This window comes from Miscanthus floridulus, chromosome 9 (genome assembly GCF_019320115.1).
Source record: "Miscanthus floridulus cultivar M001 chromosome 9, ASM1932011v1, whole genome shotgun sequence".
NCBI classification, from domain to species: Eukaryota; Viridiplantae; Streptophyta; class Magnoliopsida; order Poales; family Poaceae; genus Miscanthus; species Miscanthus floridulus.
Window position 1 is genome coordinate 141,078,409 of NC_089588.1, and position 124,330 is coordinate 141,202,738.

Genomic DNA, 124,330 nt, shown 5'->3' on the forward strand with positions numbered 1-124,330 from the left:
ATGACTCTGTTACCTGTATTCCTGCAATGTCATGAATCATGATCCTAATGTCAGTAGAGTTTCCAAAGTAGACCATTTCAGATGACTTGGCTTTCTTTATTTATGAGCAGATTGTGCTTGATGCAGGTGGTCACTTTCTGAGGAAACTTTTGCTAGATGGCAGGAGATTCCCAAAAAATGCATTTCGATCTACAGCAGTTTCTTTAGGTATGAGTTCTCTCTCAAGTTGTGTTGCTTATAATTTGGCTTTCAAGTTCTCAAAAAGTGTGGTTTCTTGATTTCAGTTAATCTATGGAACAGAAGTCATAGGCTCGCAATTTTTGTCTGTGTAGGTTGTTTCTCACGGTGAACAAGTATTGCCCCGTGTGATGGAAAAAAAGTGCGAGCAAGAGTTGGTTCACGACTGGAGATATAGCTGCCTTTGGGAGTGGGTGTGTGCACTACCACATCGAGCTTGTGCTGATGATGGCGATTTGAGTGTAGTACTGATAGAGTACTGATAGATATAAGCTTGTACTGGAGATATAAGCTTGTCGTTCTTAATTCAACTTAATTATATTTTCACTAATCTGTAGTACTGACTGAGTATATAGCCATTGCAGGTCCAAAAGGTCAGTAAAATGTTTGTGATGTTTGGACATCACCTGAAACAAGAAGACAACATTGGCAGATCGGTAGCGGTAGCTAGAATTGAGAATTTATGTTGTATAGATGGCGTATTGGCGTATGTACCGAACAAATTTTTATAATATACTAAAATGATGCAATGAATTGGAACCTCTCTTAATTGTCTTGTACTCTTTTTGTGATGAAATATCTCCATAGTTTGGTTGTTTTCATGTACATCCCTAAAATAAAGCCGTGGTATTAGTACGGGCACTGTACTAGTATTAGTCAAGTTGGATCAAACAGCCTTACATCCGGTACCCCACGCTGGATCCAGTACCTCTTTTTTTTTGAAGATCCTAATGCTGCTTTCATTGAATACAGGCGCCGCCCAAGTGATCGAGGTCGAGTATACGCCCTATTCGCTTGGGCTTGTTTGGCTTATAAGCCGTATTTTTTCAGTCAACGAACAGTATTTTTCTCTCACCCTAAATCAGCCAACAGTATTTTCAGCAATGACTTATGAGTCAAACAAGCACAAACGAACAGAGCTATATTCCATGCAAGTCTTGATGATTATTATGCTCCACAAGACTACAGACCCGTAATGAACACTATCGTAGTACACTATCCCGTGCTCCTCTACGTGTTAAAAATCTGATGAGGTATACTCCCTCTGATCCCTAAAGAACTGTCATTTTTTTAGTTCCGTAAGTTTAACTATATTTGTCGAAAATGCATGCAACATTTGTATCTACAAATAAATTTATTATAAAAATAGATTCAAAGGTCTATCTAATGATATTAATTATATACCATAAATATTAATATTTTTTATATAAAATTAGTCAAAGTTATTTCTCAGGAAGTGAGAACGATAGTTATTTAGGGACAGAGGAAGTGTTTCTTTTTTTGAAAGAACGATTTTATTTCATTCCAAGATAAGTACATCGAGTTGATATATGGCCTTTGAACAACCTCCAGGCCTCTCTGCCAAAGTGATAGGCACGCAGCTTAAGATTAAAAATATTCTAAATACTCCGGTGACATTCAATCCTCAATATTTATGTTTAGTACCTACTATGAGTAAACTTTCTTATCTTTGTATTGTCGAGCTCCTGGCTAATTTTATAATATAATACACATATAAATACTCTAAAACCTAGGTGGGGATAAACATTCCAATATCCATAGTCACTACTACAAGAATTTGTAGCAATGTCTCACTTTTTTTAAGGGCCGCCCCTACAAATGGTTCCCAAAACGAGACATCTCTACAAATCCATTTGTCAGGGCTGCTGGTATTTTTAGCCACCACTACAGATTTGTAGGGGCTGCTGGTATTTTTATCCGCCCCTACAAATAGCCTTATTTGTAGGGGTGGCTCTAGATTGTAGGGGCCGTTGGATCTAGAGCCGCCCTGACAAATGGATGCTGAATAGTAAAACTTGCGTATTGAAATTCGAATTTTTTAAATGATCATGCATGGAAAAATGATCAAAACAAAAGTTGTGAATCTCGAAAAGTTATGCAACTTTGTAGTTGACAATGTTTTTATTCGAAATCATCTATGCATGAAAAATTACGTTTGAATTTGTGACATTTGAAATTTAAAATTTTCAAATGGCCTTGGATGGACAAACGAGGAAAACAAAAGTTATAGATCTCGAAAAGTTATACAACTTTGTAGTTGACAAAATTTTCATTTGAAATCACCTAGCTAAGGAAAACCACTTTTGAACTTTTTTAATTTAAAATTTGAATATTTCAAATATTCTCGGATGGAGAATGACCAAAACAAAAGTTGTAGATCTCGAAAAGTTATAAAACCTTGTAGTTGACAACTTTTTCATATGAAATCATCTTGTCAAGAAAAATTAGGTTTGAATTTCTCACATTTGAAATTTGCATTTTTCAAACGACCCCGGCAGCCACGAAGCGCGTGTTTTCGCACAAAAATTGTGTGACTTGTGGCTTGGGACGACGCGGGCGTGTGGCTTCTTGTGTGGATATGGTTTCTTATCTAAGAAACTATTTCCTCATCTCTCTTCCTTAATTGCAGTGCCACAACATGTTTTTGCTTAGTTGTCAGCTTAATTAATGAACATAGAAACCATGTAGTACGTTTCTTTTGTACCCTTATACATAGTAACATACTCCCTCCGTACTCATAAAGAAAATCGTTTTGGACAGCGACACGGTCTCCAAAACACAACTTTAACTTCTTGTTTCTATAAAAATATTTATCAAAAAGTGATATATGTACTCTTTTATGAAAGTATTTTTCAAGACAAATCTATTCATATAATTTTCACATTTTCAAACTCAACAACTTGAGAGTTATTCATGATTTATATTTCCAAGGTTTGACTCAAACCTGGTCCTAAACGACTTCCTTTATGAGTACAGAGGGAGTACATAAATAATTATTCTCCTGGCCGTTTTGTTGTAGGCGAGGACCTGTCCATTGCCTATCTTGTAGTAGTAATAACCAAAGGAAAAATTTGCAGCGTCATGGCGGCGTAGGGTCCTAACTTTCTAGATCAGTGTTGGGAATTTAGTATCTGTCGTTATCGTAATTCGTAACATAATGGTCATACGGACGTACTGTTTCTCATAACCTGGACTGAACCATATATTGGCTCAATCAATAGTTGGCTTAAGGGCAGTCCCAACGGTGCATTGATGATGGTTTCTATCCTCATTAAATGACTTGCCACGTAGGCAAAATGCTGACATGGCAACGTAATTAATGAAGAAAGAGAGCAAAAATCATAGAAATGGTTTCTTCATGAAGAAACCAGGTCTACTCTTGACCCAATGCACCAAGAAACCATGAAATCGCCATTGGGGAGAAACCACCAGTTTCTAGGGAGCTCGTGTCGCACTCCCATTGGAGGAAAAGATAGAGTTGGGAGAGAGAAAGAGAAAATAGTTATTACTCATAGAAACCATGGGTTGGAAAACAGTACTTTTTTGGTGCGATATCCTATGTTATAGAAACTACTAGTTTCTTTCATTGGGACTGCCCTAATAGATTTTTTGTCGATGCCAATCACTAATGTGTCTTGTTCTATACACTATCCCAGATCACGATAATACTGTCGGTTCAAAACACCCCGTCACTGTCGGATTTTGAACCAGCACAACCATATCGGCAGTGATGAGGGTTAGCTATCACTGTCGCTTCCTACAAACTGGCAGTGTTCTTCAACTTCACTGCCAATTCTTTACTAAAACCGACAGAATTCAGATCCACCAACACTGCCGGTTCATGAGACCACCCGACAGTGTAACCGCGAATATCATTGTCGGTTTATGATTCAACCGGTAGTGTTATCGTACGAACCACTGCTAGTTGTGATAAGAACCGACAGTGATAGCTAATGTAACGCTACCGGTTTGGTGCTCAAGCCGGCAGTGCCATCATGACCATCCCTGGCAGTTTGTTGCTAACCGACAGTGATAGTTATAACAATACTGCCGGTTTGTTGCTAACCGGCAGTGATGGTTACGACAACACTGACGGTTTGCTGCTAACCGGCAGTGATGTCCCGTTCGCATTTAATTGTTTTATAATTTATTTTAATTTATATTTTTCGTGAAATCGGGTTTCGCTTTATATACGCTACGTAGACGACAGGTCCATCAATATTAAACATTATAAATATTACGGTTATATATTCTTATCAAGATCCCAATCCCTCAAAATAAAAAAAGAAATGTTCCCTGACTACACGGATTGTGCAATGCTTCTCGGACTTCTTACAATAATCTAGCGAGCCGCTTTGTGCCATACTGGTCCATGAACTTCACAGATTATGCGATGGAAAATACTCCATCTTTTTCCAATACCTCGACTAACATGAATTTTGCCAGCTCCGATGACAGTGCGACGATCTCCATGTCTAACAGCCTTTCGTGATTATATTTCTTGCGCTGTCGTTCAAAAAAGATGATATCCAAAGAGGAATCAGTAAATCATTTTGTTGAATTATTAATAGACAAATAAACTGGGGATTATACACACCAACTTATCTGTTTCTTCCGATTTTCCGCCGATGTAGCGAAGCATTGCCCACATTATATAAAACACGCATTCATTGTTTTTCGTCGGCTGTTTTAGGTACGTCCCCTCCATTTCGACAACCTTGAATGGGACATGCGTCCCACCGATATGTCTGCTTTGGACACTGTGCAACATTAAAAGGAGAAACATTAGAAAGGGGTATGTGTGATTATAAAATAATATGTTATTAGGATCGCTTACTAATTCAGCACTGCCACCGGTGCATCCAAATGATGAAATGGTTTTTTCTTCGAGTCCCACACCTCGATCAGATTTTTAGCAAGATTGACACAAATGAAGATGAAATGGTTGCTGCAATCACAGAATCCTAATTATCGAATAATCTTAACAAAAAAAGAAGCATAAAATTAAAAACCGAGAACACATACTCGCAGTTGTAGGCTAGAAGTATGTGGGTTTTGTTCTTCATCTTGAATTCATCAAAAACAACAATCAATCTCACTTTTAGGTCTTCCACGTCACATCCATGGAGGCCTAAACATGTCTTCTCATTGACTTCCAAGGGGTCCAAGAAGCCTATGTTATCCCATTTACTTTTTAGGATGCAAAATTTTTCTATACACCTACATAAAATCATGGGAAGTGCTCAAAAGTTAACAATTTGTGTCTCGAGATCGGGAACCATGTAATATTCATGCAACTGGCACATATATGTTGTCAAATTTTTATACTCATGATTGGGAACCAAAAGATTGCCCCTTTCATGCTTCATTGCCGGTGTTCCCGTCCCTTGTACATCATAATAGATGTTCATGGCATCTTCCATCGTTAATTCGGGGTTGTCTTCGACGTACTTCTGTATCTTCGTTAAATCTTCATTGTGTACTTCTTCGGCTCTTGTTGTAGCGTACTGATTCTGTGTTTGCCTTTCGAATTCGGACTACAACAAAAATAGAGACAGTGAGGCATAGAGATTGAAGAAACTAACACAATCTTCCTTCGAGATGTGTGTTGTAAATTTTTCTTTCATTAAGTTTGTAACGCTGCCACTGAACGGCCTTTTTCCTTTTTGTAGGTCCACTTTGGGAGCATTAGCGACCGAATCCAAGGACCTTTTCTACGACTGTGAGGATGCCTTTGATCTTGTTTTGGGCTGAGGTGGAGGAGGAGGAGGATGACGATGAGAATTCTGTTTTCCCAGGGCTGATGAAGATGGAGGAGGAGGAGGAGTCTTCTCTTTTTTAAGGGCTGATGAAGATGGAGTCAAATGAGGAGGAATAGAAGGAGACCTCTGTCTTCTCGGGGGTGATGGCAAGGGATGAGGAGGGGAGTGATCTCTGTTGGGAGATGGTGAGTGATCATCGTGGGTGGGCGAACACTCGCAGTCATCCTCATCATCAGAGGACAATTGGTGGTCAAGCTTAATGAAGCGCTTGCGCCAGGCCACTTGAGAGCCCTTGTTATGACCAAGTTTTGGCCTATTTTCCGCTACGGGATACTCAATGTGTATCTTGTTATACTTTTTATCAAGTATTCTATCAATGGTGATGTGAGCGTACCCCTATGGAATTGGGCGGCCAATAATGGTCCCGTCTCCCGTAGGCCAGGCCTGGCCAAGTGGCACCTTGTACTTTGTCCATTCCTGACAGATGTACAACTTGACATTGACGGGTTCGGTGATGCCGTCCACCGGATGAGGCACATTCGCATCTTCTTCGTCGAGCAGGGTCGATCCGCAGCTGCTGTGACCCCTAAACTATGGGCTAAAGGCAATAGGAGTAGGGTTTTGTGGTACTCCTGACCCCTTGGACAGCAAAATTTGCTGGACTCGTGCTTCAACAGTCACCTCAATCCGTGCATCCATTCTTTCTTCCATCTCTTTTAGTCGCCTCAAATACTCTATCTCCTGATCCGCTCTACCCCTTGAGCGGCTCCAGTAAGTGTTAGATTCTTGGGGGAATACTAGTTTCCAAGGAACAACACCGGTTCCTCTAGTGCGACCAGTGTGCTCCTTGGTTCCAAGTGCTTGGGTTAGCATGTCTTTCTCCCTATTAGAAGTGCGAGTTCCTTGCCTCACCTCCTCAGTTACCTAGGAGATCCTCTAGATGAGTTCGCCCATGGGTTGATATGTGGAGCTAAAGCTCCCATCCTCTGCATGGCGTGCATTCCTCCCCAATCGATGGTCTCAACCTCTACGCCTTTCTCAGCAAGGCGATCCATCTTTTCAAGTTCTGCTTCAAATTCTAGCATCTTTTTGGCATAGCCATGAGAGCTGAGATGATGAGGATTCATCACTTTCTGCGAGTTCTCCTTATTCCTCCTGCTCAGTTCTAAGTACTCATTGGATAACCTGTATTCCTTAAAATCCTACCAGAAGTCCTTCTGTTTGCTAAACTGTCCACTATCAAAATCTGGCTCTTTATTTTGGAGGACAAAATTCTTGTACAATGTCCCCTTGAAATTCTTGAAGCATGTCCCCATGATTTCTTTTGCTTTTTTCTTGACTAACTCCTTGTCATACTCCATTGGGAAAGTGAAATACTCTGGGATCTTGATATCCCATATGTAGTCCTTCTCACTTTTGGAAACCCTCCACGGGTCATCATCTTTCCCAATCCACTTCCTGTACCTAATCGGGATGAAGTCCCTTACAAGTAACCTGAGGATAGTCTTGTATTCGATCAAAGCTATAGGCAGTGAGAGTGGATCCCCAAATTCATTGAACTCAGTGATGTGCCACTGTGCATTCCTACCAACAGGAATCTTTGACACGCCTCGCTTGGATCTGGCCTTCCTACTACCTGAACCCTCTGCCTCCTTGGCCGGTGGAGGCTCCTGCTGGAGACACCAAGTAAGCTATGACCCTCTCAATTGATTAGCGTGTGTGGCTACATAGTCACATGATACCAAAGTTATCTGGCCATCTTGGTCATTTTGACCCAGATCAAGCAGGCTAAATGGGGTCCATGGCTTCTCGTTCTCACCGTACTGATTGACACCATCATCATTTGTCGGATCATGCAGCTCTCATATCCCAGCGATGTCAACTACTTCTTGTTGCTGATCTGTTCTTCGGCAATGGGGTAACAGGCGACGACAAGTCCTAGCTATGACACGATCGTGGTTAGTTTTGGCTGTGGACAACTATTATTAGCATATGTTCATATTATATATATATAATATGTTTAAAGCAAAGTCTAATAATAAGTCCACATACAACAAAGTCAAATAATAACATATGTTCACCTAGAACAAATTCATTGTTTGATTGACCATATACAACAAAGTCCACCTACTGTTCTATGAATCTAAGCCTACATCAACTTCCAAATAAGAAAAGCAATGATCATAGCCATAAATAAAAGCATGACATCTTTTCAAGACCAAGGAGCAATTCTCCTAATCTTCATATCTCCGGCGAGTGGCTTCTCTTCAATCTCTAGTGCCAGCGGATGGCCATGGTTTGCATTCATTGGACCATAGTAGGTCGGTTGCCCATGGTTTGCAAGGTAGGCCGGATGACTATAGTAGGCCCTCAAAGCTTCAGCTTCTGTGTTGTATTTTTTGTGCAAATTACCAGGGTAGCGATTAACTTGAGCATAACAATCTTCCCAGGTTTGATAAATCCCAAGCATGTGACCAACATGCACTACATACCATGCCATGGTTGCCCATACATTTAAGTAAATTAGGTTGTCATTCAAACATGATGTATTTTTATAAAATTTAAAATATTTATGAATAACACACAACCATTGCATAGATAGGAGTGTTTGGAAAACAGCTATTTCTTACAACCTGTTCCGAAAGAGGGACCAAAAGTTTTTATAGTGGTTCAAGCCTAAGACATGAACTTGAGCACCTTTCAGGCTTGGGAAGCACTATCTAGTTATAGGCATCCTTTTAGATATGAACTGGATAGACTTGTTGAGGCTAGGCTAGTGAGCTCCAATTTATAGTCTTTCGGCATGTGGTAAGTGGTAATGGTAACTCACTGAACAAGAGTTATTATTCAAGTTATATGGCCAAACTAAATCTATTTAATGTTCTTTATCCTTGCAATGATAAAAAATTACCTCAATAATGGTACCTCGAGAGCGAGACTCAGTCCACCTTTGCTGCTGCTGCCGAGCTAATTTTAAAAGTTGTTTTTAACTTTTTTTTTCTAGAACAAACATCTATATATGCCTTTTTTAAGCATGCTATACATTCCATCAAAATCAATTGACACTCTACCTATAGCACACATGACTGTAGCCTTAGGAATAGTTACTACAACTTATGATTATATCATCATTGCACATGACCATAGCCTCAGTCCAATTAATATATTAAGTCATCATAACCTTAGTCTAAGCGCCATCATAGACGAGAGAAAACACTCAGATTAAATATAGTTATCATCAGCGCTGATATCATAGGAAATGGATAGTGCTAAGAAGTAAGAAGACTCCATTAGCAATGGATCAATGCTCAGATTAAAAACAACCATCATAAGCATAGACATGTGCTTGGTACAGAGAAATCCTCAGAATATAATCAATCATCATTAGCATGGACATGTGCTCAGATTTATATAACAAACATATTTCAACAATGGACATGTGCTCAGTATAACCATTTTCATTAACAAATTCAACTCGAGCTTGAGCAATCACTGAGAGGCCTCACAAAGAAGGTGGGGCATTTCATCAAACACAAAGATGTCAGTGAGCCACGCACTCACTATGGAGGGTGGGAAAGCAGCTGTTCGCGCGCTCCTGAAGGCCTTGGCGATGGGAGTGCAGGCTTGGAGGAGGAGGGGCAAGGTCGGCGTCGTGGATGAGGAACGAGGGCACAGACGGCACGGTGCTCCAGCATGGAGTGGTGCTTCGGCGTGGGGCGGTGCTCTGGCATGGGGCAGTGCATGGACATCAGCGTCGAAGAAGAGGAGCGTGGGGCTAGGAACGGTGGCGCGAGGCATGGTGGATGGGTACGCGGGGAACGGTGGTGCCCGTCGGCCCGGGGTGGTGCTCCGGTGTCGCGGGGGGAGGGGTTGACATGGGGTTGAAATGAGTTTGGAAGATTTCAACTCGTGCCTTGTTATATACCTATGAGGTTCATCACTGCTGGTTCTAATAATAAACCGATAGTGATGAGGAACCATCACTGCCGGGCCATTCCTCAAACCGGTAGTGATGGGGGTGTACTAGTTAGAGGTTAAGTAGTATAACTTTTTCCTTCCTTTCAAAATCCTTCGACTACCTCAACGGTTAAGACTCCGCAACTTAGCCCTCGAGACCCGTGTTCAAGTCCCAGGCGGCCCAAATTTTTTGTTTGAATTTTATAAATTATTAATTGACTTTGGGAAATTGTTCATCACTATCGATTGTAAGTCTAAACCGACAGTGATGAGGAAATATCACTGTCGGGTCAATCCTCAAACCGACACTGATGTGGGTGTGGCAGTTAGGGGTTAAGTAGGATTACTTTTCCATTTCTTTCGAATACCTCCAACTAGCTCAATGGTTAAGACCCTATAGCTTAGCCCCGAGACCCGTGGTCGAATCCTGGGCGGCTCAATTTTTTTGGTTTAATACTATAATTTATTAAGCGGTCTAAAGGTCAAAAAGAAAAAATAAATTAGCCTTAGCACACTTCCTATACTAGCGCAACGGTTAAGTCTTAGAACTCTGCAGCCCGAGACTCAAGCTCGAACCCGTGGGCTGGCATAATTTTTTTAATTTTTTATATATCACTGCCGGTTTTCAAAATAAACCGACAGACATTACCAGCATCACTGTCAGTTTCGTCTCATCACTACTGGTTTTTTCAAACCGACAGTGATGTTTATATATATTAATTTTTTTATATACTGAATAAACAGAAGCATGTGTATTCCTATGTCAAAATGGCTTGAAATTTGTTTGGCAAGCATGTATACCCAAATTAAGACCCCACATAGGACCTTAGGTTTTCTTGATTAGTTTTTTTATTTATTATATTTTTCTATAAGTTGAATGAGACAAAAGAGCATGAATTTCATCTTGGACCCAATAGATTTTTTCATCGACCTCCACAAAATTCTTATCCCTAGGGCATATTATAGCATGTGTAAAAGTTTGGCACCATTCTAGATCTTTTCGTGGGTAGACTCAGTTCAACCTATAACAAATCGGTGTCGTCGCGCGGAAATTCAATTAAACCTCAGAAAGTAGCAAACCATCTTCGGAAAATCCCAAACTAGTTGTCTCCTTCACTCGTGGCACGTGTAAGCCTAAGAAAAAGTTTGAGACCAATACGACATCGAAATACGTATGAACCATAGAAACCTTGATAACCTATGTATATAGTCATGGTTTGATGAAAGAGCTCATGTACCTCTATGACAAATGTATACTCCGCCTATATCGAAATGGCTTGAAATTTTTTTGGCAAGGATGTATACCCAAATTAAGGCCCCAAACAAGATCTGAGGTTTTTCTGATCATTTTTTTAGTAATATATTTTTCTCTGTGCTGAATGAGACAAAAGAGGGTGAATTACATCTTGGACCCAATAGATTTTTTCATCGACCTCCACAAAATTCTTATCCCTAGGGCACATTAGAGCCTGTGTAAAAGTTTGGCACCATTCCAGATCTTTTCGTGGGTAGACTCAGTTCAACCTATAACAAATCGGTGTCGTCCTGCGGAAATTCAATTAAACCTTAGAAAGTAGAAAACCATCTTCGGAAAATCCCAAACTAGGTGTTTCCTTCACACATGGCACGTGCAAGCCTAAGAAAAGGCTTGAGACCAATACGACACCGGAATGCGTATAAACCATAGAAACCTTGATAACCTATGTGTATAGTCATGGTTCGATGAAAGAGCTCATGTACCTCTCCGATGAATGTATACTCCGCCTATATCGAAATGGCATGAAATTTTTTTGGCAAGGATGTATACCCAAATTAAGGCCCCAAACAAGATCTGAGGTTTTTATCATCATTTTTTTAGTAATATATTTTTCACTGTGCTGAATGAGACAAAAGAGGGTGAATTACATCTTGGACCCAACAGATTTTTTCATCGACCTCCACAAAATTCTTATCCCTAGGGCACATTAGAGCCTGTGTAAAAGTTTGGCACCATTCCTGATCTTTTCATGGTTAGACTCAGTTCAACCTATAATAAATCAGTGTCATCGCGCGGAAATTCAATTAAACCTCAGAAAGTAGCAAACCATCTCTGGAAAATCCCAAACTAGGTGTTTCCTTCACACATGGCACGTGCAAGCCTAAGAAAAGGTTTGAGACCAATACGACACCGGAATGCGTATAAACCATAGAAACCTTGATAACCTATGTGTATAGTCATGGTTCAATGAAATGGCTCATATACCTCTGTGAAGAATGTATACTTCGTCTATGTCAAAATGGCTTGAAATTTTTTTGGTAAGCATGGATACCCAAATTAAGGCCCCAAACAAGATCTGAGGTTTTTCTGATCATTTTTTAGTAATATATTTTTCTCTGTGCTGAATGAGACAAAAGAGGATGAATTACATCTTAGACCCAATAGATTTTTTCATCGACCTCAACAAAATTCTTATCCCTAGGGAACATTAGAGCCTTTGTAAAAGTTTGGCACCATTCCGGATTTTTTTGTGGGTAGACTCAGTTCAACCTATAATAAATCGGTGTCGTCACGCAGAAATTTAATTAAAGCTCATAAAGTAGCAAACCATCTCCGGAAAATCCCAAACTAGGTGTTTCGTTCACACATGGCACATGCAAGCCTAAGAAAAAGTTTGAGACCAATACGACACCGGAATGCGTATGAACCATAGAAACCTTGGCAACCTATGTGTATAGTCATGGTTCGATGAAAGAGCTCATGTACTTCTATGACGAATGTATACTCTGCCTATATTGAAATGGCTTGAAAAAATTTTGGTAAGCATGGATACACAAATTAAGGCCCCAAACAAGATCTGAGGTTTTTCTGATCATTTTTTTAGTAATATATTTTTCTCTCTGCCGAATGAGACAAAAAAGGGTGAATTACATCTTGGACCCAATAGATTTTTTCATCAACCTCCACAAAATTCTTATCCCTATGGCACATTAGAGCCTGTGTAAAAGTTAGGCACCATTTCATATCTTTTCGTGGGTAGACTCAGTTCAACCTATAATAAATCGATGTCGTCGCTAGGAAATTCAATTAAACCTCAGAAAGTAGCAAACCATCTCCAGAAAATCCCAAACTAGGTGTTTCCTTCACACGTGGCACGTGCAAGCATAAGAAAAAGTTTGAGACCAATATGACATCGGAATGCGTATGAACCATAGAAACCTTGATAACCTATGTGTATAGTCATGATTCGATGAAAGGGCTCATGTACCTCTGTGAAGGATGTATACTCCGCCTTTGTCGAAATGGCTTGAAATTTTTTGGCAAGCATGTATACCCAAATTAAGGCCCCAAACAAGATCTGAGGTTTTTTTGATCATTTTTTTAGTAATATATTTTTCTCTGTGCTGAATGAGACAAAAGAGGGTGAATTACATCTTTGACCCAATAGATTTTTCATCGACCTCCACAAAATTCTTATCCCTAGGGCACATTAGAGCCTATGTAAAAGTTTGGCACCATTCCAGAACTTTTCATAGGTAGACTTAGTTCAACCTATAATTAAATGGTGTCGTCGCGCGAAAATTTAATTAAACCTCAGATAGTAGCAAACCATCTTCAGAAAATCCCAAACTAGGTGTTTCCTTCACACGTGGCACGTGCAAGCCTAAGAAAAAGTTTGAGACAAATACGACACTGGAATGCATATGAACCACAAAAACCTTGATAACCTATGTGTATAGTCAAGCTTCGATGAAAGGGCTCATGTACCTCTGTAAAGAATATATACTCCGTCTATGTCGAAATGGCTTGAAATTTTTTTGGTAAGCATGTATACCCAAATGAAGGCCCCAAACAAGATCTGAGGTTTTTCTGATCATTTTTTTATTAATATTTTTTTCTCTGTGAGGAATGAGTCAAAAGAGGGTGAATTACATCTTGGACCCAAAAGATTTTTTTCATCGACCTCCACAAAATTCTTATCCCTAGGGCCCATTAGAGGCTGTGTAAAAGTTTGGCACCATTTCATATCTTTTTGTGGGTAGACTCAGTTGAACCTATAATAAATCGGTGTCGTCGCGCGGAAATTCAATTAAACCTAAGAAAGTAGCAAACCATCTCTAGAAAATCCCAAACTAGGTGTTTCCTCCACACGTGACACGTGCAAGCCTAAGAAAAAGTTTGAAACCAATAAGACACCGGAATGCATATGTACCATAGAAACCTTGATAACCTATGTGTATAGTCATGGTTCGATGAAAGGGCTCATGTACCTCTGTGAGGAATGTATACTCCGTCTATGTCGAAATGGTTTGAATTTTTTATGGCAAGCATGTATACCCAAATTAAGGCCCCAAACAAGATCTGAGGTTTTTCTGATCATTTTTTAGTAATATATTTTTATCTGTGCTGAATGAGACAAAAGAGGGGGAATTACATCTTTGACCCAACAGATTTTTTCATCGACCTCCACAAAATTCTTATCCCAAGGGCATATTAGAGCCTGTGTAAAAGTTTGGCACCATTCTAGATCTTTTCGTGGGTAGACTCAGTTCAACCTATAACAAATCGGTGTCGTCGCGCGAAAATTCAATTAAACCTCAGAAAGTAGCAAACCATTTTCGGAAAATACCAAACTAGTTGTTTCCTTCACTCGTGGCACGTGTAAGCCTAAGAAAAAGTTTGAGACCAATACGACCTCGAAATACGTATGAACCATAGAAACCTTGATAACCTATGTGTATAGTCATGGTTCGAAGAAAGAGCTCATGTACCTCTATGACAAATGTATACTCCGCCTATATCGAAATGGCTTGAAATTTTTTTGGCAAGGATGTATACCCAAATTAAGGCCCCAAACAAGACCTAAGGTTTTTCTGATTATTTTTTTAGTAATATATTTTTCTCTGTGCCGAATGAGACAAAAGAGGGTGAATTACATCTTGGACCCAATAGATTTTTTCATCGACCTCCACAAAATTCTTATCCCTACGGCACATTAGAGCCCGTGTAAAAGTTTGGCACCATTCTAGATCTTTTCGTGGGTAGACTCAGTTCAACCTATAACAAATCGGTGTCGTCGCGCGGAAATTCAATTAAACCTCAGAAAGTAGAAAACCATCTTCGGAAAATCCCAAACTAGGTGTTTCCTTCACTCGTGGCACGTGTAAGCCTAATAAAAAGTTTGAGACCAATACAATACCGAAATACGTTTGAACCATAGAAACCTTGATAACCTATGTGTATAGTCATGGTTCGATGAAAGAGCTCATGTACCTCTATGACGAATGTATACTCCGCCTATATCGAAATGGCTTGAAATTTTTTCGGCAAGGATGTATACCCAAATTAAGGCCCCAAACAAGATCTGAGGTTTTTTTGATCATTTTTTTAGTAATATATTTTTCACTATGCTGAATGAGACAAAAGAGGGTGAATTACATCTTGGACCCAATAGATTTTTTCATCGACCTCCACAAAATTCTTATCCCTAGGGCACATTAGAGCCTGTGTAAAAGTTTGGCACCATTCCAGATCTTTTCATGGTTAGACTCAGTTCAACCTAAAATAAATTAGTGTCGTTGCGCGGAAATACAATTAAACCTCAGAAAGTAGCAAACTATCTTTGGAAAATCCCAAACTAGGTGTTTCCTTCACACATGGCACGTGCAAGCCTAAGAAAAGGTTTGAGACCAATACGACACCAGAATGCGTATAAACCATAGAAACCTTGATAACCTATGTGTATAGTCATGGTTCAATGAAATGGCTCATATACCTCTGTGAAGAATGTATACTCCGTCTATGTCGAAATGGCTTGAATTTTTTTTGGCAAGCATGTATACCCAAATTAAGGCCCCAAACAAGATCTGAGGTTTTTCTGATCATTTTTAGTAATATATTTTTCTCTGTGCTGAATGAGACAAAAGAGGGTGAATTACATCTTGGACGCAATAGATTTTTTTCAACGGCCACCACAAAATTCTTATCCCTAGGGCACATTAGAGCCTTTGTAAAAGTTTGGCACCATTTCGGATCTTTTCGTGGGTAGACTCAGTTCAACCTATAATAAATCGGTGTCGTCACGCAGAAATTCAATTAAAGCTCATAAAGTAGCAAACCATCTCCGGAAAATCCCAAACCAGGTGTTTCCTTCACACATGGCACATGCAAGCCTAAGAAAAAGTTTGAGACCAATACGACATCGGAATGCGTATGAACCATAGAAACCTTGATAACATATGTGTGTCGTCATGGTTTCGATGAAAGGGCTCATGTACCTCTGTGAAGAATGTATACTCCGCCAATGTCGAAATGGCTTGAAATTTTTTTGGCAAGCATGTATACCGAAATTAAGGCCCCAAACAAGATTTGAGGTTTTTCTGATCATTTTTTTAGTAATATTTTTTTTCTCTGTGCTGAATGAGACAAAAGAGGGTGAATTACATCTTGGACCCAATAGATTTTTTCATCGACCTCCACAAAATTCTTATCCCTAGGGCACATTAGAGCCTGTGTAAAAGTTTGGCACCATTTCATATCTTTTCGTGGGTAGACTCAGTTCAACCTATAATAAATCGGTGTCGTCGCGCGGAAATTCAATTAAACCTCAGAAAGTAGCAAACAATCTCCGAAAAATCCCAAACTAGGTGTTTCCTTCACACGTGGCACGTGCAAGCATAAGAAAAAGTTTGAGACCAATAAGACACCGGAATGCGTATGAACCACAGAAATCTTGATAACCTATGTGTATAGTCAAGGTTCGATGAAAGGGCTCATGTACCTCTATAAAGAATGTATACTCCGTCTATGTCGAAATGGCTTGAAATTTTTTTGGCAAGCATGTATACCCAAATGAAGGCCCCAAACAAGATCTGAGGTTTTTCTGATCATTTTTTGGTAATATATTTTTCTCTGTGCAGAATGAGACAAAAGAGGGTGAATTACATCTTTGACCCAATAGATTTTTCATCGACCTCCACAAAATTCTTATCCCTAGGGCACATTAGAGCATGTGTAAAAGTTTGGCACCATTCTAGATCTTTTTATGGGTAGACTCAGTTCAACCTATAATAAATTGGTGTCGTCGCGTGAAAATTCAATTAAACCTCAGAAAGTAGCAAACCATCTCTAGAAAATCCCAAACTAGGTGTTTCCTTCACACATGGCACGTGCAAGCCTAAGAAAAGATTTGAGACCAATACGACACCGGAATGCATATAAACCATAAAAACCTTGATAACCTATGTGTATAGTCATGGTTCGATGAAATGGCTCATATACCTCTGTGAAGAATGTATACTCCGTCTATGTCGAAATGGCTTGAAATTTTTTTGGTAAGCATGTATACCCAAATTAAGGCCCCAAACAAGATCTGAGGTTTTTCTGATCATTTTTTAGTAATATATTGTTCTGTGTGGTGAATGAGACAAAAGAGGGTGAATTACATCTTAGACCCAATAGATTTTTTCATCGACCTCCACAAAATTCTTATCCCTAGGGCACATTAGAGCATTTGTAAAAGTTTGGCACCATTCCGGATCTTTTCGTGGGTAGACTCAGTTCAACCAATAATAAATCGGTGTCGTCATGCAAAAATTCAATTAAAGATCATAAAGTAGCAAACCATCTTTGGAAAATCCCAAACTAGGTGTTTCCTTCACACATGGCACATGCAAGCCTAAGAAAAAGTTTGAGACCACTACGACACCGGAATGCGTATGAACCATAGAAACCTTGATAACATATGTGTGTAGTCATGGTTTCGATGAAAGGGCTCATGTACCTCTGTGAAGAATGTATACTCCGCCAATGTCGAAATGGCTTGAAATTTTTTTGGCAAGCATGTATACCGAAATTAAGGCCCCAAACAAGATTTGAGGTTTTTCTGATCATTTTTTTAGTAATATTTTTTTCTCTGTGCTGAATGAGACAAAAGAGGGTGAATTACATCTTGGACCCAATAGATTTTTTCATCGACCTCCATAAAATTCTTATCCCTAGGGCACATTAGAGCTTGTGTAAAAGTTGGCACCATTTCATATCTTTTCGTGGGTAGACTCAGTTCAACCTATAATAAATCGGTGTCGTCGCGCGGAAATTCAATTAAACCTCAGAAAGTAGCAAACAATCTCCGAAAAATCCCAAACTAGGTGTTTCCTTCACACATGGCACGTGCAAGCATAAGAAAAAGTTTGAGACCAATAAGACACCGGAATGCGTATGAACCACATAAATCTTGATAACCTATGTGTATAGTCAAGGTTCGATGAAAGGGCTCATGTACCTCTGTAAAGAATGTATACTCCGTCTATGTCGAAATGGCTTGAAATTTTTTTGGCAAGCATGTATACCCAAATGAAGGCCCCAAACAAGATCTGAGGTTTTTCTGATCATTTTTTGGTAATATATTTTTCTCTGTGCAGAATGAGACAAAAGAGGGTGAATTACATCTTGGACCCAATAGATTTTTCATCGACCTCCACAAAATTCTTATCCCTAGGGCACATTAGAGCATGTGTAAAAGTTTGGCACCATTCTAGATCTTTTTATGGGTAGACTCAGTTCAACCTATAATAAATCGGTGTCGTCGCGTGAAAATTCAATTAAACCTCAGAAAGTAGCAAACCATCTCTAGAAAATCCCAAACTAGGTGTTTCCTTCACACATGGCACGTGCAAGCCTAAGAAAAGATTTGAGACCAATACGACACCGGAATGCATATAAACCATAGAAACCTTGATAACCTATGTGTATAGTCATGGTTCGATGAAATGGCTCATATACCTCTGTGAAGAATGTATACTCTGTCTATGTCGAAATGGCTTGAAATTTTTTTGGTAAGCATGTATACCCAAATTAAGGCCCCAAACAAGATCTGAGGTTTTTCTGATCATTTTTTAGTAATATATTGTTCTGTGTGGTGAATGAGACAAAAGAGGGTGAATTACATCTTAGACCCAATAGATTTTTTCATCGACCTCCACAAAATTCTTATCCCCAGGGCACATTAGAGCATTTGTAAAAGTTTGGCACCATTCCGGATCTTTTCGTGGGTAGACTCAGTTCAACCTATAATAAATCGGTGTCATCATGCAAAAATTCAATTAAAGATCATAAAGTAGCAAACCATCTTTGGAAAATCCCAAACTAGGTGTTTCCTTCACACATGGCACATGCAAGCCTAAGAAAAAGTTTGAGACCACTACGACACCGGAATGCGTATGAACCATAGAAACCTTTATAACATATGTGTATAGTCATGGTTCGATGAAAGGGCTCATGTACCTCTGTGAAGAATGTATACTCCGCCTATGTCGAAATGACTTGAAATTTTTTTGGCAAGCATGTATACCCAAATTAAGGCCCCAAACAAGATCTGAGGTTTTTCTGATCATTTTTTAGTAATATTTTTTTCTCTGTGCTGAATGAGACAAAAGAGGGTGCATTACATCTTGGACCCAATAGATTTTTTCATCAACCTCCATAAAATTCTTATCCTTAGGGCACATTAGAGCCTGTGTAAAAGTTTGGCACCATTTCATATCTTTTCGTGGGTAGACTCAGTTCAACCTATAATAAATCGGTGTCGTCGCGCGAGAATTCAATTAAACCTCAGAAAGTAGCAAACCATCTTCGAAAAATCCCAAACTAGGTGTTTCCTTCACACGTGACACGTGCAAGCATAAGAAAAAGTTTGAGACCAATACGACACTGGAATGCGTACGAACCATAGAAACCTTGATAACCTATGTGTATAGTCATGGTTCGATGAAAGGGCTCATGTACCTCTACGATGAATGTATACTCCGCCTTTGTCGAAATGGCTTGAAATTTTTTGGCAAGCATGTATACCCAAATTAAGGCCCCAAACAAGATCTGTGGTTTTTTTATCATTTTTTAGTAATATATTTTTCTCTGTGCTGAATGAGACAAAAGAGGGTGAACTACATCTTTGACCCAATAGATTTTTCATCGACCTCCACAAATTCTTATCCCTAGGGCACATTAGAGCCTGTGTAAAAGTTTGGCACCATTCTGAATCTTTTCGTGGGTAGACTCAGTTCAACCTATTACAAATCGGTGTCATCGCGCGGAAATTTAATTAAACCTTAGAAAGTAGCAAACCTCTCCGGAAAATCCCAAACTAGGAGTTTCCTTCACACATGGCACATGCAAGCCTAAGAAAAAGTTTGAGACCAATATGACACCGGAATACGTATGAATAATAGAAACCTTGATAACATATGTGTATAGTCATGGTTCGATGAAAGGGCTCATGTACCTCTGTGAAGAATGTATACTCCGCCTATGTCGAAATGGCTTGAAATTTTTTTGGCAAGCATGTTTACCCAAATTAAGGCCCCAAACAAGATCTGAGGTCTTTCTGATCATTTTTTTAGTAATATTTTTTTCTCTGTGCTGCATGAGACAAAAGAGGGTGGATTACATCTTGGACCCAATAGATTTTTTCATCGACCTCCACAAAATTCTTATCCCTAGAGCACATTAGAGCCTGTGTAAAAGTTTGGCACCATTTCATATCTTTTCATGGGTAGACTCGGTTCAACCTATAATAAATTGGTGTCGTCGCGCAGAAATTCAATTAAACCTTAGAAAGTAGCAAACAATCTTTGGAAAATCCCAAACTATGTGTTTCCTTCACACGTGACACGTGCAAGCATAAGAAAAAGTTTGAGACCAATACGACACCGGAATGCGTACGAACCATAGAAACCTTGATAACCTATGTGTATAGTCATGGTTCGATGAAAGGGCTCATGTACCTCTGCGAAGAATGTATACTCCGCCTTTGTTGAAATGGCTTGAAATTTTTTGGCAAGCATGTATACCCAAATTAAGGCCCCAAACAAGATCTGAGGTTTTTTTGATCATTTTTTTAGTAATATATTTTTCTCTGTGCTTAATGAGACAAAAGAGGGTGAATTACATCTTTGACCCAATAGATTTTTCATCGACCTCCACAAAATTCTTATCCCTAGGGCACATTAGAGCCTATGTAAAAGTTTGGCACCATTCTGGATCTTTTCGTGGGTAGACTCAGTTCAACCTATAATAAATCGTTGTCGTCGCGCGGAAATTCAATTAAACCTCAAAAAGTAGCAAACCATCTCCGGAAAATCCCAAACTAGGTGTTTCCTTCACACTTGGCACGTGCAAGCCTAAGAAAAAGTTTGAGACCAATACGACACCGGAATGTATATTTCTAGTTGCCCAAGAAATGTTACACGAATTACATGCATGACAATAATTAAACACACAAAGCTGTACAAATTAAACTTAGAACCCAATTAAACTACGACCTTGAAAATCTAGCTAAAGAAAAATTAATTACTATCAGAAGCACTACCGAGTTCGATCAGACCACGCACACTAACTTGCCTCTGTAGCCACATATGATAATTGATGTCACGGATTATATATCTGCTTGTATCGATGAAGTCCTATGCCCGAATGAGTGCACTCTCTCGTGCCTCACAATATCGAAAGAATGGTCGGCCATAGATGTAACCTACTGAACGACCACTGCCCCAGTTAGTAATCCTTATACAGTACTGGCGTCCTTCTATAGTGAGCTGGCCGAGGTTTTCATTGCAGAAGTCCCAATCGTACCCGAGTTGCTCCGTAGCTTGGTCTAGAACGGCCCACAAGCCACATGTAGCATAGGTAAGGTCCTGGAGCGCAATCTACATGCGGAGAAAAAGAAAAAAAATTAGAGAATGTTATTACAATAATAAACAACAAATAACCACGACTCAGGTATAAGTGGCCATTTTACCACATCCACACGGTTGTAGCTCACAAACTATTCGCTTGCTTGCGGGATGGGGATATCACCAGCATTCAAAGCAAGTGCCTTGAAGTGCGAGAAATCAGGCACATCATAGCAAACACGTCGAAGTGCCTCTAAACATATGCGCATGGCACTCAATTGGGCGCTTATCACATCCGGGCTCTGTCTACCCATCTCGTGGATATGGTTTCGATGATTTGCACCCCTCAAAGGGATGGAAAAACTGAGTTCACACATCCATAGCCGACCACTTGCATTAGATGCTATGTTCTCGACAATGTCCGAGATAAAGAACCAGCTAAGTGCTGTTCGCAGCCAATCTATCGGGAATATAGTCTGCGACATATATGAATGCAACAATGATATTAAACTAATTACACTTATTTGGTAGCATCAAAAAATAAAAGATGTTGGAAAATATTTCGTACAATAGCTGGAATAGGGAACCGTGGAATGGCCACATTAGGAGCAAATGGCTCATTGCCAGGGTGAAAACCTGGTTCTTGTGGTTGGGGTGGTCCGTTGTTCATACCACCTGATCGATAAAATGCCAAAAAAAATATGAACATAAAATATATGCACAAAAAAATCTTCCAAGTAAAATGTGGCAACATAATTAAATATAGATCGAATGCAAGGAATAAAAATATATATAGATATAGAATGCAAAGAAACATGAATATAAATATAGATCAAATGAATATAGTAGAATATTGGAGAAGACAACATATCAATACCATTGAAAAATGTAGGAGCCATGATCAAATCACGTAGAGAGAGTGGATTTCTTGAGAAGTGAGAGTGAAACATGAGAAATAAGACTGTGAGAGTTTGTGGATGGGTGGGATCATTGTATGTGGCCAGCGGTTTGTTTTATATAAGGGGGCATGGACATCACTGCCGGTTTTTAAGTAGAACCGACAGTGAAAGCTAATATCACTGCCGATTTTTAAATAGAACCGATAGTGAAAGTCAATATCACTGCCGGTTTGTAAGTAGAACCGACAGTGAAGGTGCATATATGTAAATGATATATTTATTTAGATAGTACAGTGGGAAAGTTTTAACAACAACAATATATTTATTTAGATAGTAATGAAATACATCAAAAAATAACAAAAATATTAGAAATAAATCACATATACGATAACAAAGACCTTACACTAAAGTTCCATATACGATAACAAAGACCAATTTGCATATAGGTCAATGTTACAATCAATGTATATCAACACATTATAATGTAACCACCTCAGTAACATTCTTCTAGCACCAACTAGGGTCAAACACCAGCACCGAGGTGGTCTACGAGCTATACCAGTTGGAGATGACAAGATGGCATCGATGAATCCACCTTGTCTGTATATGGCCTTTTCCCAGATGCGCACCGCAGCGGATGGCTCTATGAACCTCGTGGAATCTCCAATCTTCGACATTGCTCTATCTACAATAGCATTCTTCTAGTACCTCTTGTGTGCACCATTTTAGTGGACTACGACACATAACGATATCTGTGGTTTGTTGTGAGAGGAAAACATTATATCATGGTTGATAAGGCCTGGCTGAAACCAACATGTATAGAGAGGCTAGCTCCTGGTTGAGGGCCATTTTATAGGGGCTAGCAGTCGTGGTATATTTTTATTTCTAAACTAAAGTTGTCGGGGTAGGTGGGAGCAGTGTTACAACTGTTGTGGTCGGTGGGAGCAGTGATGTTGGCATGTGAGGAGCATCTACACATCACTATCGGTTTTAGTTTAAAAACCAACGGTGAATGGGGCCTTCTGTGTCGGTTCGAGCAACCGACTGTGATAGAAGCTATCACTACCGGTTTTAAAACAAAAACCAGCAGTGAAGGGCCCTGCCGCCATTGTAGCCTTTTAGTAAAAAAATATAAAAAAATCACCGTCGGTTTGGAGCCTGCCATCGCGGCGCTATCACTGTCGGTTTTAAAACCAAAACCAGCAGTGAAGGGCCCTACCGTCATCGCAGCCTTTTAGAAAAAAATATTAAAAAAAATCACTGTCAGTTTGGAGCCTACCATCGCAGCCTTTTTATGAAAAATATAAAAAAATTCCCGAGCCTAGGATTCAAACCCAGGTCGCGGGGTTCTTAGTTTGGAGCCTTAATCACTATGCTAGAATAGGGATTACATTAGAATTAGTTGTTCTTTTTCTTTTATCCTGTCGTAACGCACTACTACTACATAATAAATAAATGAAAAATCAAAAAAATTTGGCACGCCTGAGATTCGAGCATGGGTCACCAGGGGCGCCGTTGCACCTTCTTTCTCCGTGGCCTTCTTAGCGTTGCTCTTCATCTCGGCCTGATCTGGATACTGGAACAGCACACGCATCAAGTAAATGGATCACTCAACAGTCAACACACTAGCCACATGCATTCCCATTCACATATCTAGGAGCACATACATCAATGATCAATGAAGGTTGGAGGAGGAATGGAGCTACTACACCTTTGCTCAATGCCGACTGTGGGCTGGGCTCCTTCAAGTATTGCGAGCAGGGACTACAAACTGGCTGGGGACCAGTGGCGCCGAGGAGCTGTGGATCCCTCACTACTAGTAGTAGCTCAAAAGAGAATGGCCACCCTAATGTCCTTCTATCGGAAGTCTAGACATATTTATTTATATTTATATTTAGCTAGTGTTTAAATGCAAAGAGTAAAGTTTAGAAATGTTACGTCGGGTGTCTAATCGAGTGTTTGGATAGTAATAAGGTCAGTCTCAATGGTAGTTTCAAATAACTTTCATTCTCATTAATTGCTATGATACGTTGGCATATTTGCTGAGTTGGCAGAGTATTAACGAGGAGGAGAGAGGAGATGAGAGTTTCATCAGGATCAAATATCCTTCATGGTTATGTGCATAATGATTACATAGTTAACAATAATCTAACTATCTTTAGGTGCATTAACAATGAGGGCCTCATTGTGATCAAGCCAAACGTAAGCAGGTTCATCACCCTCTTGAAGTTTAGGTAGGGGTATGTTCGCCCTGAATGGAGGCATTTCCTAATAGCCCGTATAGTCTTCTTCGTCCGTCACTCCATCGACACCGACAATCTTCCTTTTTCCTTCTAGGACTACTTTTAGCCTTCCTTTTGTCTTGTTGTCCTTTGCATAGAAGACTTGCATAACATCTTTTGCAAGGATAAAGGGGTCGTCTCTGTATGCGGTGTTAGTGAGATCAACGGGTAGTGAACCCTTCGCTGTTAGTGTTGATTTCCTCGAGCTAGACCCACTGGTAGTGAAAAAGAGCTGCCTTCAACGGACCGTAGGATAGCTCCCATATCTCCTCTATGAAACCATAGTATATCGCCTGCACGTTGCCATTTTCATCGTGAGCATCAAAACAAACACCACAATTTTGGTATGTACCCTTTCCATCTTGCTTTTTTGTGTAAATTGTGAATCCGTTGATCTCATACCCTTGGTACTTAAGATATGTACTCGAAGGTCCCTTGGCTAAGGCATCCAGTTGATTACCCAACTTTATTCCAAGCAAGCGATGTCGCAACCAGTTGACAAATTCCTCCTTATGTTTTTTGTCCAGCCAAGCCTGTGACCTTCACGGATACAGAGTTTGCAGCGATTGCCTATGCTCGTCAATGTTGCCACATAGTCTTTCCTCGTGACGAGATTCTAGAACTCTGACCCTTTTGATGTCCAGATAATATGTGCAGAACTCAATGGCCTCCTCTGTTGACCATCCTTCAACCATGCCCCCTTCTGGCCTAAATCTGTTCCTAATATACCTCCTAAAAACTTTCATCAATCTTTCAAAAGGGAACATCTGATGCAAGTACATTGGGCCAATGGCTCTAATTTGGTCAACAAGATGAATGAGCAGATGCAATGAGATATCAAAGTAAGTCGGCGGGAATTGCATCTCAAGCCTAACGAGAGTTTCGGCTATGTCCCACTGCAGCTGATCTGGCGTGGACACATCAATAACCTTTTTTGAGATCGCATTGAAGAACAAGCAAAGTTTTATGATTGAGGCACGGACCTTTGGGGGGAGGATACCACGTAGGGCAACAGGGAGCAGCTGAGTCATAATGACATGACAGTCATGGGCTTTCATAGGGCCATAGTTGAACTTGAGTTCTCTCATGTTCACTAGCCTCTTCGGGTTCGCACAGTAGCCTGTCGGGACTTTGAGTTCATTGAAGAAAGAAATAAGCGCACGCTTTTCTTCCTTTTTCAATGTCCATGACACAACTGGAAGTTCGAGCTGGCCATTCTCTAGCTCCATGGGATGCAGCTCCTTCCTAATTTCCAAGTGTTGTATGTCTAGGCATATGGCTAGTGAATCCTTTGATGTCCCGTCGGTGTCCATCAAGGTGTTAAGAGTGTTAGCGCACATGTTTTTAGTGATGTGCATGGGATCAAGATTGTGGCGTACACTCAGAGATGGCCAGCAAGGTAGTTTCCAGAAAACCGATTTTTTCTTCCAAACGCTCCGATCAGGCGCGGCTACTGCATTGTCCCCCTTCCCAAGGACAACCTCCAGCTTGTTGAGTTCTCAAAGTATTACTGGCCTATCTCGATATTTTGGAGCTAAGCGTTTCTCAATAGTACCATTGAAATCTTTTCTGTTCCAACGATAAGGGTGATCCTTAGGTAGGAACCTATGGTGTCCCATATAAACTATCTATGAGTTATTTGGCAGATTTACCGCATCGATGTCGTCCAAGCACTCGACACATCTAGTATAGCCTTTTGTGTTCTCTTCGGACAACGAACCTCGACCTGGCAGGTCGGTGATTGTAGCGATAAGTACCCACTTGATCATGACATGTTCCTTTTTGTACTCGTCCAAAACATCCGGCACACCCTTTTCAAACATCTCCACTAGTTCATCGATCACTGGTTCTAGAAACACATCGATGTCATTCCCAGGTTGTCATGGCCCTTGGATCAGTAGTGGCATTTGGATGTACGACCGCTTCATACAGACCCAAGGTGGAAGGTTGTATATACAGAGCGTCACTGGCTAGGTGCTATAAATGCTTCTAACCTGGTCGAAAGGATTCATCCCATCTGTGCTCAAAGCAAACCAAAGGTGCCTTACCTCTCCATCGATGTCCTTATAGAACATAGTATTGACAGTCCTCCAGTCATGCCCATTGGTGGGGTGCCTCATCATTGTATCTTTCTTATGCTCTTCACCATGCCAGCGCAACAGCTTGGCTGACTTTGCACTAGCAAACAGCCTATGCACCCGGGGAGCTATAGGGAAATACCAAACGACCTTTACGGGACCTCCTTTAGTATTGGTACCCTCATCTGATGGCCCTTCCTTGTACCGTGGAGCTTCACACTTGGGGCACTTGTCTAAGTCTTTGTATTTTTCTCCACGGTACAATATGCAATCATTGGAACACGCGTGGATTTTTTCAACCTTAATGCCGATGGGGCAGATCATTTGATTGGCCAAGTATGACTTTTCTGGCAACTCTTTTTTTTCTAGGAGCATTTTTCTTATTATACCTAACAACTGATCGAAGCCTTTATCGCTCAATCCGTTTGTCGATTTGAACTCTAACAGCATGATGTCGGCTTCCAGTTTGCTCATTGGACAATCCCTATACAATGGTGTTTTGCCATCTTGTCTCAATTTCTCTAGCTTTCTCAGCTGTCTTTAACTAAGACATCTAGTCTCTATATTACGTAGCAGCTGAAAAATGCCATCGTTATCCTCGGTGTCATCAGCTAGCGTGTTCGTAAACACATTATTAACTATGGCCATAGGTTCCGTGTTGACATCGGGTTCCTCATCAGCATCGTGGATGGCTACGTCAGGCATGTCCACATCATCATTGTTTTCCTGTAGAACAATCACACCAACCTCGCCATGCATAGTCCATATCATATAGTTTGGCATGAACCCCCTGGTAATCAAGTGCGATCGTATAGACTCAATTTGACAAAAGTTCCTTTGATTCTTGCAATCTTTGCATGGGCAGAAGATAGGGTTCCCATTCCCAGCATGGGCTTTGGCATCGGTGATAAACTGGCTAACACCATGCATGTACCGCTTGTCCGTTCGGGACAGATGCATCCACTCTCAATCCATCTCTACACAAAAAATATTGAGACAGTAATTACAAAGAATTAATAAGAAATTGAGCTTCATGAACAACAATTGTAGCTCGAAAGTACCATTTTTGGAAAACATTATTGTACACTAATTATTGGAAAATTGAAATTGGTTGCCCTGGCCCTGTAAATTGAAAATCATAGTAAAAAACAATTATTGCATAATAATGAAGAACAACTATGCTACACTACTTCTAAGAACTAATTATAGCATCACATACTAACAATGATGATCTTGACCATCATGGAATAATTAGCTAGGAATTTAAATGTGTTTATAGACACCAACCTTTTGGATGATGGATTCACCACAATTTGAGCCTTGCACAAATGTTCAATTGGAAAAGTGCTTTCTAGAATGGAGAAAGAACTAGAATGAGAATCAAGCAATGTAGCCATCAAAATGAAGCTAATTAAGCAACAAAATCAAAGTAGTGGATGTTTGTTACTAATCTTAAAGCAAAAAGATCAAGCCATTCTTCAAAATCCAAGCGCTAGCTTCATGGTGAAGAACAGCCGCAACAATGGAGGGAAGGGCCCAAACGTGCGCCTCTATTCTCGGGATGGAAGAGAGGAGGAAGAAGAGGACGGCTGTAGCCTTTTTGTGTTGTAGGCTTATCACCGTCGGTTCTTGACTAGAACCGACAGTAACCGGTAGTGATAAGTGCCCGCCAAAACACTGTCGGCTCAAGCCACAAACCGACAGTGATGTGATCCTTCACTGCCGGTTCTAGCCCAAACCCAATCATTTTTTTATTTTCAAGCTCATAACCGGCAGTGAAGGTGCATCATTGCCGGTTGTCACAAATCCGACAGTGATGAGGTCGGCAGTGATGTGCAAATCTAGGGTAGTGATAATAGTATTTGAAATGGTGATGTAAGGAACTAGTGGCAGGATTATATATATACACTACCGGAGACCGGCTCTTTGCTGAGTGCCAAGTGGTTTGCCGAGTGTTGTTTTTTGGGCACTCGGCAAAGACGTCTTTGCCGAGCGTTTTTTTGACACTCGTCAAAGAAGCTCTTTGACGAGTGTTTTTTTTTGACACTCGGCAAAGAAGCTTCTTTGCCGAGTGTTTTTTTACACTCGGCAAAGAAGCTTCTTTGCCGAGTGTTTTTTTTGACACTCGGCAAAGAAAATTTCAAAGCCCATTTTGAAGCAGTAAATTAATTAAAATGAAAAAGTTTTCAACTACAAAGTTGTATAACTCATCAAGATGTATAATGTTTGTTTTGGTCTTTTCTTCAAATGACAAAGTAAAAATAAATTTGTTCACAAATCTAACATATCTCTCTCGTAGTTTATGAAACTACAAGAGAGATATATAAGATTTGTGAATAATTTTAGAACGACCATGTCGGATGAATAGATGAGCAAACAACCAATATAAACTTTGTAGATCTCGAAAAGTTATGAAACTTTGTAATTGACAACTTTTTGATTTGAAATCATCTTGTCATGCAAAACTGTGTTTGAATTTCAAAATTTTAAAATTCGAATTTTTTAAATGACCTCGGATGGAAAAACAACCAAAATAAACATTGTAGATCTCGAAAAGTTATGAAACATTGTAGTTGGCAACTTTTTGATTTGAAATCATCTTGTCATGCAAAACTATGTTTGAATTTTAAAATTTTAAAATTTGAACTTTTCAAACGACCTCGGATGAAAAAACAACCAAAATAAACTTTGTAGATCTCGAAAAGTTATGAAACATTGTAGTTGGCAACTTTTTGATTTGAAATCATCTTGTCATGCAAAACTGCATTTGAATTTCAAAATTTTGAAATTCAAATTTTGTAAACGACCTTGGATGGAAAAACTTCCTAAACTAAAAGTGTAGATCTCGAAAAGTTATGAAACTTTATAGTTTACAACTTTTTTATTTGAATTCGTTTAAGGCCTCAAACAAGCCATTTACCCTCGGTTTAGTATAATATATTGGGAATTAAAACGAAATCTAGACACAAATGAAAGTGTGGTGTAGTGGCAGAGGAGGTTCGCGCGCAGGGGGAGATCGCGGGTTCGAATCCCACTGGCCGTGTATATGCGAATTTTACGCGAAAAATGCCGAAGATGGGTGGGCGCTGGCCGGTGGAGACTCCACCGATTAAAAAAATTCCATTTTTTGGTAAAAATTCCCATTTTTTCCGGTTTTTTTTCGGTTCCAACTTTGCCGAGTGTCGGGCACTCAACAAAGGCTTTGCCGAGTGCCCGACAAAAGACACTCGGCAAAGACACTTTGCCGACGCATTTTTGCTGAGTGGTTTTTGCCGAGTGCAAATTGGGCTTTGCCGAGTGCCCCTGGCACTCGGCAAAGCCACTGAGTCCGGTAGTGATATATATATATACTAATTTACGATAATTATTCGTTAGCCAGCTATAAAATAAGTTATTTCGTAGCCACCTTCATTTACGATAGTTTTATATACTAATCTACAATAATGTCAATACATATTTATGATAGTTGGGTTACTATAACACATGGAGATATTTACCATAACGTTATAGTAAACTATTTAGTATGAAGTTACTATAATCTCGTAAATTAACATAGTAATTATCATAACTCAAAGTGGCTACAGAATAAGTTATTTTATAGCCAGCTACATAGTAGTAGTTGTATATATATATATATATATAATATTCAGTAGCTGGCTATAAAATAAGTTATTCTGTAACCACCTCTATTTGAGATAATTTTATATACTAATTTATGATAATGTCAATACGTATTTACGATAGTTGGTTTCCTCTAACACAGGGGGATATTTACTATAACGTTATAGTAAACTACTTAGTAAGAAGTTACTATAATCTCGTAAATTAACATAGTAATTATCGTAACTCAAGGTGGCTACAGAATAAGTTATTTTGTAGCCAGCTACATAGTACTAGTTATATATATATATATATATATATATATATATATATATATATATATATATATATATATATATATATATATAATCTGCTCTTTTTAATTTAATTTAACTTAGATGTAACAATATATTCATGACTGCAGGTGCCAATCCTAGGAACGAACAAAGCAGGAACAACCCCACCTTCTTGCGTAAGCTTCTACGCCAGTCTCCCTTTCTTCGCGTGATCGAGCTGGAAGCACTAGTAGAGAACAGACCTTTGATCCTCGGCCAAAATAGGCTCTAGTCCCGGAATTTTTTGCCCCCGGGACTAGAAATACCTTTAGTCCCGGTTGGTGGCTCCAACCGGGACTAAAGGTCCCTGCCCAACGGCTACTGCGCCAGACAGAGGTGGCAGGGACCTTTAGTCCCGGTTGGAGCCACCAACCGGGACTAAAGGTATACTTTTACTCCCGGTTGGTGGCTCCAACCGGGAGTAAAGGTCTACTCCCGGGCCGTGGCTGCGCCCGGGGTTGGAAAGTTACCTTTAGTCCCGGTTGGATCTATCAACCGGGACTAAATGTTCTCCCTTTATAAATCGGCCGTCTCCTCCTTCCTCCCCGAACCCGAGCTCAGCACATTTTGAAGCTCACTGCAGTAGTGTTCTTGCTTCCTCCCTCCCTCCATTGTTCCTCCATCCATTTTTCGATTCCTCCGTCGATTCTTCAGTTGTAAAGGTTACCAATCTCATACTCTCATTTTTTACCATTTTCTTATGCCATTTTATTCACTATATATATTTATGGTTCTTTATTGTGGTTTTTTTTCATTTGTAAGCAATTTGAGCTCAAAATCACTTTAAGCTTGCATATTTACATGAAAGAAGGTTAAAGTATATATAAATATAAAGTTAGAAAATAGTTAGAAAATTATAGCAAATCCTTACTAGTTGAACTTGCGGACCGTGTTCAGGTCGGCGAGGATGTTCTCTGCCGAGCGGTAACGGACGTCAAGGAGGAGCTTTGATTCTACGAGGGAGAGCGATAACGGTCGTGGAAGACCGTGTTCCCTTCCTCGTAGAATCGGAGCTCTTCCTTGACCAAGTACGGTGCCGTCCGGTGGAGAAATCCTCGCCGAGCTGATCACGTAAGCAAGGTCAACTAGTACGGATGGTTATTTATTCACATGTCCCGATATCGTCGTAGTAGTCTGTCAATCACCGTACCTAAACGTAGTATATATAAATAAAAACTTAGAAAATAGTTAGAAAATTATAGAAAATCCGTACTAGTTGAACTTGCGGACCGTGTTCAGCTCGGCAAGCATGTTCTCTGTCGAGCGGTAACGGACATCAAGGAGGAGCTTTGATTCTACGAGGGAGAGCGACAACGGTCGTGGGAGACCGTGTTCCCTTCCTCATAGAATCGGAGCTCTTCCTTGACCAAGTACGGTGCTGTCCGGTGGAGAAATGCTCGCCGAGATGATCACATAAGCAAGGTCAACTAGTACGGATGGTTATTTATTCACACGTCCCGATATCGTCGTAGTAGTCTGTTATGTGTGTACATTCCCATTCTTCTGTTAATTTGCGGAAATATCATATGAATTACTTACCTGCCGCAGTAAAAGACGAGAACACAATGACCATTAAAAATATCATTGTTTAGAGATCTAGATAATTTTATAGTTTGTTAATTTTATTTGTTTATAAAAGAAGAAATTTATAGTGTATTAAAAAATGAGTATAGAGAGTAGATGGCAACTGCTTCCGGGTCCTCGGCCTCTCATGGGTTTCCAAAGCGACTTAGGCCGGGCCTTCCTCTCATTCCATGCGGCAAGTGTCGTGATGAGACGAAGATTGTGATGGAGTACCGAGTGAAGAAGGAGGGTCCCAACAAGGATCGTATCTTCTACAAGTGTCCGGATCGCAATGTGAGTTATTTTATCGTATTTAATGATTATGGTTAGTTTATACCTATTTTCATGATGGTTGTGATTAAAGTTCTAATTTTTTGTTTTAATTTCAGTGGGATGGCAGTGGACGATGTTCAGGCTTCTACTGGGAGGAAGAGTATGTTGAACTCGTGCAAAAATATCTTGCACAACAGGCAGATACGGCGGCTAATGAGGCAGTGATCCAGCCGAAGAAGCCCAAATATGTTGCACAATCGGGGGATCTGTCTGTTTTAGTTGAGATTGGTCGCGAAATCCTTGTGCTCCTGAAATGTATTTTAGCTTTAGTTCTTTTAGTGGTAGTTGGGATTATCTACATTGTAGCGATGCTTTCATAAATTTGTATCTTTTGTGGTGGCACGCATGTTGTATAAATAATTAATTATGATCTAGGTTTTAATATGATATTTATGTCATGTAATGCAGATGAGCCGTCATTGGATGTATAATGCTGATCGCCGCTCACAAGAGTTCATTGACGGCGTGCATTCTTTATTACGTGCGGCCGAGACAAACAAACGCGACGGTTTCATGTGCTGCCCATGTGCCATATGTAAGAATACGGTGGAATATCCTTGCTCAAGGACTCTTCATTCACACTTGTTCAAGTCGGGTTTCATGCCAAACTATATTTGTTGGACAAAGCACGGAGAAACCGGTGTTGTAATGGAAGAAGATGAAGAAGAACAATGGGACGACAATGATATTATTCCTGATGGTGCGTGCTTCAATGATACTGCAATGGGAGAAGCTGAAGAAGAGGTAGCCGCAGAAGATGAGCCGGCTGATGATCTTTGTCAGGTCATTCGTGATGCACAAAGAGAATGTGAAAGTGAAAAGGAGAAGATCAAGTTCGAGCGGATGCTAGAAGATCACAAGAAATTGTTGTACCCAACTTGTGATGCAGGGCAGAAAAAGTTGGGAACCACACTAGAATTGCTGCAATGGAAGGCAAAGAATGGTGTATCTGACAAGGGATTTGGAGAGTTACTAAAAATCCAAAAGAAGATGCTTCCGAAGTACAATGAATTGCCCACCACTACCTACGAAGCAAAACAAGTTGTCTGTCCTATGGGGCTAGAAATAGAGAAGATACATGCATGTCCTAATGACTGCATCCTATACCGTGGCAAAGAGTACGAGAAATTGGATGCATGCCCGGTATGCCATGCGTCGCGGTATAAGATCAGGCGAGATGACCCTGGTGATGTTGAGGGCGAACGTCCGCGTAAGAAAATCCCTGCCAAGGTTATGTGGTATGCTCCTATAATACCACGCTTGAAACGTCTGTTCAGAAACAAAGAACATGCAAAATTGTTACGAAGGCACAAAGAAGACCGTAAGGTAGACAATATGTTGAGACACCCTGCTGATGGGTCCCAGTGGAGAGCAATCGACAGAGAATTCCCGGAGTTTGCAAATGACGCAAGAAACTTAAGGTTTGCTTTAAGTACAGATGGTATCAATCCTTTTGGAGAGCAGAACAGTAGTCATAGCACTTGGCCTGTTACTCTAAGTATCTACAACATTCCTCCTTGGTTATGCATGAAGCGGAAGTTCATTATGATGCCTGTGCTCATCCAAGGCCCGAAGCAACCTGGCAATGACATCGATGTGTACCTGAGACCACTTATTGATGAACTTCTCATTTTGTGGAATAAAGAAGGTATACGTGTGTGGGATGAGTACAAACAGGAACACTTTGATCTGCGAGCATTGTTGTTCGTAACAATCAATGATTGGCCTGCTCTAAGTAATCTTTCAGGACAGTCAAACAAGGGATATAATGCATGCACACACTGCTTCGGTGATATTAGAGGTGTATTCTTGAAAAAATGTCGAAAGGTCGTGTACCTTGGCCATCGTCGATTTCTTCCTGCAAATCACCCCGTAAGAAAGAAAGGTAAGCATTTTAAAGGGAAAGCAGACCACCTGACCAAGCCTCGCAACCGAACCGGTGAGGATGTACTCGATATGGTCAATGATGTGAAAGTCGTCTTTGGAAAAGGACATGGAAGCCAACCTATTCCGAAAGACGCTAACGGTCACGCACCCATGTGGAAGAAAAAGTCCATATTTTGGGACCTACCCTATTGGCAAGTCCTGGAGGTCCATAGCTCGATCGACGTGATGCACCTGACGAAGAATCTTTGTGTGAACCTGCTAGGCTTTATGGGTGTGTATGGAAAGCCTAAGGACACATTTGAAGCACGACAGGACCTGCGTTGTTTGAGAGAAAGAGACAACCTGCATCCAGAGAAGACAGATGATGGACGCCATTACTTACGTCCTGCTAGCTACACTCTAAGCAAAGAGGAGAAGGAAATCATGTTTGAATGCTTAAACAACATCAAGGTACCATCTGGATTCTCCTCGAATATAAAGGGTATTATAAATGTGCCAGAGAAGAAATTATGTAACTTAAAGTCCCATGACTGTCACGTTCTCATGACGCAATTACTTCCAGTTGCATTAAGAGGAATTCTACCTCCAAATGTACGTCTAGCCACCGTAAAGCTATGTGCATTCCTCAATGCAATTTCTCAGAAGGCAATTGATCCAACTGATCTAGCTAAACTACAGAATGATGTGGTTCAATGTCTCGTCAGCTTTGAGTTAGTGTTCCCTCCTTCCTTCTTTGATATTATGACACACCTCCTAGTTCACCTAGTCAAGGAGATTTTCACTCTCGGTCCTGTGTTCCTACACAACATGTTCCCCTTAGAGAGATTCATGGGAGTCCTGAAGAAATATGTTCACAACCGTGCTCGCCCAGAAGGAAGCATCGCCAAGGGCTATGGAACAGAAGAGGTCATTGAGTTCTGTGTTGACTTTATTCCCGACCTTGACTCGATTGGTGTTCCTGAATCGAGACATGAGGGGAGACTAAGCGGAAAGGGGACACTAGGGAGGAAAACATATATTGGTACGGATGATGATTATTTCAATAAAGCGCACTACACAGTTCTACAGAACTCCTCTTTGGTAGATCCGTATATTGAGACACACAAGGATCTCTTACGATCCGAGTTTCCAGGGAAGACTGAAGCTTGGATTACGCATAAGCACATGGAAACTTTCGGCGGTTGGTTGCGAAAAAAATGTCAAGGTGATGAGAGCATCCATGAGCAACTGTATTTATTGGCTATGCAACCATCATGGCATATCGTCACATACAAAGGGTACGAGATAAATGGGAACATATTCTACACAGTAGCCCAAGATAAAAGGAGTACCAACCAAAACAGTGGTGTCCGCATAGATGCCACAGACCCGAATGGGAATAAGCAGACATATTATGGACGCATAGATGAAATATGGGAACTAGAATATGCACCTACTTTGAAGATCCCATTGTTCAAGTGCCAATGGGTCAAGGTGACCGGAGGCGGGGTAACAGTAGACAACGAGTATGGAATGACAACAGTAGACCTTAGTAATATTGGGTACAAAGACGAACCATTCGTCCTTGCCAAGGATGTGAATCAGGTGTTCTATGTCAATGATATGTCTACCAAACCAAAAAGAGGGAAAAACGATAATGACTCAACCAAAGAGCCAAAGCGCCACATAGTTCTTTCAGGGAAAAGAGTCATCGTGGGAATTGAGGACAAGTCGGACATGTCAGAAGAATATGAAAAGGATGACCGAATTTCGCCCTTCAAAGTGAACAAAGACCCTAGCATCTTGGTAAATGATGAGGACACTCCATGGTTACGAAGCGATCATAACCAAGGGACATACGTAAAGAAGAAGTTCACTGCTGTGCCCACTTGATGATATAGTGATTTAATATAGTGTGTGTTTGAGATATTATGTAATAATTGTGAATTCAGATGTTTATTATGTCATGTTTCAAATTAAATCAATGTTTGATTTGGTGGGATTTCTCTCTCAAAAAGGTAAATTAGGATACTGAGTGATGAAATATTAAAATATTAACGTTAAAATGATGTGAAAACAAATTTCCTGTCCAAAACCAATAATTTTAATAATTTTAATTAAACACTACATTTTTGCATTAACGAAATAATAAATATTAGTTACATTATGTTTTATAATTCTAACAAAAAATAAAAAAAGTTAGGTTATCGATTTTTCCTATGTGCAATAAACAAAAATAAAATTCATATTTTTAACAAAATAATTTTATGCCTTTTATTTAATTTACTATGTATTTAATAAAAACTATTGCATTTCTATTGTATTTAACAAGACTATTGCTTAAAACGGGCGGGAAACGAAACTGCAGGCCACCTTTACTCCCGGGTGGGAAGCCCACCCGGGAGTAAAGGTGGGCTGCAGTTTCGTGGCCCGCCAAAAAAAAGCCTTTACTCCCGGTGCGTGTTACCAACCGGGAGTAAAGGTATACCTTTACTCCCGGTTGGTAACACGCACCGGGAGTAAAGGTACCTTTACTCCCGGTTGGTAATACGCACCGGGAGTAAAGGGTTTTTACTCCCGATTGGTGGCTGGCACCGGGAGTAATTCTCCTCTGCTATATAACCTCCAGCGCCTGGCAGATCGATCCGCTCGTCTTCTTCCTCGTCGAACACCGCCGCCCTCTTCTTCCTCGCGCAGCGTCCGTTCGTCTTCCGTGACACCGGCGCCGCCGTCTTCTTCCTCGTGCGGCCTCCACCGCGCGCGCCCGTGCCCCTCCTCTGCGCTTGCCCGTGGCTCTCCACCGCGCCCTCCTCCGCGCCCGAGGCCCTCCACCGCGCGTTGCCCCACCGCGCCGACCCGAGGCCCTCCAGTACGTACACTGCCGAGCTTCGAGGTGATATATTCGTCGATCTCTTTGTACATTCGTCCGAGCCCTCCACTGCCGAGTTATAGATCACGTCGAAAACTACAACTTTGGTGTAAGCCATGTCAACGGTCGAGGTCGATTGAAAATTCCAAATTTTGAATCACAAAATCTAGAAACTAAAAATGAATATTTGGAACTCTAAATGATTTTAAATAAAAACATATCTTAAGGCAAGTTTTGAATATTTGGAACTCTAAATGACAAGTATAATTTAGGATCACCAATGAAATTACTTTAGAAATTAATTAGATCGATGTAAATCCATGGCTTGTATAATAAACACGCTATATATTATTTGGAAACAACGCTACGAACCATCCGCTAATGATCCAGCCCATCAACCGCCATATATTCATCACTATATGATATGCCATTATTTCAAGATGCAGTTTCAATAGAAGAATTTTTTCTATCTTCATAGATCAATGTTTGTTAACGAAATTTTATCCAAATATATTCATGTAGGGTCTTTTTTTTTGAAGGATTTGTTGTAGGATATATAATGGTTAAATAGGAACTCAATTTTGATACCCAGTTTGTAAACTAAGCGTTTTTTAGTTTATCAAAAATATCACATGTTTCTTCATTTGTGAACTTTGAATATACAGATATAATATATTAATGTTGCTAAAGTAATATGAGCATTACATATTTTTTTCCGGGAAGACTATCTTCAAACTTTATATCATAGCATCAGAGATCGCCTGTAGAAGAAGAAAATAAATTCTTATCATTTCGGAAATAGTAATGGTTATATGAGCAATAAGACACATATACTTACATTTCATAATGACTTATACTTATATTATTAACATAGAATTTTCTCATATGATGAATGACTACATGGTTGATCACATGGTACATAGGATCACAACATCACGCACCGACACCGCCCCGGCCCGCCTCACGTCGTCGTCGTCGTCAGCACGGCGGCCCGCCTCACGTCGTCGTCGTCAGCACATCGGCCACCGCGTCGACACGTATATATACGTCATTTGTATTCATATGCATTTCGTCCATGCGTTTCTATGTATACGGCGGAGCACCGCCGCCCTCGTTCACCCATGTGTACAGACATATATACGGCGGAGTGGAGCACCGCCACTCTTGTCACACCGCCCTTTCTCGTGCCCTAATTCGCCCTAGTACCGACGTAGTTCGTCCTAGTGTGGCGAATTGCGTCCGTGATCGAGGGGCAAGATTTAATAATGCATATTGTTTGTAGATTTTACGCATGTAATAAGCAAAGATTTGACGTACTATATATTGGTTTTGTTTTTTGAAGCTAGATGGCCGACCCGAGAAATATGGATGAGGAGGAGTTGATGATGAATTTGATCAACACTGGCACTCAAGTTGCCAGCGATGATGGTGCTAAAAATAACGTGCAAGAGGATGTAGATGACGGGAGTCAGTACTTAGCTCTTGAACAAAATGAGCAACAACATATTGGCCAAGTATATATTTTTTATTATTAGCTATATATATATATATATTATCATATGTCTTATGTGTGCTCATGACATTAAAAATAATGTTTATGTTTTGTAGCCCTCTGGATCGACATCAACAACTACAATGAAGAGTAAAAATGTTCGAGGTCCCAAAAAGCCATTGGAGGGTCGCTTCATCATCTCAGAGTTCAATGTGGATACAGGAGAACCGGGGGGGCCGAATAAAATGAAATTTGTGCACCACTGTGGTTACCTTGTACGGGACCGGCTCCCGATTAGTACCCGTGAATGGAAGAAGAAGACCAATGCTCCTCATATCAGTTTTGTCTCCGATCGTGACAAGGCGTTAATTTGGAATGATGTCTTGGTACATTTCACGCTCCAAACAGATGATTATGATGATATAATAGATGGTGATGAATTGAAGGAGCGAGTTAGGGATTGGGCAATGAAAAAGATGGCCACCCAGTTTCAGACTTGGAAGAAACACCTATACACGACGTATGTCAAGAAGAACATAGCACCAGATTTTACTGTCCCAGGCCCGATCTCAAAGCAGAGGCCCTATTGGGATGAGTTTGTACAGTACAAGACTTCGGAAGAGGGTGTGAGTCGGGTGATAAAGAACCAACGTAATGCCCAACAGAAGACATACCACCATACCTTGGGATCAGGTGGCTACCCGACTGCCATTAAGAAGTGGAACAAAATGGAAGCAGACCTTCTTGCCAAGGGTATCAGACCAGAATCACTCGAGTGGGGAGAACGTGCAAAGAATTGGTTTTCCGCTCATGGGGGAACACTAGACCAGGAGACAGGGAAGTGCGTTTATGGCGCAAGACTGCAAGAAGCAGCAGAAAGATTGTTTTATGCTCAGAGAGCTACTGCTAGTGGTGCGTTCAGGCCCAACAGAGAGAAGGATGAGCTGACATACGCCATCGGGACTATTGAACATGGTGGCCGAACTAGAGGCAAAGGAAGTGTCTCGTGGGAGCATGGATTCCCTCAGGACAGACCTTCCTACAGAAGTCGCCAGAGAAAGAAGGAAGAAGAGGCACAACGGCTCCAGAGGTTGGAGGAAGCGGTGCGTAAAGCACAGGAGCGGGAAAAAAACCTTGAAGCGAGAATGCAGGAGGAAATCAAAAGGCAAGTGCAAATAGCAGTGAGTGCAAGCAAGCAGGCATCAGAGCCAGGAATCAACATTAGCCAATCTGTTCAGTTGAAAAGCAGCTGCGCTTCCACGGAGATACCAAATCAAGGGGACACAGGACTGCGCTTCCCTGTGGATGACGTCACTGAACCTTGTACAACGTGTGAGCTACACATTCCGAAGGAGAATTCCACAATCAAGGTGGCTATCGGTCTTGTTAATCCTATCGACCGAACCAAGACACCAAGGATTCATGGGAATATAATCCAAGAAGGATATGCCACCATCTCGGTAGATAAAGCTGAAAAAGGTTTTAGTGATTTGCCTCTTGACATTCCTGGAGGTGATGGCGAGAAGACTCTAGAAGAAGCGGAGAAGACATTCATTCTATGGCGCAAGCGCTACATCATCATTCCAGGGATGTCGGCTCCACCTCCTCCTGAACTACCTCACCATAGGTACGTGCGGATGAAAACACTACATCATTAATTTGTATTGGCTTAAATAATTAACAATCTGCTCATAATAATATGTCATTCCTTTTTTTGTAGCAGATCCTCCCCCAACCTAAATCCAATTGTTCAATCGCCAGATCATCATAGTGCTCTGTACGATGACATTGTGTTGGAAGACGAGGCTGCATCCACACCCTCTCCAAGGAGGTCTCCAACGCCGCAGCCGCCACCTCCAAGGAGGTCTCCAACGCCGCTGCCAACACCTCCAAGGAGGTCTCCAACGCCTCCCCCGCCCCCGCCTACCAAGAAGCCTAGCAAGAGGCCAGCCCCTCAAACGAAGAACCAGTCCCCGCCTGCAAAGAAAGCCACCGTAAAACCAAGGGCTATTCCCAAAATAATATCTGAAGAGAAGGAAGAAGGTACTGATGCATATAAAAAAGACATGTCTAGATTCTATGACAAACTTAAAATGAATCAAGAAGCAAGGAGAAACCCAGAGAAACCGTACTTCTTCGTAGCTCCGGATATTTTAAGAAAAAAGGTGACTTCTTACCAGCAACAACAGCGGGAATCTCGTAAGCCGTCCAAATCAACGTTATCAGACTATGACCGCACTCTCACCAAGTCAATTGAGGCGGCACAGAAAAAGAAGCGGGCAGGGAAAGGAGTTGCCCAACTCGGACAACAAGCGCACCAATCAATCCCCCCGCTAGTTGTTGGTAATGAATATGGTTCGAATTTAGGATTAATGCATCAGGCAAACATACCTCCGGATGTCGATTTGGATCACCTTGGTGAATTTCTTGATGAGACTGGTCTCGACCTTTACCAGATGTTTGGTGATGGAAACATTGAGAGTGCGGCGGAGGTTGATATTTGGAAGAAAAAATTTGTACTAGGCCAGAGTCTATACAACCCTCAAGCCTTATCTGATCTGGGGACGCAAATGTACCTGCTAAACAAGTGGTACATGCAGGCGTCTACCAGTGGAGACTTCTGCGTTGGTGTCAGAATTAGAGACGAACATTGGTTCCGTGGCGATGATGTTATGTATGTTGACTTTGCAGAATTTCATCAACTATGCCACCTGACCTCTCTGGACAAAGTTATCATTAGCTGCTATTGCCTGTAAGTAATAATTCTTTCGATCTATTATTAAACTCATCATATGTGTGTATATGCATATAAATTATCCTAACAAGTACTATATATATGCAGATTTACAATGACAGAGCTCAGAAAGGAAGGCTGCAATGAAATTGGTTTTGTTGATCCCCATATAGTATTCAAAGACCCAATTACTCCAATGACTAATTGGAAGTCTGAGTCAGAGAGTAACCTCATGAACTTCTTAGTGAACCAACGCCATAAGAAGGATATACTCTTTCCCTATAACTTCAAGTGAGTGTTAATCATGTCGATCATAGCCTTAATGACTCATATGTTGATTCTAGTTAATTAATGAGTGTTATGCGTTATATCCTATAAACACATGCAGCAATCACTGGATATTGATGGACATCGATCTGGTGAAAAGTCACTTGATAATCTATGACTCGATGAGAAAACCACAACAAGACTACCAAGATATGATAGATATTATCCAGAGGTAATTTCGGGATCTCTAGCAACTATATATACACACAAACATGATGATTAACTATATCTGATGACGTGGCAAATTTTTTATTGGGCAGTGTTTGGAAAACCTTTATTGAGAAGCAACACATGGAAAAATGCAAAGCGCCACTGAATGTAATCCCATTGAAAGTAAGTCCCCTGAATCGCATCATCTTTATTAATTAAACATATAGCTTTCACCGGATCACCAGATTGGATGACAAATCTTTTTCTCGTAAAGTGGTGTCTGAGGCAGGAACAGGGGAACAACTACTGTGGTTACTATGTTTGCAAGTTTATCAAGGTGGTCTCCCAAAGAACTCCTACAGAGAGACTCAAAGTACGTTAAAAATACACTATATATTCATTTAATTATTATTATTGATTGTGTTACTATGTCTTTATATATATATATGTACATATATTAATTTATTTTCCTTTAATTCAAACCTGTAGACTCGATGGTTGGAGGAAAAGGTCATACGGCAAGACCAAATCAAAGCAATTCAAGAGTCTATAGCCGGATTTTTTAATGAGCAGGTCATCGATTCCAAGAGCGAGTTCTACTTCGACCCAACACTGCCATTGAAGCCAAGCTAGAGGATGAGAAGAAACTTGTTATGTCACAACAACTATAATGCAATCTTTTGTAATATATGCACATGAAATAATATAATGTAAAATACACATATGCATGCATGCATGTAAATATATATATGATGCATGCATGCATATATATATATATATATATATATATATATTTCTATGCTTGAATTGTGTGATTTAATACGTTCATTGTGCTTGAACCGAAACATACTATATGCGCGTATAAATGTATAATTAGCAGCGTACAATACGACTTCGAAAACCTATTTTGAAAAGAAAACAAAAAAATGAAAAGAAAAGAAAAAAGAAAAAAACCTTTAGTCCCGGTTCGTATTACCAACCGGGACTAAAGGTGCCGGCCATCGTGGCATGTCAGGAGGCACCTTTAGTCCCGGTTGGTGTTACCCACCGGGACTAAAGGTCCTCCTTTAGTCCCGGTTCCTCACCCGGGACTAAAGGACCCCCCTTTAGTCCCGGATGCTTGCTCCCGGGTGGGGAACCGGGACTAGAGGGGGTTCCCCACCGGGAGTAAAGCCCGTCTATGTACTAGTGAAGGACACAACGACGATACACAGCTTCCCGATGAAATCGGGGAGATGGTGCAGCTACAGTATCTTGCCGTTCGGTGCCAGTCCTTGGAAAAGGTCCCCTCGTCTATCAGGAACCTTGGTAGGCTGCAGACGGTAGATGTGCGGGGCACGCGAGTGAAGGATCAAGACACTGCGCCACGTTCTCGGCGATGGCCTCAACTTCCCAAGAGCAACCAGGGAGCTGAAGCTCATGCAGACGCTCGAGACTGTAACCATCCGGGACTTCGACATTTGGTGCACGGCTATTGGCAGGAGAAGAAAGAAATTTGGCCTCCGTTTCTTACACAGCCTGCGTATTTGTTGGGCTCGACGAGGCTCAGCAGCAAGACCTGGAAACCATTCTCAAGGATCTCGGCGACCTCGAGAGGCTCAACCTCTCAGCAGGTGATATGAGCATCACATACCGATTGACTTGTTTGCAGGTGCATCTTCTGCTTCCGGTGCCTGCCTGGATCACGTGGCGTCCTTGTCCTTGGAAGTAGATAGGAAGTTGCTGCTTCGCGATCCTTCTGGGGACATCTTCTGTCCCTCGAATCTCACACACGCCTTATGCTCCGGCGGACAACCATTGCTCAAGATTTTGTATATGCCATCGCCAAGCTGCCAGTTCTTGATGCAACAAGATTCTTACGTAGGGAACGAGGTGGTATTCTGCACTCATGGCCATCGATTCAACAGCCTCGCGGTGCTTCGAATCACCTGTTTGTACACCCTGTGGAGAATTACGGTACACTCTGTTGCCACCAGGATGACCAAAGATGTTGAGCCAATATTCTTCGACATGAACATGGAGAAGATTACTTTCAACGATCAACTGTGCAGTTGCTGTGATACTTCTATTATTAGCGGCCATATACACGAGTGGAGGTATCCTCCCATGCCCCGTTAAGAAGAAGACCAGGAGATTGGAGACATGGTTACTTCTTAGTTACCCACTATGTTTTGGGCTCTATTGCAGTGGCTCCATGAACACAGGGTCCTTATCAAGATGCGTGCAGAAATTTAGAGTCAAAAGCCATGTTTGGTTTTGCTACAAATGGTTGAAACTTCAATTATTGCCTTTGGAACTAGTTTGCACCTGTGTGATTTTCATTTGGAGTGAGTTTATAGTAAGCTCGGTCTGATGCTTCTCTCGTGTGAGTAGCTGAAGCCAGAACATTTGTTTGCATTATCCAAATAAATAGCTTTTCAAAGGGCATATCCAAGTAAATAGCCAGCACATATCGCCAATAGTTCTGCTATTGCAAGGATTTTTTGGCGCCACTAAATACCACTATTTGGTTTATCAACGATTTTTCTAGCATCGCTAATCCTAAAGGGGGAATTTCATTATTTACTCTAGATGAATACAATCTATGCTTCTTCTCGTTGTGTTCTCTACTTGATAAATGATGTGATGAACAATCAAAAAATTATTGAGAGAAATCAAGAAAAGTCTCTAAATATTGTTATCAATGTTAAAACATTTTTGAAAACTTGTCAAGGCAGAAATATGAGATACAACAAGCCAAGATTCAACATTCATTAATGTTGATTGCATACTTGCTAGCTGGATCTTATATTTCTTGTTGTGGAAAGTTTTCAAAATATGTTTAGACATCAATTAGAATGTTTTAGTAATTTTTTTAGATTTTCTTGATATTTTTCTAGTTTTATTGGAGATAAATATATTTTTTTTGAAAGGTTCTAAAGATATTTTCAGAAGCTCTAAATAATTATTTGTTTTTTTATATCCCAATCTAGTTGTAGAGTTTATCTCTGAGTTTTTAGAAGATTAGAAGCATTTTCTGTTATTTAAAAACCTTTTCTAGTATTTATCAGATTTTTTTCTATTTCATGTGACAAACATGTAAGGATGCTTGTAATCAATGTGGAAAACGTACGTAAGTTTGTGGTACTCCGAAGGGCGAGGCGCTGCAGGCCCGGCAGCAGAACCACGTCCTCACATGGTCTTTGGACTGGAGCCACGTTATCAGTTTGGAGTCTCCAAATATTGCAGACCTTACGTCATGTTTCACCACGCTATGACACTGATGAGCATGTTTTGGTCTTTTTGGAGCATAACAATTTGTGTTTGCCGGTTAACGTTCAACAGTGCAAGGCTATCTGTGGCCCCGGACCGTGGTCGCCTGCACTTGCAGACATATCGTGGGGGTTTGGCCGGGACAGCGCTATAGCGAGAAAAGGAAAGCGAAATCGGTCCGTCCCATCCGTCCTACTGCAGGGGGTGCTGCATGCGTGCGACACCCTAAGATACAGACTACAAAGAGTATATACTTTGCATATTATATATGTTAAAAAACGAACAAGAAAAAGCTAGAGGCATATATCTCCTATGATTTATAGTCCATGCCAGAGAATGGGTTATGGACTAGTGTAGGCGTGTAGCCCAACGCATGTGTAGGCATTTGTATTAAGAATGTATCAAAGTGTTAGTGCTTATTTAAGGGGGTGTTCGGGACTGCTCTACAAACTCTGCTTCATAAACTCCACCGTGGAGCAGCTCCACAAAAAACTGGAGTTTGTGGAGTACTTCTTTAGGTGTTCTCACAATTCCACCCCTTTTCCTCGAACAGAGTATGTGGAGCTGATACCATTTGACTAAAAAAACATAGAGCGGAGCTGAAAAACGTGGAGCAGAGCAGTCACAGACACCCCCTGAGTATCTAACACATCAGAGGATATTAATGAATCAGAGAACAATCCACTCCATTGAAATAAATCATCTCTGGCCAGCTCAAAACGTAAAAACTGGTATCGTAAGGCTGCATCGATCCTCATTCACCATAATCACCAGAATGACCTTTAATTGAACCCACAAGTAACTGTAAAAAGAAAAAAAAGAAAACCAAAAGTGAGCTGGGTAGTGTTAACTAAAAAAAAGGTTTGTAGCAACGGCTCAATTTTTTTTTGTAGGGGCGGCTGGAGATGGAGCCGCCCCTACAGTGGGCGTGCTCGGGACCCATAAAACCAGCCGCCCCTACAAATGGCACAGTAGGGGCGGCTGGTGATACGAGCCGTGCCCTTCATCGGCAACAAGCACCCAGGTATGCCGGCCCCTTCGTTTCCCTTCCTGCTGCGCGAAACCGAGCACCCAAACCCCGACTAAGTTGGCTATCTGCTTCATTTCCCATCCTGCTGCGCGAAACCCTAGATCTGGTTCATCTTCCCTAGAACAGGTTTGATTGAATCGGGTTTTCTTCTGGAGATCCGTAGCGATCTTTGCACCTGCATTTCTATAGGCAAGATTCGTAGCATCCCGGAGTACCAATTTGTTTGCGAAAATCAGGGCCATCTTCTACATTGCATATAATGATATGATGCAGCCGCGCATATGTGTGTAGACCGCAACACGTTTCAATAGGTCGGTGAAAACCTAGGTCTTTTCACCTGCATTTCTATAGGCAAGATAAAACCCAGGTATATGTACTACATTCTAATACTGAATCAGACAATGCCGAATGTAGTATGTTCTGGGTAAAATTTCCATTTTGCACTAAGGCTGCCCAATTACCTTCTGATTCTGTTTTGCTTTCAATAATTGTATCTCAGTATGCTTGTTATAAGTACCAACAGAAAAAAATGGTACAGGTCAATGGCTGATTTGCTTCTGATGTATGTAATCAATTGGTATAAATGATTATATATTGTTTTGATGTCCATCAACAGCACTGCTGAGATTTATATTACACATTGGCAAGGAGCATTTGCTTGCCAGTTTAAGAAGACAAGCAGCATGGACCTTATTAAGTAGATAGTCCTCTTATTTGTTAAATGCTCGTAGTCCTACTTCATTGTAGTTGTACATTGAGTTTGGTTGATACTTGTATGCTCTTGACAACATTGAACTCATTAGCTTATATGTTTGTATACATACTTGTAACGTTCACTTAGGTAGTAATCATCAGGACCAACACTTTGTGCTCTTGCTCTTGTGCCAGCAGGTACACACATACGACGCGCGTTTATTTTCTAAAAAAACAAATCATTCTTTTCTAAAAAAAACGCATGTTTATTTTTGCATAGTGATGAGTTCATGTCAGATTGGTGGCATGTTTGTTTTGCACGATCAGAGGAGATGCGAATATTCCCTTCGTAGCATGTATGTCGTCATGTGGATACCACTGCCAGTTGTTCGATGCGTGTGTACAGGAATATTTGTCCACTTGTAGATTTTATATCCTAGAGTCCTAGTGATATATAAGGGCAGCTCCAACAATTAGCTTTTTAAGGAGGTGTTTGAATCCAGGGCTAAAATTTAGCTCATCTCTTTTTAGTCACATTTTAGCCCTCATGGATCCAAATAGGAGGGCTAAAAGTGGGGGTTAAATTTTAGCCTACCCTTTTTTATTAGCCCCTTTAAACATTTTTCTCATATTTTAATAGAAGAGAGAGAAAAGCTAGCTCTTAATCAAGAGCTAACCTCTTGGACATATTTCAAGGTTATGTGTGAATGTCATGTGAGGCCATTTATGTTAAAAACTATGTGCTAAAGTCAGCACTATTATAGAAGTTGGCTTAGAGGTAGTAACTAGCTCTAGCTCTGACTATTGGGGATGCCCTAAGCAGAATAGCTGCAACTTTAGGTTCCAGTTGGTCTTTTCAATACCTAGTGCTGCTTTCCAAGAAGACCCTGCACCATACAAGTCTCCACCTAACCAAAAAGGGCTCAATGATTTGTTTTCGCTTCCGTCCCTGAATGTCTGTCGTATTCACTTCCTGAGAAACAACTTTGACTAAATATATATAAAAAATATTAATATTTATGATATATAATTAATATTATTTGATAGATATTTGAATCTAGGTTTTTAATAAATTTATTTATAGATATAAATGTTGTACGTAAACCAACGACCACAGTTAACTGGGGACAGAGTGAGAGGCAGTATGTAGTACCGAGGTCATTGGTTACATATGTTCCCAGCAAGTCTTGTTCATGGTGCACGACAAGAGTCACTGATGCTAGCTAGCTGCTCTCTGATGAACTATATGACGACACGTTGGTTTTGTTTTGAAAACACGCATGTTTTTGTCTCACAAAGTAGTGGCGAGGACACTGGGTTTTGCATTGCGCCTATTGTTTATATATCAGCGGACATCAGCGCTAAGCCTAGTTATTTCTATAACTTCAATTAACTCTATATCTCTCTCGATCTATGTATCCGGTAACAATAAAATAGCAACAACTATACGTCAAGTTGAACTTTTGTAAAACACAGTGTTGCTTTCCTCGATGGCCGGCCAGCACTGCGCACATCTCCATCTACCTAACCAAGGGTCGGGGGTTTACTCATTTGTTATTTTCTAGCACATAGTTTATGGCTCACATAATGTACGAATTATTGGTCCCAAGACATGTCATGACGGGCGTGCTAGCTATAAGATTGGAACAGATCCAACCAACTTCAGGTCCAGTTGCTCTTTATAAATAAAAACTGGACCTGCGGGGGAAAACCACCCCCAGGCATTGCATTAAGAAGAAGAACCTTCTCATGCAGGTCCAGAAAACCCTCGAACCTCTGCCCCACCCATACATAGCGGCACCGTACCCCTGTGAGAACAGGGTCATTCCTTAGACCTGTGCTTTGGCGTGGGGCAGACGAGGGGATTTTTTTAACCCCAGCCTGAAATTCGCTCCCACGGAGAATCGAACCCAGAACCCGAGGAGTGCCGCTGGGACGCTCTAACCAGTTGGACTAGAGACCGTTAACTTGCTCTTTATAAATGACTTGGTACTTTCTCCCACAACTGGAACCACCGTGACTTAACGGGATTTTGTGAAATTATTTCATTCCTCGTATTAGTCTAATTATTTGCTTATAAAAAATAAGGTGATAATACATCAACTAACTTCATTCTGCAGACCAAACACTACTGCAGAACAGCTGATCACTGCCAGGTTCAAAACCTCGTCACTGTCGGAATTTTTATATTACCTTATTTCTCAAACCAAAAAATGATAAGTTGCATAATGATAGATTACCTTATTTCTCAAACCAAACACAACAATTTCTCTTTTTTAAAAAACATTTACGCTCACGGCTATAAAAAGAATTTGTAGCAACGCCCTCTTTTTTTTAGGGGCGGCTCTATATTGCGCCGCCCCTACAAATGCCTCTCAAATGAGCCGCTTCTACAAATTCATTTGTAGGGACTGCTGGTGTTATGAGTCGCCCCTACAAATAGCCTGATTTATAGGTGCGAATAGACGCTGAATAATAAAAATGAAACACTAAAATTCCTATTTTTTCAAATGACATCGGATGGAGAAATGACCAAAATAAAAGTGGTAGATCTCAAAAAGTTATGAAATTTTGTTGTTTACAACTTTTTTCTTTGAAATTATTTAGTACTTCGAAATGTTGTTTGATATTCATATTTGAAATTGTTGAAGAACTCTGATTTCTCTTTTTAATCTCTGACTAAAACTTGTAAGTAGTCTTTCTCCCGCATACTAACTTCAAATTTGATGATTTGTTTTTCTAAAATCATGCTATACCAATTTGTTGTGTTTTAATAGCTATTATTTTGTCCATCTTTTCATATCACTGTATTTTATCTATATGAATTTTGAATTTCTAAAAATGACAACTTCAAACGTCATTTTGAAACATTAAATGATTCTAGCTAAAAAATTCATGAACATAAAAGTTGTAGAACTCATCAAGATCTACAACTTTTATTTTGGTCATTTTTTCATCCGATAAAGTTGTATTAACATCATTCATAAAATTTACATATCTCTCTTATAGTTTCATAAATATAAGAGTGATATGTAAAATTTGTGAACAGTATTACTACCACTATGTCTGATGAATAAATGACCACATGGCCAAAATAAAATTTGTAGATCTCAGAAAGTTATGAAACTCTATAGTTGACAACTTTTTTAATTGAACGGATCTTGTCAAGAAAAACTATGTTTGAATTTCTCAATTTTGAAATTCAAATTTTTCAAAGGACCCCGGATGGAGAAACAACCAAAATAAAAGTTGTAGATCTCGGAAAGTTATGAAACTTTGTAGTTGACAACTTTTTTGATTTGAAATCATCTTGTGAAGGAAAGCTACGTTTGCATTTCTAAAAATTTAAAATTTGAATTTTTTAAACGACCTTGGATGGATAATCAGCAAAAACGAAAGCTGTAGATCTCAAAAAGTTATAAAACTTTGTAGTTGAAAACATTTTGATTTGAAATCATCTTGTCGAGGGAAACTACGTTTGAATTTCTCAAATTTGAAATACAAATTTTGTAAACGATCTCGGATCGAGAAACTACCAAAATAAAAGTTGTAGATATCAAAAAGTTATACAACTTTATAGTTTACAACTTTTTCATTTGAATTCATTTAACGCCTTAAACAGTTAATTTAAACTCGGTTTAGGATAATATGTGGGGAACCAATATCCAATATAGACACAAGTGAGTTTTAGGTGCAGTGGTAGAGGTGGGTACACGCGAGTTGCAGGTTCGAACCCGACGTCCACTTGTAGGTGCTCCCCGGATTAAAAAAGAATTTTTTGCTATTTTTTTGACCTGGATTCGTGAATTTTTAGAAATAGTCGCCCCTACAAATTTGTAGCAATGGGATGGTAAGGCGTTTTGCCGACCACCTCTACAAATCCCGTTGAACCGCCCCTACAAATCCCTTTACACGTAGCGGCTACTCTCCACGAACATGCTTGCTTACCCAAGTCTGCCCCTACAAATCCCTTTACAACGTAGCGGCTACTCTCCACGAACATGCTTGCTTACCCAAGTCTACGAAAGCCTCTTTTTTCGAAAGACTCGAGCATAGCTAAATGACACATTATTCCTACTCAATCTAACATTGCTCCCGTGTCATCATAACAAGCTATATATATTTCTCTTCGTTCACAGCAAAATTGTGAACCTGCATAACAGACTATACCATTATATTACTCTCGTCGAGCTAGATCATCTCGTTTGGAGTCCGGATGAAGAAAATACACTTCTTTGGGAGACTGATGTAGCAAAATAGGTCTGGCCAAATTTCAGAATTAGATAGGCTGGATATGTGGGTTAAACCGGCCAAGCAGGTTTCAAAATCCGGCCAGGGAGGATTTTCTGCACTAGGCCACCTGGGCATGCCTAGCCTTCGCAAAAACCAGTCAGACCTATTTTTCTCTAGATTCTCAGATTGAGTTGAATCTAACTCAATGGAAAATTGTGCAATCCCACGGAAAACTTTAAGATTACGCTTGGTTGATGTTGTGGTCTGGAATTTTTTATAGGTTCCAGACTGATTAATATATAGTACTCCCTCTATTCCATGTTACTACATGTTTTGACTTTATATTTAGATTTGCATAATGTCCATATATATAGTGAAAAATATTATATTAAATAAAAAGCCAAAAATGCCGGAAGTAGTGCGTTGCATGCTCTACATGCATGCAATACCCCTCATGAGCCCCCAACCAATTCATTAGCCTTCTCCTTGAGAAGCTCCCACACGTCCCGGACATGGCGCATCTCGGTCATGGCCCCGCCAACGGCGAGCCGGATGACGAACTTGCCGTCCATGACGAAGTGCGTCATGAACGCCCGCCCGCTCGCATTCACAGCAGCAAGGAGCTGGCGGTTCAGACCATCCACCGCGTCATCATCGATCCCGAGCCGCAGGCGGAGACGGAAGCACACCAGCGAGAAGTTCCTCGGCACCACGACTTCGAAGCGCTCGTCCGCCACCACTGCGAGCTCGAACCACTCGGCCATCCGAACATGCCTCCGGATGTAGTTGCGCATGCCCGCCGCTCCATAGCGCCGCAGCACCACCCAGAGCTTGATGGCGCGGAAGCGTCGTGACAGTGCGATCTGCCAGTCCTTGTAGTCGATGGGTGACACATCACCGCCGCTGCCGACGTTCTTGAGGTACTCCGGGTCAGTGGACAGTGCGCTGGTGAGGGCGGTCGGGTCTGCCACCCAGAGGCAGCAGCAGTCCATGTTGGTGGGGAACCACTTGTGTGGGTTCATGCTCACCGAGTCCGCGAGCTCGGCGCCATCGAGGTGACACCTGAACTCTGGGCAAATCGCCGCGCTGCCGGCGTACGCGGCGTCGATGTGCAGCCACATTCCTGTTATTTGTTGGAAATATATATAGTTATAAGAATCATGTCTCTTGTCAGGTGACAGTTACTGAGTATCTATGAAATCGTTTCAACACTTGAGCTGTGGTCCATTTTAGTGCGTACTCCCTCTGTCCCTAAAAAAGGGCCATTCTCGTTAACTTTGACTAAATATATTTAATAAAATATTAATATTTATGGTACATAATTAGTATCATTAGACCGATTGTTGAATATATTTTTATATTAATTTTATTTAAAAATATAAATGTTGCACGTATTTTATATAAATCTAGTCAAAATTGAAAAAATTTGACCAGCACGATTCCTGTAGCGACTCTTTTTTTTTTTTAGGACCGAGTGAGTACGTGCATCAGTACGACCAGTGCACGCCTTACATGCATGAGTGGACGTACCATAACAGCGCGCCACCTGACCGAGCTCGCGGACTGGGTCAATGGCGCCGAGACCAGTCGTGCCGACGGTAGCGCACAGGTACAGAGGAACCAGTCCACGGGCGACGTCCTCCTCGACCGCTGCTCGGACAGTGTCCGCACTCAGGCCGTACCCGGACTCCGCCGTCGTGTGCAGGACACGGAAGTTCGCCGGAGGGATGCCGACGATCCTGGCACCCTTCTGGAAGGTGGCGTGGGTCTGGTCGGAGGCGTATACGACCATCCTAAGGATGGCAGCATGGCCGAGCCTGCTGATCGCACGGTCGCGCGCAGCGGCAAGTGTGCACACCACGGCCTCGCACGTGCTCCCGTGCAGCACGCCGCCGCCGCCTCCCGCGAAGCAGAATAGCTCCGGCAGTCCGAGGAGCCCGGCCATCCAGTCCACCACGACCTGCTCCAGCTCGGTGGCCACGGGCGACGCCTTCCACATGAATGGCACGACGTTGAGGCCGGCCGACAGCATCTCGCCGGCGAACCCTGCGCCGCTCGCGTTCGCTTGGAAGTAGGCGAAGAAGCTGGGGCTCTGCCAGTGCGTCTGCCCCGGGAGGACGTCCCGCTGCACGTCGTCAAGGATTCGGTCCATGGACTCGCCCGTCTCGGGCGCCGCGTCGGGGAAAACCTTGCGGATGGACCCTGGCTTGGCGCCGAGGGCCATGACCGGGTACCGCTCGATGTCGCGGTAGTAGCGGGCGAGGAAGTCGACCACGGCGGTCGATTCTTCGGCGAATGTATCCGGGTTTAGGTAGAAAAGGGCGTGGTCCAGTGGAAGGCTACCCATGGCCCAGTACACGAAATGAAAAGGAAACTAGAGGTTCACAGAAGCACCGGATGACTAATGCTGTGATTTGCTTTGGAAGCTTGGCTTCATTTTTGTTCATATATAAAGACCACAGCATTATTAAGCCACGTAGAACACGAAGGAGCAAGTAGGCCACGAAGACGATGTTGATATATTATAGGATTGGCCAATATAATATTTAATAAATCAGATAAAATTATATGGTTCGTAACGTTAAGCGTTGTATGGTTTAATACCATACGAGATTTTGACTGAACGTTGACTCAGCTTATTTGGTTGGAAATTATCCATCTCAATTGAGAGGCTAACAAAAGGACACATGAGTGCCACACGCGCGCACGGCGCCGCCGCCGGCCAGGCCGTGGGTGTGGTAGGCGGTGAGCGGGCGGGTGTGGCCAGGTTTTGCCATTTAATCCACGTAATTACAGGAGTTTCTCTCCATTATGGTGGAGGCGAGCTGATTGCACAAGTTACCGTCTCTTCGTGTCTCGGTCTCCTGAATTCCTCCGCTGGCTCTCTCCCTCCCCGCCGCAGGCATAAAAGAAAAAGTCCTCCGTCAGTCCTTCCCGCTTTTCGCTTCCGAGAGAGACCACATCTCAGCCGCCCTTAGGTCTTCCCCGTCCCGTACCTCTGCGTGCACGGAGTAACGGGAGAGCAGGTGCCTCCGGAACCCTCGTCCGCCTGCGAACATTGCACGAGGTGTGCTGCGATTAGGTTTTTTGGGAGCGATTCCGCAACTGCTCGTCCACGTCGCAGATGTCTTCTTCCTGGTGATCGCTCGCGGAACCCGTCTTCTTCCTGGTGATCGCTCGTGGAACAGCAAGGTGTCTTCTTCCTTGTGACCATTCGTGGGACTACACTGCAAACACCTTCCTGCATCGACTGTTGTCCACGACTTCGAATAACACACTATGTCTGGTGCGAATGGAGCCTCCGATGCCCTCGGCACGGGACCCACCGCTAGGTGCAATCTTAACTCTGTGATTACCGTAATTTGCGTACTTACTGTATCGATTGGTATGTCATACTTGAATGTTGTAGCGTTTGTTAGTGATATACACATGCACATATATGTCATCACGAACCTGCTGATGTTTTATTTCTGGATTAAATTGATCATGAAAATGCCTAATTATCTAACAATCCAAAAACCTAATGTTAGGCAATGTTCTGTCGGTGGTTTTGCTGCTGCTTTGAAGCCGAATAATTTTGATTGCAAGAATTTTATGATATGACATGCCAAGATGGTGTTGTGGTTGATTGCTATAAATTGCTATCACGGCACACAGGGGAAGCCTGAACAATTTACTCCTAAGGAGAAGCAAAAGTTTTTGGCTGCCGATAACCTGTTTCGAGGCACAGTGATTAGTGCACTTCGTAGTAAGTATGACAAAAACTACATATCTTGCACATCAGGTAAAGAATTATGGGATGTCCTTAGGCAAAGTTTGGAGTTTCTAATGCCGGTAGTGAGTTGTACCTTATGAAGCAATTGTATGACTATAAAATGGTTGAAAACCGATTTATAGTGGAACAGGCTCATGAGATACAGGCGCTAGCAAAGGAACTAGAACATTTTCTATGTTTGTTGCTCGACAAGTTTGTAGCCGGCGATATAATCGCTAAGCTGCCACCTTATTGGAGGAATTTTGCTACTTCTCTAAAACACAAGAGACAAGAGTTTAGCGTGGCTGAGCTTATTGGATCTCTTGATGTTGAGGAGAGGGCGAGAGCAAAAGACAACCGTGGAAAAGGAGTTGAGTCTTCCGCTGTCAATATGGTGCAGAAGAAAAACTCATTTGCATCCCGTAATAAAAAGAAGAAGAACATGCAAGAGAACAACAATACAAAGCCTAAGTACACTGCTGAGTTTAAGAAGAAAAACAACAAGAAAGGTGAAGGTTGCTTTGTTTGCGGGAGTAATGAGCATTGGGCAAGTGCGTGGCCAGACCGCAAATATAAGCAAGAAAAGAAATAAGCAAACGATACTTTCAGCCATGCCTTATCAGTTTAATCCAGAAAAATAACATCAGTAGGTTCGTGATGGCATATATGTGCATGTGTATATTTCCAACGAACGCTACAGCATGTAGAGATGACATACAGATAGATACAGTAAAAGTACAGATTACAGTAATAAGAAACATTAGACTGTACCCAGCGGAGGGTCCCATGCCGAGGGCATCGGAGGCTCCATTCGCACTAGTCGACATAGTGCGTTGCTCGAAGTCGTGGACCACAGTCAGTGCAGGACGATGTTCGCAGTGTAGTCACACGAACGGATCACTAGGAAGAAGACAGCTTGCGGTTCCGTGCGCAATCACCTGGAAGAAGATAGGATCTGGACGAGCAATCGCGGATCGATCCCCAAAAACCTAATCGCCGCGCACCCCGTGCAAGGTTCTCCAGCGGATGAGGGTTCCGGAGACACCTGCTCTCCCGCTACTCCGTGCGCGCAGAGGAACAGGACGGGGAAGACAGAAGGCTACGGAGATGTGGATTCTCTCGGGAACGGTTGCGGAAGATGGGGTCTGGACTGACGAAGGACAGGATATATGGCTGTGACCGGGAAAGGAGACGAAGGCAACGGAGAATCCTAGGAGACGAAAAGCGGAAGGGACGAAGATGGGAAACAGAAGGGACGGTAACTGACGCAGTCAGTTCGCCTCCACAACCAAGGAGCGAAACTCCCGTGATAATGTGGATTTAAGTGGCAAAAGACTGGCCACGCCCACCTGCTCGCTCGCTGCCCGACTGCCTCCCTCGCCTCGCCACGCCACGCCCACGCCCATGCCCACGGCCTCGGCCTCGGCCCGGCCCGCGCCCGCGCCGACACCCACGGCCACGGCCCGGCCCGGCCGGCGGCGACGGCGGCGCGCGCGCGCGTGTGGCTCACGTTTATCCTTTTCTCAGCTTCTCAATTTAGATGAATAATTTCCAACCATATAAGCTGAGTCAGCGTTCAGTGAAAATCTCGTATGGTATTAAGCCATACAACACTTAATGCTACGTACCATAGAGTTTTATTTGTATTATTAAATATTATATGGGCCAAGCCCATATTATATCCAACAATCCCCACCAAACTCTAGGGTTTGTAACAAAGTAGTCTTAGAACCATATTTCTTTTATATACCAGTGTTTCGATGGAGACTGTTAAGTTGAACATCCATCTAGAGCAATAGTGTCACTCAGTCACAACTGAACAATGGACTAAGCCTTGAATTAATTATTTTGTGTGAGGTGAATGTCACTAAAGTCCTTAACTGATACTGGGCAGTAAAAGGCATCCCCTCTATTTGAAGCATATAAGTCATACTTCAGTGCCTTTCATGAGTATTTAGAGATCACCCAAATCTCATAGACAGTGACCAGCAGTCTGACTCATATAGTTGTGTTCCTCAAAAGATATTCTGTAGGACAACATCTTTGCTATGACAAGCCACTTGGAACACATTAAGGAAAAAGTCAGCCCGCCTTACAGAAAGGAAAGATATGCATCAGAAATGAGTCTAACTAAGTATAGTCTGCTTGCAAGACTTCCAGGAAACAGCGCCACCTGCAAGCGAAAACACATATCCACTTATGGCATAAAGCTCATCAGCATCAGAAATCCAGTTGGCATCACAGTAGCCTTCCAGCACTTTTGGATGTCCGGTATAACAAATACCATAGCTCATGGTCCCTTTTAGATAGCGCATCACTCTCTCAAGAGCATGCCAGTGATCATCTCCCGAGTTTGACACAAACCGGCTCAGCTTGCTTACAGCAAATGAGATGGCAGGCCTTGTTGCATTTGCAAGATACATGAGCGAACCAATGATCTTAGAATATCTCAACTAATCCCTTGCTATTCTCTGATTTTTCCTCAATAGCACGCTAGGGTCATAAGGTGTAGGAGCAGGTGCACAGTCACTGAACCCAAAGTGACACAGCACCTTTTCCACATAGTGGGTTTGTAACAGAGTTATCCCACCATCACCTTCTCTTTGAAGCTTGATATTAAGAATAACATCAGCCTCTCCCAAATCTTTCATCTCAAAATTTTTAGATAGAAATTCCTTCACCTCTTCGATCACTCTGAGGCTAGATCCAAGAATCAGTATGTCATCAATATATAAACACAAAATGACTCCTTCACCCCCACCATACCGATAGTACACACATTTGTCAGCTTCTTTCACAACAAAGCCAGCAGATATTAAAGTTCTGTCGAACTTCTCATGCCATTGCTTAGGAGCTTGTTTTAGGCCATATAATGACTTTAATAATTTACACACCTTGCCTTCTTGACCATTTGCTACAAACCCATCAGGCTGATCCATAAAGATCACCTCCTCCAACTCTCCGTTTAGGAAAGCTATCTTAATGTCCATTTGATGAACGATAAGACCATAACAGTCTGCCAGGGAAAGCAAAACTCGAATTGTGGTCAACCGGGCAACCGGTGAATAAGTATCAAAGAAATCCTCACCTTTCTTTTGAGTATAACCCTTGGCCACAAGCTTTGGTTTGTACTTCTCAATAGTACCATTAGGTCTAAGTTTTTTTTTGAATACCCATTTGCAACCTAAAGGCTTGCACCCATAGGGACGATCAACTATTTCCCAAGTTCCATTATACATAACAGAATCCATCTCACTCCGTACTGCTTCCTTCCATAAGTCAGCATCAGGAGAGGAATATGCCTCTTCAATGGTCGTTGGTGTGTCATCCACAAGGTATATAATATAGTCATCACCAAAAGACTTTGTAGTCCTCTGTCTCTTACTTTTTCTGGTGACTATATTGTCACCCTCCTCAGGATTTTGCACATAGGGTTCCTCAATTTGTTCTATCGGAGTAAAATTTTCATTCTCATGGGGAATTATAAATTCATGACCAGTTGTGCTAGGTGTATTTTTCATGGAAAACTCATTCTCAAAAAATATAGCGTCTCTAGATTCCATGATTATATCAACAGCCATCTCAGGAACACTAGAGTTTATAATTAAAAATCTATAACCCACGCTGTGAATAGCATAACCAAGAAAGACACCATCAACAGTCTTTGGTCCAAGCTTTCGCTTTTTGTTTATTGGCACATTCACCTTTGTCAAACAACCATAAGTTCGCAGGTAAGAGAGATTTAATCTCTTCTTCTCACATTCCTCGAATGGTGTAATTTCTTTGTTCTTTGTGGGCACTCTATTCAGGACATGACACGTTGTCAATATAGCCTCACCCCACCATTCCTTAGATAGTCCCGCAGTCTCCAACATGGCATTAACCAAATCAATTAGAGTGCGGTTCTTTCTCTCTGCAATTCCATTGGACTGTGGTGAGTATGGTGGCATCCTCTCATGAATAATTCCATGCACCGCGTAAAACTCAGAAAATTCATTTGAGAAATATTCTCCCCCGCGATCGGACCGCAAACGCTTGATTTTCTTCTCAAGTTGATTTTCTACCTCAGCTTTATAGACTTTAAAATAATGCAACGCTTCATCTTTAGTTTTCAGTAAATACACGTAGCAAAATCTAGTGCAATCATCTATAAATGTCATGAAGTATTGTCTACCGCCTTTAGTCAATTCGCCATTCATTTCGCATAAATTAGAATGAACGAGTTCTAATGGTGCCAAGTTCCTCGCCTCAGCAGCCTTGTGAGGATTGCGCGGTTGCTTTGATTGCACACACACCTAGCACTTAGAGTCTTTGACTAAGTTAAATTTTGGGATTAAATTTAGATTTGCAAGCCGCGTGAAACAGCCAAAATTGATGTGACAAAGTCGTGAATGCCATATTTTCGACTCATCCGAAACATTAACATTGTTCACTACTTTATTACACGCATCATCAAGCAAAGATAAGCGGAACAAGCCTCCGCAATCATAACCTTCTCCAGCAAATGTTCCATGTCTCGATACAACACATTTATTGGACTTAAGCATAATTTTAAAGCCATCGCGACACATCTGAGAAGCGCTAACAAGATTCTTCTTGATGGAGGGGACATGCTGCATGTTCTTTAATAACACCGTCTTTCCCTAAGTAAACTTCAGAACGACCGTACCAGCATCAAGAACACGTGCATGCGAACCGTTTCCCATCAGCAAGGCTCCAGTCCTGCCGGCCTGATAGGAAGTAAACAAAGAAACATCAGCACACACATGAATATTAGCACCGCTGTCCATCCACCACTCAGGTGAAAGACAAACTGAAAGAACAAAGGGTAAAGAATTACTATACCCAGATGTTCCTCCTCCTGTCTCGCTAATGACCACGTTTGCTGATTTCTTTTCTAACTTATATTTGCGGTTTGTACAAGCACTTGCTCAATACTCATCACTCCCGCAAACAGGTGGCTTGCAGTACGTGCTGGCCGGCCATGGAGGAGTGTGCCAGAACGACGGTTGGCCTAAGTGTCTCCAACAATAATTTTTAGATACAATACTAATGGTAATTCTTAAATCTAATTTTATTAAACATCTTCTGAAACTAATGGTAAGTAAAAGTAAAAAAACAAACAAAAAATATTGGTTAGCCTGATCGGCTGCAGTCATTAGCCAACAGCACCACGTTTCCCTCGTGAGAACACAGTCATCAGGCAACAGCCAAACGCAGTACTACCCGGCTGTAGCCATGCAGTGCTAAACAGTTTAGATTCAGCTACAGCTGTACCACCATGTGTCCATGACTGCAGGCGATCAGGGCCACTAATGGTGGTACTCTCTAACCAGCCAAACAAAGCTCTTAAAATTAACAACGGTAGTCATTGTCGATTTTACTGCTCGGCAGCCTCAAATCTACACGCCATTTGCACGCTTTTTTTTTTTTTTTTGCACGGTCGTCAACGCGCCATGATCGTCTGCTCCTGATACAGAGACGCAGATGCTCGAGTGACTGTTACCAGATTTTCACCGCAACAGAGTAGTGACAGTTGGTAGATACTAGGTACACCGTAGAATTAAAATATTGGCTGATTCCAGTTCTGGTTCCGAACGGATAGTTCAGGCCTCGTTTTAAATTCAGAGGGTAAAGTTTTAGAGTGTCACCTTGGATACCACATGGAGGTGTCGCAGAGGGTATTTGGTTACTAATAAAAAAAACAAATTACAGAATCTGTAATCCGCGAGACAAATTTATTAAGACTAATTAATCCATCATTAGCACATCTGTTACTGTAGCATCACATTGTCAAATTATAGACTAATTATGCTTAAAAGATTCGTCTCGCAAATTAGTCGCAAACTGTGCAATTAGTTTTTTTAGTTACAATATATATGACAAATGACACGAGGATGGTCCACATATCCGTGACTGTGTAACAATCGCTCAAAAAAAAAAGTTCAGCACTCGAATCAAAACTCTTTCGTTATTTTAGAAGACACAAAATCGTTCTGTCCAGCTACAGTTGTATGCTGACGACGTACAAAGATCTTCTTAGTGAAATACGTGCAGCACACGTTCTCGAAAACAGAAGAACGTACAAAGATGAGACCCCACAGATTCTGGCACGTGATCCATGAGAAATAATTAAGTGGACAACTATTACAACACGCTGTTACAAAATCTATTTAGCATAGGCGATCCGATCGTACTCATCATTTATATATAGAGGAAAATGGTATTTATTAATGAGCCATTTGGACAAACAGTGATCAGTGTTGCCCCGTCAAATCCATCTATAGAGGACCCCTTTTCAGAGGCAAGCCGATCTAAACCAGCCACATATCATCTAATGCATTTCCAGATGTGCTGCTTGGCATTGGGTCTGTGACGTCTGTCTGGAAACTGCACGGTGGGCCCAAGTCAGCCTGCCTCTGTTAAGTTTTTCGGCCACCCTAGCACCCGGATGTCCAGACATGTAATTACGTCAAGTTGAACTTTCGTGAAACAATTTTCTTTTTAAAAAAACTTTTAAGAAACAATACTGTTGCTCTCATCGATGGCCGCTCCACTGCGCACGTCTCCACGTACCAAGTTGTTCGGGTCACAGAATATATAAAGTTTTGGTTTCAAGTCATGTGTCATGACGCGAGTGGCAGGTTTTTTATGCGTTCACGCATATAATGTAACTAATATTCACATGATGTACATAGTATTCACACTATCCTGACTATCAGCATCCTCATTCACCTAAATGACTTGTAACAGAAATGGAAACCAAAAGTGAGCTGGGTAGTGTTAGCGTGTAGGCCCATCATTTGGCCCAACGTGGAGCCTATTTTTATAGATAGAGGCCAGCAGGTACACACATACGATGCACGTTTATTTTCTAAAAATAACAAATCCTTCTTTTATAAAAAAACGCATGTTTATTTTTGCATAGTGATGAGTTCATGTCAGGTGGGTGGCATGTTTGTTTTGCACGATCAGAGGAGATGCGAATATTTCCATCGTAGCATGCATGTCGTCATGTGCATACCACTGCCAGTTGTTTGATGCGTGTGTACAGGAATATTTGTCCACTTGTAGATTTTATATCCTAGATTCCTAGTGATATATAAAGGCAGCTCCAACAATTGACTTTTAAGGAGGTGTTTGAATCTAGGGCTAAAATTTAGCTCATCTCTTTTAGTCACATTTTAGCCCTCATGGATCCAAATAGGAGGGCTAAAAGTGGGGGCTAAATTTTAGCCCACCCTTTTTTATGAGCCCTTTTAAGTATTTTTCTCATATTTTAATAGAAGGGAGAGAAAAGCTAACTCTTAATCAAGAGCTAAGCTCTTGGGCATATTTCAAGGTTATGTGTGAATGTCATGTGAGGCCATTTATGTTAAAAACTATGTGCTAAAGTCAGCACTATTACAGAAGTTGGTTTAGAGCTAGTAACTAGCTCTAACCATTGCGGATGCCCTAAGCATAATAGCTGCAACTTTAGGTTCCAGTTGGTCTTTTCAATACCTAGTGCTGCTTTCCAAGAAGACCCTGCACCATACAAGTCTCCACCTAACCAAAAAGGGCTCAATGATTTGTTTTCGCTTCCGTCCCTGAATACTTGTCGTATTCGCTTCTTGAGAAACAACTTTGAGTAAATATATATAAGAAATATTAATATTTATGGTACATAATTAATATTATTTGATAGATATTTAAATCTAGGTTTTCAATAAATATATTTATAGATATAAATGTTGCACGTATTTTCAAATCGAGTCAAACTTTCTACACGGAAACCAACGACCACAGTTAACTGGGGACAGAGTGAGAGGCAGTATGTAGTACCGAGGTCATTGGTTACGTATGTTCCCAGCAAGTCTTGTTCATGGTGCACGACAAGAGTCACTGATGCTAGCTAGCTGCTCTCTGATGAACTATATGACGACACGTTGGTTTTGTTTTGAAAACACGCATGTTTTTGTCTCACAAAGTAGTGGCGAGGCCACTGGGTTTTGCATTGCGCCTATTGTTTATATATCAGCGGACATCAGCGCTAAGCCTAGTTATGTCTATAACTTCAATTAACTCTATATCTCTCTCGATCTATGTATCCAGTAACAATAAAATAGCAACAACTATACGTCAAGTTGAACTTTTGTAAAACACAGTGTTGCTTTCCTCGATGGTCGGCCAGCACTGCGCACATCTCCATCTACCAAACCAAGGGTCGGGGGTTTACTCATTTGTTATTTTGTAGCACATAGTTTATGGCTCACATAATGTACGAATTATTGGTTCCAAGACATGTCATGACGGGCGTGCTAGCTATAAGAATGGAACAGATCCGACCAACTTCAGGTCCAGTTGCTCTTTATAAATAAAAACTGGACCTGTAGGGGAAAACCACCTCGGGCATTGCATTAAGAAGAAGAACCTTCTCACGCAGGTCCAGAAAACCCTCAAACCTCTGCCCCACCCATACACAGCGGCACCGTACCCCTGTGAGAATAGGGCCGTTCCTTAGACCTGTGCTTCGGCGTGGGACAGACGAGGTGATTTTTTAAACCCCAGCCTACTGCAGAACAGCTGATCACTGCCAGGTTCAAAACCTCGTCACTATCGGAATTTTTATATTACCTTATTTCTCAAACCAAAAATGATAAGTTGGACAATGATAGATTACCATATTTCTCGAACCAAACACAACAATTTCTCTTTTTTAAAAAACATTTACGCTCACTACTACAAAAAGAATTTGTAGCAACGCCTTCTTTTTTTTTAGCGGCGGCTCTATATTGCGTCGCCCCTACAAATGCCTCCCAAATGAGCCGCCTCTACAAATTCATTTGTAAGGACTGCTGGTGTTATGAGTCACCCCTACAAATGGCCTGATTTGTAGGTGCGAATAGACGCTGAATAATAAAAATGAAGCACTAAAATTTGAATTTTTTCAAATGACCTCGAATGGAGAAATGACCAAATTAAAAGTTGTAGATCTCAAAAAGTTATGAGATTTTGTTGTTTACAACTTTTTCATTTGAAATTATTTAGTACTTCGAAATGTTGTTTGATATTCAAATTTGAAATTGTTGAAGAACTCTGATTTCTCTTTTTAATCTCTGACTGAAACTTGTAAGTAGTCTTTCTCCCACATACTAACTTCAAATTTGATGATTTGTTTTTCTAAGATCATGCTATATTAATTTGTTGTGTTTTAACACCTATTATTTTGTCCATCTTTTCATATCACTGTATTTTATCTAATTGAATTTTGAATTTCTAAAAATGACAACTTCAAACGTCATTTTGAAACATTAAATGATTTTAGCTAAAAAATTCATGAACATAAAAGTTGTAGAACTCATCAAGATCTACAACTTTTATTTTGGTCATTTTTTCATCCGACAAAGTTATAGTAACATCGTTCATAAAATTATTTTGGTCATTTTTTCATCCGACAAAGTTGTAGTAACATCGTTCATAAAATTTACATATCGCTCTTATAGTTTCATAAATATAAGAGTGATATGTAAAATTTGTGAACAGTGTAACTACCACTATGTTGGATGAATAAATGACCACATGACTAAAATAAAATTTATAGATCTCATAAAGTTACGAAACTTTATAGTTGACAACTTTTTTAATTGAACGGATCTTGTCAAGGAAAACTACGTTTGAATTTCTCAATTTTGAAATTCAAAATTTTCAAACGACCTCGGATGGAGAAACAACCAAAATGAAAGTTGTAGATCTCGAAAAGTTATGAAACTTTGTAGTTGACAACTTTTTTGATTTGAAATCATCTTGTGAAGGAAAGCTACGTTTGAATTTCTAAAAATTTAAAATTTAAATTTTTTAAACGACCTCGGATGGACAATCAGCAAAAACAGGAGTTGTAGATCTCAAAAAGTTATAAAACTTTATAGTTGACAACGTTTTGATTTGAAATCATCTTGTCAAGGGAAACTACGTTTGAATTTCTCAAATTTGAAATATAAATTTTGTAAACGATCTCGGATGGAGAAACTACCAAAATAAAAGTTGTAGATATAAAAAAGTTATACAACTTTATAGTTTACAACTTTTTTGTTTGAATTCATTTAACGCCTTAAACAATTAATTTAAACTCGGTTTAGGATAATATGTGGGGAACCAATATCCAATATAGACACAAGTGAGTTTTAGGTGCAGTGGTAAAGGTGGGTACACACGAGTCATGGGTTCAAACCCTGACGTCCACTTGTAGGTGCTCCCCGGATTAAAAAAGAAATTTTTGCTATTTTTTTTTGACCTGAATTCGTGATTTTTTAGAAATAGCCGCCCTTACAAATCGAATTTGTAGGCTCACAATTTGTAACAAAGGGATGGTAGGGCGGTTTGCCGACCACCTCTACAAATCCCCTTGAACCGCCCCTACAAATCCCTTGCAACGTAGCGGCTACTCTCCACGAACATGCTTGCTTACCCAGTCTACGAAAGCCTCTTTTTTCGAAAGACTCGAGCATAGCTAAATGACACATCATTCCTACTCAATCTAACATTGCTCCCGTGTCATCATAACAAGCTATATATATTTCTCTTCGTTCACAGCAAAATTGTGAACCTGCATAACAGACTATACCATTATATTACTCTCGTCGAGCTGGATCATCTCGTTCGGAGTCCGGACGAAGAAAATACACTTCTTTGGAGACTGATGTAGCAAAATAGGCCTGGCCAAATTTCAGAATTAGATAGGCTGGATATGTGGGTTAAACCGGCCAAGCAGGTTTCAAAATCCGGCCAGGGAGGATTTTCTGCACTAGGCCACCTGGGCATGCCTAGCCTTCGCAAAAACCAGTCAGACCTATTTTTCTGTAGATTCTCAGATTGAGTTGAATCTAACTCAATGGAAAATTGTGCAATCCCACGGAAAACTTTAAGATTACGCTTGGTAGATGTTGTGGTCTGGAATTTTTTATAGGTTCCAGACTGATTAATATATAGTACTCCCTCTATTCCATGTTACTACATGTTTTGACTTTAGATTTAGATTTGCATAATGTCCAGATATATAGTGAAAAATATTATATTAAATAAAAAGCCAAAAATGTCGGAAGTAGTGCGTTGCATGCTCTACATGCATGCAATACCCCTCATGAGCCCCCAACCAATTCATTAGCCTTCTCCTTGAGAAGCTCCCACACGTCCCGGACATGGCGCATCTCGGTCATGGCCCCGCCAACGGCGAGCCGGATGACGAACTTGCCGTCCATGACGAAGTGCGTCATGAACGCCCGCCCGCTCGCATTCACAGCAGCAAGGAGCTGGCGGTTCAGACCATCCACCTCGTCATCATCGATCCCGAGCCGCGGGCGGAGACGGAAGCACACCAGCGAGAAGTTCCTCGGCACCACGACTTCGAAGCGCTCGTCCGCCACCACTGCGAGCTCGAACCACTCGGCCATCCGAACATGCCTCCGGATGTAGTTGCGCATGCCCGCCGCTCCATAGCGCCGCAGCACCACCCAGAGCTTGATGGCGCGGAAGCGTCGTGACAGTGCGATCTGCCAGTCCTTGTAGTCGATGGGTGACACATCACCGCCGCTGCCGACGTTCTTGAGGTACTCCGGGTCAGTGGACAGTGCGCTGGTGAGGGCGGTCGGGTCTGCCACCCAGAGGCAGCAGCAGTCCATGTTGGTGAGGAACCACTTGTGTGGGTTCATGCTCACCGAGTCCGCGAGCTCGGCGCCATCGAGGTGACACCTGAACTCTGGGCAAATCGCCGCGCTGCCGGCGTACGCGGCGTCGATGTGCAGCCACATTCCTGTTATTTGTTGGAAATATATATAGTTATAAGAACCATGACTCTTGTCAGGTGACAGTTACTGAGTATCTATGAAATCGTTTCAACACTGGAGCTGTGGTCCATTTTAGTGCATACTCCATCTGTCCCTAAAAAAAAGTCATTCTCGTTAACTTTGACGAAATATATTTAACAAAATATTAATATTTATGATATATAATTAGTGTCATTAGGTAGATTGTTAAATATACTTTCATAATAATTTTATTTAGAAATATAAATGTTGCCCGTAGTTTTTATAAACATTGTTAAAGTTAAGAAAGTTTATCCAGCACGATTCTGGTGACGACTATTTTTTATGGACGGAGTGAGTACGTGCATCAGTACGACCAGTGCACGCCTTACATGCATGAGTGGACCTACCATAACAGCGCGCCACCTGACCGAGCTCGCGGACTGGGTCAATGGCACCGAGACCAGTCGTGCCGACGGTAGCGCACAGGTACAGAGGAACCAGTCCACGGGCGACGTCCTCCTCGACCGCTGCTCGGACAGTGTCCGCACTCAGGCCGTACCCGGACTCCGCCGTCGTGTGCAGGACACGGAAGTTCGCCGGAGGGATGCCGACGATCCTGGCACCCTTCTGGAAGGTGGCGTGGGTCTGGTCGGAGGAGTATACGACCATCCTAAGGATGGCAGCATGGCCGAGCCTGCTGATCGCACGGTCGCGCGCAGCGGCAAGGGTGCACACCACGGCCTCGCACGTGCTCCCGTGCAGCACGCCGCCGCCGCCTCCCGCGAAGCAGAATAGCTCCGGCAGTCCGAGGAGCCCAGCCATCCAATCCACCACGACCTGCTCCAGCTCGGTGGCCACGGGCGACGCCTTCCACATGAATGGCACGACGTTGAGGCCGGTCGACAGCATCTCGCCGGCGAACCCCGCGCCGCTCGCGTTCGCTTGGAAGTAGGCGAAGAAGCTGGGGCTCTGCCAGTGCGTCAGCCCCGGGAGGACGTCCCGCTGCACGTCGTCAAGGATTCTGTCCATGGACTCGCCCGTCTCGGGCGCCGCGTCGGGGAAAACCTTGCGGATGGACCCTGGCTTGGCGTCGAGGGCCATGACCGGGTACCGCTCGATGTCGCGGTAGTAGCGGGCGAGGAAGTCGACCACGGCGGTCGATTCCTCGGCGAATGTATCCGGGTTTAGGGAGAAAAGGGCGTCGTCCAGTGGAAGGCTACCCATGGCCAAGTACACGAAATGAAAAGGAAACTAACGGTTCACAGAAGCACCGGGTGACTAATGCTGTGATTTGCTTTGGAAGCTTGGCTTCATTTTTGTTCATATATAAAGACCCCAGCATTATTAAGCCACGTAGAACACGAAGGAGCAAGTAGGCCACGAAGACGACAGCACTAATGGTAGCAAACTACTCAGTCCAACAGCTAGCACTATAAAAGTCAAAGATCCGATTTCCCAGAATTCGTTGAGATCAGGATGCTCTACCAGATGGATGCATGACCACATTCTCCATGTGTCTGACACACTGAGCGTGTGTTTAGTTTCTGAAGGACGTGGAATGAGTTGAACCTATTCTAATTGGGTTGGGTGATTTTTTTTTATTTTTAATATTTTTTTAAACTATTTTTAATTCTAACACTGTTTTTTTTTCTTTAAATTTAACATTTTGGCCTCGCCACGGCGCGGGCAAACGACGCTGCCGCGCCGGCCACTTCCACGGGCCAAATAAGAAATTTTCTCGTTCATTTATGGTTTCATAAGGTTGGTTGGCCTGATCACTCATTGCTCCTTGAACGTCAGTGATGATGGCACGTCCGATCACTCACTTCACTTCATCGCCGCCCTGCGGCCACTGCCCGGCCCTCCTGCTCCTCCTCCAGGCTCCAGTTCTCCGCTGATCGATCACCGTCATGCGAGCTGGGCATGTGCGTGCACAGGGGCGCACACACGTGAGTGGCATGGCTTTGGCGCGCGCATTTGCCCTCTCAACAACCACCGCCACCATTACAGCCTCCACCAACACCGGCACCCCCCGTGTACCACGCTAATAGCACGTTCGCTGGTGGGTTTCTGAGCTAATTTGAACTGGCTGATGCTGGTTTGTTGTGAGAGGAAAATACTGTTGGCTGGCTGATAAGCCCTGACTGAAACCAATAAGCGAATATGCTGTAACTCTCCTGCTCCCATCTGCAGGCAACCATGTCCGTGTGTGTATATATACTGTAGCAGTGGAGCAGCCAAGGACGCGCTTGGATTAATTGGAGGGCACAGGAAGAATCAGGCTACTGACGCCCTATTCATTTACAACAAATCAATTAATAGTACTTTTAGCCATGTCTTATCAATCAAGCGAACAGAGCAATGGGCGTGGGTGGCTTGCAGTACGTGCTGCCCGGCCATGGAGGAGTGCGGCAGAACGACGGTTGGCCTAGAGTGTCTCCGACAACAAACTTTAGATACAATACTAATGGTAATTCTTAATTGTAATTTTATTAATCATCGTCTGAAACTAATGGTAAGTAAAAGTAAAAAAAAAAACAAAAAATATTGGTTAGCCTGATCGGCTGCAGTCATTAGGCTGTAGCCAGCCGCAGACATGAGACCAGGGTACCGTTTAGTTGGCAAATTTTTTAGCGAAATACCATTGTAGCACTTTCGTGGTTATTTGATAATTAGTGTCCAATCATAGTCTAATTAAGCTTAAAAGATTTGTCTCGTCAATTTTATCTAAACTATGTAATTAGTTTTATTTTTTATTTATATTTAATGCTTCATGTATGTGTCCAAAGATTCGATGTGACGAAGAATCTTGAAAAATTTGGTAAAATGAAGTGTAACTAAAAAGGGCCCAGACCACAGCACCACGTTTCCCTCGTGAGAACACAGTCATCAGGCAACAGCCAAACGAAGTACTAGTGTACTACCCTGCTGTAGCCATGCAGTGCTAAACAGTTTAGATTCAGCTGCAGCTGTACCACCATGTGTCCATGACTGCAGGCGATCAGGGCCACTAATGGTGGTACTCTCTAACCAGCCAAACAAAGCTCTTAAAATTAACAACGGTAGTCATTGTCGATTTTACTGCTCGGCAGCCTCAAATCTACACGCCATTTGCACGCTTTTTTTTTTTTTGCACGGTCGTCAACGCGCCATGATCGTCTGCTCCTGATACAGAGGCGCAGATCCTCGAGTGACTGTTACCAGATTTTCACCGCAACAGAGTAGTGACAGTTGGTAGATACTACGTACACCGTAGAATTAAAATATTAGCTGATTCTAGTTCAGGTTCTGAACGGATGGTCTAGGCCTTGTTTAAATTCACAGCGTAAAGTTTTAGAGTGTCACCTCGGGTGTCACGTGGAGGTGTCGCATAGGGTATTTGGTTACTAATAAAAGAACAAATTACATAATCCGTCAGTAATCCGCGAGATAAATTTATTAAGACTAATTAACTCATCATTAGCACATCTGTTACTGTAGCATCAAATTGTCAAATCATGAAATAATTAGGCTTAAAAGATTCGTCTCGTAAATTAGTCGCAAACTGTGCAATTAGTTTTTTTAGTTACAATATATATGACAAATGACATGAGGATGGCCGGTCCACATATCCGTGACTGTGTAACAATCGCTCAAAAAAAAAAGTTCAGCACTCGAATCAAAACTCTTTCGTTATTTTAGAAGACACAAAATCGTTCTGTCCAGCTACAGTAGTATGCTGACGACGTACAAAGATCTTCTTAGTGAAATACGTGCAGCACATGTTCTCGAAACACAGAAGAACGTACAAAGATGACACCACGCAGATTCTGGCTCGTGATCCATGAGAAATAATTAAGTGGACAACTATTACAACACGCTGTTACAAAATCTATTTAGCATAGGCGATCCGATCGTACTCATCATTTATAAAAGCAGTAGGCCCAGCCATTTATAGAGGCAAATGGTATTTATTAATGAGCCATTTGGACAAATAGTGTTCAGTGTTGCCCCGTCAAATCCATCTATAGAGGACCCCTTTTCAAAGCCAAGCCGATCTAAACCAGCCACATATCATCGACAGCCTGTTTGTTTCGTTGTAAACGACCGTAGATTATTTACTGCTGGGTGGTTTGGTGTAAGAGAAAAACAATGTTCTAGCTTATAATGCATTTCCAGATGTGCTGCTTGGCATTGGGTCTGTGACGTCTATATGGAAAACTGCACGGTGGGCCCAAGTTAGCCTGCCTCTATTAAGTTTTTCGGCGACACTAGCGCCCAGATGTCCAGACATGGCGTCTATTCGGACGCAGCTCCCGCGCCCCTGCACGACACATCTCCTTTGCCCGCGCCCATCCCGCTCCGGATGCGTGTCTGTCCGGACGGAGCTCCCGCGGCCGCGCCTGATGCAGCTCCCCCGCCCACGCCCATCCCGCCTGATCCGCCACATCCGCGAGCATCCCACTCCACATCCTGCCCGATCCGCCACAGCATCCCATCCATGCCACTCCCATGTCCACAGCCTCCATTTTCACCACACCAGGGAGGCGCAGTAGCCGGCCTTCTCCATGTCACTGCTCGGGAAGCAACACGGCCACCGAGAGCTTGGGCTTCCTCCACACCTACATTCAGATCTACTTTTGCAACACTCAGATAAAGCAATTGCAACATACGTCTGAAATAGATGAAACATTTAAAAAACATACAATTGCAACATAACCATTGCAACATATGCAACATCCAAATAAAACACTTGCAACATACGTCTGAAACGGATGAAACATTTTGAACAAATACTCGCAACATACGTGTATAGCCATTGCAACATGTGCAACATCTGGATCTACCTTTGCAGCTTCCATATGAAACACTTCCAACATACCTCTTATACATCTGAAACACCTGTAACATACGTTTGCAACACGCGTTTTCAGCGCAACATGGCATGGGCAACGAAGCGAACTAACACGGTGGATGTAGCCGCGGTCGGCGGATGGAGGCACCCTGGCACGGTGGTGTCGGCCGCAGCAGGCGGAGTGAGTCCACGCGGCGCGGTGGAAGCAGCGAATCCGAGCGGGCGGGGGTGGGGCGTGGGCAGATGGAGACGGCCGTGGCGGTCAGCGCACGCGGCGTGGGCGAGGGCACACGGCGTGGGCGGGAGCGAGCGGCCCGGGTGGAGTGAGGCATCCAGATGGATGGATGGCCTAATTGTATCATTATCGCTTTTGGGTTGTATCCTAAAAGCTTTTATTTAAGTAGTGATAGAATGAAAAGTATCATTTCTAGCTTTAATTTGTATGCTACGTTGCTACTCGTCTATTGTAACACAAGATCTAATTGCAGGTGACAAGCCCAAACATGATGGAATGGTTTGAAAGGCTAGGGGTGGAGATGGACACATCAGACATGTCGTTCTCAGCAAGCATGCGGTTAAAGAAAGGTAGAGGCTTTGAGTGGGGTAGCCGCAATGGTATGTCTAGGTATATTGGTGCAGAAGAGCAATTTGCTTAGCCCCAGATTCTGGCTCGTGATCCATGAGATATTCAAGTTCAAGAATCATGCCCTCAAGCACTACTACAGAATGGACCTGTTGTCCCGGGCGGTAACAGCCTTTAGTCCCGGTTACCGCGCCGGGACAACGATCCCGGGACTAAAGGTGGAACCTTCAGTCCCGGGTCATCGAGCCGGGATTAAAGAGGGACCTTTAGTCCCGGTTGGTAACACCAACCGGGACTAAAGGACCTCCAGCCGAGCGAACCTGGCGCACCCTTTAGTCCCGGTTGGGGTTACCAACCGGGACTAATGGTTCACCCTTTAGTCCCGGTTGGTAACCCCAACCGGGACTAACGGTTCCTTTTCTTTTTCTTTTTTTTTTGTTTAATTTGTTTTCAGTTCAGTTACACGTATTTGTTTAATATATAATATGTTTTTATGTACGTATTCTACGTTGCTAATATAAATACACGCATGCATATAATTACATCTAATTCACATCTTGAGCATTATTATATTCGAATAAAGTATGAAACTATATATATTATAGATATATATATATATATATATGTGTATATACAACACTTTCATAATCTTGTTCTCGAAAATAACGATATCAATAAACATTTAATTTACATCATTTATTCCTTAAGATCAAAGTAGAACTCGCCGTTGGGATTTAGCACTTTTTCTAGAAGATATCCTGCTATTGACTCTTGAACTGCTTTCAGATGGTCTTTTTGCATGACCCTTCGTTTCAACCATTCAGTCTTGCATTTGAAATAAAAGGAAAAGTATTAATACACATATATGTATATATATTCTTTTAAAAATAAATAAATATTGATATATACGTACTCTGAGGACATCTTCAGGAGTTCTTCTTATGTGCGCAGTGATAAATTCACAAACGTAGTATCCACACAAGTTATTACCTGGTTCCTGCCGCAAACACCACTGTACGAGAAGAAGATTATTCTCATCATCTCACACGTAAATTGAAGTACGATATAGTAATTAAACACGTGGGGAAGTGTATATAGTACAACTTACTGGTATTTCAACTACATTAAGTGGTGCCTTGCAATCTTTGCGATGTTGCCGAATAAACTCTTTCCAAACCCTGTGCGACCAATAATGTACGATCGTTAATAAATTATGGCAAAGTCTATTCAATAATAGTTGTGCGCGAGAGATCGAAATTACCCCTGGATAATATCTATCATATCTTGGTATAGTGCCCGTTCTTTTCTCAACGAGTCAAAGATTAGTAACCGACTTGAGTTTAACTCAATGACAATGAGTATCCAGTGAAAACTGCATTGGTTTATACACACACGTACATGCATATAAGTTGTATTGATATTACATAAAATGTGTAGACTACATTATTATTAACACTTACTCAAAGTTGTACGGGAAAAGTATTGTTGTCTTGTCGTGCTGCTTCACGAAGAACTTCATGATATTCCTCTGTGCTTCAGATACCCAGTGGTCCTTGACAATAATATCGGTTTTGAATACGATATAAGGATCAATGAAGCCAACACTGGTGTCTTGTATTCTTTGGAGCTCTGACATCTGGAATCTATATATAAATATAAGTTACATGTGAGGATAATTATATACACGTACGCATGGAAGTGAGTTTATTAAATAAAAGTAAGAATCACTTACAAACAAAAGGAGCTCATGATTGATTTGTCCAGAGCGTCCAAGTGGAATAGTTGATGCAATTCTTCGAAACTAATATGTAAGATGTCATCGCCACGGAAGTAATGATGGTCTCTAAATCTGACAAAGATCCACTGCTCACCCCTGCCACACGCCTGCATGTACCACTTGTTGAGCAAGTACATTTGCGTACCCAATTCATTCAGAGCCGCAGGGTTGTACAGACTTTTGCCATATTTATAAGTCTTCCAGGTATCAACTTCCAGGTTCTGGATTGGAGCTTTGCCCGTCAATTGATCCAAGGTTAAACCAGTATCTTTAAAAAAAGCATTAAGGGCTTGAACCGACACTTCTCCAGAGTTGTCTGGTCGATAGACTTCTATGTTGGAACCATATTCATTAGCAACAACAAGATTTTGCATTGGTTGCTTCTGTTGTCCGAGCTGTGGGACATCCTTCCCTGATGCTCTTTTCCTTTTCTTATCTGCATCATGTGACTTCACGAGGGAGCGGTCATAGTCTGATAGTGGCGAAGGCTTACGAAGTTCAATCAACTTTTTCTTGTGAGCATCGACCTTCTGCCTCAGCACATCTCGTGGTATGTAAAAGTACGGCTTCTCCTTAAGCTTTGCTTGACTCTTGTTTTTGATATCTATAAAAAAATCTTTTACTTTTTTGTCTTCTTCAGCTGCTATTTGCTCATCAGTCTTTTCAGGAAGTATTTCTTGAGAAATAACTCTTTTTCTTGGGGTCTTCTTTGCCGCCGGGACCTTAGACGTCTTTGTAGTGCGTCGCTGTGGAGGGGGTGGGGGCGGTGTTGGAGATCGGCGTGGAGGCGATGAGGCCAGTGTTGGTGGAGACCGGCGTGGAGACGTTGGAGATCGTTGTGGAGGCGGTGGGGCCGGTGTAGGAGTTGGAGATCGTTGTGGAGGCGATGGGGCCGGTGTAGGAGTTGGAGATCGTTGTGGAGGCGATGGGGCCGGTGTAGGAGTTGGCGATCGCCGTGGGGATGAAGTCGTCTCGCCCCCCGCGACGCTGTGATGAGATGGGGAATGAATGATTAGGCTAGGCTGGGGAGAGACCCTGCTATAAAAACAATTTGTGTGTCAATTATTTTTGAAGCCAATAGAAAATTAATGGAAAATAATATTTCATTCACTTTCATTCGTACCTAGGGTGAGGTAGGGGAAGCGGTGGCGCCCCAGGAATGATGATGAAGCGTTTGCGCCATTGAATAAATGTCTTCTCTGTTTCTCCTAGTGTCTTCTCCCCATCACCACCTTCAATGTCAAGAGGAACATTGCTGTAACCTTTGAGCACTCTATCGACCGAGACGCTAGCATATCCAGGTTGAATAACTGATCCATGGATTCTTGGTGTCTTCGTTCGGTCTATTGGAGATACAACCCCGACAGCCACCATGATTGATGCATTACCATCTGGAATGTGCAGCTCACATTTTGTTAGAGGCTCGGTAATGTCATCAACAGGGAAGCGCAACCCAGCGTCGTCTTGAATAACTGGCAGCTCCGTAGAAGCACAACTGCTTTTCATCTGACCAACGGGGCTAATGGTGACTCCCGGCGTTGATTGCGATTGCATTTGACTCATTGCTAGCTGCACTTGCCTCTTGATCTCCTCCTGCATTCTTGCCTCAAGAGATTTTTCTCGTTCACGTGATTCAAGCAATGCTTGTCGTGACTCATCAACAAATTGCTCCAATGCACGAATTCGTTCTGCCTCCTCATCCTTCTTTCTCTGGCGGCTTCTGTAGGTATCCTTGTCTGCTGGGAATGCGTGTAGCCACGGAACCGCCCCATAGCCTCTTGTTCGACCACCGTGTTCGGGATTCTCTAGGGCATATGTCAATTCATCCTTCTCTCTGTTGGGCTTGAAAACACCACTATCAGCTTCTTCCCTAGCACGAGCTAGTCTCTGTGTTGCTCTCTCAATTTTTTGGCCGAAAATTAGCTTGCCAGTGTCTGGGTCTAGGCTTCCCCCATGAGCGTAGAACCAATTCTTCGCGCGTTGAGGCCAGTTCTTTTCTATTGTTTCAGGTATGATTCCCTTGGCAGTAATCTCTGCTTCTAGGTTCTGCCACTTGGGAATAGCACTCCTATAACCACCTGATCCCATGCGATGATGGTATTGCTTCTGTCGGGCATTCTGCCGATTCCTCATCACACGTTCCTCACTGTCTTGAGATGTCTTGTATTCTACGAAGGCATCCCAATGGGACTCCAACTTGACAAACGCCTTAGCATTGAAATTCGGCGTAGCATTCTTCAAGATAAACTTTTTATACAATGTCTTCTTCCAACTCTGGAACAATGTTGCCATCTTCTTCATTGTCCAATCCCTCACTAGCTCCTTCAAAGCATCATCTGCTTGTAATGTGAAATGCTGAGTGATATCTCTCCAAGCTAGGTTCTTATCACGATCAGATACAAAACTAACATTAGGAGCGGATATCTTCTGCTTCCATTCACGAGCACTAACTGGGATCCTATCCCTTACAATGAACCCACATTGATTGACATATGTCTGAGCATGTGGTCCCAATGGTTTGCCGGTGTCGGTGTCGAATTCTGATATTATGAAACGGCCCTCTAATGGCTTTTTTGGCCCTCGGACTTTCCTACTTTTGTCGGTGGTTGATGTAGATCCAGAGACCGGCTACATGAGTAGAAACACAACGATTAACAACAAATATACGTACGCATGCATCTATAAGAGATGATAGATAATCGAATATACCTCGCCAGTATTTTCTTGCGCGACAATTTGTTGATCTTCAACCACCGGCATATTCAGGATATCATCATAATCAGCAAAGTACTGACTCGTGTCATCTACATCCACATTGGTGCCGGCGTTGATAATATCCGCCATTATGTCATCACTCAAGTTATCATCCGGAGCAGCCATTTGTATCTTCAAGATAACACATAGATAGAATTATTATGGTACATAACATAAGTACATGTGATAACACATATAGAATTACTAAATCCAATTAAATATAATAACACATAATATTTCATAAGGATAAACAATAATAAGGTATAGGCTTTGGAATCGAATCAAAAACACTTTCGATCCAAAAACATGGAAATAAGTACATGTATATATATACACATAGAATGATACAATATATTTTCTCTCTCTCTCAACACATAGAAATAAGTGCATATGTCTATATCTCTAGATATGCATGTGATAACACATTGAATGTCTCTCTAGATACAATTTTCTCTCTCTCTCAACACATGAAAATAAGTACATGTATATATACATATAGAAATAATTAAGTACATATGTATACCATATAGAATCTCTCTCTAGATATATATAAGAGATAGAATATATAATTACTAAATCCAATTAAATAAATCCAACATGAAATTAGATAAACTAGTAATAGATAATACATTTTAAAAAATCTAACTAACTAAAAAATTACCTAAAAAACTAACATATATCACCTAACAATCTAACTAACATATATCAATTATCTAATAAATCTAACTAACTAAAAATCTAACTAACATATATCAATTATCTAATAAATCTAACTAACTAAAAAATCTAACTAACATATATCAAAAACTATCTAAAAAACTAACTAAAAAACTAAATAACTACTAAATATTGTTTATTAGTATTATCTAAAAAAACAATGAAAAATCCAACATTATAATCGATCGACGACGGCAGTGAGGCCGGGCGGGCGGGCGAGTTCGACGACGAGGCCGGGCGGGCGGGGCTCGACGACGGTAGACGAGGCCGGGCGGGCGAGGCTCGACGACGGCAGCCGATCGAGAGCGCAGTAGAGATCGAGTTCGACGGCGGTGGGCGCGCGGGAAGCCTCGGCGACGGAGGGTGGGATCGGGTGCAGCGGCGGAGACGGGATGCGGCGCGATGCGGGCCGGGAGAATGGCGCGGCCGGGTGGGGGTAGACGACGACGGCGGCGTGGCAGGACGAGCTCGACGACGGCGGATGGCGCGGCCGAGACGAGATCGAAGATGAACAGAACAGACGTTCGATATATATAGGCCGGGACCCTTTAGTCCCGGCTAGTAACACCAACCGGGACTAAAAACCCTTTAGTCCCGGCTGGTATTACCAGCCGGGACTAAAGGCCGAACCCTTTAGTCCCGGCTCGCCTTACAAGCCGGGACTAAAGGCTTTTAGTCCCGGTTGGTTTGACCAGCCGGGACTAAAGGTATTTTTGGGCGCGCAACGAAATTGCCGCCCACCCTTTAGTCCCGGTTCTTAGTCTGGGCCGGGACTGAAGGCCTAAAAGTTTTGGCAACCCGCCAGCGTAATTGGCCTGGGGTTTTGATTTTGTTTAATACTAGGTTAAACAATGAATTCCATATCAACTTCAATACTTTGCAACATTTATTTTAAAAAATACTATTGATTAACTAATTATTTATTGTAAATAGGAAAATTTTGTAACCTAAAGTTTTTAATTTCTTTTATGAATATAGAATATAAATGTTACTAATACTAAGTATTTTGTTAATGCAAAAATATATTTGTAACTTAAAATTAATAAAACTAATATTATTCGATAGGAAATTTATTATCACATTATTGTAACGTCAATGTTTCAATTTTTTTTCGATTTTTGACCAAAATTGACAGGAAATTTTTGTTAAACCTATAAAAATAAAGAAAATATAGTATTTTTTGTTGTACAACTTTTTCAAATGAAAAAATGGCCTATATAAGGATTGTTGTTTTTTCAATTCGACCAAAATTAACAAACTTGGTATTCAAAACTTTTCAATTCGAAGTCATTTAGAGTCCATAATACTAGGGACAAAGTGTTGTTTTTTCATTTGACCAAATTTGACTTGGTCAAACTTGCTCAAATGAGACACTAAATGACCTCAGATGAAAAAACTCTGAATACCAAGTTTGATCATCTCAGCAAGATCTACAATTGTTACATAGATCATTTTCCCATTTGAGAAATTTTTATCAAACACTAGTCACAATTTTCCTTATCTCTTATAGACTTCTAAAACTATGTCACACACTTGTGAAAATTGAACTACATTTTGTTCAAGCTTTCTCAAATGAAAAAATGGTCTATATAAGGATTGTAGATATTGATGATATGAACAAACTTGGTATTCAAAACTTTTCAATTTTAGACAATCTAGGGTTCCGAAAACTAGTTTGTAGGCGTTGAAATTTAAAAATCATAAATTTGAACCGTCCAAACTTTCTCAAATGGAAAGTTGACCAAAACAACAATTGTAGATCTTTTTGAGTTTAACAAACTTGGTATTCAAAACTTTTCAATTCGAAGTCATTTAGAGTCCATAATACTAGGGTCAAAGTGTTGTTTTTTCATTTGACCAAATTTGACTTGGTCAAACTTGCTCAAATGAGACACTAAATGACCTCAGATGAAAAAACTCTGAATACCAAGTTTGATCATCTCAGCAAGATCTACAATTGTTACATAGATCATTTTCCCATTTGAGAAATTTTTATCAAACACTAGTCACAATTTTCCTTATCTCTTATAGACTTTCTAAAACTATGTCACACACTTGTGAAAATTGAACTACATTTTATTCAAGCTTTCTCAAATGAAAAAATGGTCTATATAAGGATTGTAGATATTGATGATATGAACAAACTTGGTATTCAAAACTTTTCAATTTTAGACAATCTAGGGTTCCGAAAACATATTACATAATATCCGTCTCTAAAACATAATATATTAAACATGCATCGTTGTATCATGCGGGCACAACAGTGAATTTCTTCTTGACGTATGACCCTTGGTTATGATCTTGTCGTAACCATGGAGTGTCTTCATCATTTAACATGATGCTTGGATCTTTCTTCACTATGAAGGGTGGAATTCGGACATTTCTTTCGTAATCTTCGGACATGTCTGACTTGTCTTCAATTCCTACTATATTTATTTTCCCAGAAAGAATTATGTGGCGCTTTGGCTCATTGATCATTGAGTTGATGTCTTCGTTTTTTCCTCTCTTTGATTTTGTAGACATGTCTTTCACATAGAACACCTGACTCACATCGGCAGCAAGGACGAATGGTTCCTCTTTGTATCCAATATTGTTGAGGTCCACTGTTGTCATTCCATACTCTTTGTCGACTGTTACCCCTCCTCCGGTCAGCTTCACCCATTGGCACCGGAACAAAGGGACTTTAAAATTAGGTGCGTAGTCTAGTTCCCATATCTCTTCTATGCGGCCATAATATGTTTGTATATTCCCATTTGGATCTGTGCCATCTATGCGAACACCACTATTTTGATTGGTGCTCCTTTTATCTTGGGCAACTGTGTAAAATGTATTCCCATTTATCTCGTACCCTTGGTACGTGAGGATATGCCACGATGGCTGCCTAGCCAACAAATACAGTTGCTCATCAATATTGTCATCGCCTTGACATTCTTTTCGCAACCAACCACTGAAACTTTTCATGTGCTGACGCCTAATCCAAGCTTCAGTCTTCCCTAGAAACTTGGATCGTAAGAACTCCTTATGTATCTCGATGTACGGATGCACCAATGACGAGTTCTGAAGAACTGTGTAGTGTGCTTTATTGAAATAATCGTCTTCCATGCCAATATATGTTTTCTTCCCTAAAGTTCCTTTACCACTGAGTCTCCCCTCATGTCGTGATTCGGGAACGCCAATCGGAGCAATGTCAGGAATAAAGTCAACACAGAACTCAATGACCTCCTCTGTTCCATAGCCCTGGGCGATGCTTCCTTCAGGCTTAGAACGGACTTTCACATATTTCTTCAAGACTCCCATAAACCTCTCGAAGGGGAACATGTTATGTAAGAACACAGGTCCAAGAATACTAATCTCCTTCACCAAATGAACTAGGATGTGTGTCATGATATTAAAGAAGGATGGAGGGAACACCAACTCAAAGCTGACAAGACATTGAACCACATCGTTCTGTAGAGTAGCTAGTTCCACTGGATTGATTGCCTTCTGAGAAATTGCATTGAGAAATGCACATAGCTTCACGGTGGCTAGACGTACATGTGGAGGTAGAATTCCTCTTAAAGCAACTGGAAGCAATTGCGTCATAAGCACGTGGCAGTCGTGGGACTTTAAGTTTAGGAATTTTTTATCTGGCACATTTATTATACCCTTTATATTGGAGGAGAATCCCGATGGGACCTTGATGCTGCTTAGACATTCGAACATGTTGTCCCTCTCTTCTTTGCTAAGCGTGTAGCTAGCAGGACTTAAGTAATGACGTCCATCACCTGTCTTCTCTGGATGAAGGTTGTCTCGTTCTTTCATGCACTGCAAGTCCTGGCGTGCTTCAAGTGAATCCTTTGGCTTCCCGTACACACCCATGAATCCTAACAGGTTCACACAAAGATTCTTTGTCAGGTGCATCACGTCGATTGCGTTGCGGACCTCTAGGACTTGCCAATAGGGTAGCTCCCAAAAGATGGACTTCTTCTTCCACATGGGTGCATGTCCATTAGCATCTTTGGGAACAGATTCACTGCCTTGTCCCTTTCCAAATACTACTTTCACATCCTTGACCATTGCGAGTACATCTTCCCCGGTTCGGTTATGAGGCTTCTTCCGGTGGTCTGGCTTACTTTAAAATGCTTCCCTTTCTTTCTTACTTGGTGGTTCAAAGGAAGGAATCGACGATGGCCAAGGTACACGACCTTTCGACATCTTTTCAAATATATACTGTCAAGGTCATCAAAACAATGTGTGCATGCATTATATCCTTTGTTTGTCTGACCTGAAAGATTACTTAAAGCAGGCCAATCATTGATGGTTACGAACAACATTGCTCGTAGGTCAAAGTGTTCTTGTTTGTACTCATCCCAGACACGTACACCTGGTTTGTTCCATAAAACTAGAAGTTCTTCAACTAATGGCTTCAGATATACATCAATATCGTTGCCAGGTTGCCTCGGACCTTGGATGAGGATCGGCATCATAATGAACTTCCGCTTCATGCATAACCATGGAGGAAGGTTGTAGATACATAGAGTAACTGGCCAAGTGCTATGACTAGTGCTCTGCTGTCCAAAAGGATTCATACCATCTGTACTTAAGGCGAACCTTAAGTTTCTAACCTCATTTGCAAACTCTGAAAATTCTCTATCTATCGCTCTCCACTGGGACCCATCAGCTGGGTGTCTCAGCATATTGTCTACCTTACGGTCTTCTTTATACCACCGCAACAACTTTGCGTGGTCTTTATTTCTGAACAAACGTTTTAAGCGTGGTATTATAGGAGCATACCACATAACCTTGGCAGGGATTTTCTTTCTAGGACGTTGTTCACCCTCGACGTCACCAGGATCATCGCGCCTGATCTTATACCGCGATGCTTTACATACCGGGCATTCATCCAAATTCTCGTATTCATTGCCATGGTAGAGGATACAGTCATTAGGACATGCATGTATCTTCTGGATTTTTAATCCCAAAGGGCAGACAACCTTTTTTGCTTCGTACGTAGTGGTGGGCAATTCATTTGGCTTCGGAAGCATCTTCTTTATGAGGTTTAATAAATTCCCAAATGCCTTATCGGATACACCATTCTTTGCCTTCCACTGTAGCAATTCCAGTGTTGTACCCAGCTTTTTTTGCCCCTCTTCGGCCATCGGGTATAGCAACTTCCTATGATCCTCAAGCATGCGCTCCAACTTAACTTTCTCTTTTTCACTTTCCCATTCTTGTTGTGCATCACGAATGGCATCGCCAAGAGCATCACCGAGATCATCTTCTACCGCTACCTCTTCTTCATCTCCCCCCATTGTAGTATCATCAAAGGCACCATACTGAGCAATAATGTCATCAATGTCTAAATCTTCTCCTTCACCTTCTTTCATCATGACCCCGCTTTCTCCATGCTTAGTCCAACATATATAGTTTGACATGAAACCTGACTTAAGCAAATGTGAATGAAGACTCATTGAGCTTGAATATTCCTTTAAATTCTTACATAGGGCACATGGACAGCATATGAAACCATCCCGCTTATTTGCCTCGGCCACACCTAAGAAATAGTGCAAGCCCTCTATAAAGTCTTGGGAGCGACGATCGGCATTGTACATCCAATGGCGTGACATAATCTGTATTACACGACAAATTATGAAAACCTTGAACATAATTAAGTATTTTATTACACAACATAAATGACACACACACGGTTGATTAATTAACTAAGCCTGGCTACAACGTAAGCAATCCCAACTATCATTAAACAAACTAAAACTACAATGCACTTCAGTAACATAATTATTTTGTGATCGTACGCAACTAAAACAGACAAATCATTCTTCTGTTGAATATCAATAAGCTTCTCCTGCTGGCTCACTGCCTCATCAGCAGCATCCGCTACCTCAAGCGCACCCAAATTCTGCACGTATGTAGCATAATCTTCCTCCCAGTACCAACCATCGCATCCATTGCCCTCCCACTGAAATTAAAGCCAAAAAATATTTAGTCAAAAATATTCAAGAAAAGCAGGTCAATTAGCCATAATTATAAAATGCGTAAGAAACTCACATCGCGATCCGGGCACTTGTAGAAAACACGACCCTTGTTGGGTCCCTGTCTCTTGACTCGGTACTCCATCACAATCTTCTGCTTACACTTGCCGCAGATAATGAGAGGGAGTTCTGGCCTCAGTCGTTTCGCAACCGAACGAGAGGCCGAGGATCCAGTAACAGTTGTCATCTACTTTCTATACTTATTTTTGCAAACTAGTGTAAATTTCATATTTTCAAATATTCATCAAATTATAGCTCAAAAACATGTTTCAATAAATAACCATCCGTACTAGTTGACCTTGCTTACGTGATCATCTCGACGAGCATTTCTCCACCGGACGGCACCGTACTTGGCCAAGGAAGAGCTCCGATTCTACGAGAAAGGGAACACGGTCTTCCACGACCGTTGCCGCTCTCCCTCGTAGAATCAAAGCTCCTCCTTGACGTCCGTTACCGCTCGGCAGAGAACATGCTCGCCGACATGAACACGGTCCGCAAGTTCAACTAGTGCGGATTTTCTACAATTTTCTAACAATTTTCTAAGTTTTTCATTTCATGGAAAAATTAATTCTAAGATCACGTAAGCCACCGGGGACGAGAATGGCGCGTGCTCCAGCGAGGACGAGCGAGGCGTGATTTTGATGAACTAATTTAACTTTTGTTTATCCAAACATATATGCAAATCATCATGTGATTTTGAGCTAAAAATGACATATAAAATCATAATAAAGTCCAACATATAAAGTTACACATGCATCTACATCGCAAAATGAGATAAGCTACTGATAAAACATAAGAGGATTAAGTTTGTTACCTCCAAAATCGAAGAGCAACACCAATGGAGGGGGAGAGTGCAAGAACAACAGCAAGCTGAAGAACAGAGGCAGTGAGTTTGAATAATGGAATGGCTCGGGCTCGGGGAGGAAGAATTGAGCAGAATTATAGGCCAGGATAATTAGTCCCGGTTAGGGGTCCAAACCGGGACTAAATATTAATCTTTATTCCCGGGGCATAACCCAAACCGGGACTAAAAGCTTTAGTCCCGGCTGGTATTACCAACCGGGACTAAAGGTAAACCTTTAGTCCCGGTTGGTAATACCAGCCGGGACTAAAGATCCCTGCCCCGCGGATGACCGTTGGGCAGGGACCTTTAGTCCCGGTTGGTATTACCAACCGGGACTAAAGGGTCCTTTAGTCCCGGGGGCAAAAAATGCCGAGGCTAATGCTAAATTGGGACATCGTTCTAAAGTCTGTTCTCTAGTAGTGAAGTGAGTTCACAATGGATCCAATGATGAGAGTTTGTGCATTATGCCGTACGTCGTATGCAGTCCCTCTGAACAATTCATAATTTTTATCCTCTGTTTTGATTTGAAGGTACCTGGAGGACCATTAAAGAAGCTCTGAGCAGAACGAGACTTTGGGCCAATTCATTCAGTCACATAGATATTCACAGCTCTTCCAGGATGCCTACCTTGTATGTTACTAATTCACGTATTCATACTCTTCTCCAGCTCTGGTATCATTTCAAGACGCTGGAAAATTTGTATATTGTCTACAGATCCCAATGTGTTCATGCATTTGGTCCAGTCCATCACAACGAGTATTGGGCTTCCCTGCCCTCTTTGTGCTTTCATTTTTCCGCGACAATCAGCTTCTTGAGGTGCCTATACATCTTCTTCAGATTTATATTTCTTCTCCATTCTAATTCACGGTGGATCAAAAGGTCTTGTCAGTCTTACTAGTATTATCATGCTAAATAATCCAATGGAATTATGCATGCATTCAGGTTTTTAGTCGCTCACAATGGCTTACCGTCAAAGGTGGCTCGGAGTCCTACGTGAACAAGGTACCGCACACAAATTTTTTTGGTAAAAGATATAAAGGATCATGTATCACATGACCTATTTATCTATGGGCAGGTAAGGGAAGAAATGGAGAGCAATGGTTGTCAAATTAAGATCGGCTGTGAAGTCAACTCTATTTCAAAGTCCAATGGAGGTAGATTCGTTGTTCCATATATCTAAAAACTAGTCAATGAACCTGTGGTCTCGCACACGCTAGAATCCTAGCTAGGAGACACTAACTAATAAAAATTACTTATACTAAACATTTTCTCTTTGTTAATTTTCTGAAACACAGCCATGTTAGATACTCTATATTCTCTAGTGGGTCTCGTGAGTAAGGGCATTTAGAGTGTGTAAAAGAAGCGGTCTTAAGGCCTAGTTGGAATCCTGAAAGTCGATCTTAGGTTCTGTTCGTTTGAGCTTATAAGTTAAAATCAGTTCTATTTTTTCAGCCATAAAATAATATTTTTCTCTCATAATAAATTAGTCCTACAAATCAGCTGTAGCAGTAATAAGTCCTGCCGAACAGAGCCTTAGACGCTACGCTACGGACCTCAGCAGAAAAAGGCTAGAGCTCGACCTTGTACATGAGGCTCAGTCGTAATGAATAAAAAATCCATTAATCTGTAGCATCCGCTTTTAAGAACAAACCAGATACGCACCATATGTGAGTCCAGGAAATCAAATCTCACATATAGTTATAAATAAGGGTAATATCAAAAGACAATGTTCAATATATAACGTACTTAGTATAAATGATATAACCTTAGACAACAAACAACGGAAATACAACTTCGATCTTCGGATGAAGACTCCAATCCACAGGGACAACTAACTGGTTGATCCAATCCACAGGGACAATTGACTGGTTGATCACAGGCCTAACTTCTCCAGACTAGTAATCTGGTACTCATCTGAGATTTTTATCCAAATAATTAAAAAATAAAGCAAGCGTAAGTACATGTCGTACTCAACAAATATAACATAGGGTTCACGAGGCTCAAAAGGTTGACCCTGGTTTAACTGTGATTAACTTTTAATTGTCACAATTTTAGCATAGGAGTAGCAACAAGTTTATCACCCATGTAAACATATGATCAGGTAAACATGAATAATGAATAGCATAAACTATTAAACATTAATGAGCATCTTTATCATCAGTATCATCAGTGTTCATCATCAATTCCATAAATGTTCCAAGGCCACTCGTGACCGTGAGCACGGTTGATATACCAGCTTTACACTCTGCAGAGGTTGTACACTTTCACTGTGAGTCGTGATTTACCCTTTCGCCCGAGATAGCTAGCCTCTTGACCCACAACCTAGGAAGGTCGGCAGGGTTCACTATGAATCCTTTTAAAGGTTCGTCTAACAAGTTAGGGTTGCTAAGGTTTCCCCATCAATAAGCATTAACCCCCCCTCTAAGGAGTGACTAACAAAATACCAAGAAACCAAAGTGCACCCTTTTGACAGGCCGAGATCATACCTATCGGAGCCCCTCTTGCACCATAAAGGTAACCACTAACAAGCTAGAAAAGTTTCTCATACTGAGCTAAAGCCAGAGCCATGTAGCCCTCACAGCTATACTATAAGTCCCGGATGATCACTTACAGATAAGTCCTTAGGGAGAGGAATCTAGAGCACCATAAAAATAGCACAATGCTTTAGCCCCATTGTTCTATGTTGCTAAAAACATCTTTTAGTGTTTATTGCATAATCCATTAGTCAAGTTACAAGATCATGGTTGTAGTTGAGCACTAGCATCATACTACCCAATGCAATACCCCATATATATCAAGGTACATGGTAACAAAGTATTAGGAAATCCTTAGTGATAGTCAAGGTAGACACATGCAGTATGAATTAAAAAATTAAAGGCGTATAGGACAACAAGAAAGATCCCATACTATACTTGCCTTAAAACTCTAATCCTTCTTCTAGTCCAAACCTTAAATGAATTGCTTTTGAATTCACCACGTATAGCTCACCGACTGGACGATATCATAAAGCACCACACAAGCATCCGTGCAATCATATACGAAGCAAACAATAGAACTAAATTAGAACAGTACACCAAACATATGAAACAGCAAGTAAAAAGGTTTTAAAGATGTTCTACACATTGCTACGAACACATAGATGCGAAAAGCACTCTAATCGGAGCTACGGTGAAAAAGATACATCTACCGATAGATTTGCTTTTATTCGAGAATAAGGAAACTACAAACTCCATTTATTTTAATTATAATATATATATAAAAGATACTCTAGAGAATTATCTAAATTGTATTAAGTCAAATTTAGATTTAAATTTGAAAATCAGAGTAGAATAAAACATATTTTCTTTATAAGTCTAGTTGCATAGTTACTAATCAAGTTAGGATTTAAACCATAAAATTCTAGAACTCTTAATATGAAAACATTAATACTAATGCGTAGTTTACGTCATTGCGAATCTAACACAACTTGAATGGGTCAAATCCGAGTTAAAACGGAGAAGTTATGGCCTACAGAAGATATTGGCAGAACTGTAAATAGATGAAACGTATTCTAAATCGAAACCAAAAGAAAATACGCTTTTAAATAAAGAAGACGTATTTGGTAAACGCGCTTTGGATTGTAGGTTAGATTAGGGAACAGGAGGGGTCTCCTTTGCAAATTTGCCAGCCGAATCGGTATGGAGGCATCTGGGCCATCGGATCTAACTTGGACGTGCCAGATTAGATCTAGAGAGGGGAAAGAGAGGTGGCCGGCCGGTGGCGATCCAGGCGGCGGCGCCTTTGACGGGACCTCGCCGGAGTTGGGCGAATCGGTGACTCTGGCCACCGTTTGGCTCGGGAGAAGGTCACGGAGCAAGAGGAGAACAAGGCGAATCCATCTAGGGGATTGGAAGGGGCTATGACAGCGCGGGGACTAGCTCGGCTCGATTGAGGCGGCTCGGGTTCGCCGGCGGTACTTCGGCGATGCGGCACAAGCAACAGAAAGTGTAGGAGAAGGAAAAGCGGGTATCAGAGCTTGCTTACCTCGCGTAGAAGCTCGACGAGCAGTCCCGGACGATGGCGGAGTGGCAGAACGGTGATGCGACTTCGGCGGCTCGAACTGCTAGGGTTCCGCGACGGCTGCAGCTCTAGCGAGGGCGGGGCTAGTGTTGGATGAGATAGGAGAGCGGCGTGGGCACAGGGCTGCTTATTTAAGGGGTGGGGCGGCTTGCAGCGCACGCAAGTCGGGCGGAGCGGGGCGGAGGTGGACTCCCCGTCGGCGGAGCAGAGTCTGTCTCGAAGCCGACTCCAGGTAGGAGACGACCGACGCGTGGGCTTGGGATGGCAGCGGCTCAGTCGGCGGGCCCGCGGTGGAGTGCGAGGCCAAGCTGGCCTGTGGTGGCGCGCTGGCTGCGGGCTAGCTTGCTGGGCCGGCCCAAGAGCGGGAGCTCGCGAGAGCTGGGCCTGCGGGAAAGGCAAGGCCGAGCAGGCCGAAAGAGAGGGAAAGTAAGGGAGGTGAAGAATTTTTTTTTATTTTTTTTTTCTAAATTTCCAAAGAAATTTTCAAATCCAAATTCAAATCAATTTAAAGTTTGATTTCAAACCACACAATACAAAAATAATATGCAGCAGCATGAATGCATAAACATGTAGGTAAACCCTATAATTGATTTTAAGTTAACAAAAGTTATTACTTTTCTAAATTTAAATGCTCAGATAATTAAATCATATTCCCCTATTTAAAAACAATGGAAAATTTTATGGTGTTACATGATCAGTAGCCTGAAGCTTGCTTGCTGCGGGAAAGCCTCCTGCTGCAACATATTGGCAGCTTTTCCCTTTTTAATTAATGACACGGGCACCACCCTATGACGCATGGGACTTTGACCCTATTCGGTAGAGTGGAAAAAAGCTTCTTTGAGAAGTTTTACTAATAAAATAATAGTACGATCAAAATAAGCTGGTCGGACCTAGATTCTAGGAGTTGGTATGTACCAATAGGTGTTGTGAGGAGAAGCGTGGCCAGAAAAAACTAGAAGAAACATGTCTGTTTGGCTTTTAATCTTAGCTTATTTTTTCATAAGCAGCTTATTATAAGCTGTCATGGTCTTTGTACATCACAGAAAAACTTGGTATAACTCTAAGTCGACCTTATGAATTTGAATATTACTCTTGCCCTAATAACATTACTCAGGCTCTTACATCCAATAGGGACATCTAGTTAAATTTTTTTAGAATTTATCTTTTTTCTTTCTAGTGAGATATGTATTTAGTTTAAATCTAAACATAAGTTATATAAGCTCTTATTGCATCCCTTTATATGATATCATGAATCTATATTTTAGCTTTTCGCATTTGCAATATTTGTATCCAGATTTTAAGTTGAAACTCTAATGTTTATTGCAGTTTTTATTCAAATTTTTTTATTTTTTTCATTATTTTATTAAAAGAAGATTCTAGGCCTTCATAACTCTTTCAATGGCATAAATAGACGTTTTATGAAGCACCATGGCACTTAAGGTATTGAACTTTGTTTATGGAAGAATTATATGTACGGTAGTATTGTTTCATAAAACATATATTGCTTAAAATTAAATTACTAATATTCATATTATGATATAATGTTTCAATTAACATACCTTAATGTGAATTGTCATTGCAACCTCGGTTGTTAAGGAATAAATTTTCCGAGCTTGACATTTATCCTAACGTATACATGTCTACATGACAGTAGTAGAAGTGTCTAATTCAGAAATGTATATGTCGCACCTTATGGATATTGAATTCTTTTTATAACAACTTATAATAGCATTTAAATGTAGATTAGACAGATATATTTTGTTATAACGGCTAAGGAGAAAAATTTGCATACAAAATAAAAGTTATTACATTACATTATCTTTCACAATGACATGTATGGGAAATTCAAATGCAAACTTAGAAGACAATGTGCATTATCTTACATTACATTATCTTTCACAATGACATGTATGGGAAATTCAAATGCAAACTTAGAAGACAATGTGCATTATCTTTCATAATGATATATGTGGATAATTTATAAAAAATTATTATACAATTATTTCAAATTATATTGTCTTGTTTGCAGAGTTGGGTATTTTAGATGTAAGTTAGGGGTTTGTTTTGAACTTCTTTTATTAATGGTAAAGATGCATGATTTAAATGCAAATTTAGGGGATACGGTTATTCTGAATTATATTTCATTATGAATATAGGTCCGTCATTTAGACAAAAAAGTGAGTTGTTTTGAATTATCTTCCAATATAAGAATGGTAGGTGATTTATATGCCAATTTAGGTAATTATTTTGAATTATCTTTCATAATTGCATATGTGGGTATTTTAGATACAAATGTAGGAGGTTATTTTAATTATCTTTTATAATGCGAAAGATGGGCAATTTAGATGCAAAAATTAATGGTTACTTTATGTATTTTTAATAATACCAATGGTGGGTAATTTTTTATAAAGCCAGAAGTGATTGTGGATGCTCCCACATGTTACACACATGGATGACATATATAAGATCGATCTATCATATATTATATTATCTATTGTTCTCATGTCATGTGATCCAAAATGTTCTTTATTAAGTACTTTACATATCCTTAAATGTAAAGTACCTAAAATGACCTAATCCATGTCATATAAATTAAAGCCAAAAGTGGAGATGGCCTTAATTTGCATACACATAGCACAATACGTTGCATGAAGCTATCATGATAATAACCCATGTGGCGTACACGAGCACAATAAGTAATTTGTGTCAGTCCAAATATTCTCAAAGCCCCCTTGGTTTATTTGTAGAAATTTGAGTTTTTCCAGTGTTACCGCATTGGTACTGTTGGCAGTAGGGAAGTCATTTGGCGTGTTCGGCTGACCATATCTGGCTGGTTGGATGCCCTTTTTTTTTCCAGCCAGAACAGTGTTTTCCTCTCAAAGAAAACCAGCTACTACAGTAAAAACAGCTGCTACAGTGCAGTTTAATGCCAGCCGAACACGCTGATTGTTGTTCTATATGCTACTAAGTGCTTCAAAAAACGTGAAATCGCTGAAATTACAATCGATATTTCAGATCTGAATCTGCATATATGTGTTGATTCGCTTATAGTTTGATCCTCGCATCGTGTAAAATGGTTAACCCAAAGATGCTACATTTGGAACGATAGGGATTATAAGCTGGCCCTCACCCTTCTAAAATTCGAAGGTGGTACTATAAATCCACCAACTACAGCTCCACATGTGCCACATGAGTCACATGAGCGAACTTCACGACTAATACACACTACGGAAACAGGGCCTTTGCCGAGTGCAACTTTCTTTGCCAAGGGCTAAAAGTCGGGCACTCGGCAAAGAGCTATTTTGCTGAGTGCCGCACTCGGCAATGATATACACTCGGCAAAGAAGGCTTTGCCGAGTTCACTCGGTAAAGGCCCTTTTTGCCGAGTGTCATGCACTCGGCAAACCCTGGCGCTCGGCAAAAAGCGTTGTCAGGTAACGGCCACCGCTTGCCGTCCAGGTTTGCCGAGTGCCAGCGGGTAGGCACTCGGCAAACCACTTCTTTGCTGAGTGCCAAACCCTGACTCTCGGCAAAGAATAACGGCAAACTATTTTTTCCCCACTTTTGAACTCCAAAAGTTTTCTCGAGTCCTCCTACAGTACATGAGACTCCATGTTAAAATTTGGTACATTTTTATGGCTTTTTGCTATATTTAGTTAATTTATTTCATTTAATTGAATTTTTTCGGAAAATACAAATTTGAACTGCACGTGCATCGAATAATGGAATTTAATGATTCAAAAAATGATATTCATGGTATTGAGTGTAGTGTGAGGCTGTATCCAAGAACGGACCCAAAATTTCGAACATGTTCACGAAACATGACCACGAACTTGCGGACGAATTATTTTTAAATTCTATAAAATGTAAACGAAGTCCAAAAATCATGAAACTTGTCGAGATGTCATGATATCGTATGTGATAAAAATTTGAGAATGTTTGGTGCACGTTATCACATACGATGCTTACAAACCAGGACAAACCAGTCCTTTGCCGAGTGCCAGATCGAGGCACTCGACAAACGGCCCATCTAGCCACCCAACCGTTACCTCCCTCCCTCCCACACATGCACACACGCACTCCGCCGTCTCGCCCCGCCCCGCGCCGGCCGGCCCTGCCGTCTTGCCCCACCCCGCCCCGCGCACGCCCTGCCCGCTCAGCCACCAGCGTGCCCCCGCCGCTCCGCCGCCCGCGCACGGCGGCGCGCCCCCGCCGGCGTTCCCCCACCGGCTTCGCCCGCCCCGCCCCGCCGACACGCCCCCACCCACCCCACCCCGCCGACGCGCCCCCGCCGCTCCGCCGCTCTGCCGCCCGCGCACGGTGGCACGCCCCCGCCGGCGTGCCCCACCGCCTTTGCCCGCCGGCCCGCCCACACCGGCGCGCCTCCGCCGGCCGCCCGGACTCTACAACCTGCCAGCGCCCACCGCCCCACACCCGCCGCTCCAACCCCGTGGCCCGCGCCCCGACCCACGGCAGCGCCGCCCCGGCCCTCTCGGCGCTACCCCGACCGTCCTCGGCGCGCTCCCGACCGCCGCGGCCATCCTCTCCCCGTCCCCGCCGCGCCTCAGCTGACCCCGATGCCCTCCCAGCCCCCAACACCATAGGTGAGTAGTAGAGTAGCAGTGGTAGTATGTTTTAGTAGAAGTAGAGTTCGGTAGAGTAGTAGTAGTAGGTGGTTGTGGTGGTAGTAGTAGTAGTAGTAATAGGTGGTGGTGGTGGTGGTGGTGGTTGTAGTAGTAGAAGAGTAGAGTGGCGGTGGTGGTGGTGGTTGTAGTAGTAGAAGAGTAGACTGGCGACGACGACGGCGGTGGTGGTGGATGAATGTGACTTGGCAATGATATGTTGAATTGAATGTATATGTATATGTGGTTGTCGGCCATCGTGCCGTATGTTTTTTTGAAGGTTTTGGATACCTCACCGTGCTGGGGAGGTTTAGCCAGAATTTTGAACTGAGATAGTATTTTGTTCTTTTTCTTGCAGAGAAGAGCCGTCGTAGCCGAGCCAGAGTATCTCGGCGACCTCGATCGTCTTCCTCGCCGCTGCGGGTCTGTCTGTACCGCGTCGCCTCGCCACTGCACCGACCCGCCATGGCCCCGCTAGCCTGACTCCACCGCCACCCTAGGTATAACCCCTCTTTCCGTATCATGGTCATAGATCGCGTAACCAAGTTAGGCATCTCCCGTTCGAAAGAAATACGGTTGGAGGTATGTAGATCTTTGCATATCTATGACCGTATCTGTTTTGGATTGTCCACATTTTTTGGGTAGCCCGCGGATGCGTAGATGGGTTAGTTTTCATGGTATATTCCGATCCGAGATAGAGTTTCGGCATGACCTCCCTGTTGTTCTCCGGATACACACTCTCCTTGGCAAGACGTGTATCTGGAGAACAGCGGGGAGGTGCTGCCAAAATTCTGTCTCGGATAGGAGTAGACCATGGAGACTAACCTCATCTACGCATCCATGGGTGGGATTAGGACCTATCCTCACCTATTAGACAGTAGGAACACCATTTTGATGCAATTAATGGTTACTTTGCTCGGTGATATATATGTTAGAGGATGGATGACCGTCAGTGGATGTACACGGGCTGGAGAAGTCAGAGTGATTACACCAATGAATGGATGAACAAGACCAATGCTTTCTTGAACCGTGTATTTGGCAAGGCAGCTAAATCCTCGAGTCTAGTTTTATGTCCCTGTAGCAATTGTGAAAACAGGAAAAGGGTAAACAAGGACAACATGGGTAAACATCTTTTGAAGAATGGATTTACGCCGGACTATACCCAGTGGGTCCACCATGGTGAAGCCCATCGTATGAGAGAGGAGGTGGTGAGACCACGCGTCGAGGCTTATGATGCTGATGCCAGGGTAGCAGACATGTTAGATGATGCTCACCAAGCACAGTTCGCTGAAGGATGTGAGGAGGAGATGGAGGCAGCCGCACAGGCGTTCTACGACATGATGGACTCCTTCATGATCGGACAACGGTTTCTCAACTGGATGCCATTGGACATGTAATGGGGTTGAAGTCCGAGTTAAACCTGAGTCAAGAAGGCTTCGATAAGATGTTGGCCGTGATTGGCACCCTGCTTCTGGCGGGCCATGTTCTGCCAAAGAGCTTGTATGAGTCACAGAAACTCCTTCGTGCACTTAAGATGCCGTATGAGCAGATACATATTTGTCCAAATGGCTGCGTCCTATTTAGGAAAGAACACAAGGATGCAAAGTATTGTCCAAAGTGTAAATCCTCTAGGTACCTGGAGGTAGACTCTGGTGATGGCCAGAAGAGGCAGCTTATGATCCCCGTGAAAATCCTATGGCATCTTCCGTTCCTACCAAGGATCCAATGGCTATACATGACCGAGGAATCCACAAAACAGACGACATGGCACAAAAAGGGCAAACGATACAATGTTGGCAAGATGGTACATCCATCCGATGGTGAAGCATGGACCCGCTTTGATGACAAACATCATGAGAAAGCCGATGAGGCTCGTAATGTACGTGTTGAGCTAGCAACAGATGGGTTCAATCCTTATGGACTGATGTCGGCCCCATACACTTGTTGGCCCGTGTTCGTTATCCCCCTCAATCTTCCCCCCGGTGTCTCCTTTCAACGACAGAACGTATTCTTGTCATTGATTATTCCTGGACACCCGGGGAGTAATATGGGAGTGTTCATGGAGCCTGTGATCGATGAATTGGTCCGTGCTTGGGAGGATGGGGTATGGACATACGACCAAGCTACAAAGACAAGCTTCAAAATGCACGTTTGGTACCACTACTCCCTGCATGACTTCCTAGCGTATGGGTTATTCTGCGTCAGGTGTGTTCATAGGAAGTTCCCATGCCCAATATGCAAGGAAGGTCTGAGGTTCATTTGGTTGCAGAAGGGTGGCAAGTATTCGTCGTTCGACAAACATCGTCAATTCCTCCTCTTGACCATCCATTCAGACAAGACATCAAGAACTTTACGAAAGGTGTCATAGTGTCAGACCATGCACTGCGGATGATGACTGGTGTCGAGGTTCATGCTCAGATAGATGCTCTCATGGCCAATCAAGAAGGTGGTTTTGTGGGATATGGTGAGCAACATATGTGGACTCATAAGTCGGGCTTGACGAGGCTCCCCTATTTTGATGACCTTCTTCTACCACATAACATTGATGTAATGCACACTGAAAAGAATGTCGCTGAGGCACTTTAGGCAACACTCATGGACACTAAAAAGTCTAAGGACAACCCTAAGGCTAGAGTGGACCTGGCAACGTTATGCGATAGACCAAATCAAGAGATGCAGCCTCCTAGAGGTGGCAAGAATTAATGAAGGCCTTAGGCCGATTTCGTCAAGACCAGCAAACAAAGGAGGGAAGTACTTGAATAGATCCGGACGCTAATGTTCCCTGATGGGTATGCAGTGAATCTGAAGAGGGGAGTGAACCACTACTACATAAACTTTACTGGAGGCGGGCGATTTGGGTTTCCCGCGGCGGGCAAAGCCGTCCGCCGCGGCCTAGAGGCCACGGTAAATCGTGGCTTAACCGCGGCGGGCGGTGTAACGTGCCCGCTGTGGTAAATATACTTTTACCACGGCGGGCATGTTACACCGACCGCCGCGGTAAATTATTTTACGGCGGCGGACACCTTTTGTGGCCCGCCCTGTTTATGTTGATTAGCCGTGGCGGGCTTTATTATTTGCCCGCCTCGGTAAATTATTTCCTGAATTAAAAAAAATACAGCAGGCATATAAATTCAAATAAAATACAGCAGGCATATAAATTCAAATTCAAATTCAAATCACATCCAGATTTCACAGATTAAACTTCAAATATATATACATTCACTTAGTCGTTCTTGTCATCGTTAATTCATTACATTTACATATTAAAGTCGTTATACATGCGTTAAGGTGTAATCCTGCGGACGCATCATCGTGGGCCATTTCCTCAGCCTCTCGTACTTCGGTAACATCGCTAGCGGGATGTTCTCATGGAAGAACGTGCCCCCTTCAAGCACGCATTTGTCTAAGATAAACTTACATATGTCCGCCTTTGTCTGCTTGAAGCTATGTTGGATGCTCTGCATGTCTCTCGACCAGTTCAATCCATTCTTGAGCACCCTCCAACTGCTGCTGTACTGCTTGCACACCCTCAGGAACTCACAAGCGTAGAAGCCACAGGTTTGGCACACTACATGATAGATACGCAAGCATTACAACACAGGCATTAGAACGCATATGAACGGAAAGCACAATTAAACCTTTCAAATACTTACCGGAAAGTTGCGTCTGATTTTGATGCGGTTCTTATGCTTAGCCTTAAAATTCTCTGTTCTTCGATCATAGCATTTAGGATCCTTCACATACTCCTTATAAGCGCTATATACGAAATGTACTAGTATTAGATAGGGCATTAGAACGCATATGAGAAGACAGTTCAGTCACTTACACTCTAAGGCAATCTTCAAAGGCCTTGTACCCTTTTAAGTTTGGCACTGTCAACGAATCAAATACGCAGGCCCTGCCATCCTGAGGGTACATGATAAATGCAACCCAGTGACCCTCGAGGCCTTGGCTGCGCCATTGAAACAAAATACAGGTTACGACGAGAAATAATAATTCTAGCTAGCTACCCACTTATCTCTATAGGCATGTCTTCGACTTACCCAAAGTGGTAGGCAGATAGGATACACCCATGTCCCCTGATCTTCTTCATTGCTGCTAGTATGTACCTTGAAATGTTCAACTTCTCATTGTCCACCAGTTTCTTCCTGTGCGCCTCTCTCTGTCGCTTGGTCAAGTCTTTCATGGTTGGATGATTGTCATCTAGGTGGTAACCAATGATGATTCTTTGAGCAATATGCATTGGAGATAGATAGATAACATCAAGTTTTAGTTCCTTGGATATATAGGCCATCAACCTGCAAGGACAAGCCATCGTGGCATATATAAGTAGTCTTGACCGATTCAAAGGCAGGTGATATGTGAAACTCGCAATTCATCACTTACATAGAGAACAAGGTGACTTGGGCGATGTCAAGGTCTTGTTCCCGTAGTAGTCTGTACATGTCGTGGAAGTCCACGGGGAGTTCTACATCGTTGCCGGGCAAGTGGAAGTACTCTGCCACAACCTTGACTAGAAAACCATGCAGGCCAGCTTTTGCCGCTTCCATGTACCAGAGATGAAACCTCCTTGTCTCCCACCTTTCCTCGTCGACGAGTTGGGCCTTGGTTATCATGAACTTCCCATGCTCGTAATGGCCGGGGAAGTCATCCGATTTAGGAAATAGATGGAAAGGTGATCTCGGCCTGGGATAGAAATGTTAGTACCATATTATGGCAAAGAAAAGTTATTAGCAAATTATGCTCGCCGCTACCATTCCTTTCGAACTCAAGTGAGTATGTGAGCTGCCCTTGGTCGCCTTTAGTCTTCGCCGGTGGTGGAGGACAGTGGCTTGTGCTCGCAATGGCAGCAGGCGGTGTCTTTGCCCCCAGTTCCTCCATGCCTCCCGGTCCTTTGCTCGTGCCCTTAGACGGACTACCGGGAGGTGGAGGTGGACTTGTTGTTGGAGGAGGAGAACAAGGGTGAGGGCTTGTGCCTCCCGGTCCTTTGCTCGTGCCCTTAGACGGACTGCCGGGAGGTGGAGGTGGACTTGTTGTTGGAGGAGGAGAACGAGGGTGAGGGCTTGTGCCTCGAGGTGAGTTCCTTCCCTTGTCATCCCCGCCATTGCCTTCGTCATCGCCGTCGCCGTGATCCGGATCATCGGGGGGACAAGATCCGGTAATGGATGGTTGTGATGCTGGTGTCGCCGTCAGCATAGAAGTCAGCATCGAGAGAATGATCTCTATGTTGTCCTTGTTCCACAGGACTTCGGAACCCAAGGCAGCTCCAAGGATTGTTACCCCTTCTGCATTTGGATATTCCATTTCAAATTCTTCGTATTCGATCGCATACCATGTAAGTATCACGGCAGCATAGTTGGTAGGGATCTGGTCTTGGTTGAAATCTTTGATATCTTATTTGGGGTGCATGTAACCCTCACCCACGGTCAACTTTTTGCCCTACCGAACGGGATCGTGAGCTGGACGCGCATGGGTTCCCGGATGGCATCGATGGGGTGCCTTGGGCGATCCTCGATCATCGGCAGTGGCTGCCCTTGTGTCTGCCCTTGTGGAACTTGAGGCATGACCACGCCAGCCTGGTGAAGCATCTGTGACCTCATCGACACCATATCTGGGTCATTGCTCGTGAAGGCTTCTTTTATGGACCAGCTGATCATTTCGGCCACGCCTTGATCATAGCCCTTCTGAAAGATGCCCTCCTTGTACCTCTGCCTTGACCGGTATGTGGCAGCATCGGATTGCCATGACTCCACTGAGTTCCAGCTCATCTTCGATGACATGCCACGGATGCGGCCACGGTGCTCGGGGGTTCCCAGCGCCAGGGTCAGCAAGTCCTGGCCCCTGCGAACCTCGAAGCTGTCCTTGGATTTAGCGGCCTCGATGACAGCCCTCTCCACCTCCTCGAACTTGGGCTCATTGAACTTGCTCGCGCCCTCCTTGAGCTTCTTCGGCTTGCGGGCATAGATGAAGTCCTTAGCCCTCAAGTCTACACCGTCGTACGGATTGGGAAGCCCGGCGGCAGCTCTAGCCCTTTCTTCCTCCCGCCACTAGGGCCTCTTACCAGCAAACCCAGTCATGCCCAAGTGGTGGGGGTGCAGGTTCTTCTTCGCGAGTGCGCTGAACTTGGCGCTCTTTGCCTTTGCTTCTTCTATTGTTCTTTGTTTGCAGAACTCTTCCCAGTGATGTTCCTTCACCATAGTGTATTTGATACAGGGTGACTTGCCTAGCTTCAAGTAGCACCTGGTCAGCATGGACTTGAAGTTTCTAAAGGCTCTTCCTGCCACGTGCATGACCCACTCCCTACACTTGTTCAGATCGGCGTCCTCGGGATAATGGAAGCTGCTCGTCACCTCACCCCAGATATGTGTCTTGTAGTCGACCGGGACATTGTTCCACTCCTCCCAAGTGATCTCCACCTTGTCCTTGACTATACATGCCACCTGGTTGCTGAACTTGGCAAGGACCATGGGTGGCGACAACGGGTTTCCCTCTGGTCCCACCTCATGGATCACATGGACTTCGTCGTGGATTTCCCTCCGGTGCCTCCTGTGTTCCCCCCTTCTCAACTTTGTCCTCTGACCCCTAGACTTGCCTGAAGTGGTTGGAGATGGAGCGGGGGGGTTCTTTGTCCCTGACTTGTTCCTCCTCAAAATTCAATTCTCGAGGCACCACCGGCATTTGTTCAGGGTTTGGAGACCGCGCACTTTCAACTTCGTCGTCCCTCGGTTGGTAGGTTGGATCATCTTCATCCTCTGTACGACGTTTCTTTGTTGGCCTCGGGGTCATGGACACGTGGCTCTCAAGGCTAGTTGATGATGATGCACTAGGGGTAGGGTCGCGCCATTCGCTTATCGGTTCCTCCGCCATTAGAAAGCTACAATGAATACATATTTTAGTTGTATAGACACAATTATAGAGTAGTAAAGTAGAGTAGTACTAGAGTAGTAAAGTAGAGTAGTACTAGAGTAGTAAAGTAGTAGTAGTTGGCTCAGATTTGCCCCATTGTCATCACATCGCTTTTAAACTGGTTGCTTGTATCTGGTATACAAGCCATCCTAGTTTAGCGGGGGCACTCGATCATCATCGCCGCTGCCTCAGCATAAAAGGGTTCACATCATTGCGTATGCCTCTGCCTCAGCTTAGAAGTGTGAAAAGAATCATCATTGCAAATACCAAACAAAAGCCATCAAGTGTAGTCAAAATCAAATAGTAGAGTGTAGTAGCAGATAGAGTATAGTAGTAGCAGTAGGGTGTAGTAGTAGAGTATAGTAGCAGCTAGTAGTAGCAGCCAACAGTATAGAAAATAGTAGTAGTAGCAGATAGTAGTATAGTATAGTAGTAGTAGTAGTAGTAGTAGTAGTCATATATAGGTACAGAGAGTAGAGATAGTGGTAGTGTAGTTGTACTAGTTGTAGTAGTGGTAGAGAGTAGAGATAGTTAGTAGAGAAGTGTAGTAGTTGTAGAGTAGTGGAGCAGCCAACAGTGTGTACAGCATGAGTAGAGTAGTGTAGTAGTAGTTGTAGAGTAGTAGAGCCCACAATAGGAGATACCAAACAAAGCATATGTGCCACAAAAAATCAAAATAGGACAAATTAAAAGGAGCAGATCTAGCAAAGGACATGGGTGTGCACATGTATGCCTGATAATTTAGTACTCACAAATAGGCAGTGGCATCATATATATCTAGTGCTCAGTTAACAAGAATCGCATCATAGGCAGCATTTAGTATTTTTTCTTCCAAATTCATCTCAACATGTGCCCTTATAGGCAATGGCATCAAGTGCTCAATAAACAGAATTGCATCATAGGCAGTAATAGTTGGCATTGCTCAGGAAAACTCAAATCGGAGAAGAACATCCATAGTTGGCATTGCTCCATAGGAGGGATTTGGGGAGCAATTGGCACATTACCGGGGTGGTCTCCTTGGGGCTCGGCTGCGGCGCTGGTGGCATTAGGGTTAGGCCACCGTAGAGGATGGCGCGGGGCCGCGGATGACTACGGGGACGGAGAGGCAGACGAAGACGGGGACAGGAGACGGGGGAGGATAGCACACTGGCATGGGGACGCGGACGGAGGTACACGTTGCCCACGCGGAGAGCACACCGTCCCTGGAGGAGGAGGACGGCGACGGATGCAGCGAATGGCGATGGCGGCGGCGGAGGATGGGCCTAGGGTTCCGGCCCACGTTCCCGTCGACGTCCAAAGGCACCATGGTGCGGGTGCATGTGCACAGAAGGAGGACGAGGGCACCACAGCGCGGAGGGCAGGGGCGACGATGGAGGTGCACGGCGGCGGCAATGGCACGGCGGCGCGGTGGTTTTTGGGCAGCTCTTCGGGGTCGTTTTTGAACCGACGAAGGACTTAGCCAATTTGGGGGAGGTGGTGGAGTATATATAGGGCATCATTAACCGCGGCGGGCCTCTTAGTACACCCATCACGGTTAATATTTACCGCGGCGGGCTTCTTCGAACGCCCGTCACGGTTAATATTTACCGCGGCGAGTTTCTTAGAACGCCCATCACGGTTAATATGTACCATGGCGGGCCTCTTAGAGCGCCCGTCATGGTTAATATTTTTCAATCTGACATCTTATTTTCCCCTTTTTCAATCTGGAATCTTATTTTTCCCTTAGGTAGAGTAGTATGTATACTAGATAGTTAGCTATAGAGGAGTATGTATAGTAGTAGTAGATAGTAGTATAGTTTGGAGTAGTAGTAGTAGAGTAGTACATAGTTGGAGTAGTAGAGTAGTAGTTGGAGGAGTAGAGTAGTAGTAGAGTCGTAGTTGGAGGAGTAGTTAGCTATAGAGGAGTATATATATATACAAGCTTGTTTCATTTGTTTGAACATAGATCACATAATATGAAAAAGAAAAAAACAACACAACAAAATATATGATGCATACATATGGTTCCATGATATTAATAATAAGTTACAAAACTTGTCTTCAATAGATCGAGCTATATTATTACATATATGTTTCTAGGATACATATATCATTTTGGTGCAGGTGCTTTCACTGTCCTCTTCTCACCGTCGGGGCGGGCCCATGGCATCATCCTGGACTTGTTGAATCCGTCCTCGACGGCCTTGATCTTCTTTGGATGATCGGTAAAAAGCTCGAGCTCTGCGTAGTTGTTGTATTGTTCGGGACTCTGCACCCCATCAGCTCCCACAATCCGCTGCTTTCCGGACACAACCACATGCCTTTTTGGGTCCTCTGCGTATATATAGTAGGCCACTTGCGCGACATTGGTTGCTAGTACCCACGGGTCATCTTTGTAGCCGATACTTTTGAGGTCCACGGTGGTTAGCCCATAACTGGTCACTGCAACTGCATTTGGTTTGACCCACTGGCAACGGAAGACGATTATGCGTAGGTTTTGGCCATAGTCAAGTTCCCATATTTCTTCGACTTGCCCATAGTATTGCCTCCTCTGGCCCGTGGACTCTTCTTCGCCCTCGTATCGAACACTGCAGTTCTGTGCCGAGCTCTTCTTGTCCTTGTCTTTCGTGTGGAACCTGTAGCCCTGGACGTCATACCCTTGCCACATGGTGATTTGGTTGGATGGGCCTAACACAAGCCTCTTAACGGTCTCCGTATCTTCATCAGGGCATCCTTCAAGGGGTATGTGTTGCTCTTTGAGCCACTCTATGAAATTGCTTTTGTGATGGTTCTGGACCCATGCCTCCGTGCGCTGCCCGTCATTAGCGGCGTGGATCTCTTCCAGGTGCTTTTCAATGTATTTCTCCATGCTCACTAACTGATGAAGAATGCTGTAATGAGCTTCTTGCATCATTCGGTTTGCCACATCGGTGCGTACTTTTCGGCCTGTGCACCCCATCCCTGAGGTTTTTCCTTCGTGGTGATGGATAGGCAGCCCAATCACCCTCCCATCTCTTATGTACCTCATACACTAGTTCACGGCCTCCTCCGTTGTGTATGCCTCGATCATAGAGCCCTCCGGGTAAGCGTGGTTCTGGACGTATCTATTGAGGGTGGACATGAACCGCTCGTACGTCCACATCTGGTGTAGGTACACGGGGCCCAGTTGATGGATCTGATCGACCATATGCATCATTAGGTGTGGCATAATATCAAAGTAAGATGGTGGAAAGCACATCTCGAGCTGGCAAAGGGTCTCCGCGATGAACTCCTTCAGGGCAGGCAGCTCAGCCTTATCAATGACCTTCTGGGTGATGCGGTTAAAGAAGTATGACATCCGTGTGAAGACCATCTTCTCGTACTCTGGATGGATAGCCCTAATCGCAATTGGTAGGAACACCGTCAGCATGACATGGCAGTCATGTGAGTTGTAGCCGGTCATTATGAGGTCTTTCATGGAGACCAGGCTCTTGATGTTGGAAGAGAAACCAGTCGGCACCTTGATACCCCTAAGCAACTTAAGAAAAGCCGTCCTCTCATCTTGCGTTAGGTTGTAGGCCGCACCCGAGATATCGACTTTACCGTTCTGAGGCAGTCCCGGGTGAAGGTCTGGCCTGATGCCCAGATTGACATGATCCATCCGTGACTTGATACCATCCTTTGTCTTGCCCTTGATGTCCAGCAAGACACCGATAGTGCTTTCAAAGACATTTTTCTCCAGGTGCATGCAGTCGATGGCATGGGGTGTATTCAGTGTTTTCCAATACGACAGGTACTTGAAGAAAATTGACTTCTTGAAAGGAACGGCGGCGGGGACTTCCTCCGTCTGGTCCCGCTTTCGCTTCCTTGTTTGCTTGGGCCCCTCTTTAGGCGACTTCTTCTTCTTTCCAAACTCCACCTGATCCATGTCCTTGACCATCTCATACACCTTTGTCGCCCAACTAGTCTGTGTCGTTTGATCACGCTGCGGCTCATCCTGATTGTCAAAGTATTTGTTCATAATACTTCTTCTATACCTGTGATTTTTGGTGAGGAACCATCTGTGCCTCATGTACACCATCTTATTGGATCCCTTAAGGTAAGTGTAGCAGTTCTCATTGATGCAAATTACGCAGCCGGTCTTCCCTTTGATCTGCCCCGACAGTGAGAAGAGACCGGGGTAATCGATGATGGTGACAAAGATGATTGCTTCTAGTGTGAACTTCTCCTTGCAGGATGCATCCACCATCTGGACCCCAATATCAAATAGTATCTTCATTTCCTCCATGAACGGCTCTAGGAACACATCTATATCGTTGCCGGGCTGCTTCGGTCCAGAGATAAGCATGGTCAGCATAAGGTACCTACACTTCTGACATAGATGGGGAGGTAGGTTGTACATGGCGAGCACGACGGGCCAAGTGCTGTGCGAGCTACTAATCTCACTGAACGGGTTCATCTCGTCGGTACTCAGCGCGAACCTAACATGCCTGGGCTCCTTGCCAAACTCCGGGTAGGCCTCGTCGAAATCCTTCCACTGCTTGCCATCGGATGGGTGCCGTAGCTTGCCATCGTCTTTCAGGCGGTCAGCTGATGCATGCCAGGACATGAGCTTGGCATCATCCGGGTTCCCGAATATTGCATGCAGGCGATTGGTCACGGGCAGGTACCACACCGACAGTGCTGGACTTTTTCTGTGCGTGTAACCCTCTTCTTCATCGTCCTGCTAAGCCAAGATCTGTTTGGCCGCACTGCTCTTCTTTGCCCTCTTCTTGTTCTTCTTCCGACCACCCCGCAAGCCTCCCTTGTCTTCTGCATCCACGTGACAACCAGCATTTTTCTTGTACCGACTAAAGTCGCAGTGCAGACAACTCGTCAAATTCTCATACTCATTGCCCCGATACAGGATGCAGTGGTTAGGGCATGCATCAAACTTTCTAAGCTTCATCGCCACTGGCCGGATCAGCTTCTTGGCCCAATGAGTATTGGTGGGCACCTTGTTAGCCGTTGGGTACGTGGTGGCAAGGTAGCTTAACAACTCATTGAAGCTAGTGTCAGACCAACCATGACGAGCCTTCAACATCAACATATGGAGGTTAAAATGGAGCGCCGTGCACTCCTTCGGACAATCGCCGCCGTCCTTATAGAAAGGATCAACTGCCGCCTGCTTTAACTCTCTGAAATTCTCCAACCACTTTGGGCAACCCAACACAATGTTGTCTTCATCGAAGTGTTTGACTAGATCTTCAACAAGCTGCACATCCTCGGGTTGGCTCACAGTATCCTGACCATCCCCACCGTCGCCGGCTTTGTCGGCCATGTCTTGCATTAGATCATCCACCGTGATGTAATCATGACAACTGTTGTCACTGTTGGCTGGCGCAGCTGCTGCTGAAGATGATGAGGAGTCGGGTGCTCCTAAAGGATCTTTATTCACCGGTGGTGCTGTCGTCGTCGGTGTCGAAGAGCTCACTCCAGATGCACCGCCACTCGCACCAACTCTTTCGCCGTGAAATATCCAGACTGTGTAGCCCTCGACGAAACCATACATGATCAAATGAGTTTGCACATCGCTGTCTCGGTGGGCTTTCAGGTTCTTGCAACGAGAACATGGACATATGGTTGTCATCCGCTTCAGTCTCTCACGGTGAGCTTTACCAGCAGCAATAAACTTCCCTAATTCAAAGAGGTACCGCGGATCATTCACTCTATCGATCCGGTACATCCATTCCGACCTATCCATCATACCTGCGAACATTATCCATCACAATCAACATTAAATAAAGAAGAATTAGGAGAAATTGATGATTTTTACGTCCAAAATCATGAAAAAGAGAGGAAATGACGATGTGACAGATGAAGCATGCATCTATGATGAATCTAAAGTTAAAGAAATACATGACATCATTTTTTCCATTAAAATTGATCTAGATCTAGATCTAGAGAGAACTCTAGGTGATAGAAATAGAGAGAGAGGATGGAAGGAGAGAGGGAGAGCCTTTATGAACCTCTTATGATGTCCTCCTCCCTCAAATCCAAGCCCTTCAACTCAAATCAAAAGTTTCCTTAAATTTTAGGGCAAAGCCTCCCCCCATGAGTTGGAGAGAGGAAGACCCGTGGAGAAGACGAAGGGGTGGTGCTGTGTATTTGTACAGGCTTTACCGCGGTGGGCAAGATAAAGCGCCCGCCTCGGTAAATCAACTATTTACCACGGCGGGCAGTTTAAATAGCCCGCCACGGTAAATCGTATTAACCGCGGCGGGCGATTCATACCGCCCGCCGCGGTAAATAACGATTTACTGCGGCGGGCAAGTAAGGTGGCCCGCCACGATAAACCCTTTTCCCGCAGCGGGTGCCTCGGTGGCCGGCCTCGGTGGCCGGCCACCGGTTAACCGTGGTGGGCAAAAGAGGTGCCCGCCACGGAGCCCATTTTGGCCACGCTGCGCAAATTGATTCCTGTAGTAGTGAACTTATCTACTCTGCGAGTCAACGGGATGAAGAGTCATGACTACCACATGTGGATTGAGCGGCTTCTTCCGGCGATGGTTCGAGGCTATGTCCCTTAGCATGTCTGGCTAGTGCTGGTAGAGTTGAGCTATTTCTTGCACCAGCTTTGTGCCAAGGAGCTATCTCGGACCATCATTGATGACTTGGAAAAAGGGGCACGTGTGTTGCTCTGTAAGTTGGAGAAGATCTTTCCACCCGGCTTCTTCTTGTCGATGCAGCATTTGATTGTGCACCTCCCGTATGAGGCACGAATGGGGAGGCCCGTGCAGGCCCATTGGTGCTATCCAATCGAGAGATGTCTAAAGACTCTTCGCAAAAAATGTAGAAATAAAGCCAAAATTGAGGCTTCCATTGCAGAGGCATACATTCTGGAGGAGGTGTCAAACTTCACAGAAAAATACTACACTGAGAACCCTCCTAGCATGCATAATCTATCCCCTCGTTACAATGCTAGCAAAAATGAATCGAACCTCAGCCTTTTCCAAGGGTAACTCGAAAGTGCAAGTGCATCGACCACTAAGCACTTGAGTATTGAAGAGTGGCGTAGTATCATGCTATATGCGTTGACCAATCTTGTCGAGGTGCAGCCGTATGTGAGGTAAGTTCTCAACGAACTTGTTTCAGTATGCCGTCACTATTCTGCATCCAACTCCCTTGTTTCTCGTTGGTACAGGGAATTTCTTTGTGAATCCTGGCATCAATCAAGGGATCCTACCCCGTAGGAAAATGATACCCTTCTTTCACAGGGTGTGGGACCAGGGAGGCCCGGTTTCATTTCTTGGTTCAAAAATATGGTACCGTCCAATTTAGCTCGTACTTAGTTCGACATTCCAAGTTGCTCGTATGTTCGAATAATATAATGATCTATCCTGCTTGAGCTTGCAGGCCCAAACCGATGCGTCTATAAGTGATGAGTTGAGACAGGTTGCAAACGGCTGTGCCTTAAGGGTCAGGTCATTTACCAGTTATGACGTGAATGGATGTCGCTTTCACACAGCAAGCTATGAGCAGAGTCGGCCTAATAAAAAACCACAAATAGTGGAGTTTTTACGCCCGGCACTGATGGCCTCGACTATTATGGAAGAATTGAAGAAATATATAAACTTTCATTTTATGGTGCCAAACCTTTTAATCCTGTCATATTCAAATGCCATTGGTTTGATCCTCGAGTAACGAGACGGACCTCTAATCTTGGGCTAGTCAAAATTCGATAGGATTTCGTATATCCAGGAGACGATGTCTATATTGTGGCTCAACAGGCCACGCAGGTTTATTATACATCATACGCGTGCCAAACCAAAGGGCATCTTAAGGGTTGGGATATCGTGCACAAGGTCTCGCCACACGGTAAACTACCTGTCCCAAACGATGAAGATTACAACTTCAACCCACACACATATGACGGAGAGTGCTTTCAAGAAGAGGGGCTAGAAGGGAGGTTTGAGATAGACTTAACCGAAGCCATCGGAATGGAACTAGACAATGAAAGGGTTGATGACGAGGACGCTGGAGATGAGGTGCAAAATGTGAAGGACTTCAAAATGCTTGAGCGATTACGTTTAGGCAATGACAATGAAGATAACATTCCTCCTTCGGATAGTGTTGATTATTTGGGCAATGACAATGTTGATAGTGATGACGAAACCTATGATCCAGCTAATCCCAATCATGAAGATTATTTCTAATACATGTAATACTATGTTTTTGTAATTATGTTTTGTTTATTTTGCATCTATTTCTATTTCTAATTACGTCTTGTTTATTCTTTTTAATTGTAGGTGATTGAACAAAGATGGCGGGCTGAAGCGACCGTCATAGGGACGTGTCCTCGCTTTACCAAACACCACGCACTGCAGATGACGCTGCAGGTGAGGGGCCATCAGACAGGAGGAGGAGGAGGAGCAGCGACCACAGGAGGCAGCCGCCGCCGCCTCCTACCACACAGCGTGAGGAGGACGAGGAGGAGGCAAGGCCCGGGGATGACGACGAGCTGGTTTGGCAGACGGACGAGGAGGAGGGGGCGCACGAGGGGGAGGGGATGCACGAGGAGGATGGTACGGGTTCTGCTTCCTCTGGTTCGTCCAACGTCTACTTGCGAGGTCCGGCGAGCCTCCCTCCGGTTTCGCTTCCTCACCAATGCCCAATGATTCGCCCCGAAGGGCAAAAGTAAGTAACTTTAGATTTAATCACCACCACTTCATATGATATGTTGAAAATCGATAGAGAAACTAATAATTTTTCTTAATCACTTGTGCAGAAACTAGACGATTGTGTCGGGTGGTGGTCATGGACAATGGTATCCTAGGTCTTCTATGCAGGCAACACTACCCTGGCCTGGTTTACTATGAAAGCAGGAGGGAGCCGGCCTGGACGTTTGACCACTACGCCGCCGCCCTCGATGTGGGTTACCCCAACAAGGCGGAGCGGATGAAGGCGGAGTTTTGGGTAAGTCTCCGTCGCACTACACTGCTCAATACATCGCATTCATTGGACTTTTCTTGAAATAATGAATGGATACATCACATCTGTATGTAGACTTATTTCAGATGCGAGGAGGGATCTGAGGCTAGGGCAGATTTGGTGGCTACCAAAGCCTGTAAAAAACTCGTCATCGACATGCATCACAAGACGCGCATCCAGGCCATCATAACCTACTACGGGTCAAAACTTGGAGAGAAGGTCAGCAAAGAAGAAGCAAGAAAGATGACGCTGACCCGGGACCAGTACCTTGAGGTAGATAAAGAACACTAATATTGATTCGTTTTGAGATTAAGTTGGTTTAATTTGATCTTTTTATATGACAAATACTTGATGATGTGTAGATGTGTCCCTAGTGGTGCTCCTCATATCCCGAGTGCTAGGCGATGATCGTGGACAAATGGTTCATGCCCGGGTGGGCTGAGACGCACGTTGCTGCTTGAGAGCGGCGTTTGTAGATGCAAGGTCCAGCACACCATCAAGGCAACCGCAACCTCACCTGATACAAACAATTATGGGTACGCGAATTCATTTATCTATTCTGACGCTCAATTATGCCTGATTTCTAATCATCTTGCTGTCTTTCTCGTAGTCAGAGGCACATGGTGTCCAGCAATGCTCTGACTTCTAGGCATGGTGTATGTCCCACAAGGGCAAGGCGATGTCCGACGTCTCCTACAACTTGGAGGACCCGCCCGAGGCGTACACCAACCCGAGCGTCCACACCAGCATCAATGAGTACACATCGGCGGCAAGGTCGGTCCATGGGCCAGAGTACGACCCGAGCACCGAGGACTTTGATGTAGAGATCGTCATGAGGGTGGGTGGAGGCAAGAAGCATGGGTGGTACTGGCTCGGTGACGGCGTCATCGACTCGACCTCTACTCCCTCTCTCTCCTAGATCCGAGCACGGAGCACGAGCGCAAGCCTGGCCATACGGCCATGGCCAAGCGCTTCACAGCAATGGGTCGACGCACTCGAGGTTATTCTTGTTTTACTCGTCATACATTGATCTTTACACACCTTAATTAGCTTTGCATTACTGAAACATTAGAGTGAAATATTGCAGGCCCGGCTAGAAGAAGAAGCAAGGCAACGTCAGGACCTGGCGGCCCAGCTGTAGTCCAAGCGGGCCGCGCGAGAGGCCCAGGCACAGAGGATGGCAAAAATGATGCAGTTCATGCAGACTCTTGGGCAACATACGGGTCTAGCTGTGCCACCTGGGCTGTTCGCTCCACCTCTGACTCCTGCAGCTGCAGCTACTCCTGTGAGTTTTCGCTTGTGCTTTGCTTGTATGACCTAGATTAGCTATCCAAGTAATCTTGTCTAACGCATGCAATCTCTTCTACTTTGTGCAGCCTCAGTTGGAGGGTTCAAATAATCCAACTCATGCGCCTGAAACGACCTGATTTCCGCGAAGGAAAATCCATAGAGTAGAAGTGTAATAAGACCGTTTGTAGATCATATTACCCAAATTCTAGTCGAATATCACATCCATACAACGTAATATCAGAGTACAAATAGTGTGGAATTACATAAATTATTACATTGCCGCATTGGCGGAATCAAAAGTAGCATTCATTCAGAACAGCTTGAAGATAAGATCGCCAAACTCGAGCGTAGGAACGAACCCCTCAACCGTCAAACTCCTCGGAGCTATACTCCTCAGCAGAACCTGTGTGCCAAAATTTATCAGTACGATTTGTACTGGCCACTCCCACCCTATGAGCATTGCTTTGTGGAAATTGGATGCAAGTTGGATATATTCAAATGGAACCTATAAGGCTGGGGTTTCCTATGTATTTGCATATCAAGTACATAATAATAGTTGGTCAAGTTTTAACACCATTCCCACACCCATTCCACCCCATTTCCGTCCAGAGCTAGGTTTCGATCCTAGGATCGATTTACCACCATCTCCACACCATCACCATATCACAACCATACCATAGCTCAGTCGACAGGCCAACTCCCTCTCGACACTGTCTCAAGGCCCGTAGCCCCTGGCTATGTCCGAACACTCACTCCCATGGGGAGAAGAGAAGGACTCATCTCACTATCTAGTTTAAGCGAAACCCAGGAAAGGTCCATAGCCGACAAGTCGGCATATGTATCGATCGATCAACCATACACTCTGCAGAGGTTTTACATAACCACAAGATCCGCCTTCCTCGCTGACAGTCGTCAACTGGGCTGATTCTGGCCGCTTGCTAGCCTAGGATAGTGCCACTCTACCATTCAGCCCTGGTACACCCCAAGTCTAGTCTAGGGTGGCTGAAACTGTGAGTCATGAGCCGTGTCCACAAGGTCTCCATGAAGTCTTGGAAGGGTGTGGGGGAAATCCTCCGCGCCCCGTACCTCCTTACACTGTCCGCTATCAACCTAGCAGTAGTGGCAATATCCTACCCAGTAGTCCAACCGTCCCGCACCATATAGGGCGAGTGGTACATAAGGCTTCCCGGTGAATCTGAGTACTAGTAAGTCCTTAGGGATGACCAAGCCAGAATGTCTTCATCAAGGTTTCCATTTACTATGCCACCACAGCACCTCCACCCTGGGCTCCTCCCATCACAGGTTCACACCCAGGGCCACCTCATATACCATTTACCCACCACAGGTATCCATTCCAGGGGTGCCCAGGTAGCACCCCACGGCAAGACTCGCCCCAGGCTCGTCGTATACTCCAACTTGGTCGACACAACCCTCACCCTCCACGCACCCAAGTCACACACGCAACACTTTCCCCATAGTCCAGATAACACCAGTTTTTCACCACGCATCAATTTAGTACAAGCGTAGTATAAGTAATAAGCAATAAAATATAGCAGCAAACGTGTGACTAGCCTAACAGCAGGGTGAGCAGGGGCAAGGTTCGTCAAGGTAAAGGCCATCAAGAAAGCATACTACCATACAAGTCCTATCATCATGTGATCATAACAATAAAGTAAAGCATTAGCATTTCTATTTTAGCCATGCGTAATAGGTGCTACAAGATTGGGTGGGATGTGGCACCTTCAGTGTAGTCGTCTCTGTACTCCTCATGGTACTCTCGGTCCTTGTCTGTCTGGTTCTCCTCCGAGTCTGCAAATGATCGCATTATAGTCGCGTTAGCGACGTCTATAGAATAGCACAAAGAAGCAATGAAAATTCAAAAGAGCCAAATGCACTCAAACATGGGTTCATTGCGTAGAGCTCGATTTTAGATGAATTTTGGTCATGGTTTCAAATTTTTCTGAGCTCGTATGTATTAGTTATGAATTTCTGAAGATTAAATCCATTTCTAAAAATGGGAAAGGCTAAATTAACCCTGGGCTGACACGTGTCACACTATGACTGGTCCACATCAGCATGATGTCATCATCTCGGCTCCGAGCTGACAAGTGGGGTCCTGCTGATGTCATCTTGACGTCAGCATGACGTCATCAACGTCATTGTTTCCGACAGGTGGGACCAGAGGCTCTTGGGTGACTGACTTGTGGGTCCGGTCAAAGTCAACGTCAAGTCAATGGGTGAGTCAATAGTCAACGGATCATAGTCACTGACAGGTGGGGCCAGGGCTGCTGACGTCACCGTGACGTCATCATGATGTCACCTCGGCTGTGTTGTTACTGACAGGTGGGACCCGCGTGACGTCGTCATGACATCAGCATGACGTCACTTACTGACATGTGGGTCCTGAGTCTCTGTGTCGCTGACATGTGGGCCCCGGTCAATGGTCATCATTGACCGGTCCACGGTCAACATAGGTCAGGTCCAAACTGGGCTGGTTGGGCCTGGATACGGGCAAGGCTTTGGCCCACCACGTGGCATGCTGTGGCGTTGCCACATCGTAGCCAAGGGCCTCCACTGGGCTTCGTCCACAGTTCGGCCCACACCGCATGGCTCATCGTGGACTGGCGTTCACGGTCCATGGACCGTAGGCTAGGTCTTCGGTGGACCGAGTCTATCCTTCTTCCCTCTGGCCTGGTCCATGTGCACCGGGTGCAGGTGTGTGCGGCCGGTGAGGGGAATCCTCTGCTTCCTTCCCCGGCGTGCTCCCACCGGTGGTGTGCTCACCGGCGAGCTCCTACAGCGGCGCTGGCGTCCAATTGAGGTGGGGAAAAGCATCGCCAGGCCTTGGCGTGTACGGTGGTGGGGTCAAGGTGGTGACCAGAGCTTCCTAGGGCTTTGGCCATGGTGGTCGGTGGCTCGGCGTGGCGGTGGTCGCCGGCGGGGCATCTAGGGGCAGTTCCAGGGGTCCTGGTGCCCCGTTTTCTTTCAGACGGTTAGTGGGAAGCATGATATAGCATCGACGACGACCATAGGGCGTGGCGGAGTCCACACGCGGTGGTGGTGCACGGCGGAACTCCGGTCGAGGTCCGGTGCTCGTGACCAAGGCATTGTGGCCGGCTAACGATGACTTGGTCTACGCGACTATCCTCCAGGCGTCACGGCGGTGCTCTACGGCTGCGTCCTAGTCTAGCGAGACGGCCGGGTGCGCACGGGGTGGCCGCGCCATGACGGCGGCGTCGTGAGCGCGATGAGCGCGTGCACTGCTACGGCGTCCATGGGCTAGGAGGAGGTCTCAGTAAAGGACTCACCGAGTGGTGCTGGCGGCATTCGGTGGCGGTGCGGTGGTGAGGCGCGTCGTCGGGGTAGGCGCTCGGGGTGACGCTCCGAGCTCCGGTGATCGACGTCTCCGAGCCCTCTGCTCGCCTCCCCTCTTCCGAATTTCCTTCTCGGCCCCCTTCTCTCGATGCGGTGCGGGCAGTTGGGCCACCGAGCGGTGGCATCGTGGGCTGAGGAATCCCTAGGGCGCTCTGGGCGTTGCTTTATAGCCCTAAGGTCCAAGCTTCACCTATGGCGGACGGGGCAGACGGCAGGCGATGTGCCGATTGCATCGGACGGTATCGCGGGCGCAGGTGGTTGGCGCAGGGTTGCGTGGGCGCGGCGCCATGGGAACAGGGCCAAGAGATTCGCGTGACCCCAGGCCCGCGCCTGTCGTTTTGGTCGGGACTCGGTCGGAGGAGGTGCCGGCGTGGGGAGGAAGAAGACACTGTGCCGGGAGTGGCTGACGCGTGGGGTCCGGATGGCAGCGGCAGCTGGTGGGGCAGACGGGCGCGCGGGCGTGAGCGCGTGCTGGGCTGGCTTGCTGGGCCGGTCGCTCGGTCGCGCGAGTTGGGCCGGCCTGTGCGCGATGCAGGGCTGGCTTGCGGGCCGAGCAGGCCGAGCCGGCTGCGAGGCTTTCCTCTTTTCTTTTCTTTTTCTGTTTTATTTTCCTTCTTTATTTGAATTCAAATTTGATTCGGAGTTTGAATTCAAATCTGGTGTATCTCATCCATTAGATTATTAGATGTGTGGTCCACAACACTCTTATACATATTAGGAACTTTATTTAGCTATTTTGTATAACAAAAAAAGGTGTAGTTTTGTTATTCAAAAATAGAACTAGTTTTCTCTTTAAGCATTTATTCTTTGGTTTGATTTATAATTACTTTATGGTTTATTACTTTAAAAGAGTTGTTAAGCATTACACAAAGCAAATGGAAATTCAAATCACCATTTGAATTAACAATGTATGTTACATTTTATTTGTTAGGATTTACATAAACATAATTAACAATTGACATGCCATGCTCATGAAATTGTCTAGTTGGGTTACATCTAATGCAACACCTAGGGTTGGCTCCTACAGATGTCACTCAACATTGCATAGGATAACAACAAAAAAATTTGTAGTTCTGATTTTTGGTGTGTGGATTTTTGGGTTGTTACAGCGCCTCCGACTAATCCAGCTTTTCCTTCACCAGGCACTCAGTTTCCACCTTGGTGATGAGTAGCATTAGTTGTATTTGCATTTGTTGTTCACTTGGTGGTGGATTTCTGATATACTTGTCATGCACTTGTGGTGTATTTGGATAACTGTGATATATGTGATAGATGTTTGGATTGATGTATGTGATATATTGTGATGAATGTGATATATGCGATGGATGTGATAAATATGTGATGTATGTTTGGATGGATGTGAGATATATGTGATAATTTGTGTTTGTCGTGATGGAATGTAAAAAATGAATAAAAAACTGGTTTTGGTTAGTTTGCCGAGTGCAATGGTCACTGCACTCGGCAAGCTAGACAAAGGGGCGCCAGCCCATTTCCTAGCTTTGCCGAGTGCCATGACCATGGCACTCGGCAAAGAATTGTTTTAAAAAAATATAAAAAACTTTGCCGAGAGCCACCCGTCCGGCGCTCGGCAAAGAAATTTAAAAATAAAAATAAAAAACTTTGCCGAGTGCCATCCCGGACGGCGCTCGGCAAAAAATTTAAAAAAAAATAAAAAAAAACTTTGCCGAGTGCCAGCCCGGGCGGCGCTCGGCAAAGAATTTTAAAAAAATGGAAAACTTTGCCGAGTTCCGTCCTAGTTGGCACTCGGCAAAGCCGCCGTCACCGTTTCCTGCGCCGTGATGGCTCGTTTTCTTTGCCGAGTGCTGTCTCGGCACTCGGCAAAAGCTTTGCCGAGTGCCCGACAAATGGCTCTCGGCAAAGGCTGCTTTGCCGGCTATTTTTTTCCCGAGTGGCCTTTGCCGAGTACGGCACTCGGCAAAGCCTTTGCCGCAGCAAAGCGTCTGAATCCAGTAGTGACAGGCTATTAACGGGCTAGGGTGTTACAATGTGCTATCGGTCCAAAGCACAGGGATAGCAATCTCTGCTCCTCATAGCAGTAGGTTTAGGAGTAGGTCCAATTCCATAGATAGGGTTAAATATTATTTGGTTTTTACTCATCTGAGACTGCTCTTCCGGTGCCGGGGTGCATTTACAGTTTGCTTTCCGAATACTAACATATATTTGGGTTCTGGAAAAGATATTTTTGAACTGTCAACTACTGTTACTTGCTTAAAGAAAATTTCCCTACTTCTTAAGTAATGAGAAAAATGGTACAATGCTGGAAGCAGGTTACCAAGTTTTAGATGTTGATGGTTCAGAGGAGATGTACGACAGGATCATACTTGGTGTTAATGCGCCGGATGCACTAAAAGTACTAGGAGCTGGTGCAACAGTTGAGGAACGTAGGATTCTAGGAGTTTTCCAGTATATCTACAGGTAACACAGACACTATATATTGTGTTATTCCATATTGATATGAGCTGATACAATAAATTCTTGCATTTTTCGTCTTCACAGTAACGTGTACCTCCACTGTGATGAAAGTTTGATGCCACATAATTCCTCCGCATGGAGCGCTAGGAACTTCTTGGGGACAACAAGCAGTGGTGTCTGTGTTACCTCCTGGCTAAATATACTTCAGGTGACTAAGTAACATGGTAGCTTCATAAAGTGACTTCAGATTTATTATTTTTATTATTATGCAAGATGGTTGATGAACAAATATATTTATAATATATTTTACCGAATATGGAAGTGTTAACTGTGGAACTTTCCTACGTTTGAATTGCTAGAACATTGAATCTGCCGGGCCTTTACTTGTGACACTGAACCCTCGTGTTCCCAATCATGTATTGCTTAAATGGCATACTAGCCACCCAATACCTTCCATTGCTGCTGCAAAGGCTAACCATGATCTCAATAACATCCAAGGAAAGAGGGGAATTTGGTTCTGTGGCGCATATCAAGGTGACCACTTTTGTTTCACTTCAACCTTCATGCCATTTAACTAATTACAATATAAGTAAGACTGAAATGTTGCACTCCTTTTGAATAACAGGCTACGGATACCATGAGGACAATGTTAAGGTATTCCATGTGCACTTGACCTTTTTAGGTTTCATCACTAAGGTGCTCAATATTATGCAGATATTTATGAGAGTGCATTCTGTTTATGGCAAACTGAATTAACTCAGGCTGGGAAAGCAGCAGCTTCAGGATTGCTTAGAACGAAATGTGAGCTTTTGGTTAACCCAAAACCGATGGTCCCATCATGGACTGAGGCTGGCGCACGTTATTTGGTAGCAAGAAATTTAGACCAAACATATCTATTGGTAACTTCTGGTGAGGCTAGCACGAATCCTTACACAGCACAGTCTCTCTAGTCAAGATTCTCACATCAGTTTTTTGCACAGCATGCTCGAGGAAGGAGGCGCTACGTTTAGTTTTGGTAAAGCATGTGAGAAATGTCCTATAAAATCTGTGATACGAGTTCACGATCCCCAGATCTATTGGAAGGTTCTGTTTTCTCTTTCCTGTCGTATTCGAAGTTTTGTTTTGACCATCCAAACTACATTCTGCTTTCTTCTTCACTTCTCATGTGAGATACATCTTTACTGTGCCTCATGTTTTCATTAGGCTGCAACAGAAGGAGACCTTGGTTTTGCATCTGCCTACATCCATGGCTATATCTCATTTGTTGATCACCGAAACGGCCTTGTGAACCTTGTACGGGTAAGACAAGTGTCTGGCCGATTTGTTTTTACATATTTATAAAATCCAGTGAAGTTAGGACACTATAGGAAAGTAAGTTCAAGATAATCCTTCTACCACAATTGATTCAATTCTTGCTTAATCTTTTCCAATATGTTAGTGGGAAAATGGTGGGCGTGCTTTGAACACATTAAACTTGGATGCTGAAAACAAACTTTTATTCTCACCAGACTAGAAAAGGGGAAACCTATTTTTTTTAAAAAAAATTATGTTAGTCAGAAAATTCTTAATAAAAAATAGAATTGTAGGCATGTTTGATTGTTTAGTTACATGGATTCACATTTTTTTTTTGGAAACCGAAAATTTTATTGCATTCCAGTAGCGGTACATCGAGATGATACACGACTTTGGAACGAAAAGCTTCTAGCCTCTGCTTAAAGGATAGGCACACAGCTAATATAGAGATAAAAGACTGAGCAAACTCTAGTGACATTCAATCCTAAGACTAGATCGCCACCCATATGCGCGGATAAATATATCCTTTGCCACCTGCTCCAAACGTCGCGATGCTGCCACAACTATATCCTGGAACTCCGAATTCTGAAGGATAGCCCATGAAAGAATCCTGTGGGAGATTGCATAGATAACCTGCAAAGGAGAATTAAGTTTTTCTTTTTCAAAAACAACATCATTCCTGTGTAACCAAATAGACCAACAAGTCACACTGCCCCAAGCAGAACTATAGATCTAAGATGTTTTGTAACTCAATTTAGCTAGCTGTCAAACATATGTTCTACACTTTGGGGTTTCGTTAGGTTAAAGGCTACTTGGGAAAAACTCCAAATGAAGCTCAATTGTATCCTCTTCCTGACAAAAGCAACAAATTTTGTTTCCACGCCAATTACGCTTAATTAGATTGTCCTTTGTTAACACTACCCCCTCCTAAGATACCACAGAAAAATCTTTAGCTTAAGAGGCACTTTAATTTCCATAACCGTTTATTCAGATTAGGAACTGGGGTTTGTATTATTGCTTTATAATGCAATTTCACCGAGAATTGCCCATTCGGATGCAAAGACCAGTAAAATTCTTCATGACCTTGTAACAACAAAAAATTGGCTATGCGTGCCAACAAATGATTCCACTCCACTAATTTAGGACCTATTAGATCTCTTCTCCAGGAAAAATTAGGTGGATAGAAGCTCAGTGCTTCTGAAATTGTGACAAATTTTGGCCTAACAATGTTGTATAGACCAGGGTATTGGTTCATCAAACTCTGATTGCCTAACCATTTGTCTTCCCAGAATTTGACCTGTGATCCATCTTTAATAATAAAAGATCAAAAGCGGAGGAAATCATATTTCACCTTCAGCAAGCTAGCCCAAAAATGAGAATCACCTTGTTTACGTTCCACTTGCACTATAGGTTTAGAACCTAGATATTTGTTTCATAGCAATTGTTGCCAAGTACCATCTGTTGTTAGGAGCTTGAAGAGCCATTTACTCAGCAAAGCGATGTTCTTAAGATTTAAATCAGCTATTCCTAAACCACCATGATCCTTTGGCTAACATAGAATAGACCACTTCGTGAGTCTGTATTTTCTCTTATGTTCATCACCCTGCCAATAAAACCTAGATCTAAAATAATCCAGTTTCTTAAGAACCCCTTTTGGAATTGCAAAAATGGACATCATATATATCGGGAGACTACTTAAGACGGAATTAATCAACGTCAATCCACCCCCAATTGATAGATGTTTGCTCTTCCAACTGGTGAGTCTTTTCTCAAAACGTTCCTCTACCATTCTCCAGTCGGCATTTCTTAAAGTTCTGTAATGTATCGGGATGCCCAAATACTTGATTGGCTACTCTGTTTCTGTTTTCTGACTAAATCTATGAGCCATATTGGTACAGATTATAATGGCTAATAGATGTGAACGCAAGAGGTTATACAGCACTAAAAGGACAAGGTATCTCATCTTAATTCTAAGAAAACATCTGAAGTGTTTCATCAATATGAAGGATCGTATATGAATATGCTATTGCTGAACTTGTTCAAATGTGCCCTGCAGTGGTTATACAAATTGCTTGGAATTAGTGGAGTTGCATTTGCAAAATATTCTGCGTCATGCCTGGCGGAAGAATAGTGTATCCAAAGCTCGTAAAAATATATCTGAATGCTATGATCTGGTTAGTGAGCTTTCTTTGTATTTTTAAGAATAAATAAGATAACTAACTGCTCGAAGTTTACAACTATTCTCCCTCCATCCATATGCTGGAAATCATTCACTTCCATTGTTGAACTGACTAAGTAGTGACAGATTTATTCAATGTGAAATATTTTTGTGCAGAGTAATGATTTCTTTGCTCTTTATCTGGATCCAACAATAACGTATTATTGCGGTATTTTCAAGGTTTGCAAAATCTCATGATTTAATTTCCACATTGTAAATTATGTAGCTCTGTTCTCGAACAAGAAAATGATGTAGTATATATACTCTTGTGAGTAATACTCCTCTTGAGATTGCTTCATGACTTGGATATATTGGTTCTAATGGTAGGCTGAGGACGAGAGCTTAGATGCAGCCCAGCTACATAAGCTTGACAGTCTCATTAATAAGGTAAGAAAATCATAATATGCATTAATTGTGCTTTGTTTGAACTCTCTTAGATCATAAATCTCACCTGATCGTGAGACAACCGCAATATATGCATTACCTTATTAACTACTTAATAGCTTGCATATAAAAATCAACATGACCTTATATATATGATGTCTTGTTGTTGCAATGAATCCATTTAACTGAAGGCTAAGGTGGAGTCAGGGCATCATGTTCTTGACATTGGTTGTGGTTGGGGCACTTTAGCAATATGGTTGGTGAAGAAAACAGGTTGCAAGTGCACAGGAATTACATTATCCGAGGAGCAACTGAACTACGCCAAAAGAAAGGTGAAAGAATCTGGATTAGAGGTAAGTTATATTCTTTTCTTGATAGTAGTGGCCCGAGACTGTCTTTTAGAAATATTAGCTAGCATTGGAAATTTTAAAAGCATGACAACAAATATCGAAGGGCCAAAAGTTTGATAGGATTATAAGTTGGTGAGTGGTACTGCTGAAGTGATCACAGAAATGATAGCTCAGCTGCTGGTCTGATAACTATGTTCTCTTTGCTCATTTAGTGAGATGCTTGAACACGTTGGCCATGAGTTCTACGAAGACTTTTTTGCCTCCTGCGAGTATCATTTGGCAGAACACGGCACATTTGTCCTCCAGGTTGATCATTACCAATATATATTTATCTTATACACACCATTGTATGATTGGGGATAATGTTAGTCTTCAACAAACTAATTTTTTTCTAAAAATTAAATTTATATGCATAGTCCATCGTGGTCCCAGAGGAATTGTATGATTTGGGATAACGTTAGTCTTCAACAAACTATTTTTTTCTGAAAATTTTTATATGCACAGACCATTGCGCTCATAGAGGAAATGTATGACAAAATGAGGTTGCGGCCTGAGTTTGTAAAGGCATATATCTTCCCCGGTGGCTGCCTACCGTCTCTAGGCTGGATTGTGTCTGCCATGACTAATGCATCAAGGCTCAAGTATGTACTCAACTATACTTCATAGCTATCGTTTTACAAAGTGATCTATGCATTATCACACAGTTCTATATTGTTGAGTACTCCTGTGTGCAGCATACAACATGTTGAGAATATTGGGGACCACTACTAGTACTACACGACTCTAATGAACTGGTGGGACAACTTCGCGGCAAACAGAGAGTAAATACAATACTACCTCAAACTCAAGTTTAGTTGCAAGTGCTTATTTATTTATATTACTTAGTACTAGATTCTCTTATTTGTTTTGATGTTTCGCAGAAAAGCTTCTGCCCTGGGATTTGATGAAAAATTCATCCGTACTTGGGAGTATTATTTAGGTTATTGTGCGGCTATGTTCAAATCGCGCATTTGTATAGATTTCCAGGTACGCGCTTACTATCCACACTATATAGGTTAACAATAGCAATTAACTTCAGTTATGTGGTAACTTTTAGTTGACTACTGTTTGTATGATATGCAGATAGTGTTTGCTCGGCCAGGCGATTCAAAGCTACCAAGCTATGTTGCCATTGCATAAATGGAGGATGTTGTGTTTATGTTTCACAATATATGTTGTATCATAGGTGTCAGTGTGAACTTTATTCAGTCATGTACGTTTGTGTTGGAGAGCAGGTCAGCAGCTGCTTGCGTGAGATAGTTTGATTAGAGAGGCACGTAAGATGCATGCTAGAAGTCCATGCAGGTGAATGTTGTGGCTTGGAGGCGTGGTCTAGCACTTGATGTCAAGGGAAGTACCTAGCTGCATGGTTATTTGTGTTAGTGGTGCTTTAATTTGCATTAGATTGGTGCTCCACGTAAGATGCATCTGAGTGCTTCGCGGAGTCATGCGGCCAAACATAATGAGTTGATGACTTGTAATAATATTTTTTAAATATGTTGAAGTTTGTTATGTATAAAAGAAAAGAGGCACTAATGTGTGGCCAGCCAAAAAACTCATTTGTGTGGATAACATGTTTCTAGACACTACTAGAGAAATGGGCTTTTTATTACAAATATCATACTACGTCCAGCAACAAATGAACTGTTTTAGATGATACGCACAATCACACTTTATATTAAAAGCTTGTAGATCGATGCTCATGGTGAGTGAAGTTTGAGAGTATTATTACCCTGTGTTTGACAGTATTATTAGAAAGCAGGGTTTATAACACAACATGGAGTGACATCTTAGAATATTACTCCAGGTTTAGAATATGGTATACAGGGATGCATAAGGATACTCTAACATATGTTTTCATTTGTAACAACAAGCACTACAACAAATCTAGCCTTCTCTGTGACGTATTTCTAGTGACAATGGAGCAACGCATCATTGATTTATGATGTTCTCTAGATTGTGTTCTAAAAAAGAACATGGGTTGTATTAACGACGAATAGGAAAAAGTATCATAGAAACATCACTAATACCAGGGTAAAGATGTCCCAAACCACTCCGCCAAGTATTGTTAGGAAATATTATAGTCGAACCGATATGAAATCATCACTAAGAGATAGTCAATGGGTTTTGACGTATTATTTATTGAGTTAAATGCACTAGCGGTCCTCGAACTTATAAGGGTGTGTCACGTAGGTCCACGAACTTTGAAAAGCATTTCTAGATCTCTAAACTTATTAAGTGATGCACCGCAGGTCCATGCCAGCCACATGGACATTTTCTGCTTATGCGGCATTTTTTAGATAATGTAGCATCTGATTTTAAGGACAAAACCAGATACACACCATATGTGTGCCCAGGAATTCAATTCACACATATAGTTACAAATGAAGGGGTAATATCAAAAACTATGCCTTTATTACATAGAGCATAATTATTTGTTACAAAAGACATAGTCTTACTTTACAGTATATACTATAACTGTATTCTTTTGGCGAAATCTCCAACACCACAGAAATCATCAACTGGTTGATCACAAGCCTAACACCTCTTTGAAAACCCCACTGAAGAACCTCCATCTGGTACCTATCCGGGATTTTGCCAAAGTATTGAAATAAAACAAGCGTAAACTACTACCGCTTAGCAAGCATAACATGAGGAGATGCAGGCTCAAAAGGTTTGACTCAGCTGAACTGCGGTAAGCACTTTTAGTTGGTCATATTTTATTATTAATCATAAGTTGCTAGGTTATGCTTAGCCTCCCGAATGTGAATGATTAGAGATATCAATAAGTTTAATCATAACCCAAACCCTCCAAGTAACTAACTATTCAGTAAGGATCTAGACCGCTCGTGTCCGTGAGCACGGCTGATATACCAGTTTTACACTCTGCAGAGGTTGTACACTTTCACTGTGAGTCGTGATTTACCCTTTCGCCCGAGGTGGCCAACCTCTTGACCCACTACCAAGGAAGGTCAGTAGGGTTCACTATGAAGCCTTTCAAAGGTTCATCTAATAAGTTAGGGTCGCTAAGGTTTCCTCATCAATAAGCATAAACCCCCCTCCAAGGAGTGACTAACAAAATACCAAGAAACCAAAGTGCACCCTCTTGGTAGGCCAAGATCATACCTGTCGGAGCTCCTCTTACGCCATAAAGGTAACCACTAACAAGCTAGAAAAGGTCCTCATACTGAGCTAAAGCCAGAGCCATATAGCCCTCATAGCTATACTGTAAGTTTCAGATATTCGCTTATAGATAAGTCCTTAGGGAGAGGAATCTAGAGCACCATAAGAAAAGGCCCAATGCTCTAGCCCCCTTGGTTCCATGTTGCTAAAAATCATCTTTTAATATCATGTTGCATATATCTTTAATTGTATTATTTAATCAATATTAGTTGGGGCAAACTGAGCATACTACCCACATGCAAAACCCATAGGTAAATCAAGGATATGATAATCAATATCAAGGTAAATAGACTCCAAGCGGTTCATTAACATATGCATATGAATAGAGATTGCATTAAAGTGAATAGGTAACAAGGAGCCTCATATTATACTTGCCTTAATTCAAAGTATCGTTGCTGGTCTTGATCTTCAAAGAGTTGCTCCAGATCACCAACACAAAACTCACTGTCTACCCGAGATCAAACAGCACCACACAGGCATCCATACATACATGCATAGCAAACAAACATAAGGTAATTAGAACAATACACCAAACAGTAGAAATAGAAGTTAAAAATGTTTTAAAACTATTCTACGCGATGCTACGAGCACGCAGACGAGAGAATCACTTAAATCGGAGATAGAACGAAGAAGTTGTGAATTAAACAAGATTTCCTTTAGTAAAATAATAGATTAAGTCTAACCTTAAATTTTAAAATTTGAAAACATACTTAATAGTAGTATGAACATGTAGATTATGGCCCCGTTCGGCTTACCCCATATCCGGCTTGTTCGACTTCTTTTTTCAGCCGGAATAGTATTTTTCTCTCATAACATTTCATCCAGAACAGTGTTTTTTAGCCAAGATTCATCAAGCCAAACGGGGCCTATGGGATTATGAACCTAACGCAAGTTGAACGGACCAAATCAGAGTTAAAACGAAGATTTTATGGCCTATAGAAGGTAGTGACAGTTTTATAGTTTTTAAAACGAACCTATACATAATTTTGATTATAAATAGGAGGTCTAAATTATAAAAGTGCCTTTGTTGGACGA

The 124,330-nt window shown here is 42.7% G+C and overlaps 2 protein-coding genes and 2 pseudogenes across 2 annotated transcripts; 2 read left to right on the forward strand and 2 right to left on the reverse strand.

Annotated features, from left to right (window-relative positions):
• Positions 1 to 51,595: 51,595 nt before the first annotated feature.
• Positions 51,596 to 53,490, reverse strand: LOC136481126 (tyrosine decarboxylase 1-like). Its single transcript, XM_066478489.1, has 2 exons — positions 52,674 to 53,490; positions 51,596 to 52,266 (listed from the first exon to the last, which is right to left on the reverse strand). Exons 1-2 carry the CDS (start codon positions 53,488 to 53,490, stop codon positions 51,596 to 51,598), a joined length of 1,488 nt encoding a protein of 495 aa, XP_066334586.1.
• Positions 53,491 to 65,945: 12,455 nt separating this feature from the next.
• Positions 65,946 to 67,904, reverse strand: LOC136483131 (tyrosine decarboxylase 1-like). The gene is made up of 2 exons (XM_066480226.1): positions 67,088 to 67,904; positions 65,946 to 66,685 (listed from the first exon to the last, which is right to left on the reverse strand). Exons 1-2 carry the CDS (start codon positions 67,902 to 67,904, stop codon positions 66,015 to 66,017), a joined length of 1,488 nt encoding a protein of 495 aa, XP_066336323.1. The 3' UTR covers positions 65,946 to 66,014.
• A 3,695-nt stretch (positions 67,905 to 71,599) lies between these two features.
• LOC136481127 (uncharacterized) lies at positions 71,600 to 121,252 on the forward strand (annotated as a pseudogene).
• LOC136483972 (uncharacterized) lies at positions 93,838 to 110,157 on the forward strand (annotated as a pseudogene).
• Positions 121,253 to 124,330: the final 3,078 nt, after the last annotated feature.

Excerpts from the sequence above, each read along its gene's own strand:
- LOC136481126 (XM_066478489.1), bottom strand. The coding sequence starts at position 53,490 with ATGGGTAGCCTTCCACTGGACCACGCCCTTTTCTACCTAAACCCGGAT. Across the intron at positions 52,267-52,673 it reads TCAGGTGGCGCGCTGTTATG|GAATGTGGCTGCACATCGAC; the intron begins GTACGTCCACTC and ends AACAAATAACAG.
- LOC136483131 (XM_066480226.1), bottom strand. The coding sequence starts at position 67,904 with ATGGGTAGCCTTCCACTGGACGACGCCCTTTTCTCCCTAAACCCGGAT. Across the intron at positions 66,686-67,087 it reads TCAGGTGGCGCGCTGTTATG|GAATGTGGCTGCACATCGAC; the intron begins GTAGGTCCACTC and ends AACAAATAACAG.